Source organism: Equus asinus, chromosome 10 (assembly GCF_041296235.1).
Source record: "Equus asinus isolate D_3611 breed Donkey chromosome 10, EquAss-T2T_v2, whole genome shotgun sequence".
Classification (NCBI taxonomy): domain Eukaryota; kingdom Metazoa; phylum Chordata; class Mammalia; order Perissodactyla; family Equidae; genus Equus; species Equus asinus.
This window is the reverse complement of record NC_091799.1, coordinates 73,610,504-73,754,682: the sequence shown is the minus strand read 5'-3', so window position 1 is coordinate 73,754,682 and position 144,179 is coordinate 73,610,504. Positions and strand designations below refer to the sequence as shown.

The 144,179-nt window shown below is 37.0% G+C and overlaps 1 protein-coding gene across 1 annotated transcript; it reads right to left on the bottom strand.

Moving 5' to 3' along the window:
* Positions 1-45,261: 45,261 nt before the first annotated feature.
* On the bottom strand, positions 45,262-123,450 carry FGF10 (fibroblast growth factor 10). Its single transcript, XM_044779353.2, has 4 exons — positions 123,313-123,450; positions 122,494-123,221; positions 50,609-50,712; positions 45,262-48,184 (listed from the first exon to the last, which is right to left on the bottom strand). The coding sequence occupies exons 2-4, from the start codon at positions 122,843-122,845 to the stop codon at positions 47,987-47,989; spliced, it is 654 nt and encodes a 217-aa protein (XP_044635288.1). The 5' UTR covers positions 122,846-123,221; positions 123,313-123,450; the 3' UTR covers positions 45,262-47,986.
* Between the last annotated feature and the right edge of the window lie 20,729 nt (positions 123,451-144,179).

Sequence of the window (144,179 nt, the reverse complement as noted above, 5' to 3'; positions counted from 1 at the left end):
TTGTGCAGTAACTTTAACACTGCTCATTATCCTCATTAACAAAAAAGAATTTCCTAAACAATTACATTTAAATTTTTAGTGGGGCATCTTGCTTGGTACCTAGCCACTGTTCAAAACTCAGCAATGAAATCTTGCCATTTGTGACAACGTGGATGGACCCTGAGGGCATTATGCTAAGGAGCTTCTACTCTAAATAGAAGAATAAGTACGAAAAGTAACTACATGCAGCTTAGAATGTGACATATAGCCTAAAACGATTTATAAACACAGCAACACCAGGATTTAGAGTGTGGTGTGGATCAAATTCTACTCTAAAAAAATGGCCAACTCAGGGCTGGCCCCATGGTCGAGTGGTTGAAGTTCTGCAGGCTCCACATTGGTGGCCCAGGGTTCACAGGTTTGGATCCTAGGTGCAGACCTGCTCCATTCATTAGCCATGCTGTGGCGGCATCCCACATACAAAATAGAGGAAGACTGGCACAGATGTTGCCTCAGGGCTAATCTTCCTCAAGCTGAAAAAATGAGGAGGATAGCTCAGGGTGAATCTTCTCAGAAAAACAAAAACAAGAACAAACATAAAAACCAACCAATTCAATTTATGCAAAAAGCTGATTGGCATAAAACTGTATTAAGGTAAAGAAACACCTAGGGTGTAAAAAAAAACCCCACTAGAGATAATAGGAAATCATGAATGATGGGATAGGTTGTCACCATCTTATTATTAACATGCAGATTACCACTATCTTATTACTAATATGAATTTATTTGAGTAAAAATTAGAGTGATGTTGGCTTGTTTTGGATCTTGCTAAGGGAAAGTTATTTTATTTTTTTTTTTTGAAATTTTTTTTTTTTTTAGAGATTTTATGTTTTTCCTTTTTCTCCCCAAAGCCCCCCAGTACATAGTTGTATATTCTTCGTTGTGGGTCCTTCTAGTTGTGGCATGTGGGATGCTGCCTCAGCGTGGTTTGATGAGCAGTGCCATGTCCGCGCCCAGGATTCGAACCAACGAAACACTGGGCCGCCTGCAGCGGAGCGCGCGAACTTAACCACTCGGCCACGGGGCCAGCCCCTAAGGGAAAGTTATTAAATACGTCCTATGGAAACTCTCTTGGAGAGCGTGCCCTGGCATGAGCCATAATAACAGTATGGTGGGAGGCTTCAGTTTATTTATATTACTCAACACATTTTACTGATAGAGAGTGAAAGTTTTAGAACCCACTATAGCTGTTTGTATTATCACATTTATATTAAACATGGCAGGGTTCTCTTTCTACCAGTACACATTCCAGCCTGTGGACCTGGGCATAGTGTATTAACTCTTGCCGGCTATATGCCCAGCAGGGAAGTGGCATAACCCCTGGGCTGCTATTCCTGCTCGGTGACTCTGAGGAGGTCCATTAACCCCTCAACGACTGTTTCAGTATCTTAAAAGGTGGTAATAAGGGGCCGGCCTGGTGGCGCAGCGGTTAAGTGCGCACGTTCCACTTCTTGGCGGCCCGGGGTTCGACAGTTCCGATCCCGGTGCAGACATGGCACGGCTTGGCACTCCCTGCTGTGGTAGGCATCCCACACATAAAGTAGAAGAAGATGGGCATGGATGTTAGCTCAGGGCCAGTCTTCCTTTCAGAGAAAAGAGGAGGATTGGCAGCAGTTAGCTCAGGGAAAACTTCCCCCCAAAAAAGGTGGTAATAATTGTCCCTACCTCGTTGGCATTGAGGTGCAAGTTACAGGATATAATGCACGTGAAGAATTAAGGCTAGTGGGAAGCACACATAAGTGTTTAATAATTGTCAGCAATTATGTTTAATGACTGACGCTGCATTCCTGGAATAGGAGTTCCATGAGGACATGGACAGTATCACACACCCTGCTGTGTCCTCAGAACCCTGCTCCATACACTGCTTTAAAAAGTACTGTTGCTGCAAGAAATCACACAGCCCCTCATGGAGGAAACCTCTGTTTCCTGAAGGAAGAACTGGGTCCTGGGATTCTGCTGTTTCCTCCTCCTATGTTAAGATGCTGTAGGACTTAGCTGAAAAGGCCTGGTCCTCTCCTCCCTGGAGACTTTGCAGAAAGAGTTTCTGCTGCATTTATGTGAGAGATTGAAATTAAGGGAAATCTAACACACATCAAGGGACCATTTTATCTGTAGGGTCATAAAGGTAAAGTGAAAGAACCGTGTTAAGTGTATGCTTGCCTTTCTCATAAAATGCTTGGCCCTTTGTCTGAGGAATATTCTAAAGGGAATGAACCATTGTGGGCTGGTTGGCCTGGTGTTTATCCACTTCCTCAGCAACTGTCTTGTTTTAGATAAATGGCAGGAGTTTTCTTTAGAAACACAAAATGTCAGGCAATAACGGGGTTTTTATAATTTATTTTCTGAGCTTCGTTATGGTAGATGCTGTCTCATTTTTTCCATTATAAACCCCTCTTCTCAAGGGGCTGTAACTCTCCAATAAAAAGAATGGCTTCAGGCAACACTTGTAGCTTTGCTCTCAGCTTAGGAGGACCTTTGTTTTTCCAGGTCCTGAAAATGAAAACCTATTAAATTCTTCTTAAATTATAGAAGTGCTAAAGTGAAAAAAAAAAAAACAAAACCCAACGACCCAGAGAATTACTACTTTCACATGTGTCTCTTTACTACCCGGGCTCAGAAATTTTTTATTTTTTTAAATAGCATTTTTGCCGGTCCCCTCTGATGATATTAACAGCCCTCTTTTATTATCTGAGATCATTCGGTAATGCCATCTGTACACTGCTTCCTCAGAGATGCTGCTGGAGATGGTTTGGTGAGTAGTGTGTACCGGATCATATCTCTTTCCCTGATGGGTGACCCAATGTCTCCCAGAAGAGAGCATGCCATGGTCAACTTCCCTCAGGAAAACACTGCAGTGAACTGCCATCCTAAGGGCGATGCACCGATAGTGGACCATGTCACCCTGACGCTGGTGGTACACTGAAAACAACCATAAGATGGCCCTCCCTACTTTGTTTCCCAGAGAAATGCTGATCCGGAGACTGTCATAGACTCTTGGGTTGTGTGCCAAAGATAAATTCAAGCTGAAGATGAGACCCTAGACATGCAGTTCGGAGACTCACTAGAATCCTGAGGTCTACCCATGGCATGAGTTGGAGACTCTGGTTATATCAGAGTGGTCCTAGTTTCAGGATGCAGCTGGAGATGACCTCTGCAGCTGAGTAACACCCAACGTGCCCCAGCATCTTTAATATTCTTTTCTTCTTCCTTTCCTCTCTAGTCTAGGACTATCTCATAATGAGTATTTTAAAAAATGAGATTTCCAGTAGTTCATTGCTCCTAGCATACACACAGACAGACAGACAGATGGAGACACACACACAAACACAGTAATACATTAAATCTCCTCTGGCTACTTCTGTCAAAAAAAAAATAGCTTGAAATAGAGCATATCTCTTTTAGAACGTGCTGCAATTTTCTGGAAAGATTGCTCAGGAATAAATTTGAGGCAGAATTATAACTAGTGAAAATAAGTAGTGTTGTGAAAATTGTTCATATAGAAAAAGAATTAGATTTCTATGTCACACTGTACAAAGGAAGATATAGGTAGATTAAAGATCTAATTTTTTTGTTGTTAAAATTTTTTAGAAGCAAATATAAGGGAGGGTTTCTTAGAGAAGAAATAAGACTCCCAAACCCATACTATAAAATGTTGTCAAAGTGAACAAATTCTAAACAACCGTAGACCTCATAAACAAAGTTTTTATTTGAAATGCTTATAGCCAGCAAGATGTTATTAACTAGGATATATAAATAATTCCTACAAATCAGTATAAAAATAATAAAACAACTGGAAAAATATGCAAAGGATATGACAGGCAACTCACAGGAGAGGAACAACCAATAAACTTAAGAACTGATGTGCCACGTCACAAATAATCAGAGTATAAATAAAAGCCAGAGAGATACCGTTACATAGCTATTAGATTGTCAAAAATGGAAAATTCTTACATTGCCGAATGTCACTGAGGATGTGGGAAAATGAGAACTTTCGTATGCTACTAATTTGTAAACAACCATTTGCAGATATTTTAACAATATCTAGTAATGTTGAAAATGTATGTATCCTTCAAGACACAAATTTCACTTCTGAGCGTATGCTCTTGAGCAACTCCTACACCCTGTGTATTAGGAGATGTGTTCATGAATGTTGATTATAGCACTGCTTGCAGTGCTGAACAACTGGAATCAACCTAACTGTTAATTTATTATATTTTCAAAATGTATCTATGTTGATATTTAGTTTCTTTCTTTCTTTTTTTTTTGAGGAAGATTAGCCCTGAACTAATGTGTGTGCCCATCTTCCTCTATTTTATATGTGGGATGACTGCCACAGCATGGCTTGCTAGGTAGCGTGTAGGTCCGCAGCCAGGATCCCAACCAGTGAACCCTGGGCTCCCGAAGTGGAGAGCACAAACTTAACAGCTATGCCACCGGGCTGGCCCCTATTTAGTTTATTTCTTGTAACTACTGTATGGTATTCCACAGTGTGACTATACCTCAATTAATCTATCCATTCTTCTTCTGATGAATTTATCCAGTAGGGAAAGAGGAAGAAGAATAGGATTAAGATCACAGGAGCCACTACTGTTTCACCATTATTTATTAAAAGTAAAGGATTTGAGAAAAGTGTAGAATAATGTTAAGATTTAATGAAGCTTGACGATGGGTGTGTGGAAGGAGAGACATCTTGAGATCTTAGTTATCCAATATCACTCAAGTTGCACCCCCTTCTCAGAAGTCCATCTAACCTACAAACTATAACTCTTGCTTAACTTTGAATCATTTTGTTACTCTTCATTTATACGATATCAATTTGCAAATACTGGATCAATTCGGACTTGTTGATTTGTTACCTTCTAAGTCTTGTAGTCAAAGAACAGTAGAGCTAGAAAGATCTGCTTTTTACTGTTGATATAACGATGAGCAGATTGAGACCTAGAATGTTTTCATGTATCGGTGCATTGGCCACCAAATTAGATAACGACTATTTTCAAAATAAGGAAACTGCTGTTGTGTTTTCTTTCCTTTGTATTCGAGGTTTATCGTGTTTTTCACAGGGTGATGTGCACATTAGGCAACAAAAATGGCTGACTATATGGCTAGAGAGGACCAATTTTGAAAGGTAAAGGCTTGGGCAGTGGGAGCACAGACGGCAACCATAGGAAAATTCCGAGTCAGGCATGATGCTATAGGATTGGGGAAATGGGGATGGATGTTTGAAGAAAGGCGAGTCATGGAATGAAACTGTGGAATGAGGCTTAAAGTATTTTAGGAAAATCAGAAGGGGAACATAAAAGGGAGACTTTCTCCAGAATTACCTACACGTTTTCTACCATTCATTCAGCCCTGGATTAACCATTAAGCAAATGGGAAGGGGAGCACTGTGGAGATTCCATCCGCCCCAGCTACTACGCCCTTAACTCTCTCACCGCTTCACTTGACTTTAGTCCAATTTATTTTGGTATGGTTTTTATCTGTCATGTTTTACTTTAATCCGTATTATTAAGTGTTTTCTTTGTCATGATGAGTGACTAAAGTTTAAAAGTTTGGTTTGAAGCTGTTGTCAGATATCACATTTTTTTCCATCTCATGGCTTGAGAGTTTCATGTATATCAGATGTAACATAGCTGGCGAGTCTAACTAGCATTTAACTCCCCAGTTGATTTGTGTAAAAGATCCTTAAGCTCCTTATTTTGAGCAATAGAAGGGCTGAGGGGGCACCATTGTTGGACTATGCTGAGGGCATCTGATGGTCTTAATTTAGCCTTGCATTCACTCATTAATTTATCTCGTGGTGTTTTGAAAACCTCTTGTATGCCAGGCAACTGTGCTGGCACTGGAAATGATGAGAAAGACTCAATTCTGCTACCTCCAAGTTTATAATAGCCTGTGGGCCAGGCTAATAAGTAAAGAGGCAATCACAATACAATGTATTAAATATTGCTGTAGTCTGTTTAGTCAGTACTCTCAGTCATGGATCAGACTATGTGTGGCAGTGATGTTGACCCAAATGTCTTCTTTCCACTAGACAGAGTTGATGTTACAGCAACTCAGAAAGTGAAACCTAAAAAAAATTTCTATTGCAAAAAACCAAAAACAACAATATACTCTAGGCCACAATTATTTACAAACATATACATTTCAACTTTTCTATTTGGAGCAGCAATTCTCAAACCATAATTGTCTAATTCCATCGTCTGTCATATGTATTCATCTTCCTTGCAACCGATGGTAATTATCTCTAAGTACATGGACCTAAAATTTGGATTAAGAGTGCCTAAAACCATTCTGGAAGTGCTGAAACCACAATACAAGAAGGGATGAGACAATACCAGTGTGGGTTGGTAGGCATAAACACCAAGATTGGAAAAGAAGCATGATTCAGTAGCTATAACCAAGATCTGTCATAACTTTGCTACAATTGATAGATGTCCATTAATCTTCACTTAATCTTACCATTTAAAAGAACAGAATTTCCTATCTTTAACAGTAGGCCTAGGTTATAAGGGAAAAGGAGGTATAGTTTTTGGGTCTCTGGTAAGCCAACACCTTTATTTTACCTTTTAAGATAGACCTTTCATCCAAATATACAAAGGTTTGGGATGTATTAAAAGGTTGGTCTGGGCTGGCCTGGTGGTATAGTGGTTAAGTTTGCATGTTCTGCTTTGGCGGCCTAGTGTTTGCGGGTTTGGATCTCGGGCACAGACCTATACTCTATCCCTCCAGCCATGCTGAGGTGGCATCCCATACATAAGATAGAAGAAGATTGGCACAGATGTTAGGTCAGGAACAATCTTCCTCACCAAAAGAAACAAAAAGTCAGTCTGACACTTTAAATCACCCCAAAATATTTTTCGTTTATCATGAGAGGTCAAGGTAAGTATGATCCTTACAGAGGGAGGAAAGAGGGGCTCAGAGATGTTCTGTGACTTGCCCAAAATCACACAGCTATTTAGTGATAGGGTGAGGAATGAGCCTTAAGAATTTTCCAGAGTGCCTAAGGAAGACCGTGTCAGGAAATCTGGATCCTAGAGACAGGGCTCTGGGCCATTCACAGCTTAGTAACAGCAAGAGACCAGTCATGAAAATAAAATCAATGGCAAAAAATTTGATATAGTAAATTTAATACAGAAAATTAGCTACAGGTTAGAAGAGCTTGAAAAAGAGGCTCAGAGAAGTTGAGGCAACTCCAAGACAAAGAACTGCAGGAAGCCACCATTACCTATAGGGCTGGAGGGGGGATGAGAGGGAGGAGCTGAGGCCATGTGATAGGACTGGGAACCTTGTAGGAAGGCACCTTTCATGGGGAACTGAAAATAGGATTACTGAAAAAGTTTCTGGGAGAGAGAGTTGGGGGAAATACCGTAGATTCTCCCTCCCATAGACTACAAGGTGAACCAGCAGGAAGCCAGTTTGCAAGAAAGTCTGGGAAACATATTGAGAGTCCATCACCCTTGGAAAATAGAGCAGAGCATGAAGAAGATGAGGACTTGGTCTGAGGAAAATGACAAGCATGCCTTTTTCAATGGGATAGCTCTATGTTTAACCTCATATATGTGTTTTGCACCTTAGGGATGTTTTATTTGAAGAAGCAATTCTATATTCAAAAAAGCAAAAATTTAAAATTCCCTATACTAGACCAACTCACTTTTAAGAGAACACTCTACATCTTTAGTGTAGCATTTCTACATTCAAAGTCTTTTTGGTTGTGTTCTCTGTTAGAATGCTTAAAATTGTTGTTTCTATTTTTAAACGAAGAAATTAAAGCTCAGAGTAATGACTAGATTCCCTTCATAAGATATGACTAGAAGGTTCAGTAGCCATGACCAAAATCTGAGTCTTGGGCTTCAAATTGAGTGCTGGAGCCAGCATTCCCAAATTGTGTGCTAAGGCATTGTGGGCTGCTATGGCAGATGTATAGGAACATAACTGAATATTTTAAATTTTCAAGGAAAATACCGTAACTTCTTCTGGACACTACATGAACTACTAATAATTTCAACATTAGATTGATATGTTCCATTTGTTCACATCGTATCTTTGTGAAGCTGGGTTTTCTATGATAAAAAGCAATGACTGTGCTGACAAGAAATTTTCTCGTTGAGGTATATGGGGTAGCTATTCTGGTCTAAAACTGATTTGGCTTGAACTAAAGAAGCCTGACTTAAGGCCTATCAGACATACATTGTACATCTGTTTTAACCATTAAAGCACTCTTTGAAGATAAGAAGGCATACTTTCCTTCCTACCATGCCAGCCAGTATTGGTAACGTCCCCATTAGTACTCCTGAAGATAAGTTTCCTTTCCTGACATCAGGGTCACATTGCCATGCTAATTTGCAACTGAATATGTCTTTGAAACGTTGATGAATATGTATCCTGGATGTGGTTAATGTATGTTCTTTGTTCTAAAAAGATATAAAACTCTACTGAAAACCATGCTTCTCTGGAACAGTTTCTTCCTTTGTGCAGACTGCTGTCCTGGATTAAAGTCTTCAGCCTGGCTCAAGCAGAGGTCACCTTATCTCTCTCATCTATAGAATGGTTATCGATTATTTGCATCTAGAATGTGAAAATCATTTTGGAACAGGAAATGAAGGTAGCAGTGTTCCATCTGATTCCAAGGTTTGAGAAGTTGTGCTGTGCACAGCAGGCACTGAGTTGTTAGAATATAGGTACTTATAAGTTGTTAGGACCTGACTACTTAATAAATAGATCTGTTAGGTATTTCTTTTATCTTAGGAAAAAAATTACTATGATATTAAGAAGACTGTAAACTGAGAAAGCATCTCTGTTCTGGGGACATTACCCTGTTAAGACCCAAAGGCAACAACATGAAGAAATTGAGATTGGAGGATGGGGCAGACATAGGGGGTGGGGAGAACTCACAATCCCCTGGACTGTTCTTCCAGAATCCTACAGCCTGTGGCCACCACCTTGGCTTTTATCCGAAGAGTAAACATGGGTTACAATAGAGTTTCGCAATTTGAAAGCCAAGGTCATCCTTACAAAGAAAAGAAAGCTGTGGGTGTCCTTAAACTGCTCTTAACCTGTCCCTCAGATCAGTGAGTGAAAAGTCTGAAAGATAACTTGGTGGATTGTCAAACTCTCAGAGACCATGCGCAAGACCAGCATGGCATGTCCTCCCTAATGCCTTCCATCAGCGCATGCTCTTAGGTCAACCTGTCTTTGCCCTGTGCTCACTTGGGAAGCTTAACTGTGGCAGTAAGGTTGCCATCTCTTTAACTGTCATTCAGGTGTTAGAGGTTTTTTTCCCTTCTAAAATGTAAGTCTTGAAATGATTTCTATATCTTGAACACTTCCTCCTTATCTCTGTACAGACCTCTAAAAGGTGCCTTATAACGAAAATTACACCTGACAATAAATGCTCTGAGAACCATAGACCTCTTAAGAGATCAAAGAACATAGGGATTGAAATTTGTAAGTGATGTTGTTTTAAACAAAAATGAGTGAAACTAACATCTTATGACATTATAGAGTGCTATGATATTTCGTACTTTGGGAACTAGAAAAATAGAAGTCTCAAGATCAAAACATGAGGGATAGAAATCTGAAAGAAAGTTCCATATTCTATAAGTCTATGAAGCAATTCTCTTGCAAGTTAGGATGGAACTAGAGTCAGTAGAATTGCAATGGAAAGACTCTCAGTTAAAAGTTTCAAAATGTACATCACAGGTTCTGTGACTTAGCGTGCAAAAGTTCTCTGCCCTTGTGAGTCAAAATCACTTGTGGAACTTTTAAAAAAAAAGTGCCGATGTTAGGGCCCTGTCTTAGACCTCCTGAATCCTCTGGGCTAGGGCTCTTGAATCCATGTTTTAAAAAAATAATTGATGTACAGACATGGAACTAAGAGGTTATTGAATTCAATGCAGTCTGGTTTAGAACTACAGACTAGCAGCATCTTTATCATCTGGGAGCTTGTTAAAAATGCAGAATCTCAGGCCCCAACCAGACCTACTATATCAGAATCTATGGTTCAACCAGATTCCCAGTGATTTATATTAAAATTCCAGAAGCACTGGTCTAGCGGAGACCAACAGCAGACGGGGATTCAGGGCACTTGTATTGCCATAACTCTGTCACTTACAAACTTATACAAGTCATTTATCCTCTATGAGTCTATTTCTCCAGCTAAAGGAACAGACATAATAGTACCTACCTAGCTTACTCTAGGACTGTTGTAAGGATATGAAATAGAATATGGAAAATATTTGGAAATACTTTGGAAGATTAAAAGTACACTGTTTATACAAACTGATACTCTAATGTGGTCAATAAAACCACAGATTTGTGGAGCCACTTGGCTCTTCAATTTATTCCACCTCTATATTTTGAGCCACATCCTTGATTGCTTCATGGTTAACCCCCGCTCACATTTGTTTAACCTCCTACTAAAAATGCCCAAAGGTAGCATTACTTTTTCCTTATAATTGTTAAGTCATAGGGAGGTAAGAAATACAAGCAAAAGGATAGCTCAATTAATACCCGTAGAGTGCCTGGTAATGTGCTATATATGTGAAAGTAACTCCTTCTCTGGAACTTTGCAAGTTAAAGATGTCAATAAAGCCAGCTTGCCTTTATGAGTCCCATAGTGTCTCTCGTCATGGATAATTAATGCTTGGTTCATGGTTTCTTGATTAATGGATCATCTTCTTGTGATAAACTGCTCTGCGCCATTAGGTGAATTTGGTACTGGAGCTCTGTCATTTGTGTCTGGGGAAATAAAAACTAGAAGAGTGTAATCTTTGGAACTAACCTGGGCCCTGTTCTCCAGTCTCCTTTACTCCATTTGTGACACCTGAAACTAATCTGAGACCTCCTGACTTTCTGTGCCACACTTTACCCCCAGCTCTTTCCCTACCTGCCAAACACATACCTATAAGATGTCTTTCTGGACGAGGTCTAGCACTCCCTAAGTACAAGCCTGGATTTGTCTCTAACTCCACTCCTCACTCAGACTCCTGGGCCAGCTATAATGCCAAGACTCTCTTCTGCCTTCTGTGGTGTCTGGGTATGGATGAGTGTATCTCTCTGCAGATACTCGGTGTTCTGTAACATGTTTCTCGGTACCTGCTGTGCTGGATGCAAATTCTAATAAAGGTCTTTTTGCCTCCTCTCTCATACTCTTGATTTTCTTTTTTCTGCATTTTTCCCACCTGAGCTGTGCAGTACATTCATCGCTCCATGTAACCTCAGCTTGTCTATGCTCTTGTTTCTCTCCACCTTCAGCTCATTCCCTTCTAAGTCTTTTTTCATTCTCCTGGGCTCAGTTACTGTCTTTTGCACCTAGATTCACTGTGTTTCCCTTCAATCTAATGTCTGTCTTTAAGGCTGTGAGTTTTCTGGCCATCTGTCATGAAGGGAGGACCTTAGGCTAATAAGGTATTTGACCTCACCGTTCATATGTTTCTCACTCTCATTTCCTGGATGGTGGGGGATATTGTTTAACTCCATCAAGGGACATTGTCCTTCTGGAGGTGTAGGTCCTTGAGTGCGACCAGAAAGTCAAAACTTAGGCTCATGATATTTCCTTTGATGATTTCTTGTCAAAAAAGAAGTAGGACCAATGTGTCAGTCATCCAATAAGACTTTGGGAAACTGCAAAATGCTTTTGGTTTATACCTCCTGATGGTCCCTATTATATGTAGGGCACACATATGGCATTTCTAGCAGAGGTTTCATTTATATCTGTACAAACTTAGATTACAATTACCTTGTCTTTTAGTTAAAAGTCGCAGGCTGATAGCAATCAGCAGTGTCAGTTTACAATTCAAATTGTAACAACTTATTATTTACATCATTTGAATTTAATTTATGTTTGCAAAATGTCATGAGCTTCCTCTTGTACAAGTTGTTCTATGTCATCTTAGTGTTTACAGGGAGTAGGAAATCCAAGCAGCCATCCTGATAAGTTTCCAATTATTAAAAGATTTGAGAGAAATGAAATTAAAATAAATGAATAAAAGGTAGGTTCATGTTCTAGAATCCCTCATGGTTTCAGTCACTTACATTTGGGCCTTGTTTTAAAGTACGTGTAGTTTTTGTTCAGTATTTCCAGAAATATTTTAACGCTAAAAATATGCCAACTAGTCATGCTCTGAAATTTTTACTCTTTATGACTTTTCAGTCTGTCTTTCATGTGTATGGGGATTCTTTTTGTCATTGTGCTTTTCCTTCTCTGCTGGACTACATTGTCGTAGCTCATCTCAATAATCTCTGTCTCCTGGGATTCACACCCTGGTATAGTCCCCTCCAGTGTTGAATAGAGGTAACTTGTGTAATCTGTAGAATACTGTGGAAAAGATGGAATGTGACTTCTGATGCTAGGTGATAAAAGACATTGTGGCTTCCTTTTGCTTTTTTATATGACTTGCTTTTGGGAAAGCCAGCTGCCATGTTGTAAGGACACTCAAGAAGCCCTGTGGAACAGCCCATGTGGCAAGGACCCGAGGGTTCCTGCCAGCAGCCAGTGAGGAACTGAGGCCTCTTGCCAAAAGGCACGAGAGTGCGCAATCCTGGAAGCAGATCCTCCAGTCCCCAGCCAAGTGCTCAGATGACTGCAGCCCTGGCTGACAGCTTACCTGCAATCTCATGAGAGAACCTGAGCCAGAACCACTCGGTGAAGCTACCCCTGAATTCCTGACCCACAGAAACTGTAGGAAAACAAATGTCTGCTGTTTTAAGAAGCCAAGTTTGGAGTAATTTGTTCTATAATAATATACGACTAATGCGTAGATATTCTAGCATCAATGGGAAGATCTCTGATCCAAAGGATAGTAAACAGACACAGGTTCAAACCCAACTGCTAAAGAAATTAGGGTTACTGATGTCTTTTTATGTATATTTTTATGTGTCTCAAATAAAATCACCTTTCCTTCATTTTATATTTGAAGGCAATTGAAGTTAAATATAAAAAATAACGCTACAAGATTAAATAGGGGAGGAATTTTAAAATCAAATACAAGGCTTTAAATAATAATAGAAATAATTATTCTACCTCTAAATAACGAGAAATTAGTAACCTCCATTCAGGTTGGCAATTTTTGAGATATAGTCAAGAAACTAGAATAACATAATTAAGTGACACTTGCCAATATTTTCCAGTTCTGTGTAAAGTTAACTGAACATATAAAACATATTTTCTCCTGCTGTTGACTTTTTATTGTCCTGGGCCTGTAGTAAATGTAAGGCTGCTATGCTTAAGGGTATAATTTTGTGCAGGAAACCACAATAAGGTCTGGGAATAATTGCCACAAAGACTAAGATTAAAAGATAAAGTGAGAAAAAATCTTCTGATATTTCTAAGTCTGTTCTCTGGAAGAAAAATTCCAATTATTTCTTCCACGATGAAATCAATATTAGAAGAAATGCTATAGATTTCATTTCGGTATATAGTCAAGCAACATTTCTACATCTGTTTTTTCTTTAGGTAGAAAAAATTAAAATGCAGTATTAAATCTTTTTTGAGTCAAACTATTTAGTTTTAAAATAAAGTAACCATATCTACAAAAGAGAAAAACTTTTAAATATCCTGTTTTCTTTAACTTTAAAGAACTTTGTCATGTCCCCAACTCCCCTCCAGCACTCCCATGAAATCAATCATCTTGAATATCCTCATTCCATTTTTCTTGATGACATTACGGGAAGTAAAATAAATTTGGGCCCAATAGTGTGTTATTATTCTTCTGGGAAGATTCTGTCGGTTCCGTGGGGTGCCATGTGGTGTAGCCCTTAAGGCAGTCTTAGGATGATGTTGTGCTCCTAGACTTCCCTAAATTGAAGTCCACGGGGTCCAGAGACAGCACGTAAAGCCCAAGAGTTTCTATATCTTTTTGCATTTTATTTTGGAGGGCTGATGTTAGTTAAGGATTTTTTTAATGTACCTGAAAGGGGTCTGTGGTTATCAGCTTTAACTCAGCCATGCTGGAAATCTTTGAGGAACTATGCCATGCTCTTTGCCCCACTTGTATCTTTACCTTACTGTTACTAGCCGCCTCTGCAGTCAAAGCGGGAGATGTACTCTTCCCACACTCTTGTGGAGAGCTTGCTCCTCACATCCTACAAGCCCTGTTTTGGGACAGTTCACTAGAACTTCATCAACACTTTTATCTCGATAGTTTATTAGACACATGCCAAGGAAGCAAGACGCAAGGATGAGCTCCTATGGCTAGTTCCTTGTCTGAAAACCTCCCCTGAATATGGCAAATCATGTTAATGTGAAAGAAATAGGAGTGAAAAGGGTCTGATTTCTCAATAAAAAAACAAGGCATCATTCTTTCCCCCAAGTATTTATTGGGCTTGTTACAGACATGTGGCTCATGCCACAGGCTGAGAAGACATTTTAAGACTTATTTTAAGTAGACGTTTCAACTCTCTGAACTAATACAGACATAAATGGTAAATAAGAATGCAAAATATCAAGGCATTTTTTGTTTGTTTTTCCAGAGGAAACTTCAGCCTTTATTGTGAAGTTATTACCAGAAAGATATCATGCTGTTAATATGCAAAATCAGCAACAGAGCTCCAAATCACTGGGATGGTTCATCTGTGTGGTTTCTATTTCAACATATGACTCCATAGTTATTTGAATAGGACTACAACTAAAGGATAACTTGATCAACATCTTGAAAATCCACTTTTCTTGTTCTTACTTCATGTAGAACAACACTGGTGTTGAGTAAAAAAACAGCAAACAGTAAAGTCAGCTGCTTGAAATCCAAAGCTCTGTTTTCCACAGACACATAAAATGAGTTGAGAGTAGGCAACAGTCTGGCCTGTACTGTGGTCTGGGTGTGCTGTCAGCTTCTGTTACTACATCCCGTCTGTAAACCAGGTGCACAAAACATCGCAAGGAAGTGAAATCTGGCTGCTGGTAATTAACGGAGTTATTTGGTGAATGAAAATCAAAACAGTAGCAACCTATTATGCTGGAGAGTGTTAGAAAAGTTTTCCTGAAGCTAGAATGGGACCTTGCAAATGAAAGCTGCTAACCTCGGTGAACTAGGATATTCTTACATTCATCAAAATTCAATGTGTAATCCTCCACTATAGCTTGAAGAAGAGAGGAGGGAAAAAAGATTTTTATGGGGTGGATAAAATGTTCTCTATAAAGCAAATAAGGGAAAGCTACTTATTGTGATGAACTGTGAAAATAATGGCCCACTAAACATCTTACTGGGTTTAAGGGCTGAATTTAAGGCTATGTCATAACTCCTCTCACAAAGTGTGTGTTCTCTGGATAAACTTGACCCATCATTGGTGTTAGAATCTAGACTTTACATTCTCCCATATTTGAAATTATTTTCTCTGGATACAATCATGATTTTGAATGATGTTTAATGATACAGATGTGAATGATCACTTAGGAAAAAATGGAAAGGAGGAGAATTGGGAATGCTAGATTACAAATAATCTTATGATGTATGCTGAATAACCATGAATCTTTTTCTTTCATTAAAATGGAAATACTAACAAGAATTTTTGGAAGGTTTATAGATAATATGTTCATATAATCACTACAGGCCCCCTTTCTGATACATGCGCCAAAGAAAATTGAAGGATAATGATCTCTTTAATGTAAGAAAATTGTCCTGTTTGTGTCCAAATTCAAATTGCTAAACAGGAAATAAAAGCATAAACAAACCGAAACAAAACAACAAGAAAAGAAAACTTCCTTACCTATTAGAAAACTGTCATCCTTTTCAATGTATTAAATGTGGAATCAAATTTCCAGCTGTTTTGGATAGGAATTGCTTAGTCAATTAACAAGTACCCATAAGCAACTAGTAGGTCTTCAATATTGGGCCAGACTGAGCTACTACAACTAGTAACATCATCTGGACAGTTCCTAAATGCAGATGGTGCTAGGGCACCAGAATCCTGTTGCTAACCCAGTTTGAGGTTTATTATTCTGGGGGAGTTATTCTAAAGAAGTGAAACACCTAAGTCTTTCTGCAGAGAGGGAGGAGACTACTATATAGTTTAGGAGATTAGAACTTTATACAGAAAATAAAAATAACGAGTAATTGATGACAATTTATAAATCACCTCCAACTATAAATGTTACCTCCTATTTTTTGCATTGGACCAGTAAGTGGATAAATAAAATTCAGTCAATCAGTAAGAGATGATATATCACCTGTCTAGACCAGTGATGGTGGGCTCCTTTTGAATTTGATGGCTATTTGAAACTTTTGTAAAAAGAATATATTTTAAAAAATTATGTAATTTAAAAAATTAAGAATAAAACTGTGTACCTTAAAATTATGATACATAAAAAAATATATAAACAAAATAGTAAGAATATCTACGTTTAAACATATTTTCTTAGAGAAAGTAGAGAAACACTTCTTTGTTTTCACTGATGGATGATAAATCAAGTTAAAAATATGGATGAAATCTAAACCATGTTTAGAACACAAAGAGGAATGGAAGAAGAGGAACACTGAAAGACACAAACAATTAGAGGAGAATAGAGGAAAAGAAGCCCATGAAGGAGAATAAGAAGCAATATCCAAAGAGAAAGGAGAGATGCCAGAAGAATATTATGAGAGTGATGTATTATCTAGGACATAGTAAGGAATAGTTCTAAGTGAGGTCAGGTAAGATAAAGACAGCAACGATGTGGTTAGGTATATAAGAGGAGTAGAAATAAAGTTCCCAGGACTTGAGGAAGTCATAGATCTGTGAGACTAGAGCTATGATTTTTTAATATATAATTTTGAAGTTCTCTGGAGTAATAGCGTGGCTCAGTATGGAAAAGGCGACTGGTCCATGAGTTCTTTGTTCCATGTGAATAAGATTCTAGGAGGTAGTAGATGATGACACTAAGTAAAAGTGGCAGACTCGTTCTGGCATGCTCGATCAAGCCCAGAGCTTCTTCAACCACGCTCTCAGATATTAGGATAATCATCATAGAAAAATACTATTAAGAGAATATGCCATGTAACACTTCTCAGAAAGAAAAGTATAAATATTTAGGGTATGTCACATTATATGTTATCAGGTGATCCTGAGTAGTGACATAATGTAGAAATATTTTAAGGTCTAAAAATCTAAGGAGGTGGCTATTAACACTGGCTGCACATTACAATCACTTGGGGGAGTAAAAATCAAATTCCTGGCAACAACCTAGTCAAACTGAAGTTTTAAAAGCCCCTTAAGACTTATGGTTTCAGCTCTTACATGTAAGTGGTTGAAAGTCATCAATGCTATCTTTACAACAGAAAAAAATCTGAACAAACTAAAAATCAATGACTCATGTTGAACCTATCAGAAAACTGAGGTCACAGGGAAAACCATCCTCCCAATATGTGGAAAAATAGATAAATCCAAAAAGTTGCACTCAATGTCAGCTTAGCTGGAGCAGAAGCCACTGGAGTGATACACTGGTAGGAAAATTTAAGTGGTAATTTTGACAAATTGTTGGAGGCTGAATGTAGACTAACTTAAGAGTGAGATAATGCTAGGGGGTCACAGTCTTATGGGGCCTCCACATTTTTGTGGATTTTATCTTCAGGAACCTAACCAGTTTCTCTTGGAGAAGAGTCAAGAAAGAATACTCAAGGCTCTGGCAGGGGAAAGGGAAAGGTAACCATTGTGAAGTTCACCCAGGGAATTTGCCGTAACAAAGGCCTACTCTCCAGGGGAAAAGGCTATCATTTAGGGAAAGGAAATTTCCAGACTCTAATTCCCTTCTAGGCTTCTTGTCTCACCTAAGTAGAGAGGAACCTAAGAAACACAGCCCACAGACTAAAAGAGTAAAAGACTAAAGACTTATGAATGGAATTCTTAGGGAAAGATGAAAGAAAACATAAGAGACAAAAATGAGGACAGTAGAAGAATTTGAAGCCTCTGGCACCCATGCCCACAGCGAACATTAAACACATCCCAAGTCTTAGCCAGGTTAATATAAACCGTAACATTAAAGACCCACTTGCCTCAGTTCCTATAATCTGATACAAGATGCCCAATTTTCAACAAAAATTTACAAGACATGTCAAAGGACAAGAAAAAACACAATCTGAAAAGACAAAGAAAGCCCTAGAACTGGACTTAGATATGTTCACAGACTTTTGAATTACCAGAAAGGGAATTTTAAATAACTATGGTTAATATGTTAAGGGCTCTAAAGAAAAACTAAAAACAACATGCAAGGATAGATGGGTAATGTAAAGAGAGATGGAAAATCTAGATAATAACCGTAAGGAAATGCTTGAAATAAAAAACATTGTAACAGAAATAAAGAATGCCTTTGATGGATCAATCAGTAGACTGGGCATGGTCAAGGCAAGAATCAGTGAGCTTGAATATAGGTAAACAGAAACATCCCAAACTGAAAAGCAACAAGAAAAAATAATGGGCAGGATAAAACAGACATCTAAGAACTGTGGGACAATTCAAAAAGGTGTACCATATGTGTAATTGGAATATCAAAAGGAGAAGAGAGAATGGAGCAAAAGAAATATTTGAAGTAATAATGGCTTAGAATTTTCCAAAATTAATGACAGACAAAATTAACAACAGGCACCACAGATCTAGCAAGCTCAGAAAATGCCAAGCATGGTAAATACCCAAAAATATACACCTAGGCATAGCCTATTCAAACTGCAGAAAACCAAAAGCAAAGAAAAAGCCTTGAAAACCAAAAGGAATAAAACACCTTACTTATAGAGAAATAGGATGAGAATTACGGCTGACTTCTCATCAGAAATCATGCAAGCAGGAAGAAAATGGAATGAAATATTTAAAGTGTTGAAAGAAAAATTCACCAACTTAGATTTCTATATCCAGCAAAATTATTCTTCAACAGTGAAAGAGAAAAGAAAGTCCCTTAAATATTTCAAATTCACAGCCAAGTTTGAGAACCACTGCTTTAGGTAAAGATGACTTAGATTGCAAGAATATGTGGAATGATTCTCATAAATAGCTTTAGTAAAAACATTTTTAAGTTAAATTTGTCCACAGTCCTTCTTCGTCCACTGACCACTAAAGAGGATTCTGGCTTTGTGAACTCAGTTTTTCCTTCTCCTCTTCCCTTTTAAGGGAATCCTACCTAACAGAAAGAGAAAGAAAGAGGAGGTGGAGAACAAGACTGATCAAGACTTAGGGAAGACTTTTCTCTTATTTGTTTCTTCCACATTCTTTTATTTTTTTTGAGAGAGAGAAATTAGCATGAAAATAGTAGTGGTATAAGAGGAAAACTTATGAGCAAAAAACGGGAGTTTTCAAATAAGTGTTGCTGTGGAGTATATCTCCTTAATGGTGCTTAAATGATATAATATATAAGTTAAGTTACCTTTTACCTATTGCTCTGTGTTTTCTTTCTGCTGTAACACTGGACCAGTGGGTTTTGGCTTCAATAAGTTTGTAGGAAAGATATCTCCCACAATGATTCTCATAGATTTTCTCCAAGTTTGTTGAAACCATCATATGCTCCTTAAGGTTTCTAAAAATCACAAAATTGGTGTGGATGGAAATTTTGAGTATGAATTGTAATAGGTTCAGGGGTGCTTGTACTCGTTTTGGCAAGAGACAGCAAAAACATCTCTTGGGAGGGGCTGCTTCGCATCACTCAATATGTGATCTGCAGCATATTTATTGCTAGAAAAATTTGACCGCAGGAAGATGTCAACAGATTACTCAAAGTATTTCTAGAAAGTTGGACAGTTTTGAAAAATTACTTATCTCACAAGAGAGAATATATTGTCATTGTCCCTGGATCCAGTTGTTTTACAAGTTTATCTGAAAACTAAAAAGGTTCCTTGAACTTTGATCAAAGGATCAAAAATAGAAAAATTTCACCAACTCGTCAAGTATCACTTCTTTTCCTTTCCCCTTTTAGTCTCTTTTCCTTAAATTTTATTTTCTCCCAATGAGAAGACAGTAGATGGATTGTAGGATTATGGAAAGCATTGGGCTTGTTTACCTTCAGGGTATGTAACTTATTTGGTCTTCTATTTGCTTGTCTTTTGTGGAGAGGGCTTGGGGAGATAAAAAGACTGAGCTAACAGCCTGGTGATAAAGTTTTTTCTTTGCCTTAACTATAGAAGCAGAAGCCCTGCACAGGCTGCTAAGCTAGACACAGGCTGAAGGACTGAGTTTCTTAGCAGGAATGGTGCAGTGCTGGAGCAAACCATATTGTTATCATTGAGCCCTTAATCCAGATGGAACTTCTTCCTCCCATCACTCAGTGTAAGGGGTTCGAGGAATCTGGGAAATTTGGCCATGTGTGCATTCTCTGCATAGAATTAAATCATGTGATAAGAACTAAGCCTTTTAAAAGTATACACACATAACCTTATTTAATCTTTAGAAGCTGTTAAGTTATAAATTGATATAGACCAAAGGATATATATGCCAAACATGAGTTATGTAGTATAATAATAAAATGCTGAGGTATGAAACCAAAGTCTCTGAAGGCTCATGTGCTCCTCTCCTATCGCAACTCCCTGCTCTCCCTATCCTGAATGTTCTTTACATTACCTTCCCAAAAAGTAATTTTTCTACCATGTATGACTCCCTAAAGGGTTGAGCTTTATAAAAATGTTATCATATTGTGTACAGTTCTCTGGGACTTATTTATCAATATTTTATTTCTACAATTCATTCATGTTTTGGCATGTAGCTGTACATTCATTCTGTAGTGTTCTTCTGAGTGAGTACAACACAATTTTTCATTTCCCTTTTGATGCTGAAGGACATTTCAGTTTCCATTGTTTCACAGTTATGGATAATGTTGCTGCTGTAAAGATTCCTGTACATACTTTTTGGTCTACAAGTTTTCTGGCACACATATGCAAACATTTCGCTGGGAGTGGAATTGCTATGTTTTAACACATAAAATTGTTTCACTTTACAAGGTAGTGCCTAATTATTTTCCAAAATGGTCATAACAATTTACTCTCCCACAACTGGTGTATATAAGTTTCTATTTATTCATGTTATACTCTAATACTTGATCATATCAGATGTCTTAGTTTTTGCCAATGTAGTGCATATCAAATGGTATCTCACTAGAGTCCTAATTTGAATTTATGTGATTACTACTGAGGCTGTGCATTTTCTTTTATGTTTATTCACCTTTACATTCCCTCTTATGTGGAATGTCTGTTCTTATTTTTGCTGATTTTTCTATTGTCTCTCTTTTGTCTTATCAATTTATAGTCTTTCTTTCTTCTTTTTCTTTTTGAGGAATATTAGCCCTGAGCTAACATCCACTACCAATCTTCCCCTTTTTGTTTTTTTGGCTGCAGAAGATGGGCCCTGAGCTAACATCTGTGCCCATATTCTTCTACTTTATATGTGGGATGCCTGCCACAGCATGGCTTGATAAGTGGTGCATAGGTCTATGCCCAGGATCCGAACAAGTGAACCCTGGGCCACCAAAGCATTGCTCCTGAACTTAACTGCTGTGCCACCAGGTAGGCCCCACATAGTGTTTTAAAAACTATGGCTATGCTATTCCTTTGTTAGTTTTGTGCTGCAAGTAACTTGTCTCAATTTTAGTCTGTATTTTTACTTACTTTAATTTTGATTAACATAAATTCTCAATTTTCACGTTATCTTATTAATCTATCTACTTTCTTTGTCTGCATTTTTTTCTTGTATCTAACCTAATGCATTCTTTCCTACTTCAAGGTCATAGGTATTCTATGGTTTCTTAAATTTTAAAGTTTTCCTTTCACATTTGTCTTTAATCCATTAGAAATTAATTTTTATAAATAGCACAAGGTAGGAATTAAATTTTAGTTTTCCCATCTGGTCTTATCATCAGTGGTCCCAGGACCTTTTTTTTAAAGGCTTCAAGCTTTCTTCAGGAGTTATGACCCATTTTTGTCATTTGTCTCATATTCTCATATCCTTATATGTATGGGTTTGTTCCTGGCCTCTAAATTAAGTTACATTAGCCAATTTGTCTATCCTATGCCAATACCACACTGTCCCAATTATTACAGCTTTACAATAAACATTGATATTTTGTGGGGCATAATGCACCATTTTCTTATCCTTCTTCAGCAATACTTTGATTATTCTCTGTTCATCCACACGAACTTAGAATCAACTTGTCAAATTCCTTGTAAAACTCTGTTATAATTTAGAGTGAAATTAAATAAATCCAAAAGTCAAGTGAGAAGTGACATCTGTAAAATATTGAGGATTCCTACTCAAAAAGGTGTTTGTCACATAGCATTTCTGGTGCAAATGGTGTTTGTTTATGTGAAATTATTGACTTTAATGTTTAGTTGAGTGGAATTGATTTAGATATTAAAAACTTACATCAAACACAAAGAAGGAAATAATATCAATTCTACTCAAACTCTTCCAGAACACAGAATAGGAAGAAACACTTGTTGATTTATTTTATGAAGTCATAATTACCATTTTAACAAAACCAGATGAAGACATTACAAGAAAGGAAAACCATAGGCCAATATTTCTCATGGACATAGATGCAAAAATCATCAACTAAATATCATTAAATTAAAATCAGCAATTTAAAAAAATCTTAAGACACCAAGATTGAGTTGGATTTATTCTGAGAAAGCAAGGCTGGTTCAACATTCAAAATCAATGTAATCAGTATGTCAATACCCTAAATAAGAAAACCCATATGATCATATTTATACTGAAGAAGCATTTGACAAAATTCAGCATCTATTCATGAAAAAACTCTTGGCATACTAGGAATAAACGTTTACTTTCTCAACTCAATAAAGGGATCTACCAAAAAAATAGGGCTAACATAATATTTAATTGTAAAGACTGAATTCTTTTCCTCTATGATTGAGAAAGAGGAAAATATGCTTATTCTCACCATCACTCCTATTGAATATCAAACTGGAGGTTCCAACCAGTGCAATAAGGCAAATAAGTAAGTAAATAAATAAATTCCATACAGATTGGAGAGAAAGGAATACAACTATTCACAGATGGCATGATTGTCTATTAAGAATCTACAAAGAATACACCAAAAAGATATTCGAACTAAAAAGTGAGTTTAGCAAAGTCAAAGGATACAAGGTCAAAATACAAAAATCAATTGTATTGGTACATACTAGTAATGAGCAGTTTGAAATCAAACTGAAAACCTAGAAAGGAGATTAACTAGTAACTGCTCACTCATTACTAGTTAACTTATTTTTCCTTTTACAGGATGTCATTAAGAAGCTCGGTCAGAATTTCATCTAGGTTTTTGGAGCCCCCTCAAAGAAAATCACTTTTTCATTGGGTTGGACTTTTTATGGTTCAACCTACTCTTAGTGTTATTTCAAATCCTGATGATGCAATCACAAATCAGCAGTGTTACATGCAACACAGATTGACAAGAACTATTATTTTCAACAATAGATCTGAAATAACTTTGGTTGAGTTCAAATAATTTGTGAACAGAAAAGGCATGTGGTCTGCCTCATGGTATCCCTTCATCGAAAAACATATACTTAATGAGTTATAAGAAAAGGACACAAAATGAAAGAGTTCCTGAACAGGACTGTTGAAGGCGTCAGCTGGAAAGACCTTCGATCTCTTGTAACTGAGCATGTCAGTATGCATTTCATAAAAATGTCTGTCTTTCTGAGCTGCTTACAGGGCGAATCTGTTAGTAGATAATAACTTGAAATAAAACCATAAATGTGGTCTGGATATGGTTTTGTTTACTTTTAACTTAAATTTTCTTCAAATCACTGACTTGAAACATGGTGAGTTCCTATCTCTTTAGTACAGATTTTTTACCCTATGTTTTACAAGCTGCATTATACAATATGACTGCCATGTTCATAGGCTGCCAAGGTGTTTATCCCAAGCCAACTTGATGATAGATATATCATTATATGTGTCCCCACTAGAGCCACAAAACATTCCAACCTTTTTCTCGGCCACAAGTCCTCAGGGTCCTCAAAAGTTGAAATAAATTATTATCAGGCCACCACCATGACCTAAGTAAAAACATTTGCTACCTCTACACTCACTGTTCTAGCAGAAAGTTAGCTACCCTAAAAGCTGCCCATTTGCTTCAGAGGACCACTATATGTTCCATATGAGTTCGAGTATTGATTTTTTCATAAATATGACCATATATATATTATTCTATTCATTTGTTCATTATTCAAATATGTGAGAACTTAGTATGTGTCAGATGCTGAACCAAGGTACATAGAAAATTGTGTAGGCAGCAAAGTGAAACAAGATTATATGGAATTATTTCTAAGAACTAGTCAATCCAGAAGAAATGAAATCTTCAAATCCAGAGGAAATTAAATATTCCGATTAGTTCCCTAACCCTACAAGATATAGGTATAGTTCCCTATGCCTTCATTCTGCTGTCTGACTGGGAAAGAATGTATATAAAAGACAGTTGTCACTAAGACTATCACTATTCTTTGATTTTGAATTTCATGGCCAGGGGCCTGCCCCGTGGCGCAGCGGTTAAGTGCATACTTTCCGCTTTGGCGGCCCAGGGTTCACTGGTTCGCATCCCCGGTGCCGACGTGGCACCGCTTGGCATGCCGTGCTGTGGTAGGCGTCCCACATGCAAAGTAGAGGAAGATGGGCACAGATGTTAGCTCAGGGCCAGTCTTCCTCAAAAAAAAATAAAAAAATAAAAAATAAAAAAAATGAATTTCATGGCCAGTTTTGCTTCCTACTACATTTCAGAGAAGAATGCCAAATTAAACATATAAAACATTTAAAGTATAAAATGTTGCCAGAAGAGTAAACAGATATATAGCCTCCAGTTGCTCTGTCAAAATAACTTAAAAGTGTACTTGAGCTGGAAGAAAGTGAGATTGACCTTGAAAGTTTCTATCAGTTTGTTGTTACCCTTGGGAGGAGTAGCAACACCTCAGAAACAGGGAAGGATTCAGGAAGCAAAGTCTTAAGAACTTTATGTCACTGATGGTTGGTATTCATGTCCTTGAATTCTGTCTGCCCAAAGGAAAAACAAGGTCAAAAAGCCCAGAAACATTTTGTGGGCAGCTTGTATAGTTCAAAACCAGTTTATTTGCTTTGGTGGCTAATTCTTTGTAAGCAAGTTCTCATGTTTTTCCAGCCACAGTAGCCACACCATTGTGAAGAGAAGTGTACTTTCTGTGTTATAATATTAACAACAAGGGTGAATAGTTACCACAAATGTGGAGAAGAGGAGGGAAAAACCTTAAAACAAACAGATTTCTTTTACATGAATGATGCCATTGGAAAAAGGATTTTAGAAAATCCGAGGCAAGACTTAGGGCACGTAAATGGCATCTATTAGTTTTTATAAGGTTGTTTTGAACTCACAATTTAAGTTTGGGGGTCTAGTTAGCAGAGCGCGTTATTAAAAACCTGCAGTCTGGTGATCTCAATTCAGATAAAACCAATAAAACTATATGTAAATCCTTATTACAGGATTTATTTACAGATGAATTTAAGCATTTGAACCATCCTAGCAGATTTGAAGGAAAAACATCACTGATACTATTTCTTCAGACTGAAGCCTCTGGTGTGGCCAAAGGAGATGTATTTAAATCTCCAGAAGTCTTGTAACAGCTTTGGGAACATACTCCTGTTGAGTTAATTGCATGTTCAGTAAAACACTATTGAATCAGCTTGCATTGTACCTTGGATCTCTGATAATACAAGAGCAATTCTGCATTTCTTAAAACACAGAATCTGAGGTCACTATACTACATTGCAAGGTTTCAGTGCTCTTGAGAAAAATTTTTAGGATGTTAAAAACATCCTACCGAAGAGTATCTAAGCTTAGGTAATTACGTGTTTCTTTTACCTTGTGCCAGAGGATGCCAGGGGATAAGAGGAGGAGGGATAAGAGACTGATGAAAGACACAGCACATCCTGGGGTGTGGGTTCCAGAGACACAAACTGTAGTATATCGTAGTCAGCGCAATGAAGTGTGGATCCCAGGAGCGCAAGTCCTTGCTTGGGGAAGATATTCTGCCCCTGTGAATACAGAATCCTCAGATGTAAAATTAGATGTTGTAGAACCTAACTTGCAAGATCATGGAAAGCAGAGGCATGTTGCTTGATCCCAAGCCCTGGACACAGTAGGTCCCTGATAATATCTGCCTTTTCTGCTTCCTGCCATAGCGTTTATTATTCAGTATAAAAATTACATTTGAAGCATACTTGATCATGAGGTCCTTGAGGAATAAACCGTGTCTCATTCATATTTATACTCTCAGCACCTTATCACACACCCGGTGATAATGGAGTTGAAAAATATTAAATGGAAATAACAGAATTATTGCATATAGGAAGACTGTGAAGAGAAATATTTCAAAAATAAGCATGATAAAAGTTATCTAAACTTTATTGGTAGCACTACACACTGGTGGTGTTGGTAGGAAAAAAGAATCAGAAGGGGTTTTCAAATGTGGTAAAGAATTTCAAAGCCAATGGAGTATGGCTGGGAGAGTTGTTTATCAGACACTAAAAGTGTTGATTAGTTCTCAGGTAAGAGCTCTGTAAGAAGCCAAGACGTGCTTGAGTGTTCAGACCCTGACTGCTCCAAAAAGCCTTCCAACCAGTCCAGGTCAATGAGCTTTCTTTCTTTCACATGCTACCACACTCACAAGAAAGTTCATGGTCAATGACACGGCAGACCACAGAGTTTGTTGTTACTATGTAGCAAGTACTATTCCAGGCCCTGAGGATAGAGCTGAATAAGCCGAGGTCCCTGTTGCCATGTCACTTACGTTCTAGTTGGGCTGCTAACATCGGGCTGAGACCTAATTCACGTTTAGTTCTCTGTTTCGCGTGTATAAATCTTTTCCTCATTCCTTTTCCTCCCAACAAGACCAATAGTACCCTGAAAATAGAAAATTGTTTTATACTTCTTCCACAGCATTAACCCTTGCTAGGAACAAATGTCCAGAAAGCAAAACCAAACAAACAAAAAATTAAACAAAAACTAGTGGCTGGGATGAGACAGTAGGTTCTCAATTTGCTGTTCTCAGTCCTCTCACTCTATCTTTGTGTCTATTGGATCGATCAATTTCAGGAAGTAGAAATGGGTTATTTAGGCATATTCCTAAATAGAAATGGTTAGAGAAACTCTTAGAGAGTTTTATTCAGACAAAAATACTTGGTGTCAAGTCCGCGGTAGGTGCTCAAATGACACCTCCCTTAAAATAGTGCGTTGTCTTAATTATTGGTCAGAGGTGGACTCTACTGTGTTCACGTCATATCACAACGTGTGAGAGGTTACAAGAAAAATGACATTTTTGAATTCTATCGAGTGAATGAAATCGAGCCAGTGAAATTCTAAAACCTTAAGTGTCCTAATTATTCGACAAGCTATTGAGATGGAAATGCTATTCTTTTTTCCCCTGGGATCCATGGTTCCAAGTTAGGATGGGATGACTTACAATTGAGAGATTTTCTAGTTCATCTTATAGGCTACTCAGCTATGGTAAGAGTATTATCTGATACAAAAACAAAAACACAAAATTATTTTCTAACCACCAAAGTTACTTGGTAAGTGGAAATAATAAAATTCATAAAATTTGTTAACAGAATTGAAAAATATCATCGTAATAATATAAAATCTTAAAAATCCAAGAACTATTTAAAAATAAATTATATGGGAATTGTAATATTATATAACATGCAAAATATGAGGTTTTGCCCAACAAATAGAATTTGCTTCCATATGTGTGTGTATTACTGTAATTTACACACACACATGCACACAAAGGAAGATCAAATGATGAAGTTACAAGACACTTTCTCTAATAAGATGGATTGACATAATTAATATAAAAAAGTACAAAGGATATATTGTTCCTTCTTCAGCATCTATACTCTTGTTATCAAATAAAATCAATGACTAATTCCATATCTAGCTTTAATTGGCAGTATTCAATAATTTGGGGTACAAAACAAAATATTCAAAAATCTGAAAAAAAATGACTTCTCTTACAGGTTGCTAGAATCGAACTAAAAGGAGTGCTTCACTCCATCAAACATTGGGAAGATAGCAAGTGGGTTGGTAGTTTGAAAAGAGGATATGAAGACTGTCAATTTGAAGAAACCATCAAAGCAACACATGAGCACCTCACATTAAGTACTCAGGGCCAGGGAGAGCTATATCTCTGTGTTTCCTTTGATGTCACTCTACTCGTGGGATAATACACTGTTTTCAAAATACCTAAGTTATTCACCGTGGAAGAAACTCTGGAGACTGAGGGTGAACCTCGATGTTCTTGCAACAGAACTGAAACCCTGGTTGCAACTCCTTACACGGAATTGCTAGTGTCTTCTAGAGGGCAACCTCAATAATGACTTGTGATGGAAAGCATCCTCTTCAAGAGTAGGCAGGCAACGAAGTACCAAGATGTTTTTCCAGCCTTTCTTGTGGTCTAGGGGAATAATTTGAATGTTGGGTGTAGGAGGGTGAAGGTGAAACGTTTCTGCCTCTGGTGTGCAGAACTGATCTTTCTTTTATGCCTAGAAAAATGCTCAGAGAATAAAGTTGAAAATAATATATACATACAAACACTTTCAAAATGACACATTTCTAGTATTAAATTCTATAGATGCAGATGCGTAATAACGTCTAAAATGTGCAAAATGGCACACTATTTCAAGTGGAAGCAAATGAAAAGCAAAACAAAATAGGAAGCCCTCAGAAGCACTCAAATTCTTCATTTTGTGAAACGGAGGGGCTCACAATGAAAATTGCTTTGGCCTCATAAGGGAAGCTTCATCTGCATGTAAAGAATAATATGACCATACCTGGATGAGTAAAAATATTTAATTTGGTGCCGGTATAATCCTATTGACTTGATTCTTTTATTTCTTTTCTAGAAATTACTCTTTATTTTTACTACTTTCATTGCAATGGTGAAGTAACATATTTCCTTCTTTTTTTAAACTATATAAAGTATGGCAGAAAAACCCAAATAGGATTTATTCAAATAGCAAATATGTATTTATGAAAATAGTCTTCCTAAAAATATATATAAAATTTGTAATGGCAAGAATACAACTTTTCCTAAATGTTAAAGGTGTGAAGAACAAACAAAAGATTCTGACTACACCACTAATTTCACTTTAAAATATATCCTTAATAATGAAAATATCCATTGGCTTCTTGGACTCTGTGGATATTGTTAAAACATATAAAGATTATTTTAAAAAGATAAATTCAAAATAGCAGCTTTTTACATGGTTTTTATCTGTCCAAAGAGTAATGAGGAAAGGTGATATAGTAGAATGTGATTGTGAGAAAGGGAAGGAGGGAGTAATTGCAAGGAGATACCAAAGTAGTTTAATGTTAATATTGAAAAAATAACGTTCTGATATGTAGAGTCGAAGGTAATCACAGACCTAGAACCTGAAAGATGGGTTGGAGTAGAAGAATTGATAACGGAAAAAACTGCTGTTTAAAGACCTCGGGGCAGCAAAGGTCATAGCACATTCAGAAACCTGAAATAAGTTCACTACGGCTGGAGCCTATGTTTGATTTAACAAAACATTAAAGGTGTTTCTATAGTGGATAGAACTGGCAGTTACAACTGATCTATGGTCATGATTTATAAAAAGTCACGTGATCTGTAACTACAGATTTGTTAAGTAATGGTTAGTAAATCTAATCTTAAATTTCCTATCAAAAAGTTTAAGAAATTTCAGGGCAAGCTAATGTTATCTGGGCATTACTCTAATTGGAAGCACATATTCTTATAGATCCAGAGCAAATCATAAGAAAAATTGGAGAAAGGGGCCGGCCTGGTGGCGCAGCGGTAAGTTCACACGTTCTGCTTCTTGGTGGCCCGGGGTTTGCCGGTTAGGATCCCGGATGCAGACGTGGCACTACTTGGCAAAAGCCATGCTGTGGTAGGCATCCCATATATAAAGTAGAGGAAGACGGGCATGGATGTTAGCTCAGGGCCAGTTTTCGTCAGCAAAAAGAGTAGGATAGGCAGTAGTTAACTCAGGGCTAATCTTCCTCAAAAAAAAAAAAAGAAAAATTGGAGTTAAATAAGAAATCATTCTACTTTGTTTCTACTGAATTAATTACAACCCTAAAAGAAACATAGCAACATTTTCCAAATAATGTTAGTTTGGTTTCCAAAATTCTTGGTACCCTAAAAAGCACAATAGGATCTTGCTGTAACGCTATTCACAGTTTGATAGAATTCCCATAATGCTGTTTGATTATTCATTTAGTCATTAATTTAAGAAGTAGTTATTGAGGACAGACCTTATGACAAGAATGACCTATAAATATATGAAATGCTCATCTTTACTAATAGCCTTCGAAACAAAAGCTACCATTTTACACCAGCAGGTTACTAAAAATTTTTTTTAAAGTTCTGAAAATAAAAAATGTTGGTGAGGATGTATTGTAATGGGAATACCATGAAAGCGTAAGTTACTACCATCACTGTGAGAAACCATTTCACGTAGCCTTGTAAAGTTGTAAACGCACACATTCTAGCAATTCTGCTCTTAAGTACACGTGCATACTAGATGTATTTATAGCAGCAAAAATAAACAAGCAAACAAAACCTAGATCCTTTAACACTAGGATAAATAAATAGTGATGTCTTTATAAAACTATGCAACAATGAATACGAATTAACTCCAGCCTGCTTATCAACATGGACGAGTCTCAAACCAAATTTGGGAAAAAAGTAACAGAAAGAACATGCAGTTTGTTTCCTTTCATATACAGTTCAAAAGCAAGGTTAACTAAAAAAGTTGCTTTGGAATGCAACCATATGTGATAAAACTATTGTGAAAAACAAGACATGGATGATCGCAAAGGTCGCCTCCCTTAGTTTTCTGCTCCTCCTTCTTTGGTGCTATTTGTCCTGCTTTTTGTCTCTCCTCCTCATCTAATATTCAGCTGTTCAAATCTTCCCGTTTTTAATAGTCAAATTCAAATACCCTTTCTCCATGATCCTCTTTCAGAATTTACCCAGCCTTTTCTGATATATCTTTATTATATTATTTATCACATTATACCTTGTGCAAGATTATTCATCTACTTCTCCATGATTCCTTTTACATTGCTACCATGTCGAAGACCGAGATCATAAGGCCTTAATTTTTTCGTCCTCACAGCCTTTAGCAAAGAGTCTAGAATATATACAAATGCTCAGGTATTTTTTTATTGAATTGTATTTTGACTAAAAGTCACTTTGTTATGAAACCCTTAAACCCTTATGATGAGGTTATAGGAAGGAAGAACACTTTGCTGCGTATCTCCAAATTTTAAACAAAATATGAGGAGTCGGACTGTTTTAGAGGCAAAGCTATGAAAATAAAAATAGTGAAAATCGAATTAGGAAAAAGGATCCATGCATGTGTGTGTCTGTGTGCAGAGATGTGTGTGTACACAGGCACAGATATTTAAATTTTTCTAAGTAATAAATGTATATAATTTTTAATATCAAATCATATAGCATTAGAAACGTTTCCAAACCTCTATTTTCAAATTACTCTCACCACATGAGTGTATTTTTTTTTTTAAAGATTTTATTTTTTCCTTTTTCTCCCCAAAGCCCCCCGGTACATAGTTATATATTCTTCGTTGTGGGTCCTTCTAGTTGTAGCATGTGAGACGCTGCCTCAGCGTGGTCTGATGAGCAGTGCCATGTCTGCGCCCAGGATTCGAACCAACGAAACACTGGGCCGCCTGCAGCGGAGTGCGCGAACTTAACCACTCGGCCACGGGGCCAGCCCCAATGAGTGTATTTTTTTTTAAAAAGCTTTATTTGCAAGCTCTTGATAAAACTTTCCTTTGAAGAAGTAGATTGTTTACTTTTTCAAAAACTACGTGCAAGTTACCATGTCAGGTTGGGTTGCACAGTTACTATTTTGAACCGTGTAATGCAGCTAAAGCTTGTTAAAGGAGTAGAAGTGTCACTTTGGCTATTTTCTAGTTTGCTTGTTGTTCTAATGTTATCTTTATTCTGAATATTTGAGAAATCTTTTAAAGGCACTTGTCCTTCTTGTTAGTGTTAGTTGAATTAAAACTAGATAGTATAACCTGTAAATCCACCTAATTGGCCACATGTAAATAAATTCCACTGTATGCTAAAAGCAAACAAACTTCGGGGGTCTCACGGTCTGCTTTCTCTTCACTCAGTATACTTCACCTCCTGGGAGTGCTCATGCCCATTGCAAAAAAGGACTACGAGAGGTCAGCAGTGTCTGTGTGTTTGTTAGATGTTAGGAACACCTAGTTTCTCATTTACTTTTTCACTTAAAATATACAACAAAATTTTTCATGCAGCACACAGACCATTTTGTGGCTTGTACACCCTACTTTTGAGATCCTATGAATTAATCTAGTGATTATCAATGAGGGGTGGGGAGATGAACAATCATCAAAGAAACTGTTTCACAATCGACACATACATACCACTTCCTCTCCACTAGCCCTGGTGGAAGACCGTGGTATTAGAGCCTAGAGGTCTATTACTTTGATATAAAGAAAATTCCACCTGAGTGAGTATAAATGTGAAGACAATTGGCTGTCCAGAACTTAAGGCTATAAACAATGGTGAATCCCCAAACAGGATATTCTTTTTCTGTGTTTCTTCAGCTCCATTTCCCCTTCCCCTACTTCTGAAATCATAGACTTTTTAAAAAACTGTAAAATTATAGTTAGGCTATAATTCCAACATATGAGAAGAAATATCCATATGGAAGAGATGGAAGGAATTACAACAGATAAATGAAAGCAATAGGTCATAGAATTTTGAATTTCAGTTTTTATGAACTTTCTGTTACCACTTTGAAGCCAGGCTGCCCGAGGTCTTGTCCCCTCCATCACTTAATTTCTCACGGCCTCTGTTTCTTCATCTCTAACATGAGAGAGTTGAATTAGTTCATCTCTTAAATCCCTTCCACTGTGAACATTGTATAAGGTGTATGTTTCTTAAAAATTTAGTGGGCAAGTCAATTTTTCATTTGAAACAAATATTGGTAAGAAAGCCTTTATGCTTTCTTCTCAGAGTTCCATTGGTTTTGCATTTATTGGTCTTTTTCCATAAGCCAGGAGCTGTGCTAGGAGCCTTACATGTACTGTTTCAAATCTTTATAACAACTTTCAAGGAAAGAATTATTCTGCCATAAGTAAACCAACACTAAATAAATGCTGGAGTCCGGATTTGAATGCAAAGTCGGACTCCAATGTCCATATTCTCTCCACTATACTGAGATCATTAAGGCTAGTTCTTTAATAGGCCCATGAAATAGATTATGAAAAAAAAATGTGTTACTTTACCTTGGGTGTGTGTGGAGGGGGCAATAATGAGAAGAACTAAGAAATGATAATGATCATAATGATTCATCCTTATACAATATACTTTTATATCACTGGAAGGAATGCAGGATGGTTCTTTCTCAAACTTGGCTGGCAAGTTTGGTTTTAGGCCGACCTGCATAACAAGTAACAGGTAAAATATTTTCTATAGGTGTTTATTTTTTATTTTCTGAATCTTGAAAAACTATTGAATATGTGTGTGTACGTCCTCATATATATTTATTCTCGTATCTGTAATTCTACATAGGTGGCAACAAATCTGTTGTATATTTCATGCTCAATTACAAAGAAATCTTACAAGATTTCCATGTATTATGGAAAGATCGACATCTGTCCGCTATTTAATGAGGTCCGTCCTGATTATGTTAAGTGTGTTCTGGCTCCTGTTAAGTAAATTCTCTAAATATACATGAAGGAGAATCTTGTTAAAAATGAATTGTCAGCAAGAAACAGGAGAGGTTAAAACAAAGAAACTCCAAGAATAGCTTACAGAGAAATATCTCAAACCTGAACGCTTAGACTGAGTAAAATAATAACCCTCCCCCTTCACCGCTTGTGACTAATCCCCACCAAAATGCAAATGCAACTTGAAACCAATCATTCTGGAGGATTCAGGAGTTTGGTTAATTTCTCCTTCCCGTAACTTTTCACTTTGGAACACCTTTCTGCTTCTGGGATCTGACTGGAGCAGGGAGGGGAAATGCCAAGATACTATGGGGAAGGCTTATTCTTGAGGTAGTTTAGATCTGATTTGAGGAAGCCAACTCTTGCTATAAATTTTATGTTAAAAAAAGCTCTATCTGTGAAATTTCCACCATGTTGAATAGATGCAAGAATTGCAGATGATAAAACAAAATCTAGATAACAATGCCAAAGTAGGGAACTGCCAGAGCCTTCATGGGGGTGCTTCAGGATCCAAAGCTTAGATTCCCTCCTTTGTTTTGCCGTTAATTCTGTGATTGTTTTCAAGCGTTTCCTTCGAATTTCACTACCTTAAAAATATGCAAATGTAAGATCTCTTGCCCAATCTCTAGGGATGCACAAGCATTCCAAGGGCATGCAAATTCTATTTTTCAGTTATTGATTCATTCACTCAACAAATATTTGCTTGCCAACTACATGCCAGGAGCTAGTCTAAGTTCTGGGGATACAACTGAGAAAAAAGAATCTGCCCTTATAGACCTTAAATTCCAGTGGAGCTTAAACAAACAAATATACATTAGACATTAAGTGTCGTGCAGAAAAATGAATCCATGTAAGAAAACATTTTATATAATGGTTAGGAAAGGCCTTTCTGAAAAGTGACCTTTAAGCAGAGCTCTGATGGAAAAGAGTGACTGAGCGACGCTGATATCCCGGGGAAAGAGTCCCACAGAGCAGGATCTGCAAGTACAAAAGTCGTGAGGTGCCTCCTACTTGTGGGTTTGAGAAGTAGTGAGAACAAGGTGCTAGAGAGGAGCGAGCATGGAAGAGAATGGTAAAATACATGTTCAGAGAATTAGCAAGAAAGAGATACCCAATTCCTGCGTCTAGAGTACATGCTTGTGTATGAAAAGAATAGGAGCCAGCACATTCCTTGGAATAGCTGGTGTTCTATCATGGTTTAGAAGTAGAACTGAGAGGACGCTGATACTAGAGTTTAGAGTTTGAGTCTTTCCTTCATCAAACTTGTCAGGACAATTGGCAGAAGCATAATTAAGAAGGAGGAAACCTAAATATACAAGAAGAGGTAGAAAGCTTGTTTAAACAAGAGAAGGAGAAAAATGGAAAAATTCATTTCCCCTAATTAAGCTATGCATTTTGAACAAATGGATCAAAATCCCAAAATGATGCTTCCTATTCCTCTTTTCATTCTCTTCCCTCCTCTGGCCTCTCCTTGTTTCTCCTCTCCTCCTCTTCCAAAAGGTTATGTGTAGTATGATTTCATTATGAAGCATTGAAGTGACAAAATTATAGAAATAGAGAATCTATTTCTTGGCAATATGAGAAGGCAATATGATAGGTGCTTGTGGCAATGAAAATATTCTCTATGTTGACTCTATTAAGCCCCATATCCTGGTTGTGATATTGTCCTATAGTTTTGAAAGATGTTACCATGGAGGAAAAGTAGGTAAAGTCATATACAGGATCTCTCTGTATTTTTTTCTTTTTTTTTTTTACAATTCATGTGAATCTACAAGTATCTCGAAAATTTAATTTAAAAGCTTAAAAAATAATGACCATTGTGATACTAGAGGACAACTTGAGGTAACTGAGCTCCCTCACTTGCAACACACTGCTCCTTGCGTCTTTTTGTTAAGCCCATCTTGGTACCAAATTGTCTATGGCATGTTTATCCCTTAGGATAGTAAAGCACATTTCTCTCTCTGTGCAATAAAGCAATGTTATCAATAATTTAAATTCATTATACTGTCTTAGGCAAGCAAGCTTGATATAGGCAGTTGAGAGCAGGAAAACCACCCAGAAAAATGGAACAAAAACAATTTTTAGAGGAACTAGATAAGGTGATCTGAAAACTCACATAGAATAGAAATGGGCCACGAAGCATTTTGGAACATTTTTGGTTAGGAAGGAGTTGAGTGGATTGTTCTTTTTTTCCCCTCTGACTTCCAAGAGACCAACAGCACATGAGATTTTCCATTTCACCAAATCTTCTCCAATACTTAGTGTTATCAGAATTTCTAATATTTCTTGTTTTGATGGGTGTGAAGTGGTCTGTAATTGTTTTATTTTCTTAGAAAGTATAGGAGTTCTTGATATAATATGCACACTAAACTTTCTGTGTTATATGCTGTAAATATCATTTCCCAATCTGAACTTTATATGAAATAGTTTTTACCCTATGAGATTCTGTCTTTCTTAAAATTTTGTTAAAACTTGCCCAAACCATCTGACATTATAACCCTTTAATCACTATAACTGTGTGTTGCGGCTGTGGGAATAGACGAAAGTTTTAACCGAGGAGACTTAAGTAGTCAAAAAGTAGACTCATACACATATTTGAATTTGATTTATAAGTGAAGTGACTGAATGTCCCAGTTTTCCTGGGTCTGTTCCTGCTTATGCCTGTTGTCTGAGCATAATTATTAATAACGCCCCTTTCAATTTCAAAAGCTTTTTGGTTTGGATGAAAAAGTATATACAGTCAACCTATATACATGACAGAGGTCGACCTAAAAGTAAATAGGGAGACTATTGGCTATCCATATTGAGGAGAATAAAATTTTATCCATATCCTACACTATAATAAAAATACATGCCACATGAAGTGAAAATCTAAATATAAAAGAAAAGAAATCTTCAAAATTTTTAGAAATATTTATGAGAGAAAAGCTTTACAACTTTAAGATGGGGAAGAATTTCTTTAAAATGACACGAAAACACAAACTATGTTAAAATTAAAAAATTTTTCTTTTGGAGTCACTTTAGACAGCAACTTGACAATATGTGTGAAAGTTCAAAGATGCTCACACCTAGAGTTCACCTCTAGTGACATACTGAAGAGGCCTTTTGATCTTGTACATGAAAGGACTTGTACAAGATGTTTACTGCATCAGTGGTTATAAAAATTTAGAAACAACGTCTATGCGCATCATTTTGAGGATGAGTAAGTAAATTGTGGTATTTTTATAAAATGGAATGCCATGCAGCAATTAAAATAAACATACCAAATAAAAATTTCAGAAAATCACAGAGAGGCAGATCTGGGCCTTTTTCTCTCCAAACTGACTCGGTCCCCTGTTTCCTGCATTCGGCATATTGAGGGTACTGAAGACAAATGCACATTTAATCAAAGATTTTTATGAAAGTAGAAAAAGAGGAACACTATATGCTTTTCTAATTTAAGATTTATTAGCAAACTCGGAATTAAAGAAAACAACCTGTCTGTAGTATATTGTATTTTAGCCACCCAGTGATATCTTACATATAATGAAGAGTGAGAGCTTTGAAAAAATTCAAGCATACATTTTAGAACTTAAAACACTTCCAAAATTGTTATCTTATTCTATGTTAAACTCATATATATTAATATTAAAATATACTAGTTCACGTAATATTTTAGAGCCTTTGGAAAGAAACATTGCACATATAAGCTGAATTAAATATATATTTTAAGTTTTCTCGGGTCAAACTGTTAGTTATACTATGTGACTACCTCTAAGACTTATTTTAATCTGTTTATTTTTACATCAAAACACTTCGTAATCCTGTGATCTATTTCTGACCTTTGGTTATTGAAATATTTCCTCTAATTCATTAAACAAATACCCTTGTCTCATGGAGGTTAGAGCATCCCCATTGGGTCTGGAGAGTGTTTCTATTTTTCCTCTTTGGTCTCACCACTGGCCACCATAACTTTATCATAGTGTCAAAACTAGATATCAAGAGGCCAAATGGGTATCTGTTCTGAAAGAAATCATTTGCTCCCTGAAATGGCAACTTGATGTTGATGTTGAAGAACCAATCCAAGGACGAAGACTCAGGGATCTGGTCATGAAAGGTATCTGAGGTGAAAGGGAGTTGGTCTTCTTGTTCTTTGGTCAGCTCTAATTTTGCTTCTTCATCTCTGAGCTGAGCATCCGTCTCATAAGCCACTTCTCTTCTTTTTGCCTCTTCTTGTGCCTCACAAATGGCAAAGCAGTTCATGGGAGGATGTGAGGGCAGGAATGACGATGATGAGGTTTTTAGAAGAATAATTAAGAACCTGTTTCCCTCTGCTTCATATTTTATTGAGCACTGAATTTTATTGTTGCTACAATGCTTGGACCTATTTGAATAATTTCTTTAAAAATGTCTTTCATGGAAATAATCATACTTTGCATTTTATTCTGTATTTCTTCAGAGGCATCCAGGATATGCTCATCAGAATGTAAACTGGCAAATACCAACATGCTAAATAACAATGTGGATGCCCTTTGACTTCTGAGAAGCGTTGTACCTCATTTCTTTGACTGGCTTTTCCTATGTGGTAATTGTTAGGGAAACATCTGGTTACTGTCACAGATTTTCGTATCGGATCTCATTGCGTGATATTTTGTTCTGTGACATCTAGTTCCCTCTTGGGACTTGGAATTGGAAACCAAAAATTAAGCTCCATTTCCAACATAATAATAGGGAATTGCCCTGGATGATAATGTTTGAGGTTCCCGGTAAAGGAATTTCAACATAGTGCATAGGAAAAAAAAGAGCAAATTGTTATCAATGATTTTCGTTACAAAAATATAAATGCTTAGACAGGTCTCAGAAGCTGGAGGGGAAGCAACATTTCTTAATCTCGAGAATATTAGCCTTTGCTTTTTGTATTCATGGTAAACTGAAATGAACTGTCTTACAGTGAAGTTCATATACCCACACGTTTCTCATTTGCCCTTCGTACCGACTTTTTTTCTCTATAAGGAAACATTTAGGAATGTTCCTTTTGAAATGTCTGAGTATACTTTTCTAACCATTACATTTTCCGCAACAGAACTGTGTCTGTCACAGATTCTCTCTGCTGGTTCTTTCATAAAAGAAAAAGAGAAAGATTTTAGACAATTATCATTTTTACTCTTCTTATTCTTTTGGTTTTTCCCAAACTAGTCCTAAACCTGCTGCTTCCCTTCTCTATTTATTCCTAGGAAGTGTTGTATGTCCTCAGGTTTCTCCAGTGGACTTGTTAAACTTGCATGCAATTTCAGCTAAAACTGAGGCAACCATCATTTAGAAGAAGGTGTAGCTGGTTTCCTGTAACTACGTCAAATTGTCCCCATTTTAAAAACAAAGCGTACTTACAGGACGTCTTAGATCTAGTTCCGGAGGAAACAGCCTCTGGGATGGAGATTTGCATGTAGGAAGTTTACTGGAGGGGTGCTCTGGGGACCCTGTGAGGGGTGAAGGAAGGTTGGGCAGAGGGAAAAACGTGCATCTGAAATGATGTCACAACAAATGTCTCAGCTGATTCACAGGGGATGGCCCATCAAATTATCCCCAATTGAGCTAGGAGGCAAGGCTTTCACAGTAGACACTGAGCTTCATTGGGCAAGGCTGCCACAGCAGGGGGCGTGCAACTTGTCTTCAACACTAGGGAATGAGTGTCTAGGTCCTGGAAAGAGGATCTGGGTAGGGCACCACTCGCTTACTATGCGGGATTCTAAAAGCTCAGTTGCTTTCTTGGAAACAAAGATGACAGGCATATTCTTTCTCATTTCCCAATTTATTTACAAAAAGGTTAAGAATTTAACAGAAGGTAGGTGGCTACGCAGTGCAGAATATGCCTAATGCACAAACTGAACCTGAAATCTGTATAACGAAGAAATCTCTTGAGTGAACGTGGAGATTTTGAAGGTGACTCAGTCACTGTTTTGTCACATTAGGACTTTTCTTATAAATGTTCACAAATTACCAAAAAGCAGAAAATCGGCATGTATTGATCACTTATTGCTGCCAGTCATTATACAAAACAGTTAACAAATGTGATAACATTCAATCCTTACTACTGCCTCATTAGCAATTACTATCCAAGTTTTTTCTTATTCATGTTTATCTTAAATGTTATAACTTTCTAAATTTACACTGCTAGAAAGTGGCAGAGCCAGGATTAAAAATGATATCTCTCTGATTCATAAGTACAGGCTACTCCTCCTAAAAGATTATCCATAAAGAGAGACATGTCATTGAAAGGAAACACTTTCATTATCTTTAGAAATACATTTCTGAAAATTTGACACAACATTTTTTTCTGGTAGAATGCTCATATAATGGAGGGGAGAGTGATTTTGGAGTCAGGAGACCTGCATTCATTACCTGGCAGTGAGCTCTGAGAAAGAAAATGAACCTCAATTTTATAATTTATAAAATTAGGATATAAAAGTCGAATGATAGAGATCAACATTTCAACTAGTTTACTGCATCTGATATGGGAGACAAATCTTGAACAAGTTTTCTGGTGACAGGACTATGTTGTGTCCCAGGACCAATCTGTGATATTTTGAAGGTTGAGTGCTCCTGTGGTTAGATCCAGCATTGACTTAGCACTGAGTCACCGTAGAGTGATTAGCACAGAGTGATTTCTGTAGCAGAGATCTATGTTGTTGAAGGCCTGCTAGGGAGCTCCTTGCTTGTTTAACTACTAGTTATACAAATGAAGATGGAAGTTGAGATGGTAAAGAAAGGAGGATAAAATATTGAGCACTGTAGGAATCTTGGATATTGTTCGTTTCACCAGTAAATGATCAGAGAAAGAGGACTAAGCAAATTAGGAGAGAAGATTTGGCAAACATGTCTATATTTACAAAATGTCCTTATAGACTTTTGGTACATAATGCAAGCATTCTGTTGTTTTATACATTGTTGGTTCTGAATAGATTTACTAAAGTTTTTTGGAGAAGAGGGACCTTTATTATCTACTCATTGTGGTTGCACACAGTAGGATCATAGGAACCAATTCAGTAATATATTTGGATTCAAAAGTTGATTCTGTAATTCTACCGGGAAAATTAAGACTAAAAAGACGAAAGATAGGCTTGTAAATTAGTGTAAGTCTAGATACCTATTTCTGGTGTAAACTGCCATGGATGCAATGAAATAGAAAGTCACTTGCATCAAAACATGCCTTGGAAGGAGGTAGGAACTGGTGAAGAGAATATCTAATTTCTAAGATGAAAAATACTATTAATATAAATATAGTCTTCTAATGTGCTACTCTGAAGTGGGAAATATTCATTTAGAGGCATAAATTTTGACGTAGTTGCCAATTCCATTATTTTATAGTCATGGCTTCTAATTATAGTCTAATTCCAAATATTTTCACATAAAAATCATTATTAAGAGATGTGTTCATTCATAAAAATTGTAAATTGTCAGGAATTAATAGAGGCTAACATAAATAAATTTATATTTGTATGTACTATTTTGATTTTGTTTATTGTTGTTCCTGTAGTAAGCAGGGAAGGTCAAGATTTCCAAAAACAAGAACTCCCAAAAGGATGTCTATTCCTCACTAAATTTTCGGGCCTACGTCAAAGTCATCTAACTTGCTATGAGACTTATGTCAAAGGCATTTATTTGAGTCTATCATATTTAGGGTCATTGGGCAAACTACACAAGAAACTTTTGGGGAAAAGCATGACATGACTGCGGGGATACTGCACAAATCTATGGGTTGATTAAGTAAATATTTCTCGAACAAAACTGTACAATGTACAGTGACATGAGTTAGGAGTTGTTAAGGTTACTCACTATGAAGGCTGGTGTCCAATAATTCTGGTATAGTGCTGTGAAAGCCTTGTGATTCCAGATGTGTCAGACAATCCCTAACTATGAGTTCTGTGAGTCTTAAGTTATAGACTCTGTATTCGTTTCCTAGGGTTAACATAACAAAGTACCGTACCCTGGGTGTATTAGACAACAGAATTTCATTGTCTCACTGTACTGAAGGCTAGAAGCCTGAAATCGAGTTATCTACAGGGTTGGTTTCTTCTGAAGGCTGAGAGAGAGAGTAGCTCCTGGTGGTTTGCTGGCAATCGTTGGTGTTGTTTGGCTTCTAGACTCATCACCCAGTCTCTGCCCTCATGATCACATGGTGTTCTCCCTATGTGCATGTCTGTGTCCAAATTCCCTCTTTTTATCAGGACACCAGTCACATTGGATTTAGGGTCCACTCTTCTCTAGTTTAACCTCATCTTAACTACTTATGTCTGCAAGGACCCTATCTCCAAATAAGGCCACATTCTAAGGTACTGGGATTAAGACTTCAACCCATAACAGGCCCTATGTTTAAATTTTGGTTTTTTTTCCTGATAGTAGGAATGAATAATTTAAATAATTACCAATCATTGATTTTATCACTATGGGATATTTATATGCATAGAGAGAAACACGTTAAAAAAATAGAAAGGGAAATGTAACAGTAATCCCAAGTCCCTCATATTAATTGCCTCCAGCAATCTCTATTAATGTTACTGTGGGGTCTTTACTCAATTGAAGCAGCTGAAGTAGGTAGTGGTCTAAACAAAGTCTATCTTTTTCCTGTGAGTCTAAAACGGAAGTGGATTGCATATAGTTATTTAGTATTACCTAGAGTTAAAAAAGAAGACAATGAGAAAGATAAACTATTGCATTTGAAATATGCTGATATGACTGTTTCTTAAGAGATCTTGGAGGATGGAATGCAGATTCTTAGGGTAAGATGAGGAGGAATGGTTACTGATACTGACTTTAAGATACTATTTAAAAAAATATTATTCAGTTCTTTTGTTACCTGCCTGAGGGTAAGCTTGCATTGTAAAATGAATTTTACATCCAATATTCAATTTATCAGAAAAACAAATAAGATATAATTTGTATCCTTACTTATATGCAATGCCATTTTTCAGTGTTTCTCTCAGTTGGAAAGCTCCTTAAAAACAGATATTTTTCTTAAGTCATTTTTATAGATATTGGCTTAAATGTCACTGATATCTGAACATATTGATAGTGTCACTAAACAAAAAGCTATTGAAAAGTCTGATGTTTAATTACCGGATGTTAAAATATTTTTAATGTTGAGTTGATGACTGACCCCTAACTTGAATGCTTCCTGTAACCATAAAAAGCATTCTTGTTTTGATTTATAATACCTCGTGAAACACTGATTTTAATTTACTTCTCCTTGAAGGACCTCTCTGAGAATATTTGCATTGTCAGCCGCTTAAAATGACCACAGAAATGATAACTAAATAATTTAGAAAACTGTAAGATGATTTAGGCATTTAAGATGTGTATAAGGTAATTAAAACCAAACTTTAGGAAGGTTGAGGCCTTACTGTAGTTGGTTAGTCTACAGCTGGGGTCACTGCCTACGTTGTAGGAAGGCATATGTTCAATTTACAGTTGTAATGAGGAACATGGGGTGTTTTGATTCTTCATTTGCTGTGCTCATCTCTAGAGGATGCAATTGCCTATATTAAAAAATGAACATAGGCTCTTTTGTGGAGGATAATAAAAATGTGTAAAATAATATATGCCACACGCATATATGGCTGGCATATGGCTTTCCTCTTTGAGTATGGAATTGTTGCTCTTTTCTGCTATCACGAAGGAGCCACGTGGAAAGGCGCATTGTTAGCCACTTAGGAATGAGACCAATTCCTTTGATCTCATTAGTTGGATCGTGATTATTCCATTTTAATTAATACATGGTGTATAAAAAGGTTTTTTCAGTAGCTTATTTACTTGCAAGGGCCTTTTGAGTTTTATTATTTTCTTATCAGCAAAAGAAAAGAGAAATGCATGTTATAAAGTTTTCTTTTGTCTCCTATTGAATGTATACAAGGCATAGTAAAAGATACAAAGCAAGTTTTTTCTCTTTGTTTCTTTCTTACAATTTTTAGAAAATGAATGGCATTTGAGTTTCAGATGTTTTCTACATGTTGATATATTTGAAAACACTAGTACATATTCTTGGGATAAACTTAAAGAAATACTTAGAATGTCATGTTGTGATATAGGGTGACACTTAGTGGGAGGACCACCTTTTCAGTGAAAATGTGCCTTCATCTCAATGATCATTCTATGAAGTTTGCAGAATTGCTGTGAACCTGTTAAAGATGCGTAAAAGAAGAAAGATCTTGAGACCTCTCTGATTTGAACAAATAGGTGAAACCTAATTAAAATTAGCGAAAAATGTGAGATTTTAAAAGGGAAAGATTGTTTTGTTTTAAAGCCAAGAGTAAGGCCCTGAATATAGCTGGGTTTAAGTTAGTAGTCTCATTTAACTAGTCGTAGTTAAGAACTGATTTGTTTTTGCATCTGCCCAGCCCTGCCCTTTCTTTGGTACACTGCTCCTGACTAGTTCCAATGGTGTGGACTGCCAAAATTAGCACCTTGTCACTCTGTGGTCATGTGATGGAAGCTTGGCCAATCACAATGCCCATATCTTTTGCCATACCAATTGCTCTAGAGGTTGGTATATTACCCAAACCTGGCCAATAAGTTACATCGAGGATGTTTCCATTTTCGGATTTTTAGGAAAAGAGATTTGGGGTTTGGAGTTGGAAAGAAGTAAATTAGAGGCAAGCAGTAGCCAAGTAAATAAGGCCAATCAGAGAAAAGAGGACATGAGTGCTTGCGAGGCAGCCAATCTTAGTTGCTTTGGGTCCCAGTTCTGGTGGAACGAAGAGTTTCCCGTTTCTTTCCGGTGTCCTTTGAAAATATCCCTCCTTTATTCTTACAGTTTAGTTCAGTTACAAAAGCCCTGTCTAGTGAAATAGATAACAAGAATTCTTAATCAACGTGGTATTTGTTTGCATGTAAATATGTTGCTTCGAATGCACTAGATATTTTCTCTTAAATATTTCACGGCTTCCTACAGATAACTTTATTTAAATAAAGTTTGGACTTCCCTGGTAAGGAAAAGGTAAATTTTATTTTTTGCTGAATAATCATAAACTCTGAAGTAACTACATTAAAATTATTAGAAATGTGCAGCATTAATGCTGATCTATTTAAATAGTGTCCATAACCTTGCTTTGGCCCTGGACCCAACTTGCTTTATTATATATTTTTTTCTCTCTCCTGTTCAAATCAAACTCGTTGGCCGTCTCTATCCCCTTGAAATCAGATTTTGCAGCCTCCTGGCTTTCTTTCAAAAGTCTTTCATTGTTTCACAAGCCATCCTTGTTTTCAATTCATCCTTCTTTATCCACTGTGTAAACTAGGTGGGCCTGAATACTTAGGAAAAATCGAAAGCATTTGGTTGTTATTAGAGTAAGGATAGCTGACTCACACATGTAAAACATTAAAGAAACCTTACAAATGTTTGAGTGAGGTTTTTTTCTGTTGTTGTTTAGGGCTCTGGGGCATTTAACCACATCCTGCCATACACACACTTGAGCTTCTCTCTTATATCAGGTATAGTTTTAGGTTAATAAAACAAACAAAAACAATATTTTTATTTTCTTTTTGCAGCATTTTTATTGATTTATTTAAATGTAACATACTATACACTGTTCAGCCTTTCGGGAGGTAGGAGGCAGGGATTCCCTATCTTTACGAGGAGTCTCCTTGGAACCAACACTCAGATGGACACCCAGTTGTGGCTGACACACCTTGACACCGTGGCCAGGGCCCACACTTCCCACACAGGCAGAGCTCCCCAAATTGTGTTGATTTTTTTTAACATACAACTTTCAGAGCTGGAACTGCTTTTCCTTCAGTAGCACAGTCCAGCTGCAAAGGCGACCAGAATTCTATCTCGATATCCAGCAAAGACGTCATTTTTAAATGCAGGAGAATCTCTTTACTCCCTACCACACTGTTTCTGTCTTTATCTCTGTTCTTGTGTGTGTTGGGGGGACGGTGGTTGGGGTGCAGGGTGAGGGAGATGTTTTCTATTTTTGGTTTCTGCAAGCTCTGATACATTTTGCTAGAAGCTGTTTTAGTGTTTTGAGTGCTACAATGATGACTGTTTACACATAGTCTCTTTGGTAATCTAAATGGCTATGTGAAACACGAATCCAGTTTGTGCCCTATTAGCTGTTACCGTGGTCATCTAATACTGTATTTGTTTCACCAAACATTTCATTTTGGTTGTGGGTGGTCCATGTTCATGTGTCAGGTGTAATTATTATTTTAAAATAAAAGAACAAAGATAATCTAGTTCTGATAGGAATGCATTGCATTATAGCACTCAGACTCAGTTACCAATTAAATTTTAACATACAAATTCCAACCACAAAAATGAAACATTTTTAGAATCTTATTCGTCAAAAAGCAAGTTGGAAGCCACGTACCATGAAACTAGCCATAAGCCGAAACACTCTGCCTCAAACACATTTCTTTTGAAATGTCATACCTTTGTTAAGGAATGAGAAAAATATGAACTTTTATGGGGTTACTTTATGGGAAAGTTTCTTAATAAAGCTAATTCTTAAATAACAGATTAACTGGAAGAGCTGGTTAAGCATTGACACAATTAAGTTATAAGAGAGGATCACAAAACACCAGCCTGTCTAGAGGTTAAACTTTAGTAAAAAGATGCGTTTAGTGAGTCTTTCCCTTGTACCAAAATACTGTCCAAACAATAAAAATAAACTGACCTTTTCAAAACAAGAAATATGAAGATAAAACTTCAGCATCAATATAATCTTATAGTTAATCACTTAAAGTATTTAGAACAAACAGTATTTTTCTACATTTTTTTTTTTTATCACTACAGACACTGCAAATAAGGCTTATGTACTTATTTAGTGGAATACAATGTGATGATGACTGGTACACTCTTATGTACTGTTTTCTATACCTGCTCTAACAAAATGAATTTCCATAGGGCTACATTATGGAACCTTCCAAAGCTCTTTAAATTTACAGAAAATAAGTTTTATTTGGTTTTGTAAAGACTAGATCATACAGCTTGAACAGGTTTCAGTATATGGTTACACATATACCAGAATATATTTGCTCAGTTTAAGCCCCTGGGAGAGTTGCACTTCATACCAAATTCCTTGATAGTTCCTTTGGGGGAGATGCACTATGTGAGACTTAGAAAGGGTTCTTATATATGCAGACAGCCTCTTAAACACTTACCACTGTGACATATGGCAAAAAATTGTTAGTTAATAATGAGGCTACGCTACTAAAATGTATTTAACAACTATTTTTCTTTCTTTTAATATATTCTTGGAGACCCATTGATGTATTGAAAGAGAAGAATTTGGCCTTCTGGTCTATTTCTTAGGAAAGGAGGCCTTAGGAGTGGTGTATGTTTTTAAATGATGGCAGACATCTCTCACTCAAGACATGCCACAGCACTGTCATATTTATTGTTGTCGATTCTTACAGAAGAAGTGCAAGTTAAGTCAAAGGCTAGCATGTGGGGCACTCGCACTGCTTTCCTAATCTCATCTCCCATTCATGAAGTGTTTGCCAAGTTTTAAAAACACTTTGTCATGAACATGCGTGTAGTGTGCTGAAGAAAAAGAAAAGGTAAATCAGAGGGTAGCTGCTGAGGATACTCTTTAAAACCCCAAAAGATATTTAACATCCTATTAAATAAATAACTTAGAAAGAAATAGAAAGGGATGAAGGCAGAATGCACAAGCATACCATAGTATTTGTTTTGTTAGAACAGTTTCACACTAACATGTTTACATTTTTTAATCCTATCCAATTCTTCCATGATGCCACGCCCAAAGCTCCTTTGGTTGTGCATGTGATATGACCCAAGTGCTTTCCAGTAAATGCTTGCGTGTCTTACTGCTCATTGAATCATTAGGCTTGAATGAGCAATGAAAGTCTTTGATATGAGTTCGTATGCCATAAATAACTTTCCCAAAAATCATTCAACAGATTGTTCTGTGTTCTTTAAGTTCTATCTCAGAGGCTGCAAAACAAAAACATAAACCAAAACTTAAACTTAACCAAAACCCAGCCACAATGTTGTTTGCTTAGGAATAACTTCCATCTCATTTGATCTGCCTACATCTCAATTATAAGGCATGACACAGAACTAATGAAAAGAACATCATATGTCAGCAGTGAGCACAAAAACCTTCAAAGACTTCCTTTCTTTCAAGCAAGCAGACATCTGCAACGTATCTGTGCCATTGAGCTACTGTCTTCATGAAGAATACCAACTATTCCTGGCACAAGAGCCTTTGGTTCTATCGCAGCCACCGACACTGCCTTCCTCTACGAGTGGACCACCATTGGAAGAAAATGAGCTGAGGTGTTTTTCCTTCGTGTTTTCTGTCCTCTCCTGGGAGCTCCTTTTCCATTCAATGCCACATACATTTGCCTCCCGTTGTGCTGCCAGTTAAAGGATGCATAGGTATTGTATCCGTTTTCCTCTATCCTTTCCTTCAGCTTACAGTCATTGTTAAATTCTTTCTGCAAGGGAAAAACAAAATCTTTTATTTCTGTGGTGATGATACTTTATTCCATTTGACACAAACCATCCAGAGACCTCCAGTTCAGGGGTTTTATTTGTTGTTGCCATTTATGCATAAGTTGTGTACCTAACACACACTTTCAATAACAGAAGAGTAAAAGTCATAACCACAAAACAGCTTCTACATTTGAAGCACATGATTCATTTTAGTTGATCATCATAACCACATATTGGGACCCTTTTAAAAAGCTGGTGTACTTTAAATATGACATGGTTTAAGTGCATAGAATGGTTATCGAAATGCAAACATTCCACTAACAGTATTTGTGATGAGTCAATGATAAAGAATAGTGTTATAATCCTTCTTTTCAGAGTAATGACCAGAGTCCCATGAAAAGAATAGAATTATAGGAAAAAGGTGGGCTTATCAAGTTTGCAAACTTTATCTACCTATAAATCCATAATAAATATACACACATTGATAAGAAAGCAGATCTTATAGCAGACGCATAATAGTTCTAGATAACCGAGAGGCCACGGGGGTGGGAGTGGGGGATGTCTTCCTCTGTTCCAAATACCAGATTTCTCAATTTTGTAAATTATTTATAATTTTCCATAACTTGGAATTTCAGTAAATTTTACTCTGAGTCTAGGAATGATTGAAAACAAGGACATGGAGAGCATAGTCTGTGATGGGCTGAGCTACTTGGAGAGGTAGGTAGTTTTATGCAGTGCACAACCCTGTGCCCTATATGGTTCTAAGTGCTGGGGAAATGGTGGGGGACAAGGCAGACACTGTTCTCTTGAAATTCACAATCTACTGAGAAAAGACAGTCAACAACAAACACATAATGAGAGAAATATCTGGTAAGTGCCATTGCACATAATTAAAATGGGGTGATGTGATAGAAAGCTCTTGGGTGTCTACTTTAGGTAAAGAGATAAAATGAAATGTCACAGACCTTGGAGCTCAAGAAGAAGCATAGGCATAGTACATGAGCTGTGCTGGGAAAGGGAAAAAAGTGGGGGAATGGGAGGAAAAGTATTAAGCAGTTTTATGACACTTCATTTGAGGGTTATCCATTTCTCCTTGATGTCACCTTTTTAAAGAAATATACTTTATCAATTAAAAATTATTTTAATCTTTTATTGCAATTAGAATTTTCATGTTTTTCTTCCGCAATCTAAATTCATTTTAGCTGGCTTTAAAGCATTGGTTTTGACTGTATGTGTGTATCAGCATCTCTTCAAAGATATATACCTGGTCCTTTTACCCAGTAATTCTGGATATAGTAGATTAAGGAGGGACCTGGGCATGTTCATTGAAAAGGAAAACAAAAATGCCTCAAAAGTGATATGCGAACCCCTACATGGAGCCACATTTTAAACAAGGTCCATTACTCTTCTAGGCTCATTAGTAGAGCAATGTAAATGGGAAAGCTTAACTAAAATTCCTCTAACTCCACCCTCACCTCAAAAGCATTTACCTTAGCCACAGGGACCAACCCAAAGAACGCCTGGCTCCCCAACTGTAACTGGACCTGATATAATTGAAATGCAAGGCTATCCCATATCCAGACCAATGACGGAATCAATTTTCAATGATTCTCAAATTGTGGTTACCAAACCAGTGGCATCAGGAACACCTGGGACCTTGTTAGAAATGCAAACTCTTAGCCCCTACCACAGACTTACTGAATCAGAAAATCTGAGAGTGTGTTTTGGCAAATCCTCCCAGTGATGCTGACACTCCAGTCTGAGAGCTGCTGACTCTAGGCAGGCACTGCAATCATCCTTATGCTAATCAACAAAATAACACATTTTAAAGTGATATCCCTTAATCCTTGCTATGGAACACAGGGATGTATGTACCCAAAGCACTGGCTTGATACCAGCTCCATAACTGAATTAATGACTATTGTCTGGGTAAATAAAATTCTGGAGTTTGAATGGCACACAGCAGGATGAATTTGTTGATATGTCTCTCCATTTCAGATTTTAATAGAATACATAAGATCCGAGCCCCTGTTTTAGCTTCAACTGTAACACACACACAGTGTATGGTTTTCTTCTCAATTCAAGATCTTTGTTTGCAATGATTCTTCTACAAGTTGTCTGCAGCGCCCGTGCCAATCTGACTAGATGCTTCCGTGAGAGTCTGGTCAGTTAGCTCAGAACATTAGCATTGACTGACAAATGCCAGCAACAGCCTGTGTGGCAGACTAAGGGGTGAACAACAGAGGAGATTATAGAGTTGGAAGAGCTGCCTTGCCAGCTCTTGAAACGCTGGTGACCAGCTCACTGTGGCTCTATTTACTGGCAAGAGAATGATAACAAAGCTATTCAATGTCTGCGGGAAACATTCCAAAACTGTGGTAATGATTTATTGCAGTAGATTTTGAAAATAAAAGCAGAATACTTACTGAGCCATAGAGTTTGCCCTTCTTGTTCATGGCTAAATAATAGTTGCTGTTAATGGCTTTGACGGCAACAACTCCTATTTCCACTGAAGTTATTTCCAGGATACCTAAAACATATAATTAAAAAATGCTAAACTTAAAAAGTCACATAAATTTAGTTGAAAGAAGGAAAAATCAGAGGAAACTATTAATTTTATTTTTTGATGGTTTTAAAAATCAAAAGATTAAAAAAAATTGGAACAAAACCCCTCAACCTCTTTCAATGTGACTAAAAACCCAGCAACTACATGCAAACAACTAGTAAGTCTTTAAAAGAATTCTCTGCATTTTACTCTGTGTATATAGGGGGAAATATTGTTTTAATTAAAATGCTTCTTTTGCTAACTCTGCATTTTCAACCCCATAAATATTGAAACAACTCTACTCGTGTTAGCCCAGATTTCACAAAAGCTTATCAGAGCACACATCTGTACTATGGTATTAAATTAAATCTACAGCATATGTCAATAATATGTCAGATTACCTCAATCTGTAAAAACAGTGGTAAACTATTTCTTCTTTGTAGGACACTTAGATAAACTAAATCTCTTGGCTACATTTAGCTGATAAATCCATTTTTGGCAAATGTGTCGACATTCTAAGATACAGACAGACTAATCCCAACATCCATGTTGTCTTTAAAATAGCAGAATCACTACTCTGGGTTGGGAGAAAATCCATCAGCATTGTTGAAGTGTTTTTTTTTTTCTTTTTCCTGGAAAGAATGAAGAACTGAGGGAATTAGTAACTGACAGACAAGACCCTTTCCCCTAAGACATAAGTTTTGATTGGTGCATCTAAAGATAATTTTCTCTGAAAAGTTTGTAGGTAATTATAAGGAAGGCATTTGATCTTCTACTCAGAAGTGCCAAACTACTTTAGGTTAAGAAGACCTCAGGTACCAAAACTCCTTCTTATTTTGTCACTCTTAGGAAAGCTTTCTCAGAGTAGAGAAGCAGCATTGTGATTAGCAAAGGCACCTGGATCCAGAGTGTTTGGGTTTGAATCCCAGATTTGCATTTATTGGTGAATGACGGCAGAAGTCACTAAACTGCCTCTGTCCCAATTTCATCTGTAAAATGGGCAACATAATAGTACCTCCCTTGTTATCTTATGAGGATTCAATCAGATATACATATAAAATAATTAGAACTTGCCTAGTGCTTAGTGTTTCCTTAATTATTAACAGAGGGAAGTTTTCCTTTAGGGGTTCTGGATTTTGGAACTTCTTCTTCAACAAGCTAGCTAAATTCTGAGCAGAATATACAAATTCCCACTGGCTTAGCCCATAAGATCTGAAAGTTGATCATACGTTATCATTTATCATGTATTACCTATCACAGGAAATACCAGAGTAACTTTGGTCAACAAATTGTATGTTTATACTCTTCCCATAGGAAAAGAGTGGCTTGTTCTCAAGATATGAACGCCTTCTCTCCTTCCTTTCCTTCACAGGTTGATGAGCCACGTGGAGATCAACAGAAATGTTTGAGTTCCCTCATTGTGAAGTTCACATAACTAAAGAGACTTGGGCCAGAGCTACGTGCCATGGACCATTCTGTGCATGTGTCCTGTAGGAAACCTCTGACCTAACACAGCACACCTCTCGCTAATAGAGTCAGACAGATGTCAATTGACAAGCTCAAACCCAGGAAAGTTTGTGAAGGGTGAAGGAGACACTACTTTTATTTTTAACATCCCTTTCCCTTATGCTGGTAGTTGCCTTCAAGGTACAAACGCATACATACACACATTTATTTGCATATGTTAAAAAGTGCTTTCTTGTAGTTTATTTCTTTAATTCTCACAACAGTCCTCTAAGGAGACATGACTAGTCTCAATTGCAGATGAACAAATGGAGGATACTGAGATTATGTAACTCACTCATAAGGTGATAAAGGGACATGGGTCAGTAATGATGGACCCAACTCCTAAGCCTCTGGCTTCCAGACTCTCTTGCTCTCGATCTCTGACTATTTTGCCTCTACATCATATCTCCTCCCTCCTTCCCATTCCCACAAGGCATCCTGTTGGAAAACCATCTGACAAAGTGACTCATCAAGATAATAGTCATTAACAGGCATGCCACAGAGGATGACGTCTGAGTCTCAGAGAAGGAAATCTAATGTACTTTATGTCACAAGCAGAAGATATAGAGCAAGGCAGGCAGTAGAAATCTGGGGCAAAATATTTAGGCTGCTATTTACTGTGCCTGCCTGAGAGGCAAGTAAATACTGCCAGTAAATTGCAAGGTGTTCTCTATGTATGCTTTTGTAACTGGAAATTATTAGAATGAAAAGGAATGAAGGATTATTTTAGCAAAGAATAAACCAAGGTTTTTGAAGGTGAATGAGAAGTAGTGGGATTAAGCTACAGTAACAGACTGAGCTGGCAAAAGGAAAAATGTTGTGATATAAATATTACCAAATCCTTGACCAATTGTTTCTGAGAGTGCCTACACATAGAAGACCATGTTTAGTTCAGAAACAACTGGGTTTCTTTCTGCTTTCCACAAAATAGAAACTCAATATTCAAAGAATCCATTAATCAATTAATGATTTTTCCCACCCTGTAACTAATTAAGGCTAGCTTGAAAAGGTTCTGTATGCTTTAAAATAGAAAGCAGGACGACCTAGATGATTTAAAGTTCTTTCAAATTCTGAAAATAATTTTTTGGATACAGCATATGGCAGTAAGTCATAATTTGATAATGTTGTGGGTAATGGACAATGACTGCCTTTATTATACACATCTGTGAATGTAAGAGTGACCTTCTGAGGGACTCGAGTCTAGAGGGCTTGTCTATTTTTCATGAAGAATCTCTCCAGTGTTCTCTGTTTTTTGGTGAAGATGATCAAGTTTGCCTATAAAAGTATTTTTGGAAAGGAGCACCAGAATTTTGTTTGACAATTGTTAGATTAATGACTTATAGTTCTTGTATATAGTATATAGTTATATATTTTATATATGTATATATATATACTTAAAGTAAATACTTTGATACAAAATTAAATGCCCATTGAAGTACAGACTACTAGGGGAAAGTAAGTGAAGAGCATATGACATCTCTTTGTTTTTCTTACAACTTATGTGGACCTACAATTATCTCAAAATTAAAAGTTGTAAAAAAGCACTGTTTTGTTCCTCAAAGAAACTAACACCTGAAATTATATCATCAATAAAAGGCAACATAAATTATATTTTCTATTCACATAATACAGATATTTTATAAATTTAAAGACATATTCTTACAGTGACATTTAATTATTTATATTAAATTGTAACCATATAATTCATCTCAAAATACGAATACCCTAGATGGTATTATAAATCTATTTAAGGGCTTTTGGGCAGTTTAATTCAAACATGTGGGAAGACCTATGAGGAGAAGGGCACTCTTAGGAAATGGGACTATAAAGTCAGGTTATAGCTCTCCTCTTGCAAAGCCTATGATCTACTGGGAATAAAAGATAATACACAGAGAATTACAGTAAAACATATTAAGTGATAGTAAATGCTAAAATGTAAGATGAGGGGGGCAAAGATAAAGGCAGGGTTGTTTTTTTTGGGGGGGGGGCAGGAAGATTATCCCTGAGCTAACATCTGTCCCAATCTTCCTCTATTTTGTATCTGGTATGCCACCACTACATGGCTTGATTAGTGGTGTATAGTTCCGCACCTGGGATCCAAACTCACAAACCCCGGTCCACTGAAGCAGAGCACCCAAACTTAACCACTGCGCCACCAGGTTAGCCCATGTAAAGGCAGTTTTTATTGGCTGGGGCTCCAAGGCAGACTTACTATTGGAAATGAGACCTGAACTGGGTTTTGAAGGTTGGGTAAAAAGCATCCAGGGTATAGGTAGGAAGACATGAGCGAAAACAGTAAGGTGAAACAGAATTTTGTTTTCAGAAAAATCAGAAGTTTGGTTTACCAACTGGAGTACAAGGAACAAGGCAAGAAGTTGTGAGAAGTGAGGCTGGGGAGTAAAGTCAGACTCAAGTTGTCAACCTTTTGTACAGACTCAGGATTTTGGCAAATAGGAAGTATTTTATCTAAAAATAGATAACTTTTTAAAGCACATATTAGAAAAAGCTAATATTTAGCAAATTCCTTTAAGTGAATAATAACAATCTTTAGTTTCTTTTGAGTTATATTTGAAATCCTAAATAAAGTTTGATAACATTACAAAAGTGATTGTGACAAAGATCAGCTTCTATTAATGAGCAAATTCTACCTAATGATGCATCACCACTCCAGTAAGGGGCAGGATGTTGCAAACTGATGCACTCCAAATGGAATTTCACGTAAATCATCTTTTCTTTTAACTTGCAGGACATGAGTTATGTTTTGACAAATCACTGAGTAGTTAATCTGAGGAGGTGACCATTCATAAGTAACTTTCCCAGTTTATGCTTCTCATCCTTCTCCAGAAGAGAAGCATCTGACCTATTTTTTCCCCAGCAATCAAGTTAGACCAAGACTACTTCTCTTTTTGGGCTATTGGCCTGGATGTTGACTTTCTCCTTAAGTGTTTTTTCATGGACACAAGGGGATAAAGCAAAAGGCAAATAAAACTTTAATAGAATGGATATAGACAGGGGAAAGCCAGACATAAAAAATAAAGCAAAATCCTATTATCTTCTTCTTGATAAGCAGAACATGAATATATAAAGGATTCCTAGAGAATATGTGAGTAAATTAATTTAGCTCACATGTATTAAGCACCAATGTGCAGGTTTGTATTAGCTGTCACGATGAGAGGATGCAAAGACAAACAAGACACAGTCTTTACCTTCAAGGAGTTTTAAAACTGGGTAGCATAAGGACACATATAGTTAAAGTAATTACAAAGAAAACATATTAAGTGTCATATGAGAGAGAAAGAAGTCATCCTGAAGATGGTTGGTGTTTGAGGTGAACTTTTAAAGCGGAGGATTTTAACAGGTGGGAATTTGGAAAGTTGAGAGGAATATTCTAGGGAGAGAAAAGTGAATGAGTAAAACAAGGCATGGAAGAGGGAAAAAAGCTCAGTGTGAACTTGAGCCACAGTTGGCTTTCTCCACCAATTGCACCTTGTGGGGGCCACTCACAGTAAAAAGAAGCGTTCTGCTTCATTGAGTAGCAGCAGTGCCTGCCTGCATGAGGAATGGACTTTTCAAAAGATTTGTTGTGAAACTTGAAAGCAGTGTAATAGCTGACAGAGCTTTATGAATTCAGAATCAGTCATGTCTGTTATTTTTCTTAAAGCATTTTAACTCAAAATAGATTATAATGCTATGTAGTTGGATAGTTTTAGGCAATGTGTGGAAACACATTATGATTAGTGTAATATAATACACAAATACTAGCCTCTCTAAAGTCAATCTCTTTCTCATGAATTGTTGTCACTATCCCAAATAGATCTATTACATCCTAATATAGAAAGACCTATGGAGCTCCTCAGGCTTGTTATCACATTTATACTGTATACATCAGAGATTACGTGGCCATACCCAAGACTGTGGGCCTAAATGGCTCCAAATGTGGTCTTCAGTTCAGAATCACTGTGGGTCTTATATCCTTAATTGTGTATCTTTCTCAAAGAACCATAGCAATCACGATGGTCTTCTTTTTTTTTTTTCAGAACAGTGCACATAGTTCATTATATGTGTTTGATACATATTTATTGAATGAATCAATAAATGGTCAGTCCAATGACTGGCTGAGTAAAGGAAAACTGGATATATTAAACACAGAAATGTTTTTCTTTTGACAATAGAGTCATATTTGTAAAAGCTGGAGATGAATTAATAGTTCTACAACAAAATAAAATGAAAGTGAAAGGAAAAGTAAATGTCAACATATTGTATGCTTCAAAGGAAAAGTTAGTGAATTACAAAATACAAATTTTTTTATTACTTAAAGGTAACATATTATAAATCTGAAACTACTTCAGATTTTCTAAATAATATATGCAAGGCTCTGCAACTATTCATTATGAAAACTGTGAGAAAAGGGATCTTGAACATGGATCAGAAAGGCTATCTAGGGTGTGAAGGCTGTAGTCAGGGCAACATTCTTGGTGAAGGAAAACACCATTCAGTTAGGTAAAATGAATTTAAAGACAGTAAGTACACACAAAAATCAAGAACTGATGCAGAGTGACTCTCATATGTCATACACTTTTATCTCTCATTCATATCTCAGTGAATCTTCACAAAATATATCAAGTAAGCATTATGTTCTATAAATGTTGAAACTATGCATTGGAAAAGTTAAGTAAATTGCTGAACATATACTCACTAGAATATGGTAGATTTGGTGTTTGGATCCAAAGCCCATTCTCTTTGCACTACATCAAGCTTTGTTGAATAAAGTTGAAAATGGCGAAATAACAAAGGCAATGATAAAGATAGTTTTCCCTGTTCTAAATACTTTTCTCCATATTTCAGCAAACAGTTGTTAGATTACAAAAGTATTTTATAGAGTCATACCATTTAGTCACACAAAGGGATTAACTTCCATGTAGATTAATTTCCTAGGTAACTAACTCTATAGCAGTCAGACTTTATTCATTTAAAACAATAATCTGATGCCTAAATCTTCAAGTTTGCTCATTTCCTTGATCATGTACGGAACTTACCAATCCAAATTTAGTGTTTTTCTTGATGACTCAGAGTCATCCACATTAGCTCTGATGACTTTCTCTGCTGTGAAAGTAGACAGCGCTCATATTTAAAACAAGTACATATTTAAAACAATCTGATACATTAATATGTAATCTTATTAGAATCGAGTTAAAAATATGAGCAAGGTTTGGCGATGTTCTTTTCTGAATACAGGACATGAGGTTTCGGGTAGAAACCCTGGCATCTCTTTTTGATAGTCTCTCACTTACATTCCAGAAAGTGGATATTTACACAAATGTGATGTTACAAACCTGGGGAGGAGGCTGGCCGGTGGCACAGCGGTTAAGTTAGCACGTTCCACTTCAGCGGCCCAGGGTTTGCTGGTTGGGATCCCGGGTGCGGACGTGGCACTGCTTGTCCAGCCATGCTGTGGCAGGCGTCCCACATATAAAGTAGAGGAAGATGGGCATGGATGTTAGCTCAGGCCCAGTCTTCCTCAGCAAAAAGGATTGGCAGCAGTTAGCTCAGGGCTAATCTTCCTCAAAAAACCACAAAAAATCTGGGGAAAACAAAAATATGTTGCTTTGTGTCTAGGACAAACATTTGTTTCATCATAGACATAAAAATAGTTAATATTTATGTTCATGATAAAACAAATGCAGTAATTTTTCCTATGTTGTAAAAACGATAATAGATAACTTGCAAATGATCTAATGGGGTAAAATTTTGCTTCATAAACAGTGGTGTTGAAAAAATTGTAGAGTAATTATTGTTTCCAATAGAGTTAGTTCATTTACACCCGTGAGTTTGTTGAAAATGTGATTCCGCTTATGCTTCTTGACAGTTAAATGCTGATTTACATCTAGGAAGTCCAAAAGATTCTAGGTCTATGTGACGACATCCAGAAAAAATACATAACAGTTTTCAGTACTTAAACAATTTCCATCATAAGAATTAGAAATAGTTCAAATATCAATGCTTTCGTCTCTCTCTAATGTGAAACAGGGCTAAAGTAAGTGAAGCCTCAACACATTATGTGAACTGTGGAACACCCACACAGTGCAAAGGACATTGCTGAACGTATGCTAAGAGACTGGACCAAACTTCAGCGTGGCTGCCACCTGCACTCGGCTGTGTCTCTAAAAGGGACCCCAGCCCAGGCCCTGTGCTGAGTCTTTACTTAAGAAAACGCAATGCTGCCAAACCACAAATCATAAACTGTTCCCACCTATCTTGCTAAACCATTTTCAGTAATTCTCTGCTTGCCCCTTCTCTCATTTTTCATTTCCACACAGCCTCTAGTCTCCTTTGTGCCCCCCTTTTTTCACTTCCCCATAATCTCTTTCTGTCCTCTATCTGTTCTCCCTTTAAAACCTCAGTCACTTTTGTCTTAGTTGGAGTCCAGCTCAGTTAACACTGAATCTCTCTCTCTTACTGAAGTAGTCTGAAAAAAATCTGTCTTGTCGCTTTTAACAAGCACCTGATGATACTGTTATTTTTTGGTTTGTTTGTTTGCTTGACAATCACATAAGACCAAAAAAATCTTATGGAGTTTATAGAGTAGAAAACTGTCACCAAATTCATGGGTAGTATGTGCCCAGCAAATTAATCCACATTTGGTGAATGCACAAAGGAAGAAGAGAATAGGTTTTTGAAGACTGGTAAAGGAAAGCACCTAGCTGAAGGATAACAGAACCATACTAGTATCTTCAGGGCCCACACGCTTTAGACATATTTGAGATTGCACATTTGCTCAATTCAACAATTTCAAAAAGTACATCTGGACTCTAGCTTACCAGTCCTGAAAGAATGTCAAAATATACCTAAGTAATTGCTGTATGTTGAGAATGATTGGAACAACAGCAACATTTGTGATGTTAATTTTATTTTTTGTGTTACCTACTTATTTTCCCATCTCATTTCTCTCCATCTCTTCCCATCTCTCTCTCACATACACACACCCACATACTCACATACAATGAGACAGCTAATAACCACACACAGACACATTTTTTAAGGGGAACAGCAAAGTACCATCTCCTGTGATGAAATTAATGGAGGATCTTTGGTGTAAATGGGAGGGAAATAAGTGGTAACTCCAAAAGAGCAGAAGAACTTTGCTTAACATCTCAGCTCTGCTACCTGACCACCTGTGCTATACTCCCTGAGTTTTGGCTTCCTCATTAGCAGATTGGGGCTAACTGCCTACAGCTCACAGGCTCGCATAGAGTCACTGACAGTGAGTATTGAATAGGTATTTACTGTCTGCTGTATCAGAATTGGGGCAGATTAACCAATCTATACCAGTGATTCTCAAACTTGAGCCTGCATCAGAATCATCTGGAAGCCTTGTTTAAATACAGATTGCTGGGATTTTTGATTTAGTGGGGCTAGTTTGAATTTCTAGCAATTCAAATTCTGCTGATTCTGCTGGTCCCAGGACAACACACTGTCCTATACACTAGGACTCAGGGACAGAGAAGACCTTAGATATAAAAAAGGATTGACCGGAACATGTGCAGAGAAGTAGGACCACAAACAGGAGTAGACACAAATAATGGTAGCAGCTTAACGTCAAAGAAAAGTTTTTGAAAAATATGAAAGAACTACTGGGTTTTTCCTTTGCTTGTTTTTGATAGATGTGGGACTTAACAACAGCATGACTGTGATGTGTGGATTTGGAATTTGTGTACAAATATACTACATGGTTGTCTGCAGTCACCTTTCTAAAATCTTTGCAGTAAGATCATTATCAGAATTTTTATTTTCTTCTCTAATAAGAGTGTGGAAATATTGGTGGAAACGTAAGTGCCTTCAACCACTCCTTTAAGTGTTTATAGGCATTCTGATAGGGCTAATTGTGCTGACACTCTAAGAATTAAAGGACTATATGGCCCCCTTAAAGTTAGACTCACAGCCAAGAAATTGCTACAAATCAGTAGGGATTCACTTGATCCCCACGCTCCACCGGAGTTAAAAGCAGCATATACTTGCTCTAGAATGATCTCACCACCTTTAAAAGGAGGATACCAGAGTGGGCTAATCATTAATTTAGGTCTGGTCCACCTTGCACTATTATAGACTCTGGCTGCCTTTTCAGCATAATGCAACAGAGCTATTTAGTTTCTCTGTCAGCCACAGTTCTTTCAGATACCCTTGATCTGCATTTAGAATTGCAGACAGAAACAGGACCTGCATTAGCAGAGCATCCATACCATCTCTAGATAAGAAGATACATCTTTCCTAATTTGCCAAAGACCAAAATGACCTTTTACATTCTCTTGTGGTACTTCAAGTCAGAGGATAAACTCAGTGATTAACGTAGCCTTATTGATGAGTACAGTGGCAAATTCTAAACTTTTCTCAATTTAAGGCTATGTTAATTGATCGGTAAGTAATTTAACCATTGCCATTGACCTAACATTAAAAGCATCAGAAACTAACAACACAATCTAGTGACAATATTCCCCAGTTGTAAATTAATTGTTAATGTGTGTTAAAGATTAATTTCCAACTGCCTTTTTATTGCAAATGAAATGTGACTCTGGGGTCTTCTATGTTGATCATTAGTCAACAAATATTCGTAGATGGTCATCGAATGTGTCTCTTCATGACACTGTGCTAGATTAATAGATTTAGAATGCTCAGCATCTTCTTTCTATTCTTTTCCTCATCAGCAGAGATTTTCTTTTTGTCCATTTAACTTTATTCAACTATGTCAGGAAATAGATAATTATTTATCCATGTTATGAGTGCCATGCTTTCCAACATTACCTTCTGTGTTCTTAGGATATATTCACCATGAAATATAAAAGACATATTTCTAAATATGGGACTATTTGGAATTTTTGAGACTTGTCTACAGTAAGTGCTGATATAAATTTAACTAATTTGGAGAATGAGAAAAGAGTGCATGGCTAATTTTGCATGACATGAAGAGCTAGAAAAGCTGTGTGCCCCTGGAGACAGTGACCCGACTCCCACTCCCGCTACCAGCAATCCAAGAAAGAAAATACTGGAAATACATGTTTGAACCATTTGCTGTGACCCAAGATAACTGACATTGGATCCCATTTTACAATGGTTTAAATGGTGGAAAATAGCATAAAACATAAGAGTTTAGAAACAGAAGCTGAAGATACTCTCAAAAAAGCCCAGCACAATTCATTTAAATAGTAATAAGACCACAAGCAAGGTAGAAAATAATTACTGAAAATATTTCTTCCTAAAAGATAAGCTTATTTCTGTATCAGAAAATATATCTGTATATAAAGTTTTATAAAGCTATTTATTAGTTTTACCTTTTTTTAAAAAAAAAAAAGATTGGCACCTGAGCTAAGAACTGTTGCCAATCTTCTTTTTTTTTCTGCTTTATTTTTCCTCCCCAAATCCCCCCAGTACATAGTTGTATATTTTAGTTGTGGGTCCCTCTAGTTGTGATATGTGGGATGCACCTCAACGTGGCCTAATGAGCAGTGCCATGTCTGCGCCCAGGATCAAAACTAGCAAAACCCTGGGCCGCCGAAGCAGAGAGCACAGACTTAACCACTCAGCCATGGGGCCAGCCCCTAGTTTTACCTTTTTCATCCTTTTTTTTTTTTTTTTCAGTAAATAAATCAATTCTTCAAAAAGATTCTAGAAAGTTAGAAATCCTAGTTTCTTGCCAGGATATCCTGGCCACACCCCTTTTTGGCCCTATTCTTATTATATCTCCTACATCTCACACTTGGGGAAAAAGTCGAGGGAATCCTAATGGAGTTTGTGTCTCCTCGCTGAGCCTTAGAGGAAAGGAAAGTCTGCCATTCTGTATAGGAAAAGTTTTAAACACCAATCATGGGGGGCCGGCCCGTGGCCAAGAGGTTAAGCTCACATGCGCCACTTCAGCGCCCCAGGGTTTCGCTGGTTTGGATCCTGGGCACGGACATGGCACTGCTCATCAGGCCATGCTGAGGTGGTGTCCCACATACCACAACTAGAAGGACCCACAACTAAAAATGCACAACTATGTACCGGGGGGGCTTTGGGGAGAAGAAGAAAAAAGAAGAAGATTGGCAATAGATGTTAGCTCAGGGCCAATCTTAAAAAAAGTAATAATATTATAAAATGAATAAATACCAACCGTGTAAAAATAAGAGTCAGTCACTACAATGTTATGGCTGCTGGAAAAATCTATAGAGAATGCAAAATAATACTAGAAATGTGTTATACTCTAGTAAAAGTCAACCAACTCCCTAAATTAAATCTACTATGATAAGGAGGCATCAATAAGCATATCGATTATAATATTTCCCCCCCAAAAATAAACCATTATAGATTATTTTGAGAAATAGTCTATGTTCAATCAAAACTTCTGATTAATCCAATTTAAAGCAGATTTCAAAGCCTCAAAATCAAGTAAAATTATAAATATGGAAATCTAGTCTCACTTTTCTTTTTTTAGTGAGAAAAGTTCAGATCATTTAAGGCTCAAGAAAAAGCTAGGTCTTAGCAAACTGTAGAGTCAGACAAGAGCTCGACAAAATTTAGAGACTGTCTGGTTCATCTTTGATTCCCTTCTGTAATATGACACCAGGAGACCCAGGGACATCAAGGGACTTATTCAAGCACCTTTAGAAGATTACTTAGAGCCTGAAATAAACAGTCCGTGTTCTTTCTACCACACCATGAAGCACCTGTAACCATTCACAAACTGTTGGCAACCAGGCAAAGATTTTATACCTACTTAATGTCTTATAGACAAATTTATCTTGTTCGTTACACAGAAGCAATTCTTCCTAGTTGAGTTTGACTACTGCATTTTATTTATAAAGGAAGAAAAATTTGAAAGCCAATGTAAAGGGTTAGAATAATTAGTTCAGGGCATATTTCATTAAATGATCACCATGTCAATATGGACACTTATCCTAAAGATGTTCCTATAAAATGTCTACCACATTTACTAAAGATTTTATGAATTTCTTTAATACAACTAAATATAATATAGAATAACTTTTCTCCTCAATTTAATGGAAAGAATAAGATGGGTCAGTAGAGCACATCTTGCTCTTGAGTTTCTGGGAAGAAAAAGTCTTCCTTGATGCATTGAAGTGTTCACAAATTAGCTAAGCATGAACAACCCTAAGTAGTTTAAAATATTTAATGTAGAACAAGTTTTAGGGTTCAAGCTCAAGGTTCAATTTGAACGTGTATATTACAAATTTCTCAAGCTTTCAACATGGTATGGAATAACATAAAATTAGCTTCCTAAGTCTTTCAAAGATTCTTTACATAGATACTTAGTGGGTAATTACAATTTTTTGTTAGTGCTGTCCAGTTGATTCCAACTCCTAGGGACCCTCCGTAATGCAGAGTGGAACCCTGCCCAGTCATTTTGTGCCATCCTCTCACCTTCTCTTACTATATCAGACAATGCTCTGCTACTATTCATAGAGCTTTCATGGCCAATTTTTTCAGAAGTCGTGGCCAGATCCTTTTTCTTGGTCTGTCTTAGTCTGGAAGCTCTGCTGAAGCCTGTCTACCATGAGTGATCCTGCTGGTATTAGAAATATCAGTGGCATAGCTTTCGGCATCACAGTAACATGCAGCTGCCATAATACGAAAAGTGACAGATGGGTGATGTGGTTTCCTGACCTGGAAACAAACCTGGTCACTGCCGATGAGAGCACTGAATCTTACCCACTAGACCACCAGGGCTGGTTATGGGTAATTATAATACTTGCTAAGAAATATAAATACTACTATTGGTATGCGTCTTCTTATTTGATAGTAGAAAATGACAATTTACCTGTTTATATACATTTTCCAAACTAAACATTGATTCATTCGCTGTATATAAAACTATGTATTTCTGTAACTCATGATATTGCAATAAGGAATTCTGGATTCTACTGAAAAGGGGAAGTTTAATCAAAATATTCAGGAAGGTCACCACCCTCTGAACTAAAGATTGCCCCTTTTCAGCCATACACCAAGGTGGAAGTGATTCTGTATCCCCCAAGTCCATGAAAATGCCCTGTCATTGCCACAAAACACAGCTGGCAAGGAAAACAGGTCTCTTAGATTGGAAATGGAAGATGAGAGCTTCACACATTCATTTCTGATCACTAGTAAACACACAGACAGTATTTTGCAGAGTACGTTGGAGGGAATATTTTTATAGAAATTAATGTAAAGGGTTTTCCTGGTACTTGAAAATAGTATTTTTAGACAGCATAAAAACGAAGATTAAAACTAGTGTAAGAGTCAGACATTCTAGCACAGATAACATGGGAAAAGCAACATTGGGCTACAAAGAGATGTTCTAAGAACAGATATTATTACCTTAACCACATGTGGTGGGAGGAGTATTATTCCTCCTTTAGTGAGATGCAACTAAGGATCGCTATTAGACCCAACATTTATCCCGTGTTGTTTTTTGTAATTATACATGGGAAATGGAATGTTACATGTAGTTTTTAAAATTTCACTAAATATTTTTGTTGTTTCCTTGTCTTGAGTTAATAAGCTATCTATAAAGAATTTACTAGATGATTCTACCTGACACATTATATCTGTTTTCCCATGGTACACAAAGACCAGGAATTATCTCACTATCACAACTTATTTAAAAACCAATACTTAAATTGGCTTAAAATAGCATGCTCTTCAGAAAGTGCACATACCCTTAAAGAAAACATGATCTATTCAATCCAAGTTTGAGAGTGAAAACTAATGGATAAGGGAACATTATCAGTAGGTGGTGGTCCCAGATAATTCCAGGAATGCTTAGGAGAGCCCTAAAAATTACCAAGAGGCAAATAAGTAGAGAAATATATATATTTATTATTATTACTATTATATATATATTTCAGACAAGTGTTATTTCATACTCGTCTTGGTACTAGTTAGGGTAAACTTTTCTGAATAAAACATGCTGAAAGTTTAGCATTTAAGAGGTGAAGATCGATTACAACTACTATGTGCTTGAGTTCTCGTGCATATAAGATATTATTTCTGGGAACCAGATCACAGGAAAAAAGATAAAGAGGAAATCAAAAACTAAAAGTTAACAGAGAAATAAAATTATTGGACTGACTTGCATATCTAGTGTTAAAATACATACCCAAACCATGCTAACTGCAAATGTCTCATTTTACTCAATTAAATTTTATCCAAAATTTTTAAAACTTTTAAAAATTGAGGGAAAAAGAACAATATTCGAAGAAAAGTTATCTTAAACTTCATTGTAGTATACTTCAGTTCAGCTGGATGAAATTCCACATATTACATTTTGAAGAAATGTTTACATTTACATTTATTTGTCAAAATCTGAAATCATTTCCCCCCAAAGAAAGACTCTCTTAAAATTATTTAATTCATATAATCAATTGCAAGAAGGAATTTGAATTAACTTGCTCAATTATGAGTAGTTTTTAAAATATTGTCAAATAATTATTAAATTCAACTAAAATAAAAGAACTAATTTATAATAATTTATGGTGATTAAAATTTTGGTTCATAGATATTGGATAGGGAAAAAAGCTAAAAAGGACCATACAAATTTGAAAATAATTTGTCAAACTGCCATCAAAATGGCAAAACACAATTCTAGGTAAAATGGTTGCCTTTTTAGCTGGTTCGGTTAATAAACTAATGGAAACATCTATAAAGAAGAATGAGAAATATTCAATAGTTTCATATTATTCAATTTCTATTACAAATATTTTCTCCTCTCCAACTAATTCTAGAAGGTCAGAAAAAATTGTGATTGTAATATAATTTAATTTAGTAGAAACATAGAAATATTTCAGTGTAGATTAGTCTTGGGCAAGATTCAAAGTAAACTCTGTTTTCTTAAAAGAATCTTTACAAACGATGTCCAAATAGATGTCAAATTTAGTGTCATAATTTAATTTTACAAGGGAATATATTCAAAACCTCCACATTTTATCAAAACAGACTCAGAAATTCAGGAACCATATACAGCATACATTTCATAGTCACTGTTAGCAGGTAGATAGATGAATAGAAACATGGATATCTGTCTTATACAAACAAACCAATTAGAAAAACAAGTAAAAAAATTAAAAAACCTAATCAAATAGAAATAAATAAGAATAGATATGCCCTTAAAAAGCTTGATTAAACTATGGCAGATTATGGAAATGGAACGTAGGACTAGAACCCTATTAAGCAATTTTTACTAATGGATAGATTACAGCTGTATGTAACTTGTTTCTTGAGGCATTGATATAAGAACTGGGCATATTTTCATGTCAAGGAGAAATGTCCAGTATGCAGATTTCAGATTCTTTCAAAACTCTGATCTTTTGATCAGTTGGCAGAAGTGAGAACTATGGTGAAGAAAGAGGAGAGTGAATTTGTCTGGAGGTGGGAAGAGACTCAACTTGCCCTTAGTTTATTGAAAGCATGACTCTCTTTCTCCATATGGGTCACATCTGTGCTACCAGGACCTAGCCCATAGCAGGTGCCCAATACATAATCATGGAACAAATTAAATAATTTATATGAAGAAATTAATGTGCGATGTACCTGTTTCAACTTTGGAAAACTTATTTTACTCTGGAAAGAGGATAGGAAAGCTATTCTCCACTGACAGATATCTTTTATTTGAGCGTGCCAACTCTACCCAGAGTACTCAGTGGGGTAAAATCAGAAGCCAATTCTTCTTCACCTTCCAGAGTAGAAGGAACATAGAGGAGCAGGTCACCTCCCCACGAGCCCCCGCCCTTCCCCCCCCAATTTGTCTTCCATCTTTTAAGCATGGTTTCTAACCTGGAGACTAATTCCTCACATTATTTTGTGTATGTACATTCAACTCGTAATGAACAGATACCCTGAGGGACTGATTACCAAATGTAACAGTATGAAAACCACCTTGACAAACATTTGATGCTTTCTACATATGAAAGCCACCTACTGAGCATAAAAAAGCCACTGTGACTTGCATGTTAGAGGAAGAGAAAGAATAAAATGGAGTTCTAAGCCTAAATCCAGAATTATTGTTTCACCTTTTCCTACTTAATTCCACTCGCTTCAACCACAACAAAAGCCAAGAACCACTTTGTTCCCTTTCTTTACACAGATGTACAGTCATGAGAACCTGTTAAAAAGGGTTAAAAAAAATTGCTCTAACCACAATGTCCAGTATCTCAGTCCACACCCTGGATGTTCTTTGCCTCAAAAACTTGGTCAAGGATGTTAAGGTAACGAGGTCTGTGGCAAATGTCCAAATATAAACAATGGCTTGTTGACTCTAAAACCCCGAGGAGTATTTTCATCTTGAGTGCTTAACAGCTTTCTGACATGGTAGGAGATCCTATCTCTATTCCTCTAGCCAGCAAATGGCCTTCTCATCCCTCTTTGCCTTCTCAGTCAACACTTTAAGTCCGGAGAGGATGACAAAGTCTTTTCTTTATGTTGAGACTTAAAAGCTACTGGGAAGAGTACAACCATTTCACGCCCTTCCTCTTTCATCATCATCAACTCCTCTTTTATTGTTTCTCTAACCTGCCAGTCAACAAAAACAACCGTTAATAATTATGTTTGTGGTATGAGGCTATGTGATCTAATTGCACAGACTTGTGCCACATGTCTTGTCCAGTTACACAAACTTGATTTCCAGAAAAAGAGCTTCAGAGACATTTTCTTAGCTGTCTTCCCACTCACAAACTTCAGGGGATGTGCACACTCTACTGTTAAATGGCTGTACTTGAAAATTGTTTTCATGGTTTTTTTTCTTTCACCTTCATTCAACCCCTCCGAAACTTCTAGCATCCCTGTAGAGTGAAGAGTGCACTACTCATTGGAATCTGATAGTTTTCTTTTTTCAGTTGTCCTTGCTAGCAACTACTATGTAAGGTAATCACACTGGAAAGTCAGAGATACTTTTGACTTTTAAATTGAAGCAAAATATTGACACACTAACTCTTTTGGTAGACAAAATTTTCCGGCAAATTTATTATAGGCAGAAAACAGATCTATGATTAGTTATCTTCTTTGCAAGATACTTTCTCAGACGGGTTCTGTACACTTCTCTTCTTCCTTACTATAATCTGACAATCTCACCTATGTTAATAAATACCTTTAAAAAGTCTAAGAGGGAGAAAACCATATAAGGCAAATTATTCCAAGTGGATTCCAGAATAACATGACATATTTGAAGAATTGATATTACTGGGGAAGATTTTGCTCTTACTGGTAGTAGATGGATACACCTCATTTATTTCTTTTGATTTTACCCAGTCTAGTTTTCACTATGTTTGTTGAAGCAGATCTCTTGCTAACTAGCTGACATATTTTGGTCATAGGCTTTTAACTTGACATCACTGTCTTCCACTTCATCAATACCTCCAACCTAAACCAGCACCCATATCCACATGATAATTTAAATGAAAAATAGCACAAAATGAGCCTGTACCTAATGTCAGAAACATTTGTTTTGACAGTTATGGCTCAGGCCTTCTAAGTAGTTTTGGCAAAATTACCGTCTAGTCTCCAACACAAAACAGCTGTTTTAGGTGGCAAAATCTTGTCAGATGGAAGGATCCAACCCTTAAGAATGGAGAATTGGCAAGCTCTTGTTCCAATTCATCTTGAGTCTCTACTGAATCTTGACAAACAACTGTGAATTTTCACCAAATTCCTCTTCCTAAAATAGGCATCCTGGCTTCCCAGGGAAACAGAGTTTCAGAGCCTTACATCCCCAGGGTATCTGCCCGGACAAAGCTGGTCTAGAGTAAGCCACATTAATAGCAGTTTCCTCTTCTTATTCTTAAGAGGACCTTTTATATTTATATATTATATTTACATACACTTATATAAATATATTATCTGTGAATAATATATATTATTATATATTTATGTTTTGCAAATATTTTTGCTACTTCAATATCTATCTGATACTTATTCAAAAACTGTAAGTTCTTTCAGCCTTTAACAAATAGCTTTTTCGACATTTCCAAAAGTATTGGATTTTCAAAACAAAGTTGACTAAAAGGGCATTATAAACAAGGTGCAAGGAGACAGTGGTAGTTGATACTTCTCTTTCTCAACATATGGCTTATGTTACAACTGAGCAGATCCTCAGCTTTTATCTCTGGGAACTGTGAAGTTGACTGCTTATAAAGTCTCATTGTCTAATTAATCCATACTTAAAATTCACCTAAGTAGGTCTAACATGGATAGGAAGTTGGTTTCTGTTAGTTGTTCCACATTTCAGCCTACCACACATCTGGGAAATATTCACTTTAAGATCAGGTCCAAGCCTTTTGGCATTAACTACCTCAAAACATTAAGATATCACCAGCACTTTGCCTCTGCTGCAGAAAATTAAAAGCATATTTGAGATATGCACATGACTATGCCACTAATACTACTGGCAATAACTGAGAGCTGTTCTTTTATTATAATTGGAAAAGAAAAGAAGGGATATTCCAAGATGAAATAAGTAATTTCAAATGATAATATTGTTCTCCTAAAATAAATGCATTTATATTTTTATGTCAATGCTAAATATAAAGTTTATTAAATGCTACTGTTTTTCTTTGTGGGTGTTGTACTGTTGTTATGGTTGAGAAAATACACACCCTATATAAATAGCATACAATTTGGTCTATCCCTTAGGGAAATCAAAATTACACTTTAAATTGTTTAAATTATTGATTATGGATTACTAGCTCAATTAATCAGACATCGTCATTTTTTGCTGTTTATTGCCTATTCAGTTTAAAATAGAAAAAACATCTACTTAGATTCTTTACTTCAGACTGTGATTCAATCAGCATCTGTATTTTGCATTCATATACTTGATAATTAAATGTGAGCTTATGAGTAACATAAACACTTATGGCTGGTACAATTATGACAGTTGGCTATGACATTTATACACCATAGGTAAAGATAAAGGAGAGATAGGTAAATGAGAAGTGACTCTGAAAAGTTTATTTAGGAGCTAGATTTAACTTTCTTTGTCAAGGTGGAAATTAAGCAAGATTAGATATTCATTCAGAAACATATGCACTTATTTTAGGAGCTTCTTTGTTGCTGGAGTCACCCCACCAAGACTTTGCCTCGCCACAGTTTCCATCTTGGAGCTTTTCAAAACCTGGGACTCTCTCTAAGGAACTGCTTGCAATATGTCCAACCACAGCCAAATACTTATGCCCACTCATTTTATGTGATTTTAGTTTTTATTAAATAATTGCATTGATAACTAAGAGAAAGAAAAAAGAAAGAAGAAATTGAAAATGTGGCTCTTTGTGCCTTTAGTAGGAGATTCAGAAATTTTTCTCATGCAATTTTCATGTTTGGTTCAATGTGTTCTAAAAAAGCATTGACATTTAAAACATTCTTTAAAAGGTCATTTTGAAGATGTGAGTAAATTATACTGCGGGTGTAGTATGTGCAAGTTCCTTTCTTTGTAAAGCATTGCCAGATTCTTAGACGGATGATGATCCACCAGCTTAGATTTCATCACCATCTATGTCTTCAGGTCTAACACAATGTTGTTGACCCCATTTTTCAGGCAAAAAACATGGGATTTAGACTTAAAAGCAGTTACCCACCAGGCTATTATAACACACATAACCACAGACCACCAAGAGCAGATATCATGATAGCATCATGCTAAAAGAAATGTGAAACAGTTCCCTGAGTATTATGGTTACTCACTACTTAGTGATTGGTTGGTATTTACATGTGTACACTTCTGGGCTGGAGCTGGAGACACACAGGCTGTGTTCTGATGATAGTGCAGCTGAATATAAATAACTGAAGGGAAAAAAAACTACCAACGCCTCTCTATTCCTCCACTCTTAAGAAACAATGATCAGTATTACACCCATTACATGTGTAAAGCTCAAGTAGGAATTCCACTTTACCATGGAATACTACACAGAGTATTAGACACTTAGCATCCTGTTAAAATCTCTTTTCACTCTTGGTAGGGAGTCTGTTGATAGTAGTTTCAGCTTTGGCTTGGCAAATTGTGAGCTGCACGAATTTGGAAGAGCTAGTTAACCTCTCAGAATCTCCTTCCTCGTCTATAAAATAAGGTTTCCCCAGAGGTGATTATCAAAGCCTTTTCCAGCTTTACAATTCTATGATCTATGAACAAGAGCCAAAATTACAATTTAGGATTTGGCACCTGATTTTATACTATGCTAGTGCCATGGAACTGCTTATTTCATTAATCTCACATGTTGAATTTCTCTGTGTAACCTGGTTTGACTTGTTGTTTTTCCTTTAAAGGAACTAAGCATACTATCCCTTTGGCAACTGTGGGTGGTTTTTAAAAGAACTTTTAATCATACTTGGGAAATAAATGCAATGCCTAGTGGTGCACATCTCCTACTGCCCTCTAGTGGGTGAAACCATATCTTCCCCAGATCATACACAAGATAGAATAAGATAGCGCTTCTCAAACTCGATACAAATCACCTAAAGCGGGGTCTCGACTTCTGCATTTCAAACTCCCAAGTAACTTCAATGCTGCTGGTCCTAGGACCACATTTTGAGTAGCAAGAGTTTAAGTGATCAGTGTGTTTTTGGTACATAATTGGTTCAAGTGAGGAAGAAAACATATTCAGCATGTGCTGAGAAGTTTCTAGTTTCTAGCAAAGCCACATTGGTCTTGAACACTGGCCATCTCTAGAAAGTTTCTGAGTCTAGGCTTATTATGACAGTGTATGCATTTGGACTTACATAGTGTCCTTCCAATATTTTACTATCTTCTAGTAAATTTTAATTAGCAGGTAGGCCTACAAAACATTAGAACTAGCTGAACCTAAATCAGGATTTTACAATTCTATAATTACGTAAAAACACACATTAAAATCAGTCTAAACAGAAAATATTCACCATATTTTTGTAATTTATTACAGAAGTAAGCTGTGTTGCTGGAACAATGAGCAGATATGGCCAGATGCACTGAACACTTGCATAGCGGGATTTCTTTCCAGACAGCAGAGTGGTCTACAAGTTTAGCAGCAAAAAGTTATGTTCAAAGCACTGTACTAGGTACTAAGGACATAGACCTAAACAAGGAAGACAACATAGTGTTTTGTCATGAGTTCATGTCACAGAGGGGAGGAGAGAAAAAGGCACATAAACTATGAGTAAGTGTAACAAAACTTATAGGAGATTCCTAATAGCTCCAATTTATGGGGTATCACTACACACTTGACCCTGAGCTAAGCACACTGTGGTCATTACCTTGATGGCCCCACTATATACCCCATTATGTACATAAGGAAGTTGAAATTGAAAGAGCTCAGAGTCAAGGTCCAAACTCTTATAAAACATCAAATATGACGTGTAGGCTCTTAACTACTACGTTATGTCACATTTCACTGATTTTCAAAATGGAAACTCCGGTTGACTCACAGAAGAAGGAGGTCCTTTCGCGCTGTGTGATTTGATTTCCATATTCTCAATAGCTGCCTCTTTAGTGCAATGGAAGGAGGTGATGCTGAGGCTGCCAGTTTAAATAATAAATGATGTGTGTCTGGATCCCGCTACCTCTACATTTGCATTCTATGTGTGGGGAGTGACTGCCGGAAGAGGGAGGAGTCAGCAGGAGGAGGGCAGGCAGAGCCTGACACTCTCGACTGTATTTCAGATCTGGTTTCCTACCCTGCTCCTTCATCACAGCTTTCCTTCTCTTTCACTAACTTTTCTGGGCCTCATTCTCTTTCTTCTCAGAAACAAACAGTCACATGGTGCAGAAGGTGATTCTCATCTCTTTTGCTCCTACAACGAGGAAGGGTACCACTTCCTTATGATAACAGTAAATGTTACTCCAAACTTATCTTGCCAGTGTTTTGCTTCCTGTAAGCCTCAGTTATCTTGAAACTTTGTGATGCCCCAAATCATTTTCTGAATGAGGATATAAATGCCCTGTCGTTATGTCTGTCACTTTAGGCTTTCCGTCTTCTCTCATTTTACCAGATTATCACTGCACTCTAGTGCGAGAATCAATCTGAAAAGTACTGCTTCTTCTAGTCCTTTCCTCAAATGTGGCTGGAATATTCATAGGCCTCTTCTCCAAAGATTTCTTGAAACCCAATACCAACATAAGTTTTCTCCCAACTCACTAAAAAGAAATGCCTGGGGGCTGGCCCAGTGGCATAGTGGTTAAGTTTGTGTGTTTCACTTCAGTGGCCTGAGGTTCATGGGTTTGGCTCCTGGGTGCAGACCTACACACCACTAGTCAAGCCATGCTGTGGCAGCATCCCACATACAAAACAGAGGAATGGCACAGATGTTAGCTTAGGGACAATCTTCCTCAAGCCAAAAAAAAAAAAAAAAAAGGTAAGATTGGCAACAGATGTTAGCTCATAGCCAATCTTCCTCACCAAAAAAAAAATAAAACAAAAAAGGCAGCCTGCCACCTTCTCATCCTACCTACAAAGGGGAATATGGTCAGTTCATACAAGAAAAACTGAATTCAGAAATGCCTTAGAAGTTTATCAATAGAAGTGCCTTTAGAGGTCATATTAAAGAACATCAGTAGCATGGATTAGACAGAATGGGTACACACAATGGTTAAATGAGTTACCTAACTTTATACAACTGGTGGTTAGCCCAGGCTTTTTCAGTCTCAGCCTAATGTTCTTTCCACTAGCTCTAGAAAAATGATGCTATGCAAAGTAGCTTCTACCTGAGACGGCAATGACAGGAGAACAAGAGAGATGATGCCTGATATTGCTCAGTCAGCTGGAAAATAAAGATACAGTCATAAACAAACCCAGGGAAGTCTCAGTGGAAATTGATCATAAGGGGAAGAATCATAACTGAGCATGAGAAAAATCCCTCTAGCACAGAACTTTTCTCTCTCCTAATCATTCTCTCTTGAACATTTCCCCCTATTAATGCTATAAGATTTTTTTAAAATATAATATTGTATTTGGTTTAATTTAATCTCTTCCACAAAGTGCCAGAACCAGAATTTAACTTCAGCATAAAGAACAGTGGGTAACAGCAAGAGAATAAATTAAAAATCTAAATAGCTTGTCTTTTTCCAACCATAAGTTATATGGACTTATGCCTCCAGGTGGGAATATGTGGTTACTCACCGAGAGACACTCATTCATCTTTTCTTATGATGAGAAGAAATTACCTACTTCACCTTCCCTTAACACTATTAGATAGGAAAAGTATCCAGATTTCTTGTTTGTATCAAAAATTTTTGATAATTGTGATAATTGAAAACCTTCAATTTTGGCTGTATCTCCAATTCTGTTCACAGCTAGATTATACATATATATATGATATTAGTATAAAACAAAAAAAAACCTCTTCGTATTAAAGACACTTTATCAAAATTAAAGAAAATTTAAACAAAAGTCTTCTTGGGAATTTTATTGGGAAAAATACTGATTTTATGATCTGAAAGGTACCTGTCAAATATAATTTTTGCCACGCTAAATTTATTGATTGATTTACACTTGAGCATCATTAGTGAAGATCAATGAAGTTCTATTTATTTAGGTCACTATTTTAGTTCATTTTTAATACATGGAAGCTAATCATAGAAAACAAGTCATTTGCATAAATTCAGATAGTAGCTAAGCTCTATGCTTAGAGTTTGCCTATATGTCTAACTTTAATTTACATGCTTTTAAAAATAATTTGGAACTAGGCACAGTGTAAATAAATAATGATTTAGTGCATGAAATATTGTTTATGATTAAGATAGCATGAAAAATCAGAAATACATTTATTATAGGATGCTGGCCAATTACCTATTTGGGCAAAAAAGGAGAGTGATTGGGCCCTTTTCTCAAATCAGTAATAAATTTCAAGATAATGAAAGCATTACCTTTGAAAAAGGTATGTTATACAATAGCATAATATAGTCAGAAGTAAAAATACAGGGAAGTAATCTAGTCTCAGGATGAGAAAACATAAAACACAAGGACATACTCTCGAAGAGAAAATGATAGATTTGAATATAAAAAAGAGAATGATTTTGTACATTAAAATAGCTAATAAACAAAAAGAAAAGATTAAAAAGAGAGAACACTTTCTACCACAAATTTGACAAGGGAACTAACCCCAGCCCATTAAGAACTCACATAAATTAATAAAAAAAGAAAAACTAAAACTCAATAGAAAATTGGGCAAAGGACATAAAAATATAATTCAAAAGAAGGAAAACATATGTTTTAGGCATACAAAGTATTTAACCCCTTAATTAGTAAAAAAAATCCAAATTAAAACAAGATAAAATACTTTGCTTATCAAATTCGCTAAGATGAAAAGAACTGATAACAGCCAGTGTTGGTCTGGGTTTGGTAAATTGCGGATAAGCCTATAAATTGGAACATTTTTAAAGCAATTAAGCAATTTGCTAGGATAGCCTTAAAGCTGTTATACCTTTTAACCAAATACTTTTACTTTGAGAAATCTATGCCAAGAAATGGTCAGAGATGCCAAAAACAAATTTATGTATTAAAAGTACATTGAAATCATTACGTTTAATACCAAAAAACTGAAAATATTCTAAACGTCCTACTAAAAGTGTGTGTTAAATAAATTTTATTCTAGCATATGATTGTTATATTTCCACTAGAAATCATAGAAAAATTAGAGAAATATTAGAAATGATATTATTTAATGATTTGAGGAACTGCTAAAAAAGTAAGCTTTATATATGATACTGTATGATCACAATTCTGTGAAAGCTACCATTCAACACATATATATCACATATAGTTATTTATCAGAAGGGAGAAAGATAACCTAAAATAGTGATTATTTCTAAGTGATAGCTTTATCAGTGATTTTTTTGATAATCGTCTATATTTTCTGCAACCAGTATTTGGAACTTTTTTTTCCAAGTACAGAATTGATTTTCAGAAATGATGACAACAATCAAAGTTGAGGGATACTAAAACAAATAGAAATTATGAAGCTCTGTGTAGCCCTCCTAGAGTTCCCACAGTGACAGGAACTCCTGTCTGCCATTCAGAGGAGATAAATGCCATTTCTCTGTAGGAAGATGGGGCACAGATACCAGTCAGATTGACAAAAGCATCTGTCCAGCGTGTTTAGCTTCCTAAGGCTTTGATGTGTTCAAAAGATCAGCAAAGCTTTCCCTTTGCCTTCCCTCACTGCAGCACAAGTTCAAAGAAACATTTATTATGAAGAGGCTAAGTTGTAACAAAAGCCTCTCCCCAGCTTAGAATTACAATGTAAAGTTTATCTATAACTGTATTTATCAGAAATGCCCCAACAGCTGAGTTAAAGTGCTCTGTTAATTTTCATTCTCCATTAGGGATTTATATGTTCTGTTTCAAGTATCAAAGACAAATAATAGAGAAATTTTATTGTTATTCAGTGAGGAATGTAAGAAGATAACATAGAGTATTAATGTAGAGAAGCAAGCCATATTTAGATTGAGATTATCTAACCAGCTACTTAATAATGAATTGAAAGCATGTTAAGAATGTCAATTAGAAGGCAAATAGATGTTCGTGTAAAACCAAATCAATGAATGTAATTTCCTATTCCTTTAGGACTAAGTATATTTAATTTTAAAAAGCCCCTTTCCTTTTACTATTTTCTTTTCTAAAAGTGATCAAAGCAAACAATGAATATTGTTTAAACAGTGTTTTAAAAATTTTCCAAAATACCCAATTTGCTCAAAGCAGAGATTAAAAATCTAAGCACAAAGAACATTTAAAAATTTTATTTAATTATTTTTATTTGAAGCCTGCACATCTTAGGCTCTAAATGTTGTAAAGAGATGATCAGAATAGTGAAATCATTTTAGAATTCAATAATAGAAGTAAGCGTAGATTACCCCACCCCTCAAAAACGTTACACATGTTGTAATTTACTTGGTGTTTAACTTTTAAATGTACAAATAATGATACTGTCCTTATATTAAAGAAATGTAAGATTGAGGAAAATTAAAAAAAAATAAGATAAAAAAAAAAAGTTTAGTATAAGGCATCCTATAAGGGAAATTATCTTTCTTTATATGAATCGGCTATGTTCGGTCCTAGCAAAAGAATTTTCCATGTTGTGTATTTGCTAATTATCTAAAATGCAGTGATAACCTCCTATCAACACTCTGTATGTGAAACAGTAACCCATTAGGCCCATGCTGAGAAATTTCCACTTATTTCTTCTTTTTCCACTTTGAGATTCTTTGAATGGTGTCCTCTTATCTTAAAGGTTTCCTCTGGCCATTTGACCCCTATCTTTAACATCTTGCTTTCTGCTCTTTGCTCTTCAGCTCCTCACCTTCTCACTTTTGACAGAATTCTCCCCCTCTTACAGGCTCCTTATTATCTTGAACAAAGGACTACCACTTCAGGCCATCTGCCCCCATTCTTTTTATGCTCCTATCAACACCCATCTCTTGCCTCTGAAGACTTAGGTCTCCATTCTCACACACCTCTTCAAAGCAAGGTGCAACCTTGTTCATTTCCCTTAACTTTAAATTTCTCTCTCCACTATTTGGCTAAAAGGGCAGAAAATGGTAAGAAAGAATTTACAGGAGACTAGGAGTGAGGAATTTTAGAATGTAGTCATATCTTTCCCCCACTCAACAATTGCCACTACTGCCAAAGTGACTATGAATTTTTCCACTTCATGCACATCGACTACTTTGGACAGTTAAGGAGGAGGGCAATAAATAAAAGAGGGATATATAAAAAAGTGATAGTAGCAGATGAGACCGAATAGTGGGTCGAGGAATGAAGCAGGAGTATGCATCAACACAGGAATTGGAAGGTGAAGAGCACGTGGCCCCTTCCTTGGGCATGTTTCTTTCTCAATCCCTTGAAGAATTGCCTGAGAGTTATAAACTTGAGTGAGAGTCATAAACTTTTAAAATCTCCTCTTGTACGCATAAAGTGCCCACCTTTTTAGTTTCTTTATGCTCCCATTTAAACACCCAGCACTGACCTAATATTAAAATATTATGAGGCAAGACAAAAGTTTGAAAGTTTAAGAATATGGCATATGCAGGCATTAAGAGAAGAAGTGTTAATCTCAGGACACAGTTAAACGTTTCTTTATCATGACGGCTGTAGGTATTGTCTTTTGTCAATGTGATAGTTTTATTTTTTCATTATTCTGACCATATTAACATAAATGATGGCCAGCTTGTCACTCTCACTTTATGACTGAGGGATGTTACCCAACATGAAATTCTGAAAGAGAATGACTTTTGAGAAGTTAAGCTCCAGTGGAATAGCTGTTTTTGATACCCAGCTAGTGGTCTTCCTGTTTTTTAGAATCTACCACTTTGGGTACATTCAGAAAGAAAAAGGAGAAAAGAGAATTAGGATTTTATGCTTTCTTCTTTACCCAAAGGAAAAAAAGATGTGGAAGTCAAAAGTAGAATCAGCCTAGGAAGAAAAAATCCACTTCCCTATATAAATCCTAGAAATTAACGTGAGAAGCACCCCAAAGGAAAGATGCATTTATATGATGATCTGAAATATACTGTCCATCTAATAAGAGAAAAACCTATTCTAATCAATTCTTCCTTTGTTCTTATTTTTCAGCACCTCTGGGGTCTATCTAATCTTTAGGTACAGAGTAAAAGTTTGCACATGAGTTCTTGGTGAAATAAATCGCAACAAATATTTGTTAATCTAATAAATACTATAGTGTAAGGTTTTATAATGGAATTTGCTTCTTATTTCTATTATGTGGATTCATTGAACGTCTTCTTAGAAATTTGAAAACTATGGGTTAGATAAACATTGCTTAGATTTAGCTTTTAGAGAATTCTTACAAAGGAGCAAGAATTTAAAATAAAACTATATCACTTAGTTCTATGCACTTCATTAGGTCATGGATCTGATTTCCCGACTACAGTGAAACATAATATGTTCAACATATATAGTTCATTATTTTCCGTATGCAGATAGATAGACTGTCTAAGCTATTCCCACACCCCTCCTCCCCATCATTAGAAAACAAGGACATAAAACTTAGCAGAGTTTACAAGCAGGCAAGTTACGTTAAAAGCCAAGACATTAGGCAAAAAAACCAAGAGCTTTATAATGTCCACAAACCAACCCCCATTATAAGGGAATCATCTTGGAAGACATGTCACACCATTATTTGAAGACCTAAATCAACTAAACAAAGGAACAGAAACATTCCTGAATATAACCTGAAGTGACTGGGGAGAAATCATGGGACAGCGGATTGATCACAGAATTTAAAATCAGACAGACCTGAGCCCAGGTCTGTCTTTAATTACTCTGGGTAATATTCAACAACCCTACTTCACAGGATTTATATAAGGGACAAATTATTTAATGCATGGAAAGTGTTCAACAAATAATGGCTGTTCTTATTTCTGTATTCTAAATAATCCAGTAGGCTTTGCAGAAATACCATTCGGTGATGACAGAGGCAGAGCTGGGAGGCAGCACTGTCTTCTCTAACCTAAGCTTTAAAAATTAGGCATGGGTCCCTTAATAACGTCATTGTACCTTTAATATTTGTGAATTTAATCCTATTTGGAAGTTAGTGAATTTATATTTTCAGTCTATACCCCCTGTTGCTATTTATTCCTTAATTAGTTCTCTCCTCTATAAAATTATAGTATTTTAGTCTTAAATTTGATCTCCATAAGCCTCACAGACAAATCAATGACCACTTGTCAACTACCACAGATGTATTATTTTCTTCATGATACAAGGAAGTGGAAATCACACTCTAGCATCTACACCTTACTCTTAATTTAGCCACTAAAATTCAGTGAACACTGTATTAGGCACATCCTGTCAAGGGCAAAACAATTTGTGAAAGGTTAATAAATGTTAGATTTAGTTGTCACAAATCCAAATATAATATATATGTTGCAAAATAAATAGTATAAATAATAACTTCACTAGAAGTTCAAAGGAACAAAGATTTTGGATTAAGAAAGTTATGGAAGGTTTGATGGAAAAAACAGAATCCATTATTCAAAGTATTTACTGACTGCCAGCTCTAGGTCAAGCTGTCTAGTAAAACACAGGCAGAAGGAGGGAGCCAAGGGACCCTTAGAGAAAAGGAAACGAAAATAGTATGAAATTCTTCATAACCTTGCCCACATTAAAGTTCATCTAGGTTTAAAAACAATCAGTTACACATTTTGAGACACTTGAGTCATTTAGGTTGGGGACTGTTTCTCCTTAGAGTGGTTCAGTGATGTCTGCAAATGGAAGGATGTCACTTTTTACTCTGTAAGAGTAAAAAATCCTGCTGCAAGCAGACAGATGAGGTCAAGGCTATGCTTAAGGAACTGGAGAGGTGGTCAGAGATGAATCCAGGAACAGGGACCAAGAGGACAAGCCAAGTTGGACGGTCAGAAATCTGGGCAGAGAGCAAGCAAAGGGACCTCCACAGAGAACAATGAGACAGGTGGGCATGATAACACAGAAAAGCCATCAGCTCCAAGGGAGAGGCGAGCTTTCCCGGCCCAAGAACTTCAGTGCATCCCATTGTCAAAGTCCAGGTTTGAGGTTTAACCAAACTTCATCCCTGCTTGTGTTCAGGCAGACGATGACACTGTGTTCAGCTAAAAACAAGCTGTTACGAAGACAGCATTTGGAGCAATTGTACTTCTACTAGGTTGCTATAAAACCACAGGATATATCATTTGAAAATTTTAAAAAGATGAAAAGAATGTTTTTGTTTCCTAAATTTAAAACAAACACAGTAGAAATGTCATAGTTAAGCTGAGTTACAATTTGGGCAAAAGTTAAGCTTTTTTCTTTTTAGCAAAATTAGGATGTTCCTAATTTTTTATAGATTTCCTGACCCACTTCTGCTTGTAGGGATGGATATTTTGTATTTCTAATACCTAGAATTGAGACAATACAAGTTTTCCTTCACCATGATTTTCTTTGAAACATTTGCTAAGACTAACAGTAACATTCAGCATTGTTCTCATTCTATGGTATGTGGTGGGTCAGTGGTTTCTAGGGGTCAGTAAAGGAAAGGAAGTCTTTCGACTTTCAAAGGATTTTGTTTGAAAAATAACTTTTTGAATTTGGATGAAAGCACTTGTATATTCCTAGTAACTTCCCCGATTCAAGCTGCAGGAGTATGTACAATTATTTAGTGGCTCCCTCCTTTTCATATTGTAGTTGGACCTCCAATCTGTGGCTTTGGATGCCTAAAGGATTTCCATTACTGTGACCAATGGTCACATTACGCATTGTCTATAACCTGAATAAGCATCACATCTCACATAAACACACTATTTTTCAAATACATGTGGCTATTTCTTAGTGATAAAATGATGAACTTTTTTTAAAGCATCCATATAACCTTTAACCTCATGTAAGTATAATGATTCCATGTGGGAGTCTGCAAAATATTAACCTTAAATATGGTCTTCAAAGGCCAAAAGGTTGGGAGTCACTGACAATACATTGTTTGTTTTATTGAGAAATAGTGAAGATACATTGAGTAAAAAATAAGTAAAACGAAACTGAATGAAGACTGTATTTCCTGAGAACATCAGATTTAAACCGGATTTTTTATTCTTCTGTTTATAAGAATATTAATCCATCAAAATTTCCCATTATTATTGAACTTCTGTTCATCTTAGCTCAAGTGAACGATCATCACCATCATCGATTTCTGCCCAAATACAGAACTGCGATGTGTTTCTCTCTCTTCTTAAAAATAACCTTGTTTTGACCTCAAGTGTGTCTCCAGATTTCTCTCCATTTTTTTCCTCCGCTTCTAAGCAAAACATAAGCTGTCTATATATCCCCATTTTCTCACTTTTCATTCTCTTCCTCAGGTCAGTAAAATTGAGCTTGCACTTGGCGCTCTTCCATCAGGCACCAACAATTCCCATGTTGCTGAATACCAATGATCTTTTTTCGTCTTACCCCTCCTCTCAGTGGCATTTGAAATAACTGTTTCACCACATTTCTACAAGTTTCCTCACGTGTCTTTTGAGATATCACACTCTCTGGATTTTTCCCCTATCCTTTTGGCACTCTTTCTAAATCATTCTTCTATCTTGCCCCCTTGCTCTACTCAATATGGAGACTTTGGGGGGACTTTGGTCTCAGCCCCAGGTGTTCTATGCTGTCTCCACAGGGCTCTCTCAGTTTCATGACTTTAAATTGCATACATCTAATGATGATGCCTAAACCCACATCTCCAGCCCCGACTTCTTCCCTAAGCTCATAAATCTCTAACGACCTGCCAGGGGCCCTTAAATCTTAATAGGGACCTCAATATCTCCAAATTTAAACAACTGACTTTTCCTCCCAAAGCTATTCCTCACCCCCACAGGTTTCTTCATCTCAGAACAATACAGTACAATTCACTCTCTCCTTCACCTCCCACCCCCATTTTATAGTCAAACATGAAGATTTCTTTGTTCTACCCCGAAAATGTGTCTTGACTTCACCACTTCTCTACAGCTCTGTTGTTAGCTTTATCCAAAGCTATCAGTTTTTTCACCTGCATAATGCTTTCCTCTTTCCCTCCTACTATTCCCTTGTCCCCGAAAAGTCAAAGTGATTTTTTTAAAAAATATAAGTTACATCATGTCATTAATCTAAATTAATCCCTTCCTGTTAAGTTAGAATAAATATCATACTCCTAGAATGGCAAAGAAAGCCACAAGCTAATGTTTCAACTTGTCCCACCACTCTCTCACTCAGGACCCGTTCTCCAACCCTACCTTCTTTCCCTTTCTTGAAGATATTGATTTCATTCTTCAGGACTCTTGCACTTATGTCCTCTGTTTGAGCATTATTTATTGATTTTGACATGGCTGACTCGATCCCATCATTCAGGTCTCAGTACAAATGTCATCTCCTCATAAGTAAATAATATTATATAAAGAATCTGTCTTGAATTAGCTCTCTCCTGGACTTTCTGCAGTAACGGAAATGTTCAATAATCTATCCTTCCAATATGTAATTATTGAGCACTTAAAAATGTGGCTAGTGATGTTAAGAAATTGAATAATTTCATTTACTTTTCATTAATTAGTCTAAATTAAAATAGCTACATGTGGCTAGTGGAACCATGTTGAACAGTGCAGTTCTAGCACAGCATCTTATTCTATTTTTTTAACAACAAAAATTTAAAATCATATTAAAAAATTATTAATCTACTTTTGAAATTTATTTCTCTCCTCTACAGTGTAAACTTCATCTACCAGGGACATTCTTTTCTGTTTCTATATACTCAGTGCCTAGATGAGGGCCAAGCACATAGTAGGTACTTAATAAATATTTGCAGAAAAAATAGATAAATGAATGAACGGATGAATCCATGCCTCTGATTCCAGCTGAGGTTAAGCCTGCGTTGTATTATCTCCGTTTCAGACTATTAATGATAGCATCTTCCCTAGACGCCCTCGGACTACTTCTACCTCACTCAAATCTCTCCTTCCTGTCATTGTCAAAGTGATCATCCTGAGCTACATATGTGATCAAGTCACATGCTCCTGCTTAAAACACTTTAGTGTTTATGTCACCTTCATGAGGAAGTGTGAGCATCCTTTAATGATATGGTGACTTCTGCCTAGATGGCTCTCCCACCTCATATTTTACACTCAAGCAATGCTGAAGTACTGGCAGTTTTCACACATCTTAGGTGGGTGTGAACAATACTTACTTTGGTGTTTGGCAAACCCTTGTGGATCCTTCAAAAACCCAAAGGAATGCTCAGTAAGATGCTTCACCCACGGCAAGTCTTCCTTCTCTTGCTGAGAATCACTCCTTTTTTTTTTTACACCTTTTATGGCTCACCCATACTTTGCTATATGTAATATATTGTACTTGGTTTCAGAGACTGTGACTTACTTTATAGCCCTAGCACAGCACAAATGGTCTAACTGTAGCACATAGTAAGTGCTCCATCAATAACTGTTAATTAAACTCAGTTCCTGTCCTGATAGCAGGCATCTCACTTGTCTTGATGGTCGGCACTGATGGATGGTACCCAGTGGGTCTGGCTTAAGGCTATTATTGTTTCTAAAGAAAAACAACTTCTTTTCTTCCATTTTTCATCTATAGAACAATTATTTTTAGTGTCCAGGTAATATGATTTTTTTTTATGTTGGGGTCATATTATATTTTTATTGAATTCAGAAGGTAAATATAGGAGTCTTCCACATAACCATTTTACATTGTATTATTTTCCTTAAGACTGATATAATTTTGTATAAAATGTAAACACAACCTGTCTGAGTGAAAATATTTCACAAATAAGAGAATGATTACCAGAAGATCCCAAGGATTCCCCTGCCTTCTAGCTGTACCATGGATGAAGAGCTTAAAATAGCATTGCTAGACTTGCAGCATTTCTTTAAGGAAATGTCTTAACTGTTCTGAAGAGTTGGGCGTTCAATTGTGGGCTAGCAGTGCGTTATTAAAAATGTAATTTTCTTTTATGAAACCAATAGTAGGATGAAATATTCTATAAGTATTAAACAGAGCTAACACTAATGAAACTTACTAATGGAATAGTCCTGCCATAATGGAACAGAAGGTGGGACAGAAGAAGGCCACTATCTTGGTCTGGTCGGGCCTATATCCACATACCATAGACTAGTGCCTTATAAACAGCAGAAACGAGTAGCTCACAGTTGTAGAGGTTAGAAGTCTGAGATCAGGGTGCTAGTGTGGTCAGGGGAGGGCCCTCTTCCAGGTCATAGACATCTCATATCTACATGATGGGAGGGGCTGGGGAGCTCTCTGGGATCTCTTTTGTCAGAGTACTAATGCCATTCATGAGGGCTCCACCCTCCTGACCTAGTCACCTCCCAAAGGTGCCACCCACTAATACCATCACCTTTGGGGCTTTCAACATATGAATTTTGAGGGGACATAAACATTCAGGTCATAGCAGACACTTAACATGGGATCCAGATTTTATAATCACTCTGACACTAACTATGCATATTTGTGTTTGCACTATCCTCTGAGTTGCAAAGGAAATTTAGCACAAATTTCTATCACTCCCATCCCAGATAAGGTAGAATCTGAAATCTTTCCCATTAACTCTGGAGGTTCCTAAGAGTAGGTTGCCAGATTTGGCAAATAAAAATACAGATGTTCAATTAAATTTGAATTTCAGATAAACAATGAATGACAGTTTTTTTTTTTTTTTTAGTGTATCCCATACAATATTCTGGACACATTTATACTCAAAATCATTTGTTGTTTATCTGAAATCCGTATTTAACTGGGACTCCTGTTTTATCTTGCAATCCTACTTGGGGAGGATGCTGGGAAGTAGTGGACTTCCGCTTCTTTTCACCATCTCTGGCTCTGAATGCTTGCTTGCACTAAACCCTCAATCTTACATGCCCACTAAAATTTCAGTCTCACTTTCCACGAATCTCCTCTTCTTTATGTTCTACACTAGTTGCATTGTGAAACAGGGCTTCTTTTCTGTAATGTTTCTCCCCGAAACTCATTCAAGGCATTTAGGTAGGTAGGGGGCTTCACTTAACACTTGTAACTGCGGAGGGGATCCAGGTGACTGCAGTGTAAATGGTTTAAGATTAAGTAAAAGATGTGCTTATTTTCCAGAAAACGCTGACTGCATTCCCTGCCTCCTCCCACTCTCCACTATGGCCAAATTTCTCATTATTTGTTTATTTCCATAGTCTTTTGCCTCCTCCGTTTTTGTTTCAGCTCCTCTTTCATTTCTTCAAGCTTCTCTCCTGTCTTGCTACTTACCCAGCAGCCAGATTTCTACTAAGTTCAAGTGCAAAGGAATTTAGCTCTCTCATCTTTTTCACCGCACCTTGCGGATTATATCGTCATGGCCTTGAGTTTTTAACAATGGCAATTCTTCCCTAAGAATACATATATATATATATATGTATGTATCTCATTATTTTTGGTGAATTCATTTTATTTCCCTTACTGGAATGTAATCTCTTTATTTTGGAATTAAGTTAGACTTGGCCTAGGTGTATATGTTGTATCAGTTTGACTCATATTTGGTTTTGAAAATAGTTTGATATTCTAATTTTTGTCTGGTTAAATATCTTTAGAAAAAAACTGAAAACATATTTGGGAATATGTGTCAATAACTTAAAAAATTTGAATACTCTTTGGCCTAAAATGTTGGCTCCTAGGACATCCTTTGAAGACAGTGAAGTTGAGTGGTTAAGAGCATAGTGTTTGGAACAAATGCGGGTTCAAATCCCATCTCTGCCATCTACTAGCTATGGAAAATCTAAGTCTCATCTGTGTATCTGAAAGATTGGGATAACAAGAATATTAAATCAACAGGATTATTTTGAATATTTGAACTACTGATTTACACATATATATAATAAATATATGTTATAGGTAAATGGTTAAGGAAACTATGATACAGCTGTAAATCAGAATCTTATAGGAGTCTTAAGTAATATTATGAATATTTTAACAATATGAAAAAGTGCCTGTGAGAAAAACCTAACTGTAACCAGGATAAAACGTACTTCACACAGTATGATATGCACTAGGAGTATCTGCATACTGTAGAATTACATAATCACAGATACAGAGAAAGGAATGAAAAGAATTGAACAAAATAGAACCGCAGTCACCTCTGGGTAATGGTATGAGTAATTATTATTTTAAAACCTCTTTATCTTACATATTTCTGACAATGGACATGCAATATTATTAGCAATAAGAAAATTATATATGTGTGTGTGTATATATATATATACACACAAGCATAACATACACCCGTAACACGTGAGTATGCATAATACACATGCTCTTAAATTATATATATCTTATATATAATTTATATTCAGTTTAAACTGATCAGTAAGAATTTTGAAAATAAAAGAATGATATTTTTATTCTATCTGTGGTTCATTACCTGAAAAAAATTAGTATCTGGGTTTAGCAAAGAACTTATGAAATCACAATGGCCATTCCTGGTTTTGATTCATGCTTTAGATGGCAGTGAAGTTAATTTTTTAGAAGAATGTTGATTTTGTGTTGAGAAAACTTCTTTATATTTGCATCTTTAGGCAGTTTAGAAAATAATACCCAATGAAAACTGTTATATGTGTTATATTACACCTGTCTAAGAATTTAAGAAGTACTTAAAATACGTAAATATCTATTTGTTGAAATTAACCTTCTCAGGTCAGATTGCCTACTCTGGCATTGTTAAATTAATAAAAACAAGCTAATTTAGTTTAGCCTGGGCTGAAATTTGAGTTCTCTTGGATTTTAAATACTCTTATTCTCTCTCTTTTGAGAGAAGATAATAATTCATGATATAAGTTTCTTATTTATATTATTAAAGATACACTAAGTTGCTGCACAAGGCATGTTTTAAAGACACGACGGTATTTATCCATTTTCCTACACAAAGGAGTGGCTTAATTTATCATCCAACGATAGATAGATAGACAGAGAGATGAGAGAAAATGAGTCCGTGATGTGTTCTCATATTCTTGATACTTTGAGGCTATGCTTGATAAAGACAGGTCATGTTCTCTGATTCATCACAGTTGATGTGATCTAATTTGTTTGTAAAGTTAAGTAGTTTTCCAAATATTTAAAAACAGAAAACTCTCTGAAGATTTAAGAACTATAAGTAAAAACTTGAGTTAGGTGATCACAGATACTGTGTGTGCTTAATTAAACAGAGAAATATGCTACAATGTGTGCTTCCCTTCTGAAAACCAGAAGTCCGTGCTTTCCAGGCCAGCTCATCACTGGAGCCTTATCTTCTCAGGGAAGAAAGGAAGTCTTCCAGGTTACCATTGACTAATTTCTATACTAACATTTCTATCGCTATGTTGCCGTTATTAACAGTGCGGTATTTGGAGATACTGGAAGGAGCACGTAAATTTCCGTTTTTGTAGATAAGATTTGGAGGAATACAGTCAACAGCACATGATTCACCCTAACAATTTGTAGCAAAAGACACACAATTCATGCATTCCTTTCCTCAAATTAAAACACACACACTCACACATATACAATCGGGACTTACGTATGTACTGATTTTATATCTTTTTTTGTTTTCTTTTTTCGCATTAAGGTGTGAATTTTCCAACAATTAATAACTGTTTTAGTTCGAATTCAGAGAGTAACCTCTCTGTTGTTGTTTTTTGTTTTGTTTGTTTTGCTTTGTGTTTTGTTGACACCTATAGGCTTTGTTCTGCTTTCTTTTTTCTTTACATTTTAAGAAGCTTAGAGCTAAATGTTATGCTTAATAGCAACCCCTAGCATAGTTTCTAATAAAACTGTTGCAACTAAACCCTTATTACATAATTACTATTCTTATTTTCTTATTTTAGTGATTTTGTTTTGTATTTGCATTTTATTTTAAATTGCCTCAAATCCTTTGATAATTAGGTAGAAATAATAAAAAAAAAAAAGAGAGAGAAGTTATCCTGAGGGTACTTTCTAAATATGATAACAAGAGCTTCTGTTAGTAAAATTGGATGGATCTGGAAAATCTTTCTTTAGCAAAAGAAGCTGAGAAGCAATAAAATTTGTGAAGATTCTGTAATCTCTTCCTATTAGCTTTATGATTAAGTGAACTGTCCACTAAGTTATCATTGGGTAGAGAAAATTCAGTAATTTATCGTGCAGAAAAAGACTCTTATTGTCCTTGCTAGAATGCAACTAAGCTTGAAAAAGCAGTTCTAATTTATCCAGCTACGTCATATGCTTCCATTTCTGAAACAAAATGAAATTGAAATAAATGCAATTATTTCATAAATAATTTGAGGATTTTTTTCTTCTATTTTTGTCTCTCATACTGGCAGTAATACAGCTAAGTAATAAAGCAAAGAAGAGAGTAAAACGGTGGATAACAAGATATAACTCTGGGATTCTTTTCTTAGTTTAGTCAATTAGAGTATGTTGGATCTACATCATCTTTTGAATGTTAGAACATCCCCTTTTCTTTTCTTTCTTTTTCTTTCTTTCTTTTTTTTCTTGGTGAGGAAGATTGGCCCTGAGCTAATATCTATTGCCAATCTTCCTTGTTTTACTTGAGGAAGATTGTCACCGAGCTAACATCTTTGCCAGTCTTCCTTTATTTTGTGTATGTGACACTGCCACAGTGTGGTTTGATGAACAGTGCATAGGTCCGCACCCAGGATCTGAACCTGGGAATCCTGGGCCACTGTAACAGAGAGCATGAACTTAACCTCTATGCCACTGGGCCAGCCCCAGAATGTCCCTTTTCTTAGGAGAATAGAAGGAAACAGACTGCTTAACAAAGAACATATAAGATTCTTTAGCTGCACCTCTAGTAACATTTAAATCTCCTTTTCAAGTAAAATTCTTAATTAGAAATTAGGGTGGGTAACATGTTAAATGTCTATGTTCTCAGTTCTTACTAAAATGTTTTTGTCTAGCATATATGTTGCCTTAATATTGTAACTAAAGGCATTTCTCAGATTGGCTAAGAGGAAGGTATATTTTTATTTAGAAGTGCTTATTAAATATAGATATAATCTGTCCTATATTTAATATATCTTCCCTGACTTTCCAACTACCCCATATTAAAGGGCATTTACATTGGCTTTTTTAAGTCAAATAATCAAGTTATTCTTAAATGTAATGGCATCTGAAGATCTTGAGAGCCCCTCAATTTTGCTCGTTGTCGCGGCAGAGCAGTAAACCTGACCTAACGGATATATCGACAATTTCTACCCTGTTCAGAAGGTGTCCAAAGAGACCTGGTCCTCAAATAAAGGTTAAAATCTCTGAAAGCGGTTGTGTGTTCTCTTGGAGCACCAGATCATGTATGGGAATTTGTTCCATTAGAAAAGCTATAATGCAGCTGGGGTTTTAATACCAAATCTGTGATGGATAAAACCCAGGGCTCCTGGTTCAGCTACTGCCTGCCCTGAGTCACACTGTCTCCTCTCGAAAACACATGTAACTTATTAACAGTCTGATAATTAGTGCACATTCCTGCCTGCTCCTTAAAACCTCACTCCCAGATGCGGCTTTGGTCGGATCTTGGTTTTATTAGCTTTCATGATTCACTACCGTCGTCGTAACACCAGTTCCCTTTTCCATTCATTAGACTTTCTATCTGGTGAGACAGTGTTGATATAAACTCGGCTCTTAAAAAAGCAGTGACTTCAACCTCTTTGCATATACCCAGGCTCTAAATTATGTGTCTATATAGTGCAGAACTATGGTCACAATGGCATGAAAAGGAAAATTGGACTTAGAAGAACACTGAATTCACTTGTATTTAGAATTGGAAAAATAGGGTAGGGAAAAAGATAATTAATTCAGGAAGCAGGGCCATTGTCTCCTGGACTTCTCAGCACGTGTGAAACCTCATCTTAGCAAAATACTCTGATGTGTGCAGCCCCAACCTAATATTACAAATGACCTTATAAAGGAAGTATTTAGAGAAAAGTTAAAGTGTATTTCCTTTCTACATGGGATAATGTCTTTGTTGTGGACATGATAAAAGAATGAACAGAAAGAGAAAACAACTTATAAGGATCTGTTTGAATAGACTCAGGTAGAACAGGAAGCTTGTTGAGGGATTGAAAGTGTGAATATATCCTGCTCTATATTTACAATCTACAATAAAATGGTACCATTTACTGAGAAAGTAGAGAACTAACAAGCGTCTCAGTTTCCTGAGCTTAACACAAAGGATAAGTAAGTGTTGGTGTGCAAAAGTATCATAAAAACAAAGAGAATTCAATGGCCCATATTTTCCTGCAATTCTTTAGCAAAACTAAAATGATAACAATAAGTACAATCTAGCGTAGAAGAGAAGACTTCCTATATATAACTCTGCATGGCTATTTTGAAAACAGGGTGCGTTTATTTTTAAAGCATCATGATTCAGTTTTCCTAATCTGCATTTTATAAGTAGAATAAATTGAGATAAATTATCCTAAGTGGTACTTTGGGCCAAATATGCAAAGCACATCACTCCTTTTCCCAAGAGGCCTGATCCACTAAGGCTTTAACAAGGGAATGCTGATCAGACAACTCTCACTGTCAGGAAGGGGTGGGAGGTGAAGTTGTTACAGTCTCCCCTAGGAAATAAATGATGGGAATCTAAGGGTTTGATTTCAGTTCCATTCCTAAATTTCCACCAACTCCATTCCAGCTCAGAGTCCATAGGTCAGCCAATGAGGACAATAAAGAATGTTCTTCGCCAACTTTGTTTTAACAAATTTGAGAATCCAAATCAATTAGATAGATGACCATTAGCAATTTAGTTGAGATTGGCCATCTTCTCCCACTGAAAAGGAGTGGTTCCCATGGGCAAGATCTAGACAAAGGATCTCACTCTCTATTATCAAGAAAAAGTTGGGCACGTTTCAGTTTACTGGAAAATCAACTCTCTTCATCCTCTTTGGGGAAGAGAATTAGACCCAAATTCAACTTAGATTTCAGTCTAAAATAAGTAATTTTATTAGCTGATCTACCTAACACTTTATTACACAATGCATTCAATGTTGTAAACACGATTTTTGGCAATCCTTTACTTTAGCTCAGGAACTGAGTTGGAAAACACTGGACAACATTTGGATAATGACAATCTCATCTTGTCTTCTTGGGAGAGTAATAATGTAAACAAAACGAGCTCTTTACTGGCAGCCAAATGCAGTGGAGTTTGTGTCTGTTCCTTTTCTAATATCAATGTCCCAGAGATATTTTCTGAGCCTGTTTCTGGAGACAGAAATGCTCTGTCTTTATTTAGTATAAGGATCTCATATGGCATTATCAACTATTTCTCAGTCAGACTCTTCTAGGGAAAAGAATTTCTCAACAAAAGCATTAATTTATCTGCTATTTTTAAAAGCAGTTCTAAAGTTCTCTGATGCTTTAATGGAGGGAGTGTCCATGAAAAGGTGTCTAGGACGGTTTTAGTTGTTAGGAAGGGCAAGACAGCCTTATCAAACTGATGCAATATTACCCAACTGCTACTCTGAAGAAGCAAGAATGAGGTGAGAGGGAAAAGAATTACACACTTCAGACTAACCGGGTGACCTTATAACCCTTTCCCCGCAATATACTTTGCTTTCAAAAATCTAATGTTTCACTTCTTCCTGCTCCAACTGCCAAACGTTTTAGAAAAAGGATTGTTACAAAGAAAATATATACGTGTGTGTGTAGGTGACGCATGCCATTTAGATCACTAACACTACCTGTAATTTCCTAAGATTTTATGAAAAAACAAACATTCTAATGCAATTTGGGAACATGATGAGTTATTTTGGCTTGGCAACAACAAAACTCTAGAGTTGGAGTAATTGGAGGTTAGACCTGAAAGGGGCCATAGAAGTAATCCACTTCAACCTACTCATTTTACAGCTGAGGAAACCTGAACCCAGAAACATCAAACAATCGCACAGTCACACAGCTCGCCAGCACTGGGATAGGGCAAAAACTTAGATATCTTGTAATTTGTGCATGTTTCTCTTCTCATTAGTTTACAGATAGAAAAATTGGTCTATATGTAAATGACTAACATGAACTTGATATCAGAGAAATGGATGGAATTGAGAATATCCAGTTGAAATTTTGTTTAACACCTACCAGGTGACACATCTCAAGTCATTTAACCATCCAACAGTCCTGAGTGAGATACTATTACTATCCCATTTTACTGAGAGATAACAAGCACCTGAGGTTCAGTAACTTGCCTGAGGTCACATACCTTATTAAGTGGCGAAGCCAGGATTCAAATTCGGTATGGGATCCAGTGTCCTTGCTTTTAACCATTCTTCTATTTTGCCTCTCTTTGTCAGGTGCTTAAGTAGTTTAATGACAAAGATGCCAATCGGGGGCAAAATTCTCCTGCTTTCTCAACATCTTGGTACTATAGGTTTCTCTTTAGAGCTCAGTACAGTGTCTTTTTATTTATAAGGTTATCAGGACCCTAAAGCTTCCTAATCTTTTGTGCCACGGAGGTACTTAAGAAGACCTATAAGAATTAAATGTTTCCCTCTAACTCCTCCAGAACTTACCATACCCACCAAAAAGTAAGATGTTGAAGCAGAGCCCATGGGAGGAAAAGTGGAACTGGTGTACTTCAGAGGCTGAGTGACTTCAAAGTCAGGAGGCTTGATGGACTGCAAAGGCATTTCCTCGTCAGCTTAGCCTATTGGGCCCCCAGTGTTTTTCTACCCTTCCTTTGTTTAAGAATTGAAAGAGTGTTACAGATAAGAGGATTGTGACTCATTGAGAATGAGGAGGCTTCTACATGGCAGAAGTTCCAATAGATAAGGCACAACACACTCAAGGGAGATCTTTAACCTATGCTCTGTTGGCTAACTTTATAAAACTTCTGCAGGTTAGAAAGGCTCCCAGCACTGTACCACGTACTTTCAAGATCTGGGTGAAGACTAGGATGCTTTCCCCTTGGTGCAGTGGACTGCTGTCCTGAGGCACATAGTCTTAAAGTAAAAACTTTTCCTTAATATAGAGAATTTATATTCAAGATTTTGATCCTCTTGGCTCTTAATTATTTGGCTTTAATAAGCATGCATTTGATTAAGCATACATTAAGCAAACAGAAGGCCTATTTGAAGCTCCAACAAAAACAAAAGGACATTATAGGACACAGACAGCTAGCTGCTTTCTTGCTCTGCTAATAAAGGACTCCCTCCAGATTGTTTATGTAGTGTGCACAGAGTGTCAACTGATGTGGATTGTACTGGAAACTTTCAGACATAATTAACCTCAGTAGCCTCGTAATGCAGTTTCACCTATAAGCCATAGCCCAGCCTGTACCCCAGAAGAATCTCACAGCTAGCTCACCCCGGGATTACAACATTTCATGAAGAATCTGTGATTAAAGCCAGACATATAGACAGTAACAAACCATGTGGTGCGTATTATCTCCACACATCAGTTTAAATGGTGCATGCTCTACCCATGACAACACGAAAAGTTAGTACATTGTATCTTAAATTGATGCATCTATTTGAAAAGGCAAGAAAAAAATGGAAATCATCTAATTAATAGGACTAGCCTCTCAAAAGAGAAAACTTCAGAATGACATTCTCTCAGAAAGGCTCTAGTTTTGTGGTAGATTTGTTTTCTGTGTGATGCAACACAGCCAGGCCCAAACCTCCAATCCTCAGTGTGCCCAAAGGTTCCAGGCTTTCAGGAGATGATTATGTGCAGTCTTATACCCCAGTGGGAGCCTCCCAACAAGATTCGAGGTCTTGGAAATGTGGGATACCATCTTGTACTTCTTTTCAACCATCCATGGTACCTTGCAGAGTGCTTATATTTAGTTTATATGCTAGTGAAGTCTTGAGGGTTTTCTTCCTGCTATTAGATGTGCTCTGAACTTGCACATTTTTACATAAAGGATTTTTTAAGGAAAAATTATATTGATGTACATTGAATAGACAATATTGCAAAAATAAGATGCATATTCAAAGACACTGACATACGATATTCTGGGTCTCCTAGGGAAATTAATCCTTAATTATTCTACCTGGCATTTGTCAATGTGCAGCTTTCCAGGGAACTCACAAAACCTTCCGCATTATGGGGAGAGTGGACGTTTGGCTTAGATAAACCTCTTTTGGGCCAATCCTGCAGACTGAATTGGAGAGAGGGTGTTATTCATTGGACTTTTCAGTATACAACAGCACATGTAAACCATTTGCATGTGGTAGATACTCTTTAATGGTTGGTTATTTTGCCCCTTAGTTCCCAAGGTAGCTTGTGCTGGCTGGGTAATGGTCATCTAATTTGACTGGACTGGACTGGAAAACCTAATTCCATCTTGAAGATATGTGATTTATGTTTAGCCCTGTGACTGTTTGGAAAATGCCATCTTCCTAGACTGAATAACCCTCTTGGAACACCTGTACCCTTTTGCAAACCCTAAGAGTTGCCCCTCAAATCATCCCAATCCTCACAGTCCTGAAAAAACACAAAAAGCCTTTGCAGGGACCAGTGTTCATTCAGTTCTTTGGCTCATAATGACATATCATGACTTATGGGATGACGTTTGCCAAGACACATTTGAAGAATTTTCAAGTCCTAATGTTATAATTAATTATTCCACTAGAAAATGATATTATCATAGTCAAATAAGAATCACCTTTAATTAAAACAAATTTCATTTAATTGTTTAAAATGCACTCCATCAACATAAGTAGTTTTGAAGGGTAGGCCATTTAATGTGTTAACTGAACTCTTCTGCGTAGCCTGACATTTGAGATTTTTTGATGGCTTTTGATATGTCCATTTAGCTTTTCCTGCCAATAGCCCGCACATCCTTCCCTATGGCAACCATTCATTCTGCCATAAGCATCTGGTCCTAGATGCTTGAACATACTAGTCACATTTCTAGTTAGGTCATGGGCATCACCCTGAATTCCTTGCCCTCTCCCCCACTTCCCTAGATTGCATACTTCCCTCAAAGGGCATCTTTCAGCCGTTTAACCCTATGGCTTCCTTATGTCTGCCTTTGTATTGTCTCCTAAATTAGATTGCAAGACTCTTAAGCCTGGAGGCTGGAATCTTCTTTTTTTTATCTTTTTCTTTTTTTTTTTTGAGGAAGATTAGCCCTGAGCTAACTACTGCCAGTCCTCCTCTTTTTTGCTGAGGAAGCCTGGCCGTGAGCTAACATCTGTGCCCATCTTCCTCTACTTTATATGTGGGATGCCTACCACAGCATGGCTTGCCAAGCGGTGCCTTGTCCACACCTGGATCCAAACCGGTGAACTCGGGGCCGCCAAGAAGTGGAACGTGCAAACTTAACCGCTGTACCACCAGGCCGGCCCCTGGAGGCTGGAATCTTATGCCTCTTTATTTCATGCCTGCAGGTACTTAATGAATGTTTGCAGCACATAATGATGATCATTGTTATCACTATCACTAAAAGTAGCATGACACCTCTAGCAAACCCATCACCAATTGACTGATTGTCAAAGAATATTAAGAGCATGGCTTTATCTAGAAAATATTCTGTCTTAATGAAATTTCAAGATTTGGATTTTCTAAGGAGACTTGCTACTGATGAAAACATGAGTGAATTCCTAACTTTATTAACTTAAACTTTCTCTGAATGAATGTCCTAGTTATCTCATTGACCCAATATAGAACACAAACAAAGTGCCCTGAAATGCCTATATGAAAAAGTACTCCATGCGCTTACAAGCAACAATAACAATTTTAAATGGTAAGAGTTGCCTTGCAGAGGCAACTGTGTCAAGATTATTCTTCAGTGTTGAAATCTTGACAGGAATGATGACAATCAGAGAGTTTGCTAGTTCAGCTAAAAATGGCTTCTGCTGTCCCACAGAAGCTCTCTGGGCCTTCTTAGCTTGTAGTTTATTGCTTTCTGAGTTCAAAAAAATTTTAAGTTGGAGAAATAACAGCTGAGATTTTTCAGACACTCATGAGAGATTTCTATTTTAAAGCTGAGGCATTTGAAGGCCACTCAAGGAGTCCACCCATCCCTCTCCTCCCCAGGGGCAATGTCATAAGATTCGAGAATTCTGACAGTCTCCAAGAACTACTGGGTGCATGGAGATGACCCACGGTGTTAATTAGGAGAGCAAAACTTGGTGCATCACTCTGAAAACCCAATGGAGAGTAAGAGTTCCACTCCAGATGACTGATTATCAAATAAGTATTTGGAAGGGTCACAGCATCTGGAATTATCTCTCCAGATAATAGCTCTGTTTAGGAGCTGAGCCAGGGAGGGAAGAGAAGTCTGTCTTGCACAGTCTGGCAAGACTTAGAAACGTTGGGCTTCTACAGATTCTTTGGGCCTTACAAACTCATTATTATGTTGCACTTAATAAATCTGCATTTGATATTTTCTGTACATTTGCTTGAAATTTTCACTGATTTTGTCTGCTCAGCAGTTTTGTAGTCTCTATTTCCTAAGCACCTAGATACCATTTCTCAATTCCTTTCATCTGCATTTGCAAAAAGTCTCTCTTAAACACACATGCACTCAAAGCCACCTCCCACCACTCTCTCAATTGTTCCCTTTACCAGAAAGTTGATCTGTATTTACATTATGTTATGAAAGTTGATCTGTTATTTATGTCCAAACAAATACCATGCCTTTATGCCTTCTGCTTCCATTCCTGAAGGTCCCTCGAGGAGACTATATTTCCTAAAACATCTTACTAACACACATGAAGAGGGACAATGTTCCGTAACGATTGGATTCAAGCAGACTTAGCTTGGCATCATGGCTCTGCTACTCACTGTCCTTGCCAACTTTGACAAATTGTCCCTTAATTCTTCTGAAAAATATCACCTGTTCCATACTATTTTCAATAGAATTAACCAAGACATATGTAGAGCTTCTATAACGCAGCATACATCCTAGTAGCTGTTCATATCTTTCCTCATATTTGACGACACTAACAGTATTCACAGTAGCTGGTCCAGTACGCATCTTGTCATATTCTCTATTCTATGTAGAGATATCACAGAGCATCAATTGATATTGTGTGCTAGAGAGTTAATACTAAGTAAAGTCTCTTTTGCTTCCCTAAATATGACAAATCCTTTCAATCCTGTCTGCCCTTATGTGTGCCGCTCTCCTTCTATGCATGATGTTCCGAATCTCTTGGAGATATTCTATACACTTTCTCCTCTGCTGAAGAGATTCCCCCCTGAAGAAATTTAAATTGACATCACTCATCTCTGAATGTTCCCACCCAAAACACAGACTGCGGCAGGGTTAACTCTTCCCTCTTTTTGTGCCTCTGCTGCACTGTTCTTTTGCACCTACTATCCTATGTAATCCTGTGTTTATGTGTCTGTCCCTGATTGTAGACTGTGAGCTCCATGTGGGGGACAGCAATGACTAATTTTGTTGTCCCCAAAATATTTCACAGGGCCTACAATGTGTAGGTACTCAATAAATATTTGTTGAATAATGAATGTACTCCTGAGCAAATGTGCTCTGTAACTCTTCCAATATTCTATGACAATATCAATTTTCCTAGAGTTCATTTTGGGGGGAAACAACAGATAAATATAATTTACCTGAAAATCACATATTATAAAAAAGTTTTGTTTCACTTGCCTCAGATCTCTAAATGTCTGTCATTTAATGTACAATTAATACAGTTTTCAACTTGTGACGCAAAAAATAATGGCTCTTCAAATGGAAACTTGCCTTAAAATAACTGGTGAATCTAAATTAAACACAATTCTCTTTTAATAGCTAATTGTGAATGTCACCAGGAAACTTAAATAAATAAAAGTAATCAAATGTGTATTTAACATTTCATAAGGAAATAAAATCAGTACTTATAGTGAACCAGCAAGATTCAGGCATTAGATATTCTTGAAATCAATAGCAATTAAAAAAATATATAGATTAGAAGGTTTAAAGACATTTCAAATAAAGATTGACTGCTGTAAATTTTCTGTGAGAATTTGGACCATGCAAGTTTTGAAGAGTTTGAGGTTTCACATGAATTGTGTTATACACCCAACAAGCACCAAAAAAGATGTGTTTGTTGAAAAGTGAAAATAGATCATGACGGATTTGTCCACTTTAAATGTGACTTTCCAATATGGTCATTGACAATATCTTTCTTCATTGTTTAATGAAGCCCTCTTTAAAATATGAAGAAAGTAATTCTTGGCAATCTTGTATTTATTCTACATCATTAGGAAATTTATTATTAACTCAAAGGTAGAGTCTCACTGTCTCCATATCCATTTCAAATCACTCACAATTTTGCATACACTTTTGTCTATGGGAAATCTTAATTACTCTTTTTGTTCTCGTTAATTATTTTCCTGGTTTCCCCAGACAAATTTTTTCCTCATAATTTGTCCCTCCAGCTCTTTATTATACTCCCAACTACACAAGTAAGATAGCCCTGGATCACATGGTAATGGGACAACAAATTAGCAACCGGCAATAAACACAGCTTTCTTATATTTGCATTGCATTGTAGAATACACTGTATATTTTAGAAGTGCATAGCTTCAGAGAGTACTACAAAACAGAAAGAAGACTTCAGGCTCAGACCTTGGCTATGGACCAAGGATCAGGTGGCTAAGAGACTTCCAAACTCTTTTAAGTTACATTTTCTCCTTTGGCAATTTAAACTTTTAAGAAAAAAGGAAAATAAATAACATTTCTTACTGTGCCTCTTTCTAAAGGAAAGATGGAAAATTATGATGGGAACTAAAGTCTTTAGAAGTATTAAGGGAAGATACTAGATTATATCCTCTATGAGTAGACAGGCACCCTTGTTATCAAAAAGGTGACAACTCAACAATCCTATGTATGTTAATAGAAAGATACACATCTCACATTTAGGCAATTTCATGATACCTAACAGTAATTGAATGCAGTTGTTCTCCAGATATGGTCAAGTTCTCAACCTCTCAGCCTACGGCCTATGACAATTTTTTGTTGTCACAACTGGGAGAAGCGTATTACTAGCCTCTAGTTGGTAGAGACCTGGGACACTGCTACACATCGCAGAATGCACAGAGCAACCTCCCGCATCAAAGAATTATCTGAACCAGAATGTCAATACTGCAGTGGCTAAGAAAACCCTGATTCAAGAGAAATATAATAGTGCAGTGGAAAGATTATTAATTAGAAATCAGAGGAAGAGAATGCTAGTTTAAGTGCAATATGATTAATTTTTTCATATATGTAATGAAGATATTACCACTTACCCTGCCTCACTGAAAGAGCTATTGTGAAGACCAAATAAGATCATATGTGTAAAGGTATCCTGTAAACCATCCAAATGAATTCAACCATAACATGAATCCTTTCGAGTCAAGGAAATCAAGGTAGAAATATGGCATTATAAGTTCCATGGATGGTTTTTACAAGGAAAACGTAAAGTTGCAAGATACAAAATCAACATACAAAATCATTTGTGTTTTTATACACTAACAACCAACTATCTGAAAAAGAAATAAAGAAAACAATCCCCTCAACAATAGCATCAAAACCAACAGAACACTTAGCAATAAATTTAACCAAGGAGGTGAATGATCGCTGCTCTGAAAACCATAAGGCATTAACAAAAGAATTAAAGAAGACAGAAACAAATGGAAAATGTAAAGATTTGAAGTAGGTTGTTTAGACTCAATTACTTCTCATGAGGAGAAAACCAAGACAAAATGAGCTCAAATTAGAGAACCAGAGGCTTAAGTTAAAAATTTTAATATATATCCAGGTTTTATATCTAAACACTACAATTGGCTGATAATGAGTGCTGTAGATTCTCCAATTATTATGAATCTTGTCAGATATCAGTGTGGGTGTGAGATATCTAAAATGACGAAGAGTATGGTTTGTGCAGAGAGAATGGACGTGACCTAAATGACCTCTAAAAGCTCCTTCCGTACCTTCAACCTCCACTCAGACTTTATCCCCCAAGATTAGCTGTCAACAGGCTCTGGCAAGTTGTCTTGTAGGATTCCAGATATTACCACATTTGGGAGCTCTTCAATCAATCGTCTCCTTTGGTCTCTTCATGCCCCTTTCCTGGTGGTCAATTCAGTTCTCAAATAATTTGCAAAAGGAAAAGCTTTCTTTTTGTCATTGCCTTCCTTTCTTCATGAATCCTGATTCTGTAATGCTATTTTAAAAATACATTTGGAAGGGAACTCAAAACCTTCTTGCACCTCCCCCTTCTTGCTCCATAAAATTCCTACTCCACTGAGCCATGACTAACATGTACAGTATGCTTGCAATGAAAATTATTTTCCCCCTAAATGTCCTAACTCCAGATTTTCACTCTTACGACTCTAGCCCTTGATTAAGACATATGTTCAAAGTAAAAATCTGTTTCATCCTAGAAAGTTTTCACCCTAGTCCCACGTTTCTTCCTTTGTCACTAAGGTATTCAACAGGGAGATCGAAACTCACTGCATGTCGCCGCTAGTTTCAGCATGAAGAACCACAAACAGATAATGCTATTAAAAGGGAAAAATACACAAAGTTAGAGGGGGGGAAACTAACTACAAACATAATTAGCCAAAAGTGTGGGGGTTGTGTATATTTGGGCAAAAAGAGTCAGAGAACATTTGGCTCTTCCTTCAAAGTACAAAAATAAATGTAAACATGAGAAATGTTAAAAATTATGTAGCTTGGGCACAGTTGGCCACGGTTGGACAATTTCTGGGTGCATAGAATTAAGATAAATTCTTCCCCTCCTTCCTATTAACATAATACCAATCATCTTTGATTTGATCCTTTTGAAAACTGCTCTTTAGCATTCTGATCGTAGTATTTCCAGATTTTAGCCAACCCACTCTACAAGCTCACTCTCACACCTCTGTATCAATCATTTCCTATTTGGTACTATTTTATTTTTCCCTCCCTCCCACTAATGAAAGCCAATTAGAACAATGAGGGCAAAAGGTTATATATACATCTGATCCTCCACTTAACATCCCTGGTTTATCTTTTATGCTTTGTTGAGAACAATGGTGAAAAGTGGGCAGGGATACCTCCTGGTATATATTTTCAATGCAAAAAAAAAAAAATGTGTCCTATATTTTGTACATATGTGACATCTGAAATAACTCAGACATGGGAACATTAAGGAAATCATTGTCTCTTAGTTTCATGTTTAATTGTCAGAGCCAGGAAAGAAGGAGGTGAAGAAAGAAGGCAGGACTTACATGGGCTGACACTTCTTGAGGGACTGGGCTGGAGCAGGCATGGCTTTCATTATATTTAAGTGAATTAGTCTGTTTCCTTTAAACAGGAGAGATTAACAAGCCACCAAGGGCCTGCTGTGGATTCTGACACTTTTAGTGGCTTGTGACATATGATTTGCGAATATCAATTCGCCTTCAAAAGCAGAAAGCAAATCTACCATTAGCATGAGGTATGCCAAGAGCTGATTCTAGGTTAGTTTTGTTGAAACTCATTGGGAAAGATATTTGCTGAGATAGGGAAATAAATCTTTTATTTGATTCAATATTCGGATCATTTTCAGGTTCTCCTTTGGACTTAAAAATGGCTCCACGTAGATGTAGAAGTTTAATATGAATGACTTTCTTGAATAAAGAGAATACTTCAAGTCTTGAACTTGGGAACTATGGGGACATTTAATAAAAGGGGAAAGATCAGCAATCCTAAGTAAACTTCTCTTAAAATTTTGCTTTCTTAGGGAAAGAGTCTGTCTTCAGGCAGTTTGGCACTAAAACAAATATTTACCAAACCACAAGAAAACAGGATAAATTTTTCTCCTTATATGTGATTAGGTCAAAAGTATCATCTTTGATATTAAATAAATGACATAAAGAATTTCAAGGGGCTGGCCTGGTGATGTAGTTGCTTAAGTTTGCATGCTCCACTTCATGGCCTGAGGTTCGCAAATTCAGATCCCAGGCACGGACATAACAACACTCCTCAAGCCACACTGTGGCACCATCCCACATAAAACAAAGGAAGATTGGTGCAGATGTTAGCTCTGCGATAGTCTTCCTCAAGCAAAAAGAGGAAGATTGGCAACAGATGTTAGCTCAGGGCTAATCTTCCTCACAAAAAAAAAAAGAAGACATTCAAGCTGAAAGAACTGACAGAAAAATGAATGCATTAAAACTTTATTTTAAAAACATTTCCAGTTTATCATTCTTTAAAAAGATCACTACTGGAAGTGTACACATATTTTTTGATGTGTTTCTTTTTTAGTCACCATGAGTATCAAGACAAAAGAGATCAAGAGCCAGATTTTTGCAGCTGTAAGTACAAATTTGTAGATGGCAAAAAGAGATATTCTTTGATCTTTATGGAGGAAAGTCAAGTCAACAAAGCATAGAATACTACATAAGGGTCCTCCAGCTTTAACATTTAATTTGCTGATGTACCACAGTGCCCAGTTTGCCTCTGCTTGACTCAAGATTTCAAATTAGACTAGTTGTATGTTGTATCTTATTGAAGCGCACAATGTGATAGTGATGAAGTGCATGTGCAGTGGGTCCACTCCACCTGGGTTTAAATGCCAGCTCCACCACTTATTAACTGAAGGCTTCAGTTACATTACTCAGTCTCTTAGTGGCTTCAGATTTTCCCATCTGTAAATTGGGATGACAGTAGTGTCCATAACCTAGGGTTGTTGGAAGATTAAATCGGTACATGTGAAGTATTTACGACTAACTAAGCATTCAATACCAATAGTTGTTATTATTATTCTATCCCATTCTAAAAATAGTGCTGAAACAGTATCCAAAAGCATGGAGCTAGACAGCAGGAGTTTAGACTATTCTCCCAGTTTGCATCAATCATCCAGCGCTGCCCAATAAAATTCTTGTTATACTGTTTCTTTTTAAAAAAAACCTTTACCTGTTTATTCCGTGGATTCTGCTGATGTACAAAATGATTAAAAAAACAATGGCACTTGAAGAAGCCATATGCTGATTAAAACTGAACTGCCTCAAAACATTTTCCATGATCAAAATAGGAAAACAAGGATTTTTTATGCAGGCGATCTAAGAGATTGTAGGAATATTACTGAATGCTTCATTTTTTTCACGTAAAATAAGAATAAATTTAATAATATAATTTATTCCAAGTTCTATCTTTTTTCATTCTAGTATCCAGCTCTACTGCATTGCAAAATATCACTGTTACTGGCTGAAAACTTTGTTAATTCAATGAGTGTCAGACACTGAATAAGGACATAGGATGGCAGGAAGGTCTAGAACATCATGCCTTTATTCTATAATCACTGTCACCAAAAGGGAAAATAATTTGACTATCGATGGATGGCATTCTTCTAGTGAATGAAATCAGCAGTGTTCAATTTCAGATTCTTCAACAGTTGAAATAATTTGATGCCTTCTTTAGAGCACAAAACGCTAGGAGAAAAACACCTTTGGCCAAGTGCCTCATGTAGCACAACAGGATATAACAAATAATTTCAAACCTTATCAACTTTTTGGATTGTGAAAAACCCACCCACAATGCTTAGGCTGGTCGGTATAATAACCGTCTCGGACTAGTAAATCATGGCCAATGTCAGTGGTTACTATAAAGCTATAAAGCTCAGTTGAACATATCCTGATTAATCTTATTAAGTGACTTTAAAGCCTTCAGGACAGAAAAAAATATATATATAAAGAAAAAAAACTATGTAGAAAAAATAAAAGATGCATCAGAGGGTGTGCTAAGTGTTGTCACTTCTTTCTTAACATTTCCAGATTCATATTCCCTGTGACTTTGCAGGAGACATTCCATGAAGTATATGGGCTGTAAATGTGCTCCGAGGTGTCTTTTGTAGGTATAAAGAAATGTCACTGACATCGGGAAGGAGGCTATAATTTGCACACTCATGGAACAGCCAAGATGGACATAGTCACAGCCTTTACTCTAGTATCAGTCCCACTCATCTGAAGAAAGAGCCATATACAGGAACTAAAACCAAAATAATTTCCACAGCTGAAAGGACGAATTCCTTACCATAAAGAGGAATTCCTCTCAATAACGCATAAGACATGGAGGAGATGATTGAGTTCAAACGATAGTTCCTGAGGACACTATAGAATCTTTTTCAGGTTTCCAGCTTTGGAAGCTGTGCTACAAACTCAAGTGATCCCTTCGAGGGCTAGGTTCCTGCCAACACTCTTGGGATTAGAGGCGCTTATGCACAAATTCCTGTGGTTAAAAAAAAAAAAAAAGAAAACAACAAGTAGGGAGGAACTCTGAATCTCTAAAAGTTTGTTTACACAATTGTCATTTGGTGTAGCATCCTCAGCTCTTCCTCATAAATAGCAGTGGCAGAGCCCTCTGACATGGTGAGAAAACAGCCAGCTCTGGATGGGTATCATGTCTTTTCTCCCCTCACCCCAGTTAGCACACACACAAGTCATACACTTACAAGCGTGAGCTGAAAACTGACCTAATCTCGGATTTATCGGAAAATCTTCCACCAACCAAGGAGAGTTTAAACTTTAGCATGTGTTTTAGCTTTAAAAATGACTTCCTCTTTACAGAATATACTGGCACTTTCTCCTTTCCCAGAATATGTGCATAAATAGAAAATGTGCAAACATGGGATATGTGCATGAAATTCATTCCGCCAAAGTTTTCAGATTATCCCAAGCTCAAAACATCCTTGGCCTTTCATGCCATCACCTCCACACTTAACTTAGTATCACCTGTAAGTTTGTTGTTTCTAAGAGGTTTGTTAGCATGAAGAATCCCTCGGGGTGTTGGTTAAAGTTCACACTCCTCTGCATGCACCTCTTCCCTCGTGCAGTACTTCTAGAATAAAACTCATAATTTGCATTTTGAGCAAGCACCCTAGCTCATTCTGATCATGTGGTCCAGAGGCCCAACTTTGAGAAACACCTAGCATTGCCTATTATTATTACTATTTTAAATCTGACCTCTCTCCTTTTGCTCCAAACCTCTTTTCTAAGTACTTATTAGAAGGAATCTTATTTTTATTAAGAGAAATGGGTAGGGACTGGAACTCAAACCAGAACTCACAACTGTCTCTATGGCCATTCTATTACTAAGAAAGTTTCAGAAGGCTCCTGTAGATTTGGTTGGACCTATGCCATTTGCCTGGTTTCAGAGACTATAAGTAAAAGTCTATGAAAGCCACCAGGGCTGGTAAGATTGATCCTCACCTCTAGCATGCTCACTGTGCTCAAGGTAGTCCTGTGTCAGATCTTTTACCCCATTCCTTTGCACCAGAGCCCTACTCCTAACTGCACCCACCTTTCCCATTTTTCACTACCATTACCTCTCTTCTCAAACTACTGTAGCCCCAGCACTCAGTCAACGATGAGTATTAAGGAGAAAAAGGAGTGAGCTCCATAACACTCTCAGTTAGGCGATGCCATTGTTGGCCTCCACTTGGAAAAAGCCCCATTACCCTAAGATACAACAACAAAATATTTATCTACTGTCTACAACTTTATAGTCCCTATTACTGCGAGAGAAATTAATTTTCTGTAAGAGGAAATGCCAGTTTTAGAATCATGCCTTTTTCCAGGCCTTAAAAATTCAAGAGATATGAACAGTCATGATAACAAATTTTAGGAGAGTTTCACTATTAGGGAAACATTTTGAGATGTGAGAGGCTTAAACATAGGATGTTATATGAATTCTATCCATAGTGAAAGAGGATAGATGATGCACGGTGTAGTTTTAAAAGGAGCAAATGTACAGTAACTTCAACACATTTAAATATTGAAATACCTCAGAAAGTACAACTTGATTACATTTTAATTATTCTAATTATCCATTTATTAAATAGATCTACTATCACTCTTAACTATAAAGGGGTCTCTTTAAGCTGGAAATGTTCCCATGGGTTTAGCATGCACCTTCAGGGGAGTGCCTCTTAGACCAGTGAGGAGGAAGAGAACAAATACCCTTTAATCCAGGCTGAATTTATAACCCAATGGAAAAACAGACCAACTTTATAGCCAGGTTCTGCATCAAACAAGCAAAGCCCTTTCTTTGCTCTTGTAGTGCCCAGCAGTCAAAGCACTAAGTGCAAATAAACTATATTTTTAAAATAATGTTGTATAAATATATAGTCATTTAAATTTATCATTAATTTAGAATCAACTAAAATTTGAGGTTCCATTATGAGCCTGATACTTTGCTAGATATTTTTCATAAATTATTTTAAACTTCATTGATCAGATGAAGAATCAGAAGCTCACAGATCTATCTCAGTCACACAATTAATAAGTGGACAAAGTATTTGAATATATGTCTATTTGAGTCCATGCTTAGTGCTTTCTACAATAAGATTCTGTTTTTGTCAAATTATCCTTAATCTGGGGCACACAAAGCTGTCATAGGTTACTGCAACAAATCATCACAAGGTTGATGACTTAAAACAACAGACATTTATTCTCTCATAATTCTGGGGGCCAGAAATCCAATATCAGTTTCACTAGGTTGAAATTAAGATGCTGACAAGGCGATATTCTCTCTGAAGGCTCTTTGGGGAGAAATCAGTCCTTGCCTCTTCCAGCTTCTTGAGCCACATTCCTAGGCTCATGGCCCTTCCTCTATCTTGAAAGCCAACAACATAGCATCTTCAAATATCTGTCTCTGCTTCTATCACCAAATCACTCTCTGCCTTCTGTGTGTATGTCTATCTCCCTGTCTCTGCATTTTATAAAGACATTTGTGATGGTATTTATGGCCCACATGGATAATCCAAGATAATCTCCTCATCTCAAGATCCTTAATTTAATCACATCTGCAAAACTTCACTATTTAGATAAGATTCACATGTTCCAAGAATTAAGACCTGATACCTTTGGATAGCTATTTTTCAACATACTACAGCCCACTCTCTGGACCCCCAAAATTCATATCCAACCCATATACAAAGTACATTCGCTCCATCCCAACAACCTCAAAAGTTTCCACACACAAACATAAAGTCCAGTCCAAAATCTTATTTAAATATCATCAGCTCAAAAATCCCCAGTCTCACCATCTAGATAATTTAAATCAGGTATAGGTGAGACTCTGTAAATAATCCATCTTGAGGCAAAATTCCTCTATGTCTCTGGATCTGTAAAATCAGAAAATAAGGTATCTGTTCCCAAAATATAATGCTGGGATAGGCATAGTACAACAGTTATAGACATTGGTATTACAAAAAGGGAAAAATGGAACGAAGAAAAAGTCACCAGTTCCAACCAACTTCAAAATCCAGCAGGGAAAATTCCACTAGGTTTCAAGACCTAGAAATAGTCCTCTGTGCTTAAGCATCCTGCCTCTGGGCCCGTGGTTAGGGTCTCTGCTTCTGCACCTGCCATTCTGCACACTGTACCCAAGGCTCTGCCCTCATAGTGATCCTTCCTTTTTTTTGAAAGCTAGCATGTGTTAGCAGCTGAATAGTTTTATCATACTGTTTCCTGCCTGTAGGATTTTGGGAGTCTGACAGTTTTCCTTCATTTTGTCCTTTCTCTGTCTCTTTCCGTCAAATCTGGCAGTGTTTCTGCCGATATAACATTCTCAAAAACTCTGTGGGTCTCCTGTGTATGTCACAGGCATTCAGGTCAGTAGATAAGAGAGTGTTCTTCAGATCTTTCTTTGATAATCTCTATTTCTAGCTTCTGTTGAGATGGCTGAGGGAACCTATCAGTCACAAGACTAATCTCTTTAGCACTAGCTTAAGGCTGTCCAGCCACACCTTTGGCCTTTTCTTTAGAGCATACTTTTTAATAGTGAGTCTCCTAATTTAGCATCTTTTGCAATCTGGATAGGCTGAGAATTTCCCAAATCATTAAATGCTTGTGTTATTTCGCTTAACACTTGTTTCTTCATTTTATCTCTTTCCTCGCACATTTTACTATAAGCAGCAAGAAGAAACCAGGCTACACCTTTAACATTTTCCTTGGAAATCTCCTCATCTAAATTTCCAAATCACCACTTACAAGTTCCGCCTTCATACTACTATGAGACACAATTCAGCTAAGTGTCTGCCAGTATATAACAGGGATTGCCTTTCCTCCAGTTTCCAATAACATGCTCCTTATTTTCTCTAGCTTTCTTCAGAAGCACTTTTAATATTCATATTTCTACCAACATTTTGTTTATGAAGATATATGTGTTCTGTAAGATGACATAGGCTTTCTCTACTGTCCTCTTCATTCTTTCTATACCCTCTCCAGAGTTCCTTTAATGTCCATATTTCTACCAGAAGTCTGTTTGAGGCAATCTAAGCTTTTTCTATCATGAGCCTCAAAATTCTTCCAGTATATACCCATTATCCAATTCAAAAGTCACTTTTACATTTTTAGGTGTTCATTAGAGCAGCACCCTACTCTGAGGTACCAAAATCTGTATTAGTTTCCTGTGGCTGCCGTAACAAATTACCACAAAGTTGATATCTTAAAACATTAGAAATTTATTCTCTCATAGTTCTGGAGGCCAGAAGCCCAATAACAGTCACACTGGGCCCAAACAAGGTATCAGCAGGGCCAAGGTCCTGCCACATGTTGTGGGGTGAAAACTTGTTTCTCTCTTCTTCCAGCATCTATAGCCACGTTCCTTGGTTCATGACTCCATCTGTCTTCAAAGCTAAAGCATTGTACTTTACATCTCTCTCTGCTTCCATCATCAAATTGTCTTCTGCCTTCTGTGTGTGTCTAATCTCTCTCTCTCTCTTATAATAAGAACAAGTGATAGCATTTAGGGCTCACCTGGATAATGCAGAACAATTTCTTCATCTCAAGATCCTCAACTTTTTCACTTCTGCAAAAACTTTATCATGTAAATTAACATTCACATTCTCTGGAGATTAGGATTTGGAGATTTAGGATCTTTTGGTGGCCATTATTCAGCATGCTAAAGTTTTTATCTCCTAATATAGGTAGGATCCTGGAATCTGGTCCTTAATCTAGCAAATAAGTGTATGGAACAAAAATATTTTAATACTAATTTAGTTCAATACACTCATTTCATAGATTAAGTCTCTGAGGCCAAGATAAAGTAAATGACCTGCCAAAGATTGCACAGCAAATGTTTTGACACAGCTGAGACTATGAACCATAGCCCTTTACTCCCACTCTTTGCAGTACATAATTCTTCTTCTCTAAATGAATTACCAAGGATTGTTCAATTCTTAATTGTTGCCAGATTACTCCAGGACCCAAATACAACTCTGAAACCATAAATAACTATCTCACAGCCAGCATCAATTTTAAAAGGGAGTACTGTCAACATTTAACTCCACTGAACATAGTCAATAATAACATCGGGCAAAGTGGAGAAATATGGGAAACAATCCATTTCAAAAATTATACAATATTTCCGTTCAGAAGTTTGTATGAATTTAACTACTTAACGTTTAGTTAAGTAACCATGGCCCTAATTTATTTTCTAAGATCTCAGAATTGTAGAACTTAGAACTGAATGGAACTTTAAAAGGCAATTTATGTCAACCACATTTTCTCAGGTAGGTAGTGTATTAGTTACACTTTCCAAACCAGGTGACTGAACCAAAGAGAGTCTAAGTGATTTGGATCAAGGACATGTAGTCAAAAAGAGTAGTTTACCTAATAAATATATAGAAAGGCCTTATTATATGCCCGGCGCAGTATTAAAGGGCTTGCATGCAAAGATCAGTTCGTACAGTTCTCACCCTCAACAAGCTTTCTGTGTATGAGGAAACTAGGTGGGTAAATTAATCAAGTAGGAGATTGTTCAAATAATAGATACAGGTGTTTGGGGACTGCAGGTTTTGTGGAGACAATAGAGTGGTCAGAAAGACTTCCTAGAAATAATACCTAACTGGAACCTGAAAGAAAGGGGACCAGGGTAGGAGCAAGCCAGACCTAGTAGCATGTGCAACGGCTCCACATGAGGGGACAAGGCATGCTGTGGAGCTAAAATCAACTCAGTATGTCTATAATGGGGAATATAGCAAGAAATGAGGTGGGGGGGTTCAGTAGAGAACAAACTGTGAGGGCCTTACATGACATGCAAAGGAATTATTCTGAGGACAATGGGAAGAAACAGAAGGATTTAACAGGGAACTGGCTTGTGTAGATTTGTGCCTTACACAGACCAGACTGGCCAAGACTAGGGTGATTTCCTAATGGGATACTTTGAGGGTGAAGAAGATGTTATTAATAGTATGCCGGAACAAGAGATGCATACTGAGACTGTCCCAGGCAAACCAAGACAGAAGGTCATCCAAGCTAAGACCGGCCTAGGTTTGAATCCTGACTCACTTATGCTAACTATATAACTTCAGTCTGGCACCATAACTTTTTTTATTTTTGAGGAAGATTAGCCCTGAGCTAACGTCTGCTGCCAATCTTCCTCTTTTTTGCTGAGGAAGACTGGTCCTGAGCTAACATCCATGCCCATCTTCCTCCACTTTACATGTGGGACGCCTACCACAGCATGGCTTGACAAGAGGTGCCGTGTCTGCACCCGGGATCCGAACCTGTGAACTCTGGGCTGCCAAAGCAGAACATGTGAACTTAACTGCTGTGCCACTGGGTCGGCCCCTGGCACCATAACTTTTAGACTCAATTTTCTCATCGAAATATAGTATGGGGGTAACAATGACTATTTTACCCATTTCACACAATTTCTCAGAGAATCAATTGATGAAAACATTAAAATGCATTATAAACTATAAGATAAACTAAGGTGGTACGCTATCAATTTTCTGTCTAATTTTTTATCCCATTACTTCAGGATCTTTTTAGAAAATGGGATAATGAAAAATAACACAGTAGCCATAGCATAAAACAGTAGTGACAGCTAACGTTTTTGAGTTCTTGAAATGTGCCAAGCCCTATCATGAGGAATTTACATTTATAGTCTCATTTGTAAATTTACAAACTCATTCTTCTAACAGCGATGATATTCTTATCCTCATTTAACACTTGCAGAGATCAAGACCCAGGGAGTAAGTCGTCCAACGCTACCCAGCTACATCGCTTTAGAACCCAGATTCTACATCAAGAAATGTGTCTCCAAAGCTCACGGTCTTCAGAGTGGGTGCAGCTGCATAGATGCTGTCTGTATCCTGCTCCTGGTTTATTTCAAAAATACTTAAGTATACTCTTTTGCAAGAAAAAGAGCTGTAGTCTTCTTTGTTTCTTCTCCTAATCACCTAAACCAGGTAAATCGAAGACAATTTAGAACAGGAATGACAAGACAAAAATATACAACTGGAGCAAGTAATATTGATGCCTCAGTTTTCTTTGGGAATCTGCTGGGAAATTACAAAATCCCTTCTCAGGGACATGTCTATCTGGAGAACTTCTGCCATGAGGGACTATGTTAAATTTTTAAGTAATGATCATTTAGCAAAACAGGAACACTAAAGATAATGCCATCCGGTGTAGACAAGAACTACTTGTTTATGTCCCCAGTATAAAATGAGTTCTGTTTTTTTTTTTGTTTGCTTGTTTGTTTTTGCTGATCAAACTACAATTTTAATATATTTAGGTTATTTCAATTATACTCTTTTCAAATATTTCTCTTTCTCTTTGTTTTTTCTTCACTTCCAAAAGTCAAAACCATAAAGAAAGAAAGAAAGAAAGAAGGCTGATCTTAAATAAAAACTGTGTTAGTGTAACGTTTTAGCAGAAAATTTAGGTCCTCAAATATAAAGATGTGTCCATACTTCCCTCTCACCCGACAGCACATTCTGGTGTGTTTTGCTTTGTACTTCATAAGACACCTCAGCCTGTAAACTCCGCTGCACTCCGTTGTTCTGCCCCTTGTTTCCTGAAAACTTGATGGAAAGTTCAGTGCCTGCATGCTGCTGTGCCTTCTTTTAGGATATTCTTACTCCTCTTTTTATCTAAGTCCATGTCCAGCTGGAGTCCTTTATCCTCAGTGTGACCCTCCCTCAGTTACAGGTGCTTTTTACTGAAGTCCCGCCCTGCTTCTTTCCATTTAGTATAAACTGCCTCATATCATCTTCTAATTCCCTGTGAAGATCTCCCGTCTCTATTTCTAGAATGCAAGCCCTTTGAAGGAACGAGCCAAGAAAGTCATAGTCATGGGATGAAAACAAGAAACTTAACTACAGAATTTACCGAGAACTGTGATAATCCTGGTTCAAAACCGTATCATGACTTGAAAGATAAGATTTGCTTCGAAATATTTAAAAATGGAGTCGCTTTTCTCTGTTTGCCTTTTATGCAATAATCTGTCTTCTTCCATTCTCCAGTTACCTGTTTTGCCCCTATTTCTTTTTTTTTCCCTTTCTTTTATTCTCTTTTATAGTTGTGTCCTTGGACACACTTGTTGTCTATTCTTTATTTTCAGCTCTTCACTCTCTCCTCAAGTTATCTTCAGTTTTCAAATATCAGCTACTAGTCTCTTAATGAACCAGATCTCTGCCCTTTCCCCAAAACTTCAGAACATCGTGAATTTCAGATATTCTAATATTTTGCTTCCTAAAAAATGACAGATATATTCCTCATCCCTGCCTCTTTCTTTAATTCCAATACTTTTAATTCCCACTTTATCAGAAAAAGGTTAGTTGCGTTCCTGATGCTTTTCCTCAAAACAAGAGGAAGCATCATATTTACTTTTTTTTTTATATGATACCCATTTGATGAGGACTTAGACCAGGCACTGTTAAGCTGTTACATGGATTCACTCCGACTTCTCTAGATTTCTCACCAACCCCCGGACTCAGTATGCCTTTTCTACACTTTCTTGGAGGAGGCACCAAACTCTCTCCGTGCTGTTCACTTCCTTCCTCCTCCCACCTTTGAAAGGATTCTCTAGCCATAAGGTTTAGAATGGTTCCCAATTGTTTTCTGTTAAAGTACCCTTCTTCCATAGCATTTACCCTAATTTTTCATCATATATCTCTTTGTTTACTTGTTTGTTTTTCGACACTGTCTATAGAGTGAAGCTCTGTGAAAGCAAAACCAGCATCTTTTTTCTGCACTGTATTCAAGTGTCACGGGGTATCTGACACAAAGCAGGCACTTGATAAATCTCTGTTGAATGAATGAGTGATCTCATTTAATCTTTACCACTTAGGAAAGAGGTAAGTATTGTTAATACCCTTGTTTTACTGATGACAACATGCCCAAGTCACACATTTTTCTGTCTGTTTGGGACCTGAAATGCATCCACTTGTGTGGCTTCAAAGACCACTTTCAATCCAGGCCCATACTTGTAATCACTTTTAGCCAAGGCCCACACATTTAATCCCTCCATCCCCTGCCTCTTTAGTGGGACTCCGACTTAGCCTGCCTTACTTTGCTACCATGTCTGTGATGACTTCTTTGAGATTCCTTTTAGATCACAGGTTCTCATTTCAGTTAATTTAACATCTAGTCAAATGCCAGGGCTTGGGTTATATTTCCCCTACACCTTTCTTGTCATGTCAGCCCTTGTGGGATGCTACTCATTAGCTTGATCTCTTTCCTGGAGTTCAAAACCCATGTCTTCATCACTCCAGAAAAGCATCTCCTCTTCCTTTCACGGTCTGTGTCTGGATGCTTTATGGTCTCTTCTGCTTTGGATGTCCTAATTATATGTTCTTTACCATCTCTCTTGCTGCAGCTTTAAAAAAGCACTTCTGTAGTTTTGTTCATCAAGTTTTTACACTGTATCTGATTAACATCCCTAGCACTTTATTTCCTTCATATTTGTGGAACCATATCATTCTAAAGAGATGTTCCAAAAAATGCCCTAGAAATCTGGTTTACTACATTGGTAATTGCTGTTATTAGTCACAATGTAAATGTATCTCACTTTAGATCATAAATAGTATGTAAATTAATATGATGTGTCACCATCTTCCCCATGTTACAGAATATTAATTTTTCTTTTAATAATTCTATCAATAATTCAAAGCTATTTAAGGCTTTGGAAATATATCCATATCTACAGCTATATAATTTGAAACCCATTGTGAAAAGAAGCATGGCTTTTAGTTGTAAACTTAACATATGTAAGTCATCAGATTCTGCATATAATAAAAATAAATCCAATTCAGCAATCAATGCCAAAAGGTTTTCCCTTGAAGGAAGTATATGAACACACGCGTTCTATTAATTGATATTTTAACTCCTGCCTGTGACTCAGTATATTTCTAATAAAGAGACGTGCTTTTCCACATTCAGTCAGCCTGGAGTATCATGCGCGTATACTGTACATTTTCTCCATTGATAACCAGCATCAGTGAGAACATTGGTTTCATTTTAAAGAGTTACATTTAGCAGGGATGTTCAGAGAAGCTTTATAATCTAAGTGAAATTCTACAAGTTGAAAATATTAAAGACCTCCAAATTAGTATTCATCTTCTTTGAAATAAATGATGACTAAAGTAGAAGAGAAATAATTATTTGATTTCCTAAATCATCTTTACTTCCTTTCTCATAGGAGTCCAGACAATGGGAAAAAGGTAAGGAAAATGACAAAGAGCTAGTAAGTGTTGCATGTCCTTAATTTAAAAGAAAGGTAAGATGAACCTGCAGGGAGAGTTATTGGAAACAAAATATTTAACCTGGAGGAAAAATGCAGAATGATGACTTAGTAACCAGACAATCAGCATTCACTGTCAGATGGTGTTTATTTGTGCTTTGCCCACTTCCGTAAAGGCAAAGCTGTAAGAAAATGGCCTGAGTGCTCCAACACGGGAGAATTCACTGGACATTCAACATGAGAAGAGGCTCATGATGGAATATGTTGAATTTACATTGCTGAAGACTTTTATGGATAGAACATAAACTATCTGTTTTGGATGCTATCCATTCAAAAAAGACTAGGCTGCTGGCTATAAGTGTAACATGCGATGCTAAGCAATGATAATACATGACTTTCCTTGGCCTCAATGGTATGGAAGGGGTTTAGAAACCAGGGAAAAGGAATAAAAAACCAGAAAATAATGGAGTGGTGAAGGGGTGATAGAGTATGAGGGGTTCACAATGCCTCAGAGGCCAAGTTGTCACAGATGGCCAGTATTGAAGATGTATAAACGTCTCAGGACAGAACTATTAGAAAGAAGTTGGTGAACCTGGAATTGTAAAGACTCTATGAATATGTCAAGTTATCCTCAAACGGGCAATGTCTCAAAAAAGGTTAAGGATGAACTAACACAAACATTTATCAGTAAAGCGTTAACACAAGGTCTTTGAAAGAAAATAATATTATAGAAAAATGCCCTGTCAAAAATGTCTTAATTTTGCAGTTAACCATTCCTATTTAGAACTGAGCTATGGTCAGCCCATACTATTCATGATTAAGTTATAGTTGTAGAGAAAATATTAGGCTATATTTAGTTGATAATTATTTGAAGTTGGAGATACATCAACTTACTCAATACTTTACCTCTTCTATTATAGTTAATTAAAGGATTCATTCATTTCTCACTGTCATCATTCATTGCAGGAAGCATGCCAAACATTTGAAAATTCCTCATTAATGATAACACACATACTGACAGATTAGATATAGGTAAAGGTGGACAGATTGAGGTTGAAGAATTATTAGGTGCACTATAAAATGAGGCAATGCTTTACTGCCAGCACTATGAATCTATCAAATGGTAATTGGAAGCACGTGTTAGCAGCAGTAAAAAGTCACTGTCCAGTTGTCCACCTTACATGGGAATCTACTTTGAGTGTCTTCTTTGATTTATTGTTCCAATTAGAACACAGCGTTCAAAGAAAGAACACAACTGACCTGATTTAAAAGCAAGGCAGCCTTTAAGGCCATTATTTTGTGGATGACCTGGCTCTCTTTTAGATATCTTGAACTTTCTATTTGTGTAAAATCTGTACTAATTAAATACTTGGTTTTAAACTGATTCTGTAAAGCATCAACATTTTGCGTTCATTAATTCAGTATCAGAGTGTCACTGGTAGCTTCCCAAGATGCAGGTACATTTTCTTTCGCTAATTTTAAAGATGCATCTCTAGGTTACCACTTATTATACTGCCTGACTGGCCCAGGTAAAGGTAACAGGCATGAAAAAAGAGTGACAATTATGAAAAGTAAATATTTCTAATCCATAAAATCAAGTAATAAACACTATGGGTCAAATGGCAAACGTAAATGATTTTAAACCATTGTAACATACCATGAAAAATTAAGATATTTCTGCATAAAGGACTTGAGACAAAAATGAGATTTTATTACTTTTCTAGACTGTGATAAAACTGTATTAAAATTATATAAACATGAATCTTATGCCCCATCTTACTGGAAAATTAAAAGAGAACTTTAATTTCTGGGAGGGAAATGCTAATATTTTGCTTACTTACATTAAGCAAACATCAACTATTAATGCTGACAAATGTTGGATCAGTAATACTAAAAACGTCATCTGAATTACTCTTCATTGCAAAGTTCACAGAATTAATGTTAAGATAGATTAAAATCACTTTGAACTAATACACATGTACTGCTCTTCCTTCTGAAGCATAATAAAGAAATATCATTTGTACCATGATTTTGGATAAGCATACAGACATTTAAGGCTTAGGAAAGATGTAGATATTCATAGGCAGCTCATAAATGTGAGGAACATTAGCTCCATTTCAAATGAGCTGTCAACTGTTTTCCAACATTTTAGCTTGTAGAAAGTTAGATGTTTGGATAATAAATGGGGTTTGCCTCTGAACATTAAGGTAATTGTGCAGGAATTTAAAGTGCTCATTCATGTTCTACTATAAGTTCATTAAATACTAAAGAAATGAACTGGAAAGAGGCTTTTTGCTCTAACCCGGATAATAAAAATGTAGAGGAAAATACGCATACACTGGGCTTTCCTTCATTCTATAAGACATCGTTTTTCTTCTTCTTCCTCTTCTTCTTCTTTTAAATTCCACGCTTAAACATCATTTTGAAAACACTTGCTTTTAAAGAGTGGTTTATACCTTTGTGTAATAGATCACTGAAATGCCCAAAACCTAGAGATTGCTGTTGCTGAATTATCATACTTCAATATCAGCACGTGATTTCTGCCAACTGTTTTCCTGGGATTCTTCTAGTAGATTTACTTCTGATAGATTTACATAAATCGGGTTTATGAAGAGGAAATTCTCTGTAATTGTGCATTTTTAATGGATTTATGATAAAGCCATCAAAGCGGAGGGTCCATATGGTAGGAATGCAGTAAGGTAACAGGACAGTGTCATGTAATCATTAAATACAATGCCTTCCACCTTCATAAATCCTCAATGCTCATGATTAAATGCTACTGGTTATAAATTATGCGACCAACTCTAGAAACAACCGCACCTTAAATAAGACGCCAGTGGAAGTCCTAAGTTGGATATAGGTTTTCTCCCCAGGAAACTGTTGTATATTCATTAGGAGATAATATTCAAGTCCCTATTTTCCAATTCCAACAATTATTTTCTCACTTTATTTAATTTCCTACAATAAACTCTAGTTCTGATGAAAAAGTAACAATGCTAATCTTTAATCCTAGAAAATAATCTGTCATTTTTACAGGGTGAGGTACCATTTTGATTTGCAGACTCATTTTCAAGCTTTCTTAATATGTATTTATACAGCTTCAGGTCTCTAAGATTTTGCCCTTTTTAGAGTCGTATCAGAAATTTCCACACCAGTCCAATTTCACACTGGTATTTACAATCAAATTATTTTATTACACATGGGAGCAATTAAACATTTGGCCCTCAGCTGTAAACAATTACTATATATAACGACATTCATGGAGTTTTCTTAGTTATGTATTTCTAATGCCCTCTGTTAAAATAAGTGAGATTGATGTTTGTGTATTTTGTGTGTCCACAAGCAATTATATTCCCAAACATAATATCAAAAGAGACATTTCACCTAGAGAATGCACTAACATTGTCTGATGCCAGGTAGCCACCTGCAATGAAGCCTTTCACATATCCCCTTTCTGTTCTACTGCCATTTTACTACTGGTCCAGTTTCATTCCGAAGAACTGATGGTGTTCACAGCAAGAAGCAATTAAGGTTTAGAGTAATTTGTTTTTAGAGTTTTGGGGTGTCTAATTCTAACATATTGATATCAACGGTGCCAGTAGCAGAGACGTAGAAGAAGCAAAGAACGATATAACCAAATAAACTTAGGCTTGAATCCTGGTTCTGCAAATTTCTAGTTGAATGACCTATGCTAACTTACCCTTTCCAGGCTTAGTTTCCGTGTTTGAAAAATGTGAATAGTTATATCTAAATCATAGGACTACTGTGAATGTTAAATGAGATATATTTAAAGAAATGGGATACGTACTATATACTCAGTACATACTGATTTCTCTGTCTCCCATATTCTTCTCCTGGAAAGATTCATAAAGGATGTGGCTTTCCATTTTGAGAATATCCATCCTTGGCTGTCTCAAGTTTAGAGATACATTTTCTTTTCACTAGACTCCCCCTTTTTACAAGTGACAACCATGGGAGACGCCCACATCTGTTTTACTCACATCTAGTAAGGTCCACCAGTCCCAGTTGCAAGGGTATGTAACAGCTGTATCCAGCCTTTCTAGGAGGCCAGAACTGGAGCCGAATGGTAATGTTTCAAGGGCAAAGCTCTAGATGTAAAGAATGATAAAACAAACCTAAATGAGCCTGAGCATATCTAGTGACAGACACAACACAGCTATTCTAAATTATTCAAGCTTTCCCTGACTTCTAGCAGGAGAAACATAATTCATCTCCATTTGCTTTACTCTACTCTCATATAATGGCAAAGAAGCAGACAAAAAATACACCCCTCTAAAAAAGAGAAATTATAATCATCACCCAAATAGAGAAGAGTTTCTTTAGCACGTGTAATATTTTTAGAACCTTCCAATCTCTGGGAACCAGCTTTGGAGACAGAAGTTAAAAATGATTTTGCAATGCTTATGGGTGATTTCCTTACTCCCTTTTGTTAGCATTTTGCTGGCAAAAAGCCAGTGAAACAGTTGTTTAATTACCCAGGACATCACAAACATGTAACCTCTTAGATAAGCTGTTACTGTATTTTAGCAGCAATAATACTAGGGTCAAAAGTAACAAAGAAAATTAAGCTTCAAATAAGCAAACCTCAAAAGAGCAGCTCTGTGTATTTGGAATAATTAATAACTTGTTTAGGAAAATGTTACTGAAATGTGGTTTTTGGACAAGGAACTGACACTCTTCGGATGTTAGATACCCTAATATTTAACAGGCTACCATTTAGTGGGCTGGGTGGCTGGTTCCCCTGTAGGCATGGCAAAAGTTTGGTCACATGTAATTATGCAACATTTAGACAATATTTTAATGAAACCATGTAGTTCAGCTGAATCAGTCCAGCTGGAAATTGTAACAGCATTCTGATTACCTGGCCACATGTGAAATTAAGGCTTTTTCAACCTCTACTTTTCACTTGCTGTGTCTTGATACAGATGTTCTTGGAAAGCCTACATTATTTATGGGTTGACATTATTTGACAGAGCAAGCCCCATCCCCTTTCATTTTCAACCATTGATTAAGATTGCATTACTATACAAGACATCATAATTTTAAAAAGAACTATTAGTAGACTTTATCCTATGGTAGAGATATTAGTATCTTTTGGACAGTTAGAATGAAAATTTTCCACACTTGTTTTTGTGCAATAAAAATCCTATACTTTGCTCTTTGCAGATAATTCTTACTGTAAACATATAATTCAGTGTATACCCTGGAAATCATTTTACTAAATAGTTAACTGCACAGTGATATTATTTTAGAAAAGACTAATTTAAGTTTCATAAATAAAATAGTAATTTAAGTGTAGATTGGTCCTTGCATCACAATATAAAGATACTTAAAATAGAGAAATAGCAAAATCAAGTTAGTGTCAAAAAAAAATAAAGCTTGCTCAAGGTTAACACTCTAAAGTTTTATTGTATTGCTTTGAGTTATGTCTATGGACTAAAAATACAAAGAAGAATTTCAGTCCATGGGAATTATGTTTTTTAAACTCCCAGCTCACTCTGCAGTAAGTGCTTGGACCACTTCTTCCCCATCGAACTACCTGGGTGATACCACAACTAGTTTGAAGTGAACAAGTATTAAATGTTTAATCAACAACCATAACATCTATACACAGCATCTAATGAATTCAGGTAACAAATGACTTTTGAGCAAAAAAAAAAAATTCTGCATCATAAATGACATTATTTCAGCCACTTTCTATGAATCAGAATGGAAAAAGAAACAGGTAACGGACTATTTAACATCTCTGGTGTTAAACATAAAATGGAATACTTTAAAATACTTCTCCAAATATTTTTCTTACTTGTAAACATATTGCTAATTTTAGTAAATGGAAACAGCAGCTGAGGAGGAACAGAAGTTAATGTTGAATGTATGTGAGTCCCCAAATAAGAAAACCAAGGCTTAGTTCTTCTAAATCTTTGTTTAAAATGAAAATGCTAAGTTCTAGTTAACTGTCTTTTCCATTAGCATTAGATGCTTTCTGGGCCAAGAAATCTTGAAATGCTTGACCCATGTCTTTACGTTAGCTGGCAAATATATGCTTGGAATTCCCACACAACTGACACAATAAAGTCCCTTTAAAAGGTGACATGGAAGTAACATTGAGATAATGCTAAATGGTCATTAAAGATGTTTAAATGTCATTGTCTACTGTCTCCAGTGCGCCTGTTACACAGCCTCGGGGCCCTTTCAAAGAGCAATCAATAGAGGATGAATAAGTCTCAACACTTGAAAGTAACTAGGAAAAGAAGCTCACAGGGTAATCTGGCTTTGCTGGACTGAATCAAGAAGAGACACAACATCACCCCTCCTCTTCTAGTCTCCCTCCCCCGACCCAGCCCACACTCCAGCATGAAAGAAAGAAGAGGAAGAGCTCAAGAGGGAAAGAGAGGGGGAAAAGAAAAAGGAAAGACATCCAGGGATCCAGGGCATAATTTGTACTAAAGAGAAAATCTCATCCTGTGGGATAACTATAGCCATGGAAACAGACTTATGACTTTTACTTTGAAAATAAAAGAATGACAATGAAATTTGTGTGAGGTCTGTGTGAATCCAGTCCCAGATGTTTACAATGCTGTAGTAGTATGGCTCTGCAATATGAGAGGTTTCAGAAGAAACGAATACAACAGGACACCACAAAGCAGCGCATATGCTATTGACAATGCAGACACGAGCATCATGTTACCAAGAGAGAAGGCAGGCAGAAGACAAATAGCAGCAGTTGTGCCTGAAAAGCTAACTTCATGGACTGCAATCACTCAAACCAACATAAGGGAGCACCCCCCCCCCCACCACCACCAAAAAAAAGATCAAAACCAGAAAAATGCTTTCCCTCCTATCTAGAGACGGGGTGGGGTAAAGGGACGGGGGGGGGGGGGGAGCGAGTAGAATTGACTCTTTTTTAAAATAAAGTTCCCATAAAGCCCCCATAATTGACAGCGGATAATTATTTTCAGCTTGAGGAAACTGTCCCCAAACTCTTAATAAGATTGCCAGCGAAAAGAAATAAAATGTGTTTACTTGAGCCATTTCCAGAAGGGAGAGAAAGGAGACCTTGGGATGAGGTGGGGAAGGGCGGTGGAGAGGGACCAGCAACTATACACTACAACTATACACTGCAACTCTCGGGCGCCCTGCTTGGTCCGGCGAGTGACAAGCCAGAGAGACAGAGCGGATAGGGTGGCAAGGAGTGAGGGGTGAGGAGGCAGCGTGCGGAGCCGTGGGGGAGCGGCAGCACAATGTATACACGGGGTGGGGGGTGATTTAGTGTGAAAGTATTCCACTTAATCATTTTACAGGGGTTGGGGACGTAAATATTTAGCTGGCCACATCTGGAACAGATTTCCCCCCGTGTGGGGTGGGGGTGGATAATTGGAAGGAGGGGAGCGCGCATTTGTTACTTACTGTACGGGCAGTTCTCCTTCTTGGTACCGCTGACCTTCCCGTTCTTTTCAATCTTGAGAAAGTATTTGGTGAAAGAGAAAAGCTTTCTCCAGCGGACATCTCCTTGGAGGTGATTGTAGCTCCGCACATGCCTCCCCGCGCTGGAAGGAGAGGAGAAGGAGGAGGAGGACGAGGAGGAGGAGGAAGAAGAAGAAGAAGAGGAGTTGGTGGCCTCTGGTGACACCATGTCCTGACCAAGGGCTTGGCAGGTGACAGAGACGGAAGACACCAAGAACAGCAACAAGAAGCAGCAGCAGCAGCCGGGCAGGTGGGGAAAGGCTGAGGCACAATGTGTCAGTATCCATTTCCACATTGTACTGAAACTCTCGGCACTGGAAATTGTCTCATCAGAAGGAACATACTGGAAGGGTAAGACCTGGTGCGAGGCAAAGAGACAGCTGGAAGTGGCAGCCGCTGGTTAGCTCACTCTGGGCGCGGATCTGGCCAGAAGTGAATGCCCCAACATCCATAACTCCTCAGAAGGGCCGGCTGCCTCTCCTCGCTCCTTTCTCGGATCCGCTGCCGTGCGCCTCTCGAGTGTCCCGGTGAACGGTGGACGTGGGTGGCCGCAGCAGCGGGAGCTGGTGGTGGCGGTGGTGGTATTGGTCACCAGAGATCTTCACTCCCCCAGGAGTTACTTTGTTCTCTTCTTCACTCCTTTCTTCACCATGTTAGATGCAAAAATAGGTCTGAAAAACAGATGACAGCACGGTGAACAAAACCCAAAGGGATCGGGCTGGGAGGCTGGGGGAGATGCCTGCGCCCCTCTGCGGTTGGCACCTTCTGGTCGCTCTCCGCAGAGCCCCAGCCTGCTAGCCGGTTCTAAAAGTGCGTCTCTTTGGAGTTGTCAGAACTGGAGGCAGCTGCCCTGTCGCCGTTGTTTTCTTCCCCCTCTTGCTTTCTCTTTTTGGTGGTGCCTGTTGATTTGAAGCCTCCAGAAAGTCACTTCTTGTTTGGGGGGGACGGCGGTTGGTGTTTTGTTTGGCCCTATTTCCCTCCCCCCCTTCCTTTGGAAAGCCAGCTTGTAAACAGGTTGAAGCCTGGAGTCTAAATGTCAGTGATTCTAAGCCAGAGGTGGGCTCTGCCTCTGCTGGTCAAACCTCATTTGCAGGGGTGGAGAAGCGGGGGGAGGGGGTCAAACGGCGGTGGGACATCTGAAACCCTCGGCTGCTGAGAACGCCAGGGAGAGGGAGGCGGGTGGGGGCCGAGAGGGGGGAGAGCAGGGGAGCGCGGAGAGGAGAGCGCGATGCCTCTGCGCGGAGCTCGGGGGCTGCCCCGGGTCCCTTCCTCGCCGCAGCCGCAGCCGCAGCCTCCGCCGGCGCCTCCAGCCCCGGCTAATTGCTGCGCAGGCTAAGGCGTCCTTGTGCTCGCGGCGCTGGCCACCAGCGCGAGCTGTATCCTCGTGCTTTCCGAATTTTGCTGCCTTCCAGCCTGAACCAATCCCCTCCGGGGAGCCCCTTTCTCGCTTGTTTTCCAGCGTAGGATTTTTCCTTTTTTTTCTTTTGGCAGTGAAGTACTTGAGAGCCACCTGGAGCCTCGTGCTAGGCTGACTTTTCCCCCCCACCCTCTCACTCCCAGAAGGAGGGGAGGGCTGGGGGAGAAAGCAGAAGATGCTGAGAATAAACCCTCCAAAGCAGCAGATTATACACTGGTCGGAGCGAGCACAGAAAAGGGAGACATAATTAGCTTCCTTTCCTCCTATTCTGCCAGCTTCCACGGAGGTCTTTGGTTTAATGAATCACTGATTTCTCGCTTCCGTTGCCGAAGTAAAAAGTTCACACTTTGTCCCTCTCTGCCTTTTAAGCTCAGGGAGATTTATCGTCACCCTTAAAAGTCGCCTCTCTTGGCGCAAATGAAATTGGGGACCGAAATGACCGATTTGTAATTGCTAACATGAGTCGTTTACTGAATCACGCGTGCACTTCAAAGCGAACGCACTCTATTGAGATGGCAAAGATTTAACCACACGATTTGGCTGAATATTCTGCTGTTTTCTTTTCTATGCAATATCCTTTGACTTTGCCATAAAGGGGCGTTTTCTTTCTTTTTTCTTTTTTTTTTAATCTTCAAATGTAATGTTTAAAGGGCTCTATTTTACAGTGTCACTGCGCTTTCAGCGTCCTTCTCACACTCATCACCCCCCAACCCCGTGATTGCTGAAGGACACTTGCTCACAACCCAGGTATAGACTGAATCAGTTTGCCAAGAATTTAGAGGCAGAAAGAAGGAAACACAGATAATGCGTTCCGATCTGAGGAAGAGACAGTTCTTAGAAGATCACTTCTTTAAGAGTTCCTCTAAACTGGGGAAAGCTTGACTGGAAGGAGTTCCTAAAGATATACTGGTATAAAATATTTATGTTCGGAAAAGCACTTGGACATTTGTGTTACGTTGAAACACATGAAATTGCCAATATTTTATGATTTTCGACCTTTAAAAGTGGCAATTTCATAGAGTTCAACCTAATCTTTAGGCTGCTATTGACGGAGAACCACTTCAGGGTGAACTTGGGAGGTTTACCTCTGGAACTGTAAATTGGAGGGAACTGATCAGAACCGCTCCTGTATATGCGACAAGCAGAATCCCTATAATGTGCATTTGATCTCAATCTTCATTGTGAATAGGAGAAAATACAAAGAAATTAAAAATCTCACTTTAGACATGAGCATTAGGAATGATTGCCCAATTATGCTGTTTAGTGACCTGAAAAATGACTTTACATGCATGCTGTTATATTTTCCTGTGCATTCAGAGCCTTTGGAATAGAGCCATTTAATACTAGAATTGAGATTCTACTTGCATTATTTATAACCCATTGCAATGCTTATTCAAAAGATTTTGACAATGTGGTCAACACTACAGTAGGTTTTTAAATTTAATTCAATTAGCTCTAATTTCTGTAGCTATTAACTGGGGAGTTAAGTAAATAAGCAGCGTACGTCAAACAAGTCTTGCTCATTCATTAAAGCACGGATATTTAGAAATGAACTCAGTGCTAATTTCAATTTCCTAGTTCAAAGTTTTATATCCGAGCTGACAAGTGCCTGAAAGAGAACGTTGTGTTTCTAAGGGACTAGAGTTTCAGCCGAGTTGTTCAGCAGAATCCAAAATGTTTGAACTGACAACTAATTAAAGCTACATGCTTTTTAAAATTATGTTTAATGACACCATACAATAAAGATTCTGCCATGAAAAGTTACAAAACAGAGGAAGTTATTATTTTGAGGGGTTTTTTTACACTGGCCATCAACACTACTGATGCCAACTTGAGATCCTTTTAATTTCTTTTTAACTCACAATGGACACACTTTGCCCTCACCCCACCTCCTAAGGTGGCGTCTCTCCCTCTCTCACACGCACACACGTGCACACATACACACATCTCCCAACTTTCTGCTCCAGTAGGAGAAACTGTTCAGATCTTTAAGTTCGAAGCTGTGTGTTTTTATTCTGTCTGAAGTGGGGAAAAACACATCTTCAAAACTTCCATATTAAAATCTGGTTGCAGCAGGTGCAGTGTTTAGAAGTTCTAGAGGCTTTTCGCTACTCTCCTGTACAACGTGATGACAGGCAGGGCCTTTACAAAACAGCCCAAAGGAAAAGCTGACATAGCTTTTTAGATTATATCTCATTCTTCTTTTTCTTTTCTGTACAGCCTTTCTTTTATAGCGAAGTTGAATCCCTAAATACTCCACTGCTTTGCATTGTTAGGTCACCTCTGAGGTTAGCCCGAGAAAGCCTGAGAAAACTTCCACAGGAAAGATGCACTATTTAACGGAATTCAATCTCTCCCAATAGATTTGAATCACTAACATAAATGTATGAATGTAGATTATATCTCTGTAATGAGGCCTGAATCATTCTCAGTTACTTCAAAGCACTGAAATTCTACCTTCCTTTTTTAGCAGCAATAATCAGGTCTTAATGGGTTCCTTTATTAATTGTTTCTCTGCAACGATTGAAAAGGACAGTACAAGCTTCAGATTAGAGTGATACCTGGTAATGCTAAAGGCTGTTTTTCTCTTTTTTCCAACCTCTGGAAGGCATGCTTTATTTCTATGCCCTAAACATATCCAGTAATATTAAGCTAAATCTTTATTAGAGGAAATAGATGTGGCCTTTGGTTAAATGTGATGTCTTGAGAAATTATTGAGGCTTTTAAAAGCAAGACCATGGCTGCAGCCATTGAAGAATCCTAAAAGGTGGATATTTAACCTCAGAGAAGCAGTTTGTGTATGCATTTCGAGATCCTTCAGTAGCTATTCTGTTTGAACAGTTTACATTTTGAGTATGTATTTCCTGGATTCTTTATGCTTGGCACTATCTTTGGTTCACTTACAAGGTGTGTGTTCTGTTATGTGTGATGTTATTGACAGTGTCACTAAGCTGCTTCATATAATACTAAGTCAGGTCAAAAGTCAGCCAGGCTGTTCTACAAAGTAGACATGTGCAGGCCTCAATTTTGAAGCCTGTAGCCCTTATGGGTATGTGTCCCAGCCCACTTTCCCTTCTGGATACAGAAGATGCCAGCTTTAGGGCAGTGCTGGGGCTTGTGGTCTGCCCAGAATGCAGCTAGATGTGATGCTTACAGTCAGTGACAAATGGGGCAAATAAAGTAGTGATATCTTCTTGTTTTTAACTAGGGGTTTCAAGTGAAAGGAAAAGAGGTCTTACCTCCCAGGGTGTACTGTAGTGCTCCAGAGCCAGAGGGAAACTTAACAATAATTCCATCCAACTCATTCATTGTGTAGATGAGTGCACGGACACCCAGGTCACTCGGTGGTAGAACAGAGTTTAGAACTCAGGGACTAGACTGTAGGCTGTTGTCCTAATTTTTTTTTTGTAACACCTGTCCTGTCTATTTTCTCTTTCCCCCTCCCTGCTCCTCTTCTCCTTATCATTGATCACTCATCACTCTAATGTATCTGAGATGCCAGGGTGGAAGTGAGAAGAAGAGTTAGAAGGAAAACCCTTATGGAAAACCAATATATCTTTGCTGCCAAAGAAAAGTAATAAAATAGTTTAGTGTTGAATTATTAAATACTAGTCGATTAGCCAAATAATATTGTTATATAGTTGGCAAAGGGGGCTATTTTATCAAAGCTTGTGAAATGAATGCAATTAGAAAGCTGTACATACCATGTATTCTCAGAATATTCAAGGATTTTTTTTCTATATAATTTGAATTTATAAATTCTACCCCAGGAAATTTATGGCATCTTCCAGAAAAGTAGATTTATAGTTTGATTCTGCTTTCTGTATTCTAATATTAAATTTCCGTAAAGTAGTGTGATATTTCAAAACATAGGTATTGGCTTAAAAAATGTTTTTCAAAGTTTGAAACTAAGGTAAATTTTCTATTCCCTAACTTTCAAACAAACTTCATGATCTATTTTTGCAAAGGAAAAATAGCCAACACGGTGAAAATGATGGTGAAAAGGAGAAAAAATCCTATCTAAGAATGTTTAAATCACACAATAAATCACCAAAAATTCCTGGAAACTGACCTCCGCATCTTGGCACCAAATACAGCAAACCTATTCCCATAAAGCTGCTGTCTGCCTCCTCCCAGCTGCCGGTGAACACGACCTTTCCCTGTGAAAGCCGTGAAGTTTTGGAAGAGTTTTGTTTGTTTTCTGTGTTCTCAGCTGTCCCTTTGTAGAGCTGTACCTCCTTCCCCTTCAAGCCCTCTACGTTTCTTAGTCCTGAACCTTAGATCAAAATTTTAAACATTCTGATATCAGTCACTTATATTTGTGAATTAACTGGCAGGTCATAACGTTTTCTTTAAAGTTGCAATGTCTTACAACAACAGATATTTATAATGTGTCCATTTCTTCATCCATTCCCTTAATTGGTTTTTATTTAACAAATGTTTATTGATACCTAATATGTGCCAGCTAGGCATTATGAATGGTGCACAATTTTACCAATAAATGACAGAGCAACTTACCTTATAAAGAGCGTGAATGAACAAATAAAACGAATGAAGGAATGAATGATTTGGGGCACTTTATTATTAGTGATGGATGAAATAGGGTTATCTTAGGATTCAGAAGGCAAATGGAGAAACTTGGGAGAAGAGGAAGAGCCCTTGAAATTTCTTTCGGGTTGTCTAGTCCCTACAGAAGAGCTGAAGGAAAGTGTGACTTCTGTTCTCTGGCTTCGTGAAGGATCAAGACTCGATCTTTTGATCTTTTCCTGTTTGATGTCCCTGGCACAGTCCTTCACACTTTCTCCTACAGTCTGAGGATTTTGGCCCCATCTTTTCGGCTAACTCATCCTGACTCTCTCTCCTTTCCTTCTGCTCTCAGACTCTTGGATGCGTATTTTATGACTTCTAGTTTATTATTTTAATTACTTCCTCATAAGAGTTCCCTAATCCATCTGCTATCTTATGTGCCTCCTATTAAAACGTACATATTATCAAATATAATTTGGCCTGATAACCATTCTCCCTATTTGACAAATTTTGCATCTGTTAAATAGACTTTGACAAAGATTTATTATCTATGAATTACCATTAACAGAAATATTATTGTGTTAGGGGAATGCAATTTTCACGGTGCTGGTTTTTCTTGGAGTGGTCCCCAGATCCATTTCCTGCCCTTCTCTGCTTAGCTCTATGCTGACATCTGTGTGTCACCAGTGTCCCTTGGGCAGATGACTTGCAGTTGGTTTTGTCAGTGGAAGAATAGGGTCTTCAGAAGATCAGAGCACAGAAGGAGAGAGAACTCTGGGTATTTCTTCCTCTCCTCCTCCTCTTTGTTTCAGTGTCACTTTTGTGACAGTGGCTGTGTCCCTCCAGATCCACATTTCCCACTGGATGACCCCTCCTCCAGGGCTCCAGCTATCAGTGGAGTCCTTGCAATATTTCCTCCCCTTTCCCCTTAAGCTCAAGGAGTGGTAACAGTTCCTCTCTACTGCTGGTCTGCCATCATCGTCTCATTCTTGTTCCTTCACCTACCTACACCTCTGTAACTGGTAACTTTGTTTGTGTCTTCACCTGAATCATTTGGGGTAAATTCTGTGTCCTAGTCAGGACGCTAACTGCAGTGCAGTATACATCTTCCACAGTAAGTAACCAGTACATAATATAAATGGGTTTGGTATATATGCAAGATAACAGGCGAGTGTAATTTAATACAAAGTGCATTGATACGTGGTGCTTGCCCTCAACAAAATAAGTAATCTATTATTGAGTTTTGATTGATTATTGCAGAGGGTTGTTATTTAGTGAATGATTTTAAGGTCCAAAACCAAAGAATAAAATATTTTGATTGCTAAATGTTCACTGAAATACTTTTACCTAAATAACTTTAGAAAAGGAATTTAAGAAAGTAGAAATTATGTTCATAAATGACATGCATTTGTGGAAAGCTGCAGCAAAAGCTCTAAAAACTAGCTTTCTTCTTTTCGGTTTACTGTGAAAAGTTTAAATGTTTCCTAGTGTAAATCTTTACTAATCTTTAAAATAATTAATTTTTTGTGAGTAAATTTGTTATACTGACTTTTGCTTATAAGTTAGTGTAGAAAGGAAGGAGAGAAATTAATAGTATTGTTTTCTAGCCTCCTTTGTTTTTACCTAAAGACACTTCTTTAGAAATGGAGACACAGGCAGCCTTGAATTGCACAGTTAGGCATAAAAACTGTGTATAGTACCAAAACTCCAAAGATGAAATACATATACTGATAATTTTGTAGGTTGATCACTGTCCAGACAATTCCAAAAATTTCACAGACAAATAACTTCTTACGGAAATCAATATAGCATAGAATTTATGGAACTCAAATCAAAGCTTTCTCTTTTATCCTCTCACCTCTTCACCCTGAACTGAGATCAAATTTTGCACCTTTATTGCTGAAGGAGACTTTGACTTCATTAGTCCTACTGCCCTTACTTTCCAGGTGAAGAAAAGAAGAAGAAGAAAAAGGCTTGGGAAGCTGAAGCAAGATGTCCAGGATGATCGGAGTGGAAGTGATAAGCTACTACATAAGCACTAAGCTAGCAAACGGCGGGAATTTCAGCCTTCACATACTTAAAGGATGTAATATACTTGCAAGAACAACAGTGGCCCTTGCTGAGGCTGTGGGTCAGGGAGGGAGAAAGAGAACGATTCAGAATCTCCAGGGCATTTCGCATGTTGTCCGGAAAATTCTCAGGGTTTACTCCAATGTGTACGTTTAGAAGAGCACGTTCTTGTGGTTGAGAACATACTAGGCTTTCCCTAAATTAGGACAGCGTCTCGATAAATCACTTAAATCCCAGCTAAGGGATGAGGAAACTGCTCTCAGGATAACAGTTCAAAAACACCTCATTTAAGTTCTGCCCAAGAATCTATAATGGCTCCTTCATGCTGCATTGTGGCTTTCATATTCCTAATTCAGTTACATTTTGGTTTGTTACATTTAAATTTTATAGGCAGAGGGAGAAAGGTCTTAGAAATATTTCTTGGGATAACTTGTGAGAAAGAAATAGTGTTCTGCCTTTAACCAAATCATGCTCATTTGTGGGTGGATTAGGGTAACTTCTTCCTACTTTATAGGATTAGCAACATTTTCTGGATTTAGTTATTTAGCTGGTATTGTTTTTACTGTTTTAGTTATATTTGCTGTGGTTAAAAATAGAGAAATACATACAAGAAACATTTTAATCTCATATTTTCTGCAACTAGAAACTTAATTGTGGAAAATCACCTTGCTCCTTCTCTCATTATTTTCGTTACACACACACACACACCCCTCACCTCTTTAAGTACCTCTTGTTACATATCTAGTTTTGTTTTGAATTATTGAAAAATAAAGCCTGTTAGATCATTTGGAATTGATTGAAAAAAATTTTTTTAACTCCAAAACACATATTGGGAAGATGGCAAAGAGCTGAAGTGGCCCATTTTCATTTTTCTCCAGTTTTTTTGAGAAATAATTAACATGCATCACTGTATAAGCTTAAAGTGCACAGCATGATGGTCTGACTTACGTATATTGTGAAATGATTACTACAATAAGTTTAGTTAACCTCCATCATCTCATAAGATATAATAAAAAGAAAAGAGGGGCCAGCCCCCTGGTGCAGCGGTTAAGTTCACACGTTCTGCTCCTCGGCTGCCCGGGGTTCGCCTGTTTGGATCCCGGGTGCGGACATGGCACCACTTGGCAAAAGCCATGCTGTGGTAGGCGTCCCACGTATAAAGTAGAGGAAGATGGGCATGGATGTTAGCTCAGGGCCAGTCTTCCTCAGCAAAAAGAGGAAGATTGGCAGTAGTTAGCTCAGGGCTAATCTTCCTCAAAAAATAAAAAATAAAAAATAAAATAAATGAAAAGAAAAGAAAAATTTCTCCTTGTGATGAGAACTCTTAGGATCTATTCTCTTAACAACTTTCCTATATGTCACACAGCAGTGTTAACTATAGTCATCAAGTTGTACATTGCGTCCGCGGTATTTATTTACCTTATAACTAGAAGTGTGTACCTTTTGACCACCTTCCTCCAAATACATAAACAGCTTTTGCACTAGCTCAATATTTACTTATAACAGATTAATGTTATTTATATGAATTCGTGCTGGATTCTGTCTGCTTTAGAGGTCAACTTCTAGATTGACAGAAAAAACCCTGGTAAAACAATTGCCTTGTAGAACAGAAAAAGTAGCTGGTTGTAATTGGAAGGCAACTACGAATATTTGATTTATCAAAAAAAATTTAAGTATTACAAGAAGAGACATGTGAGTTCTTTGTCATCAACCAGCAAGACAGAGGAGGAAGTAGAAAAGAGTATTGACCTTAGACATGGATGTTGAAGCCCAGGAGGGTGAAGTAAGCTGCCTGAACGGCAGAGCCAGGACTCATTCTCATCTTCTGACACAATCCTGTTGAATGGAAAGGTGCTGGGTACCAAGACTGAGCACTTTGAACCTCACAAATGCCAATTGGCACAGGTGGGGAGTATCTGTGTTGGAAGGATCTAAGGGGTAAGGACAGTGGTATGTTGGCATTGATGTCTCTCTGTATTTTTCTTTTTCAGGTGCCTGATTTTATTATTTCTTCCAGAAAGTTCTGGATTCTGAATGTCTACTCAAATACAAGCATGTTCTCTGCTTCTTTATTCTTTTGCTAAATGCGGGCATTTGTTCTGCACAACTGCCTCTTCTGTTTGATTACTGATGCTACAACCGTAGCAGAAAAGAGAGCCTTTTTCCCTAACTTGGGGGCTGTGCTCTATGTGTTGTTACCCTTCTCCTTCTTTTCCTTGGGGCAGAGACCTGACTCCTGTGCTAGGTTTGTGCCCAAATGAAAAAGAATTTGGCTGTTTTGCTTAGAAACCTAAGGCCAAATGATTGCACATAGGTTCTACATAATTAATAGAGAAAAAACTTTTCAAGCTACTTGAGGACACTCCCAGTGAGAATTTGGAGCTTCATTCCTTGAGGATTCTTAACACAAGGTCCCAATTTGACCACTAAAGACCTGAGGCATGATGCCAAATCATTCTTTTTAGAGAACAAAGCGGGCCGTGAGGCAAAAAAAAATCCTTACTTACTCATTGCTTAAGAGTAAGAATTTAGGTAACAAACTCTGCTGCCATTTTCAATTCTGTTTTTGTATTTTGAGTTTGTCGGTTGAATTTTTGTTAATGCATTTTTAGATTAACTAAAATTTTAAATCAGAACAAACACAATAAACCTAAGGACAGGATCTCCCATTATCAAAGTCCAAAATAAAATTGTCCACGAGGTTAAAAAAAATTATAACTAAGCGACGCCGGGGGAAAAAGTGACTAGTTTATCTTTTGGTAAATAAGCAAGGGAAATGAAATACAGACAGCAAGGAAGCCACATATTTGGTAAAAAGAGAAACCTCAGATTTTTTTTTTTAAATAAAGCAACTTCCAGATTTAGCAATATAAAGTATAATTAGTTTTGGTACTTAGGAATGTTTTATTGATAAACACTACCCTTTTAGGCCTACTGAAAATACACAAGGCTATATCCACATAACAGCAGATAAATGTTTCAGGAAGAAATTAATTGTTGTATAAAATTTTGGGAACCAGTTTCATTTACATCAATTTTTGTCTGAAAAATATTTGCTTCTGTCATTTGTAGGAAATCCTTTTTTTCCTGTTTGAATTGTCTTTATTACCAAGTGAATTTTCCAAAGCCACCCCACTGAGTGACCATGAGGGAAAATTGGAAATTAGTGGCTGACGTTATGTTGGTGGAGGGGAAAGAGAAAGCTCATATCCCCCAACTCGCACCAGGAAAGAGCAGAAGCTGGAAGTGAATTATAGTTGAGAGGCGATGAGGGGAAGGTGAAATATTTTCTCACATAAACTGTTCCCTAGTGGGCCCAGAAAAGGGGGGATGGAGAGAGCAGCTCCGTGGCGTGCAAATGGAAAGGGTTCTGATTCAGATCCCTGCCTTTCATCAAAGCAGCTGCAAGACTGAGAGCCTGAGCGCCAGCACTTTCCTCTTTGGTGGAGAGAAGTGGGTGAGGCAGTGTTCTCAATTGTAACAGTGCATGAGTTTCTTGTGGAAGAGGCTGGAAGCTTCAGTAGGAGCCTGACAGGAGGGAATGGCTCCTCCTCCAGTGCACATTTTCCAAGAGTGACACCATTTTAAGACCCCTCGCAAAGACCGTTACTATTTTCCCATAACGTTTTATTTTCAGTACTATTGTAAGGATATTATTAAAGTTAGTACAAGTAACATGCTTTTGTTCAGAAGGGAGAGAATTGTTGTCCAGTAGATTTTAATGATTTTTCATTTAAAAAGGTCTTAAAATTTATAGAATGGGAAGATAATGTGTTTTAAATTGGGCAATATTTTGAAACTCAGATCAGTCTTTGCCTCAGCAGATGGTGTGTGTGCTCTGTGCTGTTGAATATTATTCTGGGTTTATTTTCTGACAAAGGTGTATTTCCTGAAACTGTTTCTTATAGGAAAATATATGATTTCTCAGCTTTCACTTTTCATACTTCTATATTGCTAGAGAATTCTGAGTCTATCCAGGATGCAAGGGAGATGCAGAATGACAAACGCTTGATAACCTGTGTTTTAATTATTTCCACTAATAGTATCTTCTACCATGTTCATGTGGGGAGAAAAGAATAATTCAGAATATTTTTCAGGCTTATGTAGTTTGTAATGATTACATTCAAGTGAATAGGAGAAGAAAGAAGAGCACTAAACCTGGAAGTTAGGAAATCTAGCTTATATTTCTGGTTCTGATGCTAAAAGGGCTAATATTTAGGCAAAGGGATAGATTCCTTTTGACTCTAAAATTCTCTAACCTATGAGACCCAGATTAATGAAAGATGTATTTTATTAGCACTAATCTAGGGCAACAATAGAAACAGCTGGTATTTAACATTGAAAGCCTGATCTTATCACTTGAATTATTTCAAAGAATCATGGAATGAAAGAACTGAAGGCCCATCTAGTCTAAACTCTGTTTTCTTTTTTTCTCCCTGCAGTGGCAACTGAGGCAGCTATGGCCCATACAGGGAGAGCCACTTGCCCAGGATCATTCAGCTAATTAGTGATAGAACTGTGGAAGCTGTGTGCCCCAGCTTTCCAATGTTCTTTTCGCTATACCAATCTTGTACAGCAAACAGAATACAAACTTGTTGTTGTTTTTAGAAAAATAGTGAGTAATAGAGTGAGAAATATAGAGTAAATGCAAATATGGATAAAGGAAACTCTGACTACATAGATTTTTAAAAAACTCTTATGCAAGTTTCTATAAAAAGCCTTTGAGATAGATCTAGGTTGGGAAAATGGAACTCAAGTCTATAGTCCTTGATTAAAGATGAGACATCAAGGGACAATCCTGATGAGATGAGGCCATCTGTTTAATTATTTATTTATATTTGTAGTATTTGGTAGTCCTCAATAATGACGGACGGTTGGAAGTTCTCAACCAATAGGAATTAACTGACAAAAAATTATAAAAAAACTACATGAATAAGCAGAAAAATGATATAATCTTTCACCAGGTAATTTCTGGGAATTTATACCAAAGGAAATAATCCTTGGCGTTCCCTTCTTTTGTGTGTAAAGATGATAATTTTTAATATCAGTCTAACTCTTGTACTAACTGACTTCATCCCTGCCTATTTCAGTCCTGTACTTCTCTAGGAATAATTCTTTAAACAGAGAAGTTAGCTTTTATTATCACCTGGTGTTTCTCATTTTTTAATATACTTTCTTTGTTTTTTTTTTTTAGAACTCTTACCATAGACTTTTTAGAAAATCTTATTCTAATGACTTCCCTTTGCCCATATATATTCTCAATAAGACTGTAACTACCCTATTTGCTTCCCCACTGGAATGCTCTCTTCTTCCTTGTAGAGCCATGCACAGAGGGTCCACGCCTAGAATTCTTGACTAACGCTCATCTCACTCCCATTTAAGTGGCTATACAGTTAGATGGAAATAAAACTGATTTTCACTTTACAAATTACCCCATCCTATTTTGTTAAATTATCTAGTCATTAATTTTAATAGCACCACATTGCACAATTCTAGGGCCCATTATTTCTGTGTTAGTCTATGTGAGAAGTGTCACCTCATATTTTGCAACACAGCGATTTATGTAGCAGGCACTATTGGCTGCCAATGTAAGAACTATGACTAGCCTTTCCCTTTGTGATGGAGTCTCTAATTTATTTGGTGAACCCACCCTCCTCCTCAGGGCCATATAACTCATGGAAGCAAACATAATATACTATTGTTTTTGCTGCTAATTGTTTTAAGAGGGGCGTGTGACAGAGTTCTGGCTTGGGGAAGGCTCTTGGCAACCTTACTGATAAATAAAAAGAAATCTGTCTTTTCTTATGCCAGACATTGTCATATGTAGACGGAGTCCCTGGAGCTCTGGCAGAGTTTGTGACTATGAAGGGAGGAGCAAGCTACAGTCAGCAGCCATGAGGGCTAACTGCATCTCTGATGGAGAATCAGAGGCCTTCTGGTCTGAAACACCAAAATGCCCACATGATGATCTTGACCATGAAAGGGAGGGGTAATTCTGGAAAACAGAGAGCCAGAGAATGGGGCTCCAATTTCTCTGTATGAACTCTATGTAATTATCTAGCTAGCCCCTGAAACATGCATGTATGGAACAGATCCCATGTAAAAATAAAATAACTGAGCTGAGATTTGAGCTACTGAAGAATTTGTACTTTGAATCCAAAGAAATTAATCAGTCGGAGGAATATAACAAAATCCATGGCATATCATTCACAATGTCCAGTATATAACCCCAAATTCACTCAACATATGAAGAATCAGGAAAGTGTGACCCTTTCACAAAAGAAAGGTCAATCAACAGATATCAAGATGACCCAATGTTGGAATTAACATAGAAGAATTTTTAAGGAGTTGTACACATTGAGGTAAATTAAGGTAAAGAAAAGTATGATCATATGACTAAAAATGTAGGAAGTCTAAGCAGAGAGATAAAAGACATTCAAAAGAAAAGAAAATAGAAACTCTGGAGCTGAAAAATATAACATCCTCAATAAAAATTTCACTTAATAATAGAGTGGAGATTTCAAGGCAAGGAATCAGTGAAACTGAACTGCATCAATGACATTATCTGAAGAATAGAGAGGAAATGATTTTAAACACATAAAAAGAGACTCTGAGGGGCTGGCCCCGTGGCCGAGTGGTTAAGTTCGCGCGCTCTGCTGCAGGCGGCCCAGTGTTTCGTCGGTTCGAATCCTGGGCGCGGACATGGCACTGCTCGTCAGACCACGCTGAGGCAGTGTCCCACATGCCACAACTAGAGGAACCCACAACGAAGAATACACAACTATGTACCGGGGGGCTTTGGGGAGAAAAAGGAAAAAATAAAATCTTTAAAAAAAAAAAAAAAAAAAAAAAAAGAGACTCTGAAACTTCTAGCATCATATTATGAGGTCTAATATATGTGCAATTGGTGTCCCAAAGGACCAAAAGGAGACAATGTGGTGAGAAGGAGGAGAAGGAGAAAGAGTAGCCTAAATTGTGAAAGACACAAATTTGTAGATTCACAGAAGCTCAGTGACTCCCTAACTCACATGAAGAATAGTCCTGTATCTCTTAGTAAATTAAATTGTTATAGGAAATTTTACCACAAAGTCAACTATGGGCCCAGATGATTTCACTGATGAATTCTAAGAAACATAAATGAAGAAATAACCCCAATATTACACTAAACATTTCATGTAAAAAGGAACATATTGCTCTCAAATTACGTTATGAGACTAATAGAAAGTCTGACTAAGGCATTGCAAAAAAAGGAAACTAAAGATCAATATCCCCTGTGAATATAGACACAAAAATAACTAGCAAAATATTAGCACAAACAGCATGTTAAATCTTGACTAAGCAGGATTTATCTTACGAATGCCAGTTTGTTTTAACACTTAAGATAAATCTATGTACATAACTATATTAAGAGAATAAGGGAGAAAATTATATGATCATTTCAATAAGCACAGAAAAATTATTTGAGAAAATTCAGCACCCATATATCATTAAAATTCTCAGCAATCTGGAAACAAACAGGGATATCCTTAACCTGATAAGACATATGTAAAAATCTACAGCTAACATCATACACATTGATAAAACATTAATTATTTTCTCTCAGATATTGAAAACGTGGCAAAAATACCCATGGTCACCACTTCTGTTCAGCACTGGTTGGAAGTTCTAGTCATTGGAATAAGATAAGAAATAAAAATGTTAAGATATAAAAATCAAAAAGGAATAAATAAAATTGCCTTTAATTTACAGGTGATATAATTGTTTATATAGAAAATCCCAAGGTCTCCAAAAATACTAGAAATAATAATTAAATTTGACCATGATGCAGGATTCAAGGCTAATATTAAAAAAGGGGAGAACATCAGAGAATGAATAAGTGAAGATAGATAAAGCCATCTTTTTCTTATTCTTAATTAACTGATGTTTGTCCAAAATAATAATAGCAACAATGTATTTGATTATGTATGTATGTGTATATATGCTAATGTATGCTTATTTATAAGAGAAATGAATGACAGCAATGACATAAGGGACAAGAGGGAGTAATTATGAATATTTTGTTATTATAAGATATTTGCACCACCTTTGAAGCACTTTAGTGTTATTTGAAAGGGGACTTGGATAGTTGTAAATGTATATTGCAAATTATAGGTCAAACACTAAAAAAAGTAAAAAAAAAGAAGTATAATTGATATGCTAAGAAAGGAGCAAAAATAGAATCATATAAAATACTCAAAACAACAAAAGATCTGACATAGAATGGAAGACAAAATTAGGAACAAAGAATAGGGCAACAAATAAAACAGTAACAAATATGGTTGATATTAATCCAACTATATCAATATCACCTTAAATGTCAATAGTCTAAATGCACCAATGGAAAGACAGAGATTGTCAGAATGGATCAAAAAACAAAACACACAATATATTGTCTACAAGAAATCCACTTTGTATATAAAGACACATATAGATTAAAAGTAAATGGATGGAGAAAGTTCTATCACAGTAACACTAATCAAAAGAAAGCAGAAGTAGCTTTCCAACAGAGAAGACTTCAAAGCAAGGAAAGTTATGAGGGATAAAGAGGGGCATTACTTAATGATAACAGGTTCAATACTTCAAGAAGACATAACAATCCTTAATGTGTATGCAGCTAACAACAGAGCATCAAACTTCTTGGGGCAAAAACTGATAGAAGTGCAAGGAGAAATGAATGAACCCACTATTATATTTGAGAGACTTTAAGAACACTCTATCAGAAATGGACAGATCTAGTAGACAGAAAATCAATAAGGACATGGTTGAAGTCAACAGTACCATCAATCAACTGTTTATAATTGACATCATAGACTATTTAATCCAACAACAGCAGACTAAATAATCTTCTCAAGCTCACATGGAACATTCACCAAAATAAATCATATTCTAGGTCAATTGCTTTCCTATATACCAGTAATGAACAAGTGAAATTTGAAATTAAAAATACATTTATATTAGCATCCTCAAAAATGAAATACTTAACTATAAACCTAACAAAATATGTACAAGAACTATGTGAGGAAATCTATGAAACTCTGATGGATGCAATCAGAGAAGAACATAATAAGTGGTTAAATATTCCATGTTCATGAATAGGAAGACTCAATATTGTCAAGATGTCAGTTTCCCAACCTGATCTAATAATTCCATGCAATCCCAATCAACATCTCAGCAAGTTATTTTGTGAATATTAACACACTGGTCCTAAAGTTTATAGAGAGAGGCAAAAGACCCAGGTAGACAACATAATATTGAAGGAAAAGAGCAAAGTTAGAGGACTCACACTACCTGACTTCAAGATTTATTATAAAGCTACCAGTAATAAAGACTGCGGTATTGGTGAAAGAATGGACAAATGGGTCAGTGAAATAGAATAAAGAACCTAGAGATAGACCCACATAAATGTAGTCAACTGATCTTTGACAAAGGAGCAAAGACAATACATGGGGCAAAGATAGTTTTTTCAACAAATGGTGCTAGAATCACTGGACAGTCACATGCAAAAAAGTGAATCTAGAGCCAGACCTTACACTTTCAAAAAATTAACACAAAATGGATCATGGAGCTAAATGTAAAACAAAAAAACTATAAAACTCCTAGACAATAACATAGGAGAAAACTTAGATGACCTTGGGCGTGGCAATGGCTTTTTAGAAATACCACCAAAGGCATGATCCATGAAAGAAATAACAGATAACCTGGACTTCTGCTCAGCAAAAGCCATTGTCAAGAGAATGAGTAGGTAAGCAGAGACTTTGAGAAAATATTTGCAAAAGACACATCTGATTAAGAACTGTTATCAAAATAAACAAAGAACTCTTAAAACCCAACAATAGGAGGATGAACAACCTAATTAAAAACTAAGCAAAATACTTTTAACAGACACCTCGCCAAAGAAGATATACAGAGGGCAAGTAAGTATATGAAAAGTTGTTCAACATCAAATATGGAATTGAAAATTAAAACAACAAAGAGATATCATGACATACCTATTCAAATGGCCAAAATCTAGAACACTGACAACACCAAATGCTGATGAAAATGTGGAGCAACATGAACTCTCACTTATTACTGGTAGGAATGCACAATGGTACAACCACCTTGGAAGACAGTTTGACAGCTTCTTACAAAACTAAATGTAGTCTTACCATGGATCCAGCACTCATGCTCCTTGGTATTTACTTAAATAAATTGAAAACTTATGTCGACACAAAAACATGCATATGGATATCTATAGTAGTTTTATTCATAATTGCCAAAACTTCCAAGCAACCAAGATGTCCTTCACTAGTGAGTGCTTAAATAAACTGTGGTACTTTAAGACAATGGAATATTATTAAGCATTACAAAGAAATGAGCTATGTTAAGCCATGAAAAGACATGAAGATACTTTAAATGCATATTAATAAGTGAATGAAGCCAATCCCAAATGGCTGCATACTGTGTGATTTCAACTACATGACGTTCTGGAAAGCAAAATTTTTGAGACTAAAACAATTAGTGGTCACCAGGCTTTAGGGAGAGGGAGAGATGAGTAGGCAGAACATAGAGGATTTTTACAGTAGTGAAACTACTGTACAATAATATAATGGTAGATACATGTCATTATACATTTGTCAAGTCGCATAGAATGTACAACACTCAGAGTGAACCCTAATGTAAACTATGAACTTTGGGTGATAACCATGTGTCAGTGTGGTTCATCAATTGTAATAAATGTATCAGGATGTTGGTAGTGGAGGGAGGTTATGTGTGTGTGGGCACAGGGAGAATATGCCATCTCATGCATTCAATCTTTTGACCCCCACTCAGCTGCAAAATAGGTCTTGGGCCTGGAATACTTCCTTCCAAGAGATGAAAGAGTCCACACAGCCCGTGCAGGCCTTAGCAACTGGGTAGAAATATCTTTCTCTCTTTCTGGAGTAGTGAGGGTTTCTTTGTTCTGCTTAAGCACATAGGTAAATGCCCCTGAGGCATGCCCCCAGCTTTCAGAGTTATCAATATCAGACTCCATGGCGGAGGTGTCAGGGTTTCTTCCACTGTGGCTAGAGAGGGATATGCACGAGCAAATTGCTCTGCATCAGCTGCGGGGAGGCTGTTGGCCAAGGGATACTCACGCCCAATATTGAAGCTGATCTTGCTCTGTCTCTTCTCTATGGAAGTAAAGCATTATTCCATGCAATGCTTGACTGCACTGTGTTTTACTTGGTAACTCTGATACTGAGATGCAGTGGGCAGAAGCGTTTGCAGTCCTGCCCTGAGATTGGTAACTGGTGCGCAGTACTCTGGCTGACCGGAACACTTCGTACTTTCTGCTCAATTTTGACGTGAAGCTAAAACTGCTCTAAAAAAAAAAAATTTATTAGTTGAAAAAAAGAAGCAGCTTAGCCCTTACCTCACACTATACACAAAAATTAATTCGAAACAGGTTGTGGACCTAAATGCAAAAGCTTAAATCGTCAAACTTTTAGAAAAAAATATAGGAGAACTTTCTCACGATGTGTGTACGAGCAAAACTTTCTAAGTTACAGAAAACAATAGCCATAAAAATCGATAAATTGTACTTTCAAAAATTAAACCTTATGCTTATCAATTATTAATTAAACTATGCTCACACAATTAAGGAAATGAATGTGAAAACCATAGATGGGGAGAAAATGTACACAAAACATACGTCCATCAAAGAAGCGGTATCTAGGATATATTAAAAAAAAACCCTACAACTCAATAAGGAAACACAATCCAATTAAAAATGGGCAAAATATTTGAGCAGACATTTCATAAAACAAGATAAGTGAAAGGAAAATAAGCTCATGAAAGAGCGTTCAGGTCAGGGAGGTAAAGAGTCTGGGTTGGCAGCTTATGCGGCGTCTGTGGGCACACGTGTGTAAGAACTGGTTTTTACTCTGAGAGCAGCAGGGAACCATTGGGATTTTGGGGGAGAAGAATGAGTTGATCGCTCTTAAGTTAAAAAGAATCACTCTGGCTACTTTGTTGAGAATAGATTGGAAGAGAACAATGGTAGCAGAGAAACCCTTTTGGCAGCTTAGGGCCATAATCCTGGAAAAAAATGATAGCTTGGACCAAAAGTTGTAACATTAAAGGTGGTGAGAAGTAGTTACATCCTGCATATATAGTAAACTATAATCAACCTGATTTGCTGATGTATGTGTATCATGAGAGAAAAAGAATAGTCAAGGATGGCACTAAGATTTTTTGTCTTGAGCAAATGGAACAATTCAGTTAGTGTAGAAGGGAGAGAAAGGGAGAGAATTGCTGGTATAAAGATGTCCTTAAGCAGGCAAGAAAAGAATGAGATACAGTGTACAGGTGGAGAGACTGGCTTTAGTCTCATTTATTTTTTTATTTTTGCCAATTTTCTTGTTTTTTTTTTTAGGAAGATTGGTCCTGAGCTAACGTCTATTGCCAATCTTCCTCCTTTTTGTTTTTCCCTCCCCAAAGCCCCAGTACATAGTTGTATATCCTAGCTGTATGTCCTTCTAGTTCTATGTGGGATGCCACCACAGCATGGCTTGATGAGCAGTGTGTAGGTCTGCGCCCAGGATCTGAACTGGAGAACCCCAGGCTGCCAAAGTGGAGCATGCAAACTTAACCACTGGGCCACAGGGCTGGCCCCCTGTATGGTTCATTTATGGTAGGAGAGAGGACATGGAACATGATACAGATCCTGGCAAGTGCTAAATTTGTTTGAGCCAGCTTGAATGAAGGTTATCTTCTGATTGCTTCTAATTCTCAGGAAAATAGGAATCAAGACCATCAACTGAATTTCTCTTTACCTTTTAAAATTAGAAATCTACATATTCTTTGACCCAGAAATCCCACTTTTTGATATCTACCTTTAGAAATAAAACACTGGCATATTAAGGACATAGGTACAAGATTTTTCAGTGTAGCATTATTTATAGTGACATAGAAAAATAATCATATTTAATGTTCATCATTCATTGGGAAATAATTTAATACATTTTGGGTTATCCATATATTGAATATTTTCTCTTATTTGAAAATTATTTGAATGTGTATATATATATATATTTGGAAGAATGGCCACTTAATATTGTTAAGTGGGCAAGGCAAGACGACAAGTACTGTGTATACTGTTGCCATTTTTAATAAACAAAGTCAAATCTTACAGGCATGTCCATATGTTTATATAAATATAGGTAAAGATGTTAAGAATAAACAACTAACAATTTTTTTTTTTAGGAAGATTAGCCCTGAGCTAACTGCTGCCAATCCTCCTCTTTTTGCTGAGGAAGACTGGCCCTGAGCTAACATCCACACCCATCTTCCTCTAGTTATATGTGGGACGCCTACCACAGCATGCCATGCCAGTGGTGCCATGTCCGCACCGGGGATCCGAACTGGCGAATCCCAGTCGGTCGAAGTGCAATCTGGGAACTTAACCGCTGCCCCACTGGGCTGGCCCCAACAACTAACAATTTTAATGTTAATGACTTGGAATAAAAATGGAGGAGGATTTGTCAGAGATTTAGATTTTTTTTTCCTTCTTATATCATTATGTTGCTTCAATTGTGATAAGAAGCACTTACTG

Coding starts and splice junctions, on each gene's coding strand:
- FGF10 (XM_044779353.2), bottom strand. CDS start 122,845: ATGTGGAAATGGATACTGACACATTGTGCCTCAGCCTTTCCCCACCTG. Junction 50,713..122,493: donor GAAGGAGAACTGCCCGTACA/GTAAGTAACAAA, acceptor TATATGTTTTAG/GTATCCTGGAAATAACTTCA. Junction 48,185..50,608: donor AGGGCAAACTCTATGGCTCA/GTAAGTATTCTG, acceptor TTTCCCTTGCAG/AAAGAATTTAACAATGACTG.